Genomic DNA, 135,304 nt, shown 5'->3' with positions numbered 1-135,304 from the left:
ATCTTTCCATATAATAAGTGTAAATTCATAACAATAAGTGTATTTACCTAAATGTCAATTTATTGCTTTCAACAGGCAACAGTACATGACTCAAGTGTGGAAAGACATAATGGCCGTGTCTGCCAGACTGAACCACATAGAAGCAGATGCCCACATGGTGCTCCTCCTCACACAGCTGAGCCCTTGACATAAAACCCCAATTTCCATCCAGAGACAGGAGTTATGACACTGTCACAACAACTGTGGCTCATTGTTATAGTGTGTGTGTACAAGGTAATGTAGCGTATGTGTCAGTCTGCAGATAGCTCATCAGTAACCAGGCAACATAGCTTTGCAACGCCCTCTATCCTCCCTCTCGTTCCCGATGCTGATCCTCAACAGTGCCACGGTCTCTGCTGCAGGCACCTATCCATGCAGGGAGACAAACGTCTAGACTGTACAGGTCACTTGCTGCTGACCTGTTCATTACTTTACATCAAATATGTCACATGTCATTGTTGGCCTGTACAAATCTATTTTCTAAGTATGTACGGATTTTCAGAAACTGATCAACAATGAACAATTTACAGTAGAAGTCTGACTTATAGTTGTATGTTTTCTTCATTCAGATTCAAGTAAAACAAATTCATAAATTATATTAAAGAACAATACAAAATTTAAAATATACTGGTAAAATGTTGAACTGGCCCTATAAACTATTCAGAGGATGATGGCAGTGCTGCCACATCTATTACAGTTTTGCACTATAATCGTGCCTTGGAGCAACCTGCCATGGATGACAGGCTCAGTAAACCTTCAGCAGAGGTTTATCTGATTTACAGAGAAATGTGCATATTTGATAAATGTGTGTGTGTGTGTGTGTGTGTGTGCATGTAACTGCTTAAGAGAGAGAGGGAGACAGAGAAACAGTGGAAAAAGATAAGACACAATATTGTGTAGACAGACAGGCTGGCAGCTCAGTTTGTCCCAAAGATGATCAAACCACTATTTCCAGCTGCAGAAAATCAATGTGAAGATGAAACCTATCTGAGACTGCTGGTTCAGACTCTATTTCCCTGTGTCCTATTGCACAGAGGTAATGGATAAGCAGGTCAGGAGTCACTTCTGTATCCTGTGTGTGTGATAGTTCAGGAATGGCAAACATTCAGCCACTTCATCCATGTCGTTGGCAGCGAGTGTGACAGCAGGACATAGCAGAGAGATCCTGATAAGAGGCGATATCAGTGAAAGACTAAGCACCTTCATTAGGAAGGTCAGGGAGGATGGGTGGTTACATAAGAAAAAGCAAGAGACAAGGAAATAGCATAAGCTTAATATTTGAATATACTTGACTATTCTTGTTCAATCCCATATACTGATTAAAATCCTGTAAATACATTAAAAAGGGTTGCACCATCCAATTCTGAATGCTATGACTTCCTAAATATGACTATTACCAATTACTATTAGCTAAGATTTAGTATGTGTAAGATTTAGAAGGGTACTTACCAGTGTTACAGTGGAACACGGGTAAGACATATTTGTCTTATTTTATATTAGTTGGGACTGAACAAAAATAGTTTAGTTTGATGTTCATACATCCAAATGAATAGAAACTGAATCAAACTTAACTTGAACAATGAGTTACTGTAAAACAGTATAATTTACATTTACAGTATATTATCTAGGAGAGCCATACAGCCCTCAGGAATCAGGGTAAATGACTTGACCTCTCAGTCAGACTTGTGACGTTAACATTAACTGAGCTGCTGTTCCCTTGGCCTGGGAACAAGTGTGCATGATTCTTTCTTTAGACAAAATAGACAATTTGCTGCCAAGTTATCAGTCTTTCTTTTCAGGAGCCTTGGATGCGATTAAATTACCCAAATAACCGTTTGTTCTCATTTGATAAAGAACTCAGAACATCTCTGACAAGACCAGTCTCCTGTTATTTGGCAAGGCTGAAAGATTTGGAAAAATAGACTAAAGTGCATGAGACAAAGTTATCCTGTGCTGATGTACTGTACAGCATGTGCAGTACATTTATACATTTTGTCTTTAAAGAAGAATTCCTTTATGATTAAATAAATCCATATAAACATGTGTTCAACGCAGAAATAAACAGCAACTGAGTGAGTAAACGTCAGACGCATTTATTTAAATAAAGATTTAAAGATGAAAATAACATGTGACTGTAACAAATACAGAATTCAGTCAATAATTTAAACCATGACTCGACATGCAAACGTTTTGTTTTGCTTCAACAACATTCTTGTAAACCTTTTTAAGAGGAGGGATCTGCACACAGACAGACATGGCTGGCAAACAACTGTTTCTGCCAAAAACAAGCAAGAGAGAAACTGTGAAATGCATGGTATCAGCACGTTTGTTTTCTGCTGCTTATCAATGTCCAGATTGCATTCATTTCATTTGCAGTTATTTTTATATAATGCTGAGAAGGACTGAAACATGTGATATAATGATAGATAATTACTTTTTGTGGTTTTCCGTTAGACTTTGGGCATTTAGGGGGTAGCTGGAGCTAGAGGCTTGATTCCTCCTGGCTACTTTTTTGGTATCAAAAAGATCTTCGTGAACCCATTGTACAAAATGGAGCCTGCTCAGAGTAGCATGATGCTCCAGACAGGACAGAGAAGTGAACTAATGACTGCAGCAGAGCTACAGAGACACATTTGAGACGATGTGCTGTTTGTAACGACCTACTCATGGCTGCTACCGGTGTAGTGTCTTTAAAACCATGTAGAGAGTCCGCCGCTCCCTAAAACCCCCAGCCGTCACCTACGTTGTCGCTTCTGTGTACTGCTACAGATAAAAGGTGAGGCGTCCTCTCCGAGAGCCACCCCCCCCCACCCCACCCCACCCCCCAGACAGGAGCCCTGCTCGCGCTGTTGCTAGGCAACACATTAAATTCTAGTGTTCTGTACATCCAGAGACGTCCAGGCTTCTCAATGCAGACCTACAAATCATCAAGTCCTCCATTAGCCGAGCTGTCAACAGCCACTAATGCCAGAAGACTCAAGTGAATACAAGAAGAGTATGAACAGCTACAGAAACACCAAAGACAACCACAGGTAAATAGAAACGTCCACAAAAAACTATTTTATAAGTGGAAAATGTCAAGAGTTGTTTGTAGGGAAGTTAAAAAAAGTGGTATTTTTAAATTATAAAAAGAATAAAAGAGGAAGGAAAAAAATCTCTTTTCCTCAGACAGGACCAGCCTGTGATTCAAATCGACCACTCAGCACTTCATCACATCAGGGATATTTAGCAACTGGTTGTGGTTAAGTTTGAAATCAGGTTTAAATATCTTATAAGATAATAGGTTGGATTTAGCGTTAGAGTTTGGTTCAGATTTAGGTAAGAGAAACGGTTAAGACCTGATTCAAGAATTTAAAGAAACAACTCTATGAAGTTTCAATGACTCTTGTTGATAACAAATTTAATTTCCAAAAACCAAAGAACTCCAGTCTAATGCCTACCACACTGAAAATAGTATGATCATCTTTAAAAAAAATTGTTTAAAAAAAAATAAGTGAGCTCATTTCAGACCTCTTTAGCCCAATCAACTTTGCTTGAGACAAGTTGCTCAAAGCTACATTTGCTGCTACTAGCAAAATGCCCCTGAACCTCAGACCAAACTCTTTTGGTTGACTGTGTGCACTACAGGTGCCAGGTTTTGATTAGGAAGAAGAAGGATGGTATTTCTCTTTTTGCTGAGTCTGACAATTTTCCAGCAGTGCAGTGTCTTCTTATGTGTTATTAAAATAAATCAGGTACATCTAGATGTGTAAAAGGAAATCTATGTTTTAAAGAACAGCATATAATAGTCTGTTTTTTGCTGAAACATGTTAAAAACTGGTATCTATTATGCAGAATTATGCAGATTCTTGACATGATGCATCATTGATGGAACGCCGCTAAAATCAAGGCCCATGGTTAATGACACTAAACAAATAACAGAGTTGTGGTGAAGGGCAATGAAAAGGAAAAGTGACAAAAACATGCCGAGCCTTTACGTGGCCCCGGTCTGTGAGTTTGTTTTTGTCACAGCATGTCCACCCTAGCCTGTTCTGTGGTTCATGTGACTGCTGAGTCACATTGCGCTCTTTCAGATGTGCCCCCAACTCATCCTCCTACTTGCCTTTGCAAATGAACACCCTTCTTGGCAAAATCCTTCCCTTTCTCTCCCCTCCTCTTTTTCTCCACTGTCAGCTTTAATTTCCGAACGAAACGCTGTGAGGGGCCAGCAGTGGAAACATTTCCTCAAGGATCGTTGTTTTAAATTCCCCAAGCTGCATAACACTTTGTGTCAGTCAGATTTTGCAGCTCATCTTATCACTCAGCCTTAAAGTTGTGACCTTAAAGACACTTTCAGATCAAGAGATGGATGGGAAAGGCCAGCTGTATCAGAATTTAAATTGGGTCTAAATATACAGACGAATGTAGTGTTTACAGCCACAGCAATAGAATAGAGGAGGTACTGACCTTATATAAGCTGACTCTATCACAGCAATCTTTGTGTGAGGAGTCTAACAGGCCAGCACCTTAAAGTGCCTCTGCTCTCTTTCTACAGGATTAATTAATTGATCAGAAGTATTTCCAACATCAAAGCATCTTTCACTCTGTCTCTGCACTGTGTGCTGGGGACAGGTCTTGATCAAAAGTCTAGTATCAGAGTTAAAAAAGTGTGGCGATCTTTTTTGACTGGGTGTCTGGGGAAGGATGCTGCAAAGGAAAGAGAGGCTCTGTCCAAATCCACATCATTGCTCTCTTTCCCTTGCATACCCTGCACCCCTGCTGATCCAGATTCAGTACAGTTCACTTGTCCTTGTTTTCTGTTTTGCAGCATGATCCCTGCAGTATTCACATGATGGAGCAGCTCTTGGACTTGTCCTTGCTGAAGGTGGAGGAGAGGAGCTCTGTCTTGTTGGGCAGATGGAGGAGTCGCTTCGAGAGACGGCGGGCGGGACTGGGTTTATTGGCAGGCTGGAGTTTGTTCGTGCAGGCCAGAGCTGTGGTCCGAAAAACACTGTGTATGCTCTTCTCTGATGTGAACGCTGAGCACTCCAGGTAAGCCTCTGCTCCAAGCTGCTTGGCCAAGGACGAACCCTACAATGTCAGGAGAAAAGGTGTGGGTATGACTCTTCTATGATGTGCAACTAGTTATAAGATGAAGGCAGCCGGAGAACACAATCAGTTATTTGGTGACATAACCCAACCAGACAGGAGAAACACATAAAGGAGCAAAAGGTTAGTCATGGAACAAACCTGTTCTTGAGAGATGGGAGTCTGTTTCTGATTGGACAGCTCCATGCGCGTGCATACATCTGTGCGTAGGTCTGTCTTGCAGCCTATTAGGAGGATTCGTGTGCTGGGGCAGAAATCCTGGATCTCTGCTTTCCACTGCAAAGAAAACCAGACAGAGATGTCACTGAGACTGTCATGTGAAAGTGTAACATACAGTACACAGGGCAGTGCAAGTTTATTGATCAAGAAGAGCGTGTCCACGTTAAGCTGGTTAAAATGCTAAACACATCTTTTCCACTGGTATACAGAACAGAGATGTAGAGTAACAGGAAGTCTTTCAACGGTCACACTGGTTTTGTGGCAGCAGAGACAATGCAGCATTTTCAACCTTTTTGATTACACAGGACTAAAACGAAGCCACAACACCGCAGTGTGGTGAACCAGTCATGTTCACACCGCAGCTGTCCGTACTGTACCTTCTTCAGTGCACTGTCTACTGTGTCTGGTCGGCTGATGTCAAAGCATAAGAGCACTGCATCTGAGTCACTGTAGCAAAGGGGTCTGACGTTGTCATAGTATGGAGAACCTAGAGAGACAGAACAAAAATAATTTATATATTTTATGAACATATAGTTTAGGAATCTCTTTGAAAAGTTTTTACCATTCTTTGCAAGCAAAAATAGAAACAAAGCGTCTCTGTCCACAGTCTGAATCCAGCCAACACTGTTATAATGTTCTATCACAGTCATCGTCCTCACATTCACACAGTACTAACACAAACAGACGCATACACCCCCTGCCAAACTGATAAGAGAGCAAAGAACTTTGTTAGACTGGACACCTTCCCACTGACAGGTTTTTTCCCAAAAAAGTGAACTGAATCAAAGGCGGTGTAACTGTGCCAGTTAACATCTTTCCATTATTAGTCAGTAGCAAACTTGACCAAGCTTTGTCTGAGCAAAAACTTTCCACATTTCCAGTGAAGGCCCGGACACCGACACTGTGTCTGAGCAAAATGAGGCAATTTTATTCTATGATAGGTGTGTTAAGATCCTCAAAATGATAATACACACTATTTATCACCTCAATCAGGCAATCGGCCCTGATTGTTTGTTTTGAGAATGTGAATTATGGTGTGAAGGAAACATATTTCATTACTGTTCCATAAACAGCACAACTGGAACTTTCTTAACTTGCAGGAAAGCTCCTGAGCTAAAAACAACCTGACAGGATGTCCGCTCTCTTTGCCACCTAATCATTCCACACACACAACAACGCTAAGATTTAATTTCCTACTCCTGTCCTCAGGGGCACCAGAAGCTGTCTTAGCAAATGCAGGGGGATATAATTATCCCCGGAGTAGATGCTTCTAATAAGCTTCTGCCGGAACTAACCAACAGCCCTGTTGTCTCCATGATTTTAACAGTCTCTTGAGAAATAATTTTATAAAAGTCTGAATGTCTGACTGAACTCTGCAAAGTAGGACAACTTATACAACGCCCGTCTATCAATAACACTTCTTTTAGTGGGAATCAAAGCACTCGTCACATAACTATCTAGGGTGATGTAAGGCTTGAGAAAGAGGAGGCAGAGAGATCTAAAGAGGACACAACTTCAGCACCTACCACCTCCCACACATTAGCAGCCCCCTGCCTGGACACACAAACCAAACAAACACACACATACAGACAATCCTTTTAGTTCAGCGAGCATTAGTTGATCTATTAAAACTGTCTTGTGTACTGTCCAAGAAAGAGATCAAAATGAAAGATTTAATCTCATCTTCATGCAACATTAACCAGAATATTTCAGAACTGACGCCGAGGCTTCAATAATTGTATTATTATGATTTAATTTAGGTATTTTGTGTGTCAAAGATCATTTTAGTTGTTTAATCAATGTGTGAATTCTACAGCTGGACACAACAAACTTTAAATTACATTTCTCAAGCAAAAATGACAACAATTCTTTCCTCTGAGCTTCTAAATTGGGACAACTGAAGATGACAACTATGTACTTGGAAAGCTGTAGTGAGGAACAATGTGAATGAATGTATCCCCACTTCCTTACAATTAGTTAATTAACTGAGAAAATCAACCTTTGAATTGCAAATTAAACTGTCGCAGCCCAAACTCAAAGAAAACAAAGAAAATGGGTGTCAAGAACTGTCTTACAAATGTAAATAGGTCTTATGCAATGTTTCCTCTGGAAAGAGTGTCTGTCCAGAAAGTTTCTACTCTGTCGGAGATAAACAGACAAACCTACATTAGTCCAGTTACATAAGACCTTTTTCAGGCAGCATACACCATAAGGCAAGGGGGAGGTCATGCATATCTACTCTCCCAGCATCACTCACTTGTGCCTTCTGTTCATAGTGACTGTACAACTTGCACACAAACACAGTTGGACACACTGTAAGACAGGAGACACGCACAAACACAAAAGCTTGCCCAAACGCTAGCGCGACTTTCACCCCCTGCATGAACGAGGCCTTCCCCTCTCCCCTGTGAAACAACCCCTCTGCAGGCCAGCTGGCACGGCTCAGCTTCCTCTGAGGACAAAGCTTCAGCCAGCACTGTTATTATAGAAATCTATGCTGCAGCAGAAGGTTTTTCACATTCAGCCAGTTTACATGATATTTCTTTATGTGTTAGTAGGTCACTAGAATTAACCTGATCATACACAACAGTGTTTATGTATTACAGTTACAAACAGTTAGATCCAAAAACCAAGAGGAGGAGTGACACCAATGGCTCTCTGGAGTTAACCATCAAAGAGTCTGCAGAATATTGTCAATTAATCAATTCATCTTTTGTATGAAACATATTGTAAAAAATCTTAGTTTCTCAGAGGTCAAGATGTGTCCTGAAATGTCAAAAAAAGATCTTCAGTTTATGATGTAAAGTAGCAAACATTCCTATTTGAGAAGCTGGAAACAGCAAATTATTGGTATTTCTGCTTTGAACGTAAGTCAACACTGCTATTAGTTGGTAAAGCTCCAGGGTTGGTGGTTCAACTCCCATTTCCGGTTCACATGTCAAAGTGTCCCTGGACAACACACTGAACCCTGAACAATCGGCACCTAAAATGCAGCTGCCTGTCCTTTAATTAATTAATTAATAAGGTATCATTTATAATCAGCATTGATGTGATATTATACATATCTTGATTAAACAAAAAGATTAAATGATTAAGTATTGCTGTTGTAGTCTAATTTGGGGACTTTCAGCTTTAACCTTTAACAAGTTTGTCTTTACACTCACGTCTTCCACATAGAGGTCAGGTGAACATCCTTCCTATATCTAGTGAGTTAAATTCAGACAGACTCAAACTAGGTTTAAAAGCCCTTCAGTACATAAGCTACCTGATCGGTCTGTGCATAAGTCAAGGAAACTATCACATACTGTCTAAGTACAGTGGCAAGAAAAAGTAAGTGAACCTTTGTGGAATTTCATAGTTTTCTGAATTAATTTGTCATAAAATGTGATCTGATCTTCATCTAAGTCAACAAATATAATGTGCCTAAAATAATAACACAGGAGGAATTCTGATCTTTCAAATCTTTATTGAGAACAACTATTAACACCTCATAGAGATAGTGGAAAAAGTATGTGCTAATTGGAGTCAACTGTTACACCTGGAAGAATTAGTTTTGAATTTGTTTGGAGGTGTGAACTAGACCAACTTTGACTGACAAAAAAAAACACTCAAACCTTTGCCCTGGACAATAAGAATAAGAATGCCTCACCAAATAGAGCTTTCAGAGGATCTACGATCAAGAATTGTTCTGAGAAGAGGCTTCATCTGTTGTCAGGCTGACTGTGTCGTTTGGAGGGTAAACAAGTCCCATAACTCAACCCATTAATGAATAAGCTTAAATCGACGTACTTAACCCATTGTTCAAGCATGAAACACTGACCGTGACAGCTCAGGTCTCCTTTACATTGTGAATCAGAAAGATGAGGACACCACAGCTTTGTCCTTTTCAAACAGAGAGTTAAATTAAACTGCATAATAAAAACAACTAAAAAAGAAAACACCATCCTCACCTGACGTGTCCCAGAGGCTGAGCTCCACTCTCTGGTCTTCAAGCTCCAGACAGGCTGTGTAGTTCTCAAACACAGTAGGGACGTAAGTCTAGAAATGGACAATAAAGAACGATTATTACTGTATATGAAATGAAAGACAAGCAGAGGTTTACATCTAGCTTCACAAGTTGATTTAACTTCAACACAACAAATCAATTAATAGATTCAGCAGTAACATACAGTAGCTGTGTCACTTAATTTACACTGTAAATGTGGAATTTTGTGTTGCCTGTACTCAAATAATATTTACACAATGCAATCATTTAGAGGTTGCACACTAGTAAGAGTTATTATCACTGATTTATTATAACGTATGTTTAGTTGGAAACTTAAGCCCATTATTAATTAGTATTAAGGGAATACTTATTCCTCCTCATGGAGGTAACTGAATAATAAAAAATGATTTATCCAGAAAGAACCGCAGACATTGATCTCTGTGATACATCTCATACCTCTGGGTAACAATCCTTGGCCAAGACTTGTAGCATCGCTGTTTTACCGCATTGGACATCTCCAACCAGCACCAGTTTACACCTCGCTACAAAAGGCTGCGTTGCTCTTCTTTCCTTCATGGCGGAGATAAACAGCACAGTAGACTGTGGAGAAGAAAGGAGAGTCGGAATAACGACGATAAAGTTCAGTGAATCCACCTGATGAGCCGCGGCGCTGCCTCCTGCACAACAGTCGGCGAGGAGCTCACTGCGGAACTTTATATGGTGGCGCCGGCCAATGAGCGCAGGGCGGTGCGCAGGAGGAGGAGAGGAGGAGGAGAGAGGAGGAGGAGAGGAGGAGGAGGAGGAGAGAGGAGGAGGAGAGGAGGAGGAGGGGAGAGGAGGAGGAGGAGAGGAGGAGGAGAGGAGGAGGAGGAGGAGGAGAGGAGGAGGAGAGAGGAAGGAGAGGAGGAGGAGGAGAGGAGGAGGAGAGGAGGAGAGGAGGAGGAGGAGGAGAGGAGGAGAGGAGGAGGAGAGGAGAGGAGAGGGGGAGGAGGAGGAGGAGGAGAGGAGGAGAGGAGGAGAGGAGGAGGAGAGGAGGAGGAGAGGAGAGGAGGAGAGGAGGAGAGGAGGAGGAGGAGGAGAGGAGGAGAGGAGGAGGAGAGGAGGAGGCCACTGCACCCGATCACGGGATGCTCAGGGCCGTAACCAGGAGTAGAAGATGCCGACATCGTATCCCCTAACCTTCCATCACACTTCAATTCTCAGATGTTGAGCAGAAATAAAAGTAGGGACGTTTCATGTCTCATGTCCAATAGCTAGAGGAGAAACTTCAATAACTGCGCCGGGCAGTATTCATTATTTGGATTTTGTTTTAATGATCTATTTTACTATTCAGTTACACTTACTGTAAACATTTGTTCCAAAATATAAAGCTCTAGACTGTGTTTTAAATCTTTCTCTACATTAGCACGTACAGTAGGCCCTGATTCAGAGGGGATACATTTTTAGATTTGCGTTTTTATATCTATTACTGTAGTGTAATTCAATTACTTTGACTGTAACTCAGTAGAAACAGTAAATAAAATGTACAAAATGTCAAAACAAATCAAATGAAATAAGAACCTGACCTTATTTTTGTATCCAGTGTGTTAAAGCTCTCCTCTTGAAGATTAAAACTGCTCTTATTATTGTACAGTATTATGGGCCTATATACTGTATGAAGCTTGAGCCAGAAGACCGTAGCTTCTAAAGTCTAAAAATGGGGGAAAAAACTATTGTCCAAAGATATAAAAATCAGCTTACCACCACCATTAAAGTTCACTAAATAATACAGGTACGACAGTGGTATTGATATTCTTATCTAATACTGTGCAACAAAGCAAACAGCCTAAGTGGTTTACCAAAACGTCAAACTGCCCCCTTCAATAAATGGTAAGAACACAATGACAGTGTGAGTGCAGGGAAGTTTAGGGGGATTTTTGGTCTGCTGATGTCCTTTTCTCAGAAAACTTGATAGACTATATTTTAGGAATCTTACAGGGAAAACAGGAGTCATCGAAAAGTCCCTCATGTTATCTAATTTGTAGCATACAGTACTACTGCATTATAATAAATGAAATTAAATGAAATTAAACATATGTGTGTGCATATGTTGAAATAAAATGTAGCATAATGGGCTTAACTCTGCCCGCCAACAAAATACATGGCAGATGGCTTCATCAATCTGAAGTATGACCGAATGTTTCAAGAGGAAGTAGAGCGCAAATGGAAACAACTGCTCGACTGTCACAGGATGAATGTATAGCTTCAAAGTCTGATTGAGAACATCACCTGCTGCCTGGTCCAGAGGAAAAGCCAGGTAAGCAGCTGAACGCCTTCTTCCTTCTGTCTCTTAGTGCACACATCCTCTCATTTATTTCTTTAAAAAGCAATCATAGAGCACGTCTTTCCAAACTGACAAACTATTCCTATAGGATGCCTTTACACTGTATGGACTAATAAAGTTTAGAAAGGTTTCACTGTCTGGGACTTCCTGAATCTATTGACCTGTGTGTCACCAGTGTTTTCCTTATTAAAACCTTATAGCACTCTGACGTGGTGGCACACTTTGGTCATCTGAAGGCGCAGTGACTTTTATATAATCCAAAAACTATGACTTCTCATGTACACCTAACATGATGACCTATAGCAGTGTTCCAACATGACACCTGATGGCTATCTGACCTAGATTTTTCATACACAGGCCTGAATGTTACATTTTCACCCCATGCTCCATGTTACCTAACGTGTCCCACTGACCTTTAATGTTGTGAGCGTCTGTGTGCGTATTTGTGCGTGGATGTTTGTAAGACCAATGGGTATGTGGCATCATAGGAGAGCTTGAGTACGGTTCAGAAATGGACAGATCTGCTTTCACTCAATGGTCTACAGTGTGAATGTTGGTAGAGGATCAAAGGCAACAGGCATTCATCATGTTAAGTCCATTTCAGACAATTTCTAAGAACAGACTGCGAATTGAAAATCCAATCACATCCCCAACCTTCCCCCATCCTCCATGCCTTGAAGATAAATATTTTGCATAATTCAAGTATGACATGGTTGACAACTCTTGCATTATGTAAATCAGGGTATGATTAAAGAATATTACCATAAATACAAGTGCATGGTGATACTGGTAATGTGAGTCTGTTAATTGCTCATGAATGTGGCACAGTTTACTGATGCTGCAAAGGGGAAACTACTTCATTACTACTAGTGTAATTTGCAGGTATTTCACTTAATGTAGCATATTATGATAACAAGTTGGAGGGGGTAGTCCTTACTTTACTTGTCTTACAGTTTTGGAAAAAAAAATAATGGAGAGTGCTGACATGACTTTTTTTTTAGCTTAAAAGCTCCATGTCCATAGTTCACAAAGCTGCAAATTACACATACCCTAAATGAGGGAAGATGACTTATATGAAATAATACATCTGATAGCAGCTTTGTAGTTAAAAAGGTATGATAAATGTCCTGACATTTATAACAATGGGTGAGTCAAAAGATGATACAGGAGGAATAAAGCTAGTCACTTTTAATGCACAGTACGGCAGTGCAAAAGCTGAGTGTTATTTTATGTCAGTACAATAACAGACGAGAGCTCTTATAGCAGCACCGCTCTCAACCTTCAGTGTGAACAGCGACACTTCAGTCAGGTGGAGTTTCAGACTGGCTGTCTGAAAAATACAAAAGTAAAGCCACATTAAGCAATAGCAGTGGCACTAGACTGTGTGAACCATACAGACTAGAGGGAAAGACAAAAGAAAGAAAAAAGAAAATGGCACTCATCCTTTTTGTCCAGAAAGCATTTGTGCCCTTTTCAGATGTCAAAGAAAATGTGTTCTTGCACATTATAAGTACCTGCAACTGTATCAGACAAAATGAGGACTGGCATAAATGAGACCAGTTTGGCTAGAAAATAAATTAAATGTGTCTCCCTGTTTGGCCGCTTCCACTGAAAAACAACTAAACGCCTCATTTTTTTCATGTTTTTCACCTCATTTTGGAATGAATAATGTTTCCATGGCCTTAACAGTAGCCTCAAGAAAACTATATTCAGAGTGGTTCTTTGCTATGATTAAATGTCACATTTACTGAAATGAAGCAGATTGTGGCAAAACTCAAGTATTGTCATAAAACAGTACTGCCATCTAAAGGTGCAGTAGAGAAAATACAGTCCAAAAAGAGCCACAGAATCAGAAGCAGGTGGACACACAAGTATCCCTCTGTGTCAGACAACAGATTGGCTTGATTGTTATCCAAATCTTCTGAAGAAGACTTGGAGACTATTTGGCCACCAAAAATGTACAAGGAAGTGAAAATGTTAAAAGGCTGACTCTTACAGTGGGACAATGATCCAAGCAGACCTCAAGTCCACCATGAGCTTCTCCAGCAATCACAGACTGAAGCTTTTGGAACAGCTCTCTATCTGTAATTTGATATCAAAACATGCTGTGCAAGCAAGAAAGCTTAAAATATCCCAGAACAGAAGTCGTCTCCAAATACGAGAGAAGGTGAAAATCCCTCAGTCAGAAAGACTCTCTGGTTAGTGGTATTGATTTGGTGCCCACATCTTTGCACCAACAAAATATTGTTAATAGTAATTTAGTCTGAAGCAAACCTTTGCTTAAAATTGCAGACATTTTTGATTTAACTGCTCCAACATGTAGGCAACAATAAATCCCTGTCTCTCTATTAATAACTTGTCTCATTACTTCCATTTCTGTTTTGATATGTATTTATATTCATTTGTTGTTTCATTAACTGATTAAAAGCTTTACAGCTGAGTTAAATGACTACATATCCCATGAGCCTCTCCTTCTCTGGCGACATTTCCGCCGTTTCAATCGTTGTAGGACGAGTATTACAAGGTTGAGCAAAGACAGTCATCTTAATTTAATCCTGACATCTATTGCACACCAATCGTTCAACCGCGGCTCATGAATAAAACTTTTGCTTTTTGTTTTCTTTCTGTAAGAAACTGGGTTTTACTGAGGATGAAATTATCCGTTTCGGTGACGTCACCGTCTGAACCTTGACCCATTGGCTCTGTTCTTCCGTAGGAGTTTTCCCGCGCTGTACAACAACACACTGGACTGTCAGCCTGCAGTGGAAACGTTAGCGAGCTCGTCTCCGGGCCACATTGAACCGTATTTTCCATCGGTGGTGCAGCTTTTACTGTGCTCTCGGGTCATGCCGTCCGCAGATTACGACCCGTGTTGTTTGCCAGACTTATTACCGCTGTACTACCGGCGGCTCTTCCCCTTCTCTCAGTACTATCGCTGGCTAAACTACGGAGGACGTGAGTATCATTGATGACACAGGCCTGTAGAGACAGCAGATATTAATGTTGTCGAGCTAAATGATAATAATAATAATACTCTGTCAGCCAACATTGTGACTTACATACTTGGATTTAACTGTACGCTTCATTACAGCAGTGTCAGCTGTGGTTGTGATAATATTCTTTAGCAGAGTTGCCAGTTCACTACATCCTCCAAAGTGATTATTAAGTTGAGTTAACATCTAAAACAGTTGAACATCGTCATCTTCATGAAGGAAGTATTAACTGAAGAACGGCTTTATTAGGTTTTTGTTAACATGATGTTTAAACTAGGAACACTAGAGTAATTAGTAAGACATTGGACAGCACAGCAGACTAATGTGTTGTTTGCTTTACCACCTCAGTGCAGAAGAACTACTTTCAGAACCGAGAGTTCTCCTTCACACTCAAAGATGACATCTACGTCCGCTACCAGTCGTTCTGCACACAAAATGAGCTGGAGAAGGAAATGCAGAAGATGAACCCCTATAAGATTGATATTGGAGCCGTATACAGTCACAGGGTAAGACTTGCATGTTGCTGTCTTTTTGCACCTCACAGTACCCTGTATCATTGCGCCTAGCTTGCTGTTTAGGACAAAGACATGGAAAAAGTTTGGTTTGTTTGTCACCCACAGCCAAATCAACACAACACTGTGAAGTCAGGAACCTTTCAGGCCCTGGAGAAGGAACTGGTGTTCGATATTGATATGACAGATTATGATGATGTCAGAAGTTGCTGCAGGTAAATTGATTATTTGGTTCAGTTTGTTCACGGATTTGTACAGTAATATATTAAATGAATCTGAGCAACTGCTGGATTTTATCACAGGTCACTTTGACCTTGTAACTCAGTGTGTCCTGACATTCATTGAGATAATTTAAACTCTTGTTTTAGTGCTGCAGACATTTGCTCCAAGTGCTGGACCCTGATGACCATCGCTATTCGTATCCTGAATAGAGCTCTCAGAGGTTAGTTATTTGATTTGTTTGACTTTTTCTGCCAGACATCTGCTTATGTTGTCTTTTCTTTTGGGCAAAGTTAGTGTCAGACACTTATTTAATTTTATGTGGTGTTCCAGATGACTTTGGTTTCCAGCACCTGTTGTGGGTTTATTCTGGCAGAAGAGGAGTGCATTGCTGGGTGTGTGATGAAGCTGCCCGGAAGCTCTCTGTAGCTGCACGCTCAGCTGTGGCAGAATATCTGAGCCTGGTGAAGGTAACAGTTTAGGCTTTTAGTTTATGTCAAGATAGGCTAATTCGTTAATGACCGGATGGATAATGTGATACTATTTTCAGCCAAAATAAACTATTCAATGTAATTAAATGGCTAAAGTTCAATACAGCTGCATCATCCAGGGAATTTCTCACATTAACATCTATCCCATTCTATGTAAAAGTGACATTTAGTCATTTGCATTTGTTGTCGGAGATGATGACTTTATCTGTACTAGAAATTTAACAAGTACTGTTAGACATGAACCAAAGTACTCAGTTCACATTAGAACACAAACATATTCACAAAATCCTTACCAAATAGATGTTTTCAATAGGAATTAGCAAGCACTTGACAGGGCTCAACATGCACACTCTGACAGGTCTGCAACTACACACACAGCAAACTGTGACACACTGTGTTCTGACACTATTGATCATGGCGAGCACTAGAGTTTTTCAATGCTGAGCTCATTCAAGTTCATCTTTGTTGTTGTTTTTTTTTTTTTTCAATAGGGTGGTGATGAGACGGTAAAGAAAGTAGTGCTGACAGATCCAATTCATCCTTTTATCAGGTAAGAATCTCATTGTTTCTTGGAGTTTTTTCTACTTGCATACTTGTATGTAGTTTGACTTAATGTTTCTGAGATTGTTGCCTTAGATTGATGTTGTTGCTTCAGCAGTATCAACTTGTTGTTAAGAGTCTGCACCTGTAATCTCCACAGAGAGTCTTTGACAGTGGTGGAGCACTACTTTCCCCAGTACGCACTACAGGACCAGGACATATTGGGCCGCAAGGAATCTGTCGACAAAGTGCTGGCACTCATACCTGAAGATATCCTTCTCACGATATGATGTCTACTGTATGGATCTCATCAATGTACAGTAGAGCCACAACTGCATTGTCCTTTTCTCAGATGCAGTTCAAATATTGTTGTTACTGTTTTTGGATATAATGTGCTTACACTACGCGAAAATATTAGAACTGGACTTGGCCTTAACTCTGCTGTTACATGTGAGAAAAACCTTACAGCAGGACTTCCAAAATGAAAAGAAACCAGAGACTCGTTGGAAATTAATCAAGGACCAAGCCCTTAGGAAACAGGTTGGTTATTCTGTTCGCTCTACATGATGAGTATTTTACTCCTAAAGAAAAAGGATAAGAACAAATGTGTGCGTCAACCATCGATACAACTGTCTTCCTCCAGGGCACTGCCAAGAAGGGCCAATACTTTGAGAAAGAAATTATGCTCCAGTATTGTTACCCACGGCTTGATGTAAATGTCAGCAAAGGTGTGAACCATTTGCTGAAGAGCCCCTTTAGCGTACACCCAAAAACAGGTGAGCATAGATCTGCTGCACCTCTGCAAAGTTAATGTGTCATTAACTGACAGCCTCACTGTGATTCATGTGTTTTTAACTCCAGGACGTATCTCCGTTCCCATTAACCTTAAGGAATTGGATAAGTTTGATCCTTTTTCTGTGCCCACAATCAGGTAAACAACAATTTAATGTGACATGTTGTGTTGTGTGTTCTTGTCAGAGCTGATGTTGAAACTTTTAGTTTTGTTTGTATTTAGTCAAATCTGTGAGGAGTTGGATCGGCCCAGGACAGGAGAAGAGGAGGAAAAATCAGAGGACGTCAAAGAGAATGACACGGATGCGGCGGAGAAACGAAAGATAAGAGGTAAGATTTCATAAATCTAAATTTCAGGCCGTTTGCTTTACAGACAAGAGCTTTACCTTCATGGTTTTGCTCATGGTCTTCATCTAGACTTTACGTCAGATTGAAGAGCAATTAATATTTTTGAATAGTTAGCAGTTAAAAGTATTAATGAAATTGGAAACAAAAAGAAAATCCGACTAGTTAGGACGGGAAAATCTGCTGCTCATAAAGGAGTCCAAACAGTAGTAATGTAGACAAAAATCAAGCAATTAGGATGCATTGTAAGAGTTTTTCTTTCGATTAAGTCCAAATGTTAGATAAATATGATCCCAGCACAACTACATGGTTTTGACTTCTGTTTCCTTACAGATTACAAAAGAACCAGTCTGGCAAAGTATGTGAGATACTTTGATCAATTTCTGGATGAAATGGCTCGTTCGTGGAAAGGAGAACTTCTCAGAAAGAGTGGTACGGTGTAGTTTTGGTGGTATAAATGAAGACTGAGTGACTGTTGAGCTTGACATTGATGTTTTAATATTATTATTAATTATTATATCTTTGTCTTTTTTTCTTTTAGATCTTCAGAAAGAATTTTGAACTGGATCAATAAAGAGAAAATGATAGAAGCCCTGTAAATGGCGTGGCTGATGATGCTGAATGTCCTGTTTTGTGGGGGCTTCATGTTGTGGGGGAATAATTTCAGTAATGCCATTCAAATCTGGTTTAGTAAACTGTAATGAAACTCTGCATTGCATCTGCATCTTCAAATCCAACCTTTTCAATACACTGACAATTTTATATTGTTTGCTTATTTCCTTACTTTTTGCTACTGTACAGTCATTTATGAAAATAAATTTGGTATTTCTACTCTATCTAAATCCTGTTTTACAGTTACTTTTATTCAACAGATTTGTTTGATGTTTTTTTTTTTTTCCATTTAGGTGTTTTTTTTAAGAGCATGCAGTTTACTTTGGTTGCAGGAGTTAGGTATTCAGAGTTATAGACAAAATATGTATTTATATAGGATTACAGTTACTGGAAACACTTAGTTGAAGTTATTACTACAAAAGGCACAGATTCAAATACTTTTGCCATGCACAAACATTTAAGATTGATCAATTGTCCACGATAAATAAATTAATTAGTGTAATGTTGTTGTATTTAATTAGGTTTCCTTTAACACACTTTCAAGCATTTCAGGGGGAAGAATTGTAGCATTACACCACACTACTACATACAGTTGCACTATGTTTACCTGACAGCTTTAGTGACTAGTTACTTTGTAAAACAATATTTTAATACGCAAAATTAACATAGGATTATAAATTAAATAAGAAATAAAAGTAATAAGTATTAAAAAATAAGTCTGAAACATCCTAATAAAAAAGAAATTACAATACATTTCTTTGGCATTCTGTGTTAATTACTTGACAGACAAGTCAAATTTAGAAAAACTATATTCTGACATTGTATCTGACTTTTGGCTAAAACACCCTGCTCTGTGAAGATGGAACTTATTTTAAGTTTGCTATAACAATTCAGTTTTGACGAACTGTACCTTTAAATGACCCGGAAGAAGAAACCCCAGCTGTAAAGCGGATATTACCCAGAAACTGGGGTCAGAAGTTCTTTCTCACAGCCATCTTGGATATAGCGTCCCGAGTCGGTGAGTGTCTCCTCTTATAATCCAACATCATCCAGCTGTTTCTTTTATGTTGTGGATTCTATTTAAGGTTTCGTGTGTTTGATTAAAGTCATGTCAACATGCCGGTGTAATTATTACCCCTCTGGCGTTTGTCTGCCCAGTGTATCATGCGCCGTTGTAGCACCGATTACCGGCTCAAAATGGGGGAGTAGCATGACTGCTGCTCTATACTAGCAGCCTGTCAGGGCCGCAGTGATCGGTGTTAGTATATGTGTGAGCTTAAAATGTTTGACAACTAGCTGGCCACTTTAAAGAGGCCAGATTACAAAACAAAGTAATGGTAGACTTTACTATTCGCTGTTATTCCCCCGTAAAGTCTGTCAGCTCTCTAGCTTAGCCAGCTAGCTAACGTTAGCTAAAAGTAGCTTCACTGTGGAGTAACACAGGCTAAAGCATGGGATCTGTCACCTGTTAGTCCGGTTAGAACAACTGGGGCCCAGTGTATAAACTTATTTAAAAATCAGAGCTAAAATCAGAGCTAATCCCAGAGTAGTGCGGTGTCAAAGAGGTCATCCTAAATTACTAACAAAAATACAGCGATGCTAAAGTTAGCTTTCAATCAACAAATTGGAAAGTGTGTTATAAACTGTCCCTGTCTTCTCTTGGGTAATCTAGTCTAGATTTGACGAGTGTAAATATAGTATTTTTAATGTTTAATTTCTTAATGATGTGGTCTGGAGAGAAAGAGAAACTGAGAAATAAACCTAAACCTAAACTTTCAAAAGTAAAAGAAGTTGAACCATGTTAACCATGTGCCAGTGCGATGAATGGAAAGGTAATCTTTTCCATTTAGACCTGGTCTATAGTTGATTCAGCATGTTTTCTTCGTTATGTCTTCTTTGAGTACAATAAAAGTTTACAAATATGATAGTGGGTTAAACAGAATTATGGTTTAATCTAAGATCTCAAACACTGTTTCATACCAATAAAAGAATAACTGGTAACCCATCACTAAATGTTTCATTTAGATTTTCTTTGCATAACTGTGAATAGGTTTAATCGGCTGCTAACCTTATGAATTTACTTACTTGGGTTAAGCAGCACTAACAAAGCAAATGTCCAGGGGCCCCAAAATTTACTTAAAAAACAGATACCATTATTCTCTTCAGTAGGGATCCTACAACAAATGGCCATAACTGTTAGGCTAATAAACTCTCTTGTTGTTTTTCTCCTCAGCAACCATGCCTGGTGAAGCCACAGAAACGGTCCCAGTTACCGAACAGGAGATGCAGCAGCCTCAAGTGGAGACTGGTTCGTATATTTTATCTTCACGTAAATGTGCATGCAATACTGCATAAGGAGTAGCTTCAGCTGCCTGGACACTGAGTTGATTTAACAGGTGGTAGTTGCATTTTACTGCCACTGGCCATGTGTTGGGACATTTCTAACAGATGTTACTTCAATGGTTTTTGTAGTGATTATGGCTTGGCTTGCTAAGAGTAATCCAGGACCCATCTTTTTATTTACACAGCTCACAATGGCATGTGGTGGCTTGAATTGACAACTGGATTTAGCACACAATGCATGGTGTTCAGTGTGGTGTTCAGTGTGGTATTCAGTGTCACCAACTATTTGTAATGATAAGTAGCTAAAGCCTGATAGTCTATATCTGACATTGCACACAAATGTGTATTTCAGCAATTCAAAGCAACTTGCAAGTGAGTTGCAAAGTGAACAACAGATCTAAGTTAGGGAGAGGCAACATTTGATGCCAAGTGCCACAAGAAGAATTGCTTTAGTTTTGTGAGGCACATAAGTGCCAGATAGGTTTTTGTAATTTTACCTCAGATTTTAGAAGTTGTTTGTTTTATGTTGTGAATACAGTGGGTCCAAACACTGGATTAAACTTACTCTAGTAAACAAGGGCAAAAAAAAAAGAGCTAATCAAGTTTAACTTAAACGCAAGCAACATTGTACTGGTTTGCTCACTGAAAGGCCAGCAGTGACTAGTGATTTAGGCGATCTGAAGTACCACTCATTTGAGTGCCTTTCTGGCTTTTGTTGGACTGCTTGAACATGCAACTGTCTTCCCCCACATACAGAGGGATCCACAGTTACTCTACATGCGAGCACATTTGTGAATTCAAGAAAATTTAGCAACCCTCAAGGAAAATGATATATGAAGACTGGCCAAAAAGTCACAATTTCAGGATATTAGTTAAATTACCTGATAACCCACACTGGTTATATTAGAATTTCCCAAATTTGTGATGGTACAGATTCATCTCATGCAAATGTATTTTTTGCCTGATCTTAAACATGCTGTGACAAATGTCACAAGATGTTAATTTAGACATGAGGTCAACACTTGCAAGGTATCTTCTAAAGTCAAGGCAATATTGATAACATTTTGAAAGTTATCAGTTTGCATATTACCTCTGCACTTTTGGCCAGAAAATAAGATAACTGGTTAATAAAGTGCTTTGTGCTCATTGTAGTTTTGTTCTCAATAGTTATACATAAATGTATGAATTTTTTATTTTTTTGGAAATAAATTTGTGTATCACTTAGCACCAGTATGTAGCTCAGTGTTTTCCACTACCTTCCAAGAGGGTGGAGGTTTTTGCTCAGGGGTGGGGTGCGGACTAACCAACTGATTAGTTGCAGCTTGCGCCAAAGAAACTGGTAATGGGTCAGCCCAGCACTCTGCAGTAGATATAAAACCAATGAGTGTTAAGTGACTGTACTGTACATACATATTTCCTTCAAAGTATTGGAACAGTGAGGCCTGTTCCTTTACTTCTGCTGTAAACTGAAAATAATTTTCAGGTATTTATGTCTGGATCTGATACACAACTTAGAAGAGAGCACCTTTTGTTTAAACCTACCTACCGTATTTTCCGCAATATAGGGCACTCCGGAGTATACGGTGCACTGTCATTGAATGGTCTATTTTCAAACTTTTTTCACATAGAAAGCGCACCGGACTAAAAGGCGCATTAAGCAAAACAAAACGGTCAGATAAGTCAGTCAGTCAAACTTTGAATTATAAGGCAGCTGTCTGTAGTAATTTCCCCATGGGATCAATAAAGTATATAAAAAAATAGCAAAGGTGTGTGTGTGTGTGTGTATATGTGTGGCTTTGTCTACTGAATAAGCTCTAGACAATTTATTAGATTTATACTCAGTCTGATTAAAGTCTGTGTAGAATGAACAGAGGCCAATCTTTTTACTCATTTAAGCCACATTGCAAATATTTAACGAATGAATTGCACTAGCACTGGTAATTGTTGTACTTGTTTGTACAGATATAAACTCAAGGTAAGAAACAACTTGTAGAGCAGTTCCTTACAGTCACTACTGATCCCGATGTGTAGCTGTCAATGTTATACATAGTTTGCTAGTGATTTCAGGTGTTTAGCTCTTTGGGAGTGTCCTTCACTTGGACTTTTGTTTTAGCTCAGTTTTAGCTAGTGCAGTCCACTATTGATTTCATAAGGCAAGTGGAAATGGATTTGTAGGTTATTTTCAGGCATTGGCTGCTGTTACAGACTAAATAAGGTCTTGCAGCACTTCTCACCTTGACACTGCATGAAGTTTGGAACACAGGCACTTTTTAGTTTGAGTGCACGCAACACTCTTTTTTTGTTTTTCCATTGGCAATTCAGGAGCAAGTTTCACATTGCTGAATATGCACAGCGATCATTTTTCACAAGTGAAGCACAGTTTTTTTCCCTTCTAACAGTGTGTTTATAAAGCTGTTGAAATTTGCACTGAGCAAGTAAAACTGCTTCTAAGACAACTGTGAATCTCAATCCCCTTGTTACTCCTGTTGCTTTTCCTTCATCAGCTACAGGAGTATTGAATTCTTCTCCTTTTGAGATGGTTGTTCCTACAGTGAACAAGGAAATCCCACTGGAGAATCCTCCAGAAACCTCTGTTCCTGGTCAAGAGATAAGCTCCCCAGAAGAAGCTAGCATTCAGATTAGTGCTGATCAAGAAAATGGTGTAACTGCAAACCCGAGTGCACAAGAGGCTACTGATGAATCAGTAGAGATTCCAGCTGGTTCACCAGCTGCTGAAGAGTCTGTGCCTTCTGCTGAGGCTCTGACTAAACAAGTACAAAATCAGAAGTCAGTTGTTTCTGCTGAAGTGGCAAACCTAGAGTTTAAGCAGATTTCTGTTGAAGCCAATGTTTCTGAAGAAGAGCAGAGAGAAATGGCAGGAGAAAAGTCTGACAATCCAAAACCATTAGCTCCTGAAGATGTCAGTACAAATGATGATGGGATCACGGCAGTAGAAGGCAGGAAGAACCTTTGCCTGGACACAGCTGAAGAAGAGCATGTCCCTGGTGACATTAACATTGACGCATCTACTCAGAAGGAAAGTCTTGACAAGAAAGAACCTGTTATACTGCTTTCCAAGATTGTTCAGTCAAAAGGGACCACCAAATGTGAAGGCCCACCTATTTCTACCCACCATCCGTCAGGTTGGTTAAAGCAGGGTTTCCTTCTTCACTCCACTTTGTCCTGGTATTTTCCAACACACCATTTTGATTGGGTTGGACATATTTATTTATTTATTTATTTATTTATTTGTAGATGGTATTAAAATATGGTTATTCGGCATAAGGTGATTCTGCTACCTCTGTTAGAGTGGAGTGTGATGTTGCTGTTTTGTCTGTATATGTAGCACTGGAATCTCTAAAAGGATGGTTGTCTTTTAGTTGTCCTCCTGACATAAATTTTCATTTTATTTTCAAAATTTATTTTTTTGCATATTTGCAGAAGTAAAATTTTATTATTCCTAATTTACTGTCTAAATGACTTTATGAAATTATATTATACTTGCTTGACTTGGCGCATAATTACAGATTTTAAGTGAATTTATTTCACCCTTCTGTGTTGTGAATGGTGCTATGCCTATGTAGCATATGCCTCTGTGGTGCGATATTTCATTTGATGTGACCTGCATTATGAATTTAATTTTCCTCTAAGTGCATCGTGACTAAATGCAGAATGTGGTTTTCTGTGTGGGAGTAGGTGTTGTGTACTGTGCATTTTGAGTGTCATTTTGCATCAAACTCAGACGTTGGGCAGGTGTGTTCTTTTCCTAACCCTAAGAAAAACGTTTTAATTTTGGCCTGTGATCATTTAACCCGCACGAGTACTTTAAATTTAAATTAAAGAATCTCTTTCTATTCAGCTACACCTCCTGCCCCAGCTACCTCCCAGCAACCTCAGGCTAAGTCCAAAGGCAAAGATGCCAAGAATGCGCAGGCTTCATCTGCCCCAAAGGCTGTCCCTGGTAGAAGAAAACGCTCTTCCATGTCTGCCTCGTCATCCTCTCCTACCTCTCCAAAATCTACTCCCACTGCTACTCCCCTGGCACCTGTGCCATCCCCACTGGCTTCCTCTCCTGGCAGCTCATCTGCTAATCAGGCTAACCGCTCAGCCCCCAAAGTAGTCAAGGCGGGCAAACAGGGAAAGGCCAAGAAAGGAGAGGCATTTGTGCCTGCTCCTCAGGAGTGCAAGGTCACAGCAGATGAAAAACCAGTAGAGGCACCCCCCAAGAAAACTGTAGCTGAACCTAAACCTAAACCTAAACCAGTTGAGGCAAAAGCTTCCCAAGCAGCTCCAAACCCTGTTGCAGCACCAGCTGCCTTTAAAGTTAGCTCAAAGCCTGCTGTAGCAGCCCCAGTTTCATTTTCAGATACTCTTGATTCTAGCCCACCTAAACCAGTTGAAGTTAAGGCAGCTTTATCAAAGGCTGCTCCCATTACTGCAGCTGCTGACGATGATCTCCCTCCCCTTATCCCACCTGAGAAGCTAGTTAAGATACCGGTACCTGTACCCCCTGCTGAGAAGGAGGGTAAAAAATCTGCAGCTGTTGAGACTGCTAAGCCAGTTGCTGCTGAAGCTGCTAAAACAGTTTCCAAGGCCAAAGCTGCCCCTGTTGAAGCTGTTAAACCATCAGCCCCAGCCCCAGCCCCAGCCCCAGTTCAGGCTGGTAAAGCTGTACCTCCAAATAAAGCTGCTGCTGTTGAGGCAACCAAGCCACCTACCCAGGATAAACCTGCTAAGAAAGCAGCTGCAGCCACAGTTGAGGCTGTTAAAGTGGCACCAGCAAGCAGACCTGCTCCTGTTGAGAATGCCAAGCCACAGGCTAAGGGCAGACCTGCTCCCACTGAAGCTGCTAAGTCAGCTGCTGAGGCAAAGTCTGTCCCAGACAAGACTTCAGAACAAGCAGAAGAAGCTAAAGTTGCTCTTAAGATTGCAAAGCCAGATACAGAGGTCAAGCCTGCAGTGGAACCTAAGCCAGCTGCCGCTGATGTTACCAAGCCAGCCCCTCTTAAGGGTGCCAAGCAAGGTACGGAGGCCAAATTGGTTGAGGGTAAAGCAGAACCTCCTGTGGTTGCTAAACCTGCTGCTGAGCCTTCACCTGTTCCCAAAAAACCTGCTCCAGTTGAGCCTGTTGTTCCTGCTCCAGCTCCCCGTAAACTCACATTTGCTGAAGCAGTTGCAAAACCCCCCCCTGTCAAACCTGAGGTTGAGGTAATTGGTACAACTCCTTCTGAACCCATCTCATCACTTAAACCTGCCCCCATTCCCGCTAAAACCCCAGCCAGTGTGGAGCCCGAGATCAAGAACGACAAGGGTATTTTCTTCTTTCTCTCCTATCTTGTGCCATCTATTGTTTTGTTTTTGTTTTTTCATTCTTGGTTTTTATTTTGTGAGCTTCTTCGCCCCACGTCACTACACTCTAGGAACTGCTGCTTAGCTGTGTTGTTTTCTCAAAAGGCCAAGGTCATAAGTATAATGACCTTGGCCTTTACATGCTGTAAAATTCAAATTAGATGTTGACAGAGATATTGAGAACACTATTGTTGTATACTAAACCCAAGTTCTGTGCCGTTTCATTTTTGTTACCAGCAAATGTCTTTTCCTTTTTTTTTTTTTTTTTTTTTTTAAGTTGGGGTGGTATCAGATGGGAGAGCATCAGGTTTTTGTCGCATTTGCAGAGTACACAGTGGTTTGGATAAGAGGTTGAAAGGATTATATTTATTTTTTCAGCAACAGGTTGACACTCCAAACATACTAGGTTTCATGTATTTAATGATGCATCTTATTTCATTCCCCAGGGTGGACGCAGCTATTTTTTAATTATTATTGACTGAATTTTATTTCTGTTGGTGGTTTCCATAGGATCCGGCACAGAGTCAGACAGTGATGACTCCGTCCCAGAGCTGGAGGAACAGGACTCTGCACAGACACAGACACAGCAAGCTCAGGTAAGAGCCGAGCCTCATACAGTTTTATGATCCTTTTTAAAATAAATCTCCTAGCTTACCGCTAACATTTTGTGAAGAACATTTTGGTCTTTGACTCTTCGGTGATGATTTACACAGTGACTTTCGTTCTTCTGAGACTGCTGAAGCCAGCATTTCTGTCCTGAGAAGAGAAACTAAAACTAACTAGCATTACATTTTTAGCTCTACATTCAGGTTTTTACCTAACTAATTTTGATGGATATTCTATCTTATAGCTTGCAGCAGCAGCTGAGATAGACGAGGAACCTGTCAGCAAAGCCAAACAGAGTCGCAGTGAAAAAAAAGCACGAAAGGTAAAAAAAAAAAATTACATTTGTGGGAGTATTTTTTATAATTTTGTCTTTAATTGTACTTTTCTGATGTTTTGTGGTGCATAAAATAAAATAAAAAAACCTTTCTTCTAGGCAATGTCAAAGCTTGGTCTCAGGCAGGTCACAGGGGTCACCAGGGTCACTATTCGCAAGTCAAAGAACATCTTGTTTGTAATCACCAAACCAGACGTCTACAAGAGCCCTGCATCAGACACATACATCGTCTTTGGCGAAGCTAAGGTATTGCGTCAGCAACATCACTTCATTTGCTTGTTAAACAATAGGACCCGTGTATTGTAACAATGAACCTGTGGCTAACTCTCCACTCTGGTTGCGTTGAAGAAATATTCACACACCTTGGATGTCTACACTCACATTTGCTCAAATGTTTAATGTACACAATGTGACACACAGCCAAGGACAAAATGAGTGTTTCCTTGTTGCTAAAAACCTGAGTGGAGCCTATAGTTAGTGTTGCTGTGATATTCAAAATCTTACAAACTGTCCTCAATTAAAATGTTGCCTGACAATGTATCACACTCTTCTCACTACAGATCGAAGATCTTTCCCAGCAAGCCCAGCTGGCTGCCGCAGAAAAATTCAAGGTACAGGGAGAAGCTGTATCAAACATCCAGGAAAACACGCAGACGCCAACAGTACAGGAGGAGAGCGAAGAAGAAGAGGTCAGATATGGTTTAATTCAAGTGATGATCGACACAAAGTGTTGTTTTTTTCATGATAAAGTGTTAAAAAGCATCATTATTTTTATAGGTTGATGAGACTGGCGTTGAGGTCAAAGACATTGAACTCGTCATGTCACAAGCCAACGTGTCGCGGGCGAAGGCTGTACGCGCTCTGAAAAACAACAACAATGACATTGTCAATGCTATTATGGTAAGACTTTTGAAAACCTTTTCTGATGCTAGTAGATGGAGACTTGTTATTCAACAGGCCATTTGTTTAAAGGGTTTATTCAGATTTCTGGTCATCAAGGTATTCAGCTCTTCAGTGATGATTAATACAGTGACTTTCGTTCTTCTGAGCTTCCTGAAGCCAACATATCTGTCCTGAGAAGAGTGAATCTCTTTAAATTGTATGAAACACACAATGAAACATTTGCTAACACTCTCTTTGTTCCCTTTGCAGGAGTTGACAATGTAATAAAAACCTGGCAACGAAGGGTCGAAGAAAAGTTGCTGATTTGATCTAAGCTTGTTTGTACAATTTATACCCAGGATGGAAATAAAGTTGTGGCTTGATAAAATGAAGTTTTGATGTTTTGGATCTTCACTGGGGAAAATGGGGGTAGACAACTATAAGGTGGTTGGGAAGCAGTGTGGACTGGGTGCTATTAATAATTGTCGTCTAAAGTTTTTTTTTTTGTTTTCTTTTCACCATACAAGTGGCCAGAGTGGAATTACATTATGTCTTACAGTCTATTGCTTCATTTACTTATGCCAGTTGTACCACCATAGTAGGCAAGTGTGTAATGGCATATTTTACACCCAGCTTTTCTTATTTTGAGTTTACAGTGTTCCCACATTCACTGTGTTGAGTGAGAGGCATATCAGACTCCCAAGCTGAGAAACGGACCATGTATTTCCACATTTTAACTACAGAAATGCAGTTAAATTTTTACCACAGAAATTGAACACATTAAAATATTCGGGATCAGCACTAGAAAAAATAAAGTAGACGATACTTATTTGTACAGTTTGTCATAAGCTAGAAATGGTTGGGGAACTACTAGTTTATTCTCACTAAGTTGTATGTTTTATTACAATCACTACCTGTAAAGTAACTGTAGTTGTAGGTTAAATGTGGAGTAAAATGCAGATGATAAAATAAAGTTGCAGCTCTCCACTTAATATTTATATTTATAAGTTGGAAGCACGTTGGCTACAAAAAAAATAAATATGGAAGTTGATGACATGTTTTAATCAAATTGTCTCTTAAATACCTGATACCATTCTGTGGTAGTCCACGATGTAACTCAAAGCATTTCCCAATGTTGGGAGTCAGACACTGCAAGAAGTGGCAACATTTATAGAAATCATCCTTTAGCAGTTTAACAAGTAGGGCTACGTGGGACATTAATATAAAAAAAAAAAAAAGTTCTTAAAACAGTTTCAACAAAGTTTTTCCCTTTGTCTCAAAAGGAAAAATCTCAATTACATTATTAAGAGAAATACCAGGTGAACTTCACTTTAGAGCTGGACGAGAACCATCTTATGAATCCATAAAATTAGAAAAGCCATGTTAGAATCAACCGTAATTAAGTGTCAAGGTTATGGAATCTAATAAAGAATTTAGTTAAGGGATATTTTCAGTATTTATCATTCGTGTCCATCACAAAAGAAAACTTAGTTGTGTTTATGTAATTTTCAAATGTACGTTTCCTTGTTTTGTTTAGTTTTTTATAGGTTGATAGTGGAAATACACTGCCCATCCGAAAAAACTAAACCAAAACAAAAAAAAAAAAAACAAATAGGTAAGAGCCTCCAATTGGATAATTACTGCATGGATTAACATTTTTCAGCTGGCAACAAGTTATTTAAGCATGTCGGAAGACACATCCTGTGGTCATAGAAAAGATGTGTTTCAGTGAGACTAATCAGGGGAAAAAGGCTAGGGAACATAAATATTGAACTCTGGAGAAATCAAAGAAGGTCATGTGGTCTGATTAGTCCAGATTTACCCTGTTCCAGAGTGATGGGTGCATCAGAGTAAGAAGAGAGGAGGGTGACGTGATGCACCCATCATGCCTAGTGTCTACTGTACAAGTCTGTGGAGGCAGCGCTATGAACTGGGATTGCTGCAGTTGGTCAGGTCTAGGTTCAGCAACGTTATGTGTCCAAAGAATGAGGTCAGCTGTCTACCTGAATATACTGAATGATCAGGTTCTATCAATGGATTTTTTCTTCCCTGATGATACGGGCATATTCCAAGATGACAATGTCAGGATTCATCAGGCTCAAATTGTGAAAGAGTGGTTCAGGGAGCATGACACATAATTTTTACACATTGATTAGCCACCACAGAGTCCAGACCTTAACCCCAATCGAGAATCTTTGGGATGTGCTGGAGTCTCTCCTATCATCAGTACAAGATCTTGGTGAAAATTAATGCAACTCTGGACGGAAATAAATGTTGTGACATTGCAGAAGCTTATCGAAATGATGCCACGGTGAAAGTGTGCAATAATCAAAGCTAATTTAGTTGGTACCACTTACATTAGATACTATTTACTTTTAAGGGCTTCATAATCTGTACTTAATGGTTTTATTAATGGTTTACAGGCTAAATTGTTAAGTCAAACTTAACAGATGAGGACACATCAGAAGTTAAAAGCGTCAATGTTTATACTCCCATAGTTAGAAAAAAGCCACAAAATTAATCACAATAATTAATCCACTATAGATATCAGCACCAATGGAAAAACCTGATATTTGAGAACTGGAACCATGTTTTGAGCTGTCGGTGTTTATCAGGAGCAAACGCATAACACATTTCACTAGAGCAGCATCAAGAAGCACAACAAGAACAACAACACATGCCAGAGTAGCTGCCAGTCTGAAGAGTCCATGCTTTCTCCTCCATCCTCAGCGTGTCCAGCTGCATCGCCAGCTGCATCGCCTGCATATCAGAACCAGATGTCAGGTGGGTGATGACTCGCATCTCACATCAACAACCAGGAAGCAGCTTCAACTCTGATCCAGAGACAAACACACACAAACTCACCTGAGTCTTCGACCGTCAGGGTGATGTTGCTGATGAGTAATGGGCTGCTTTCTGTGATCCCAGCATAACACTCATATGTTCCAGTATCCCTGATGCTGACGTTTTTCAGAATGACAGAAAGGTTTCCGTTCTTCATCTTTGGATCTTTCAGCTCCACTCGATCATGAAATAATTCATGGTGGTAGTTTTCATATATACGACCCTCTCTGGAGAAAAAGACATAACCTTCTGACTTCAGGTCTGGTCTAATCCACTTAAACATTTTGAATGCAGCATCTCTGGGACCCTGGCATTGAAGGGTGACATCTTCTCCAGATTTTGCTTTAGTCTCTTTTATGCCTTATGGGAAAACAGCAAACATCAGTAAACATGTTCATGACATATCAATATTTTGATCAAACAGGTCCACATACTAATCACTGAGATTAAGGGAACACTTTAATCACACAGTTTGATGAACAAAAAGTTGAAAAAAACTGCTTAGCAGCATTAAATAGAAACCAAAATCTTCAATTTATCGATGTTGCATCCAAAATCAAATCTAAGTGAAAATATTGGAACCACAGGCTTATCCTAGTTGTGTGATTTAGAAGTGCGTAGGCACGGACAACAACTGGGCTCACTCCATTTGCATTTTAACTTCGACTATAACAACATAATGTAACATGTCTGACTTCCTTATAAGAGGAAGAACAGACGTTGGGTTATAGAAAAATTTTCCACTCTTCACAACCCAAAACCTAGAGTTTTTTATAACACGAATGAATCTGTAGCAATCTCTACCGAACATTTAGGTAGGGTTTACGTTTAAGTTCAGCTCAAGCAGCTTACCTTCAGAGGCAGTGCAGAACAAGAAAGATGACAGCGGACAAAAAAGTATAACCATTTTTAAAGCAATCATCTTCTTTTCTTCTGTTGGTCTTTAATAGCTTTTATAGCTGTTACAATCCTGAGTACAAATTCATTAAAGAAAGCTGTGAGGCCTAGTGGGGCTGTCCTAAGTCTTTAAGGCTGTTCTTTTCCTTCCGCCCCACTCTGTTGTGACTGGCCGGCTAGTGGAAGACTTCCTGTGGACTGCTATGCCCAGCTGGAACAGTGCTGCAACAACATAGCCCAACATACTGATGCACACTGGCACACACATACAACCCTTACCTTCAAATGCTAGAACATAGATCCATAAATGTAAAAAGGCAAAAATGACACAGATTTTAAAACAGCCAGCGAGAAGAGAGAATTCTGCTGCCCGTGCAGCAGACAACTGTTCTTACATATGGTTAACTCACTCTTCAAGTACAGATTGTCATGTGATTTACAGGAAACCTGAGCTACTAACTAAGAGATACTCCATAACACAATTACAGAACATGTCATTCTCATTCATAAATGAATATAAATGTCTTTACTTTGAACCTAATAGTTATTTTTATTTAAATGCAAAATGCTTTGGTGCTAGTAAAAGCCAAAACAGCCATGGACATATTTAGCAAAAACATTTAGTTATTTGTGTGCAATAACTAATAAAGAAGGTGGTTGAGTGAGAAAAACTGTTCATTATCCTGCTCTTTTGTGGGTTTTTACATAATATTCAAAGACAATGTAAACATCTTAGTTCACAATAATTTGGACCAGTGTAATTTTCTCCTCAAACACAGAGATAGTAACAGACATAAAAAAGCATCTGTAACAACAGCTCTTTTTCTTTTTCTTTTTCTTTCTTTTTTTTTTTTTTTTTTACCAAGAAGCATGTTAAGAAGAAAGCCCGTTGGTGTCTGGTGTCTAACTGACAAACAACTCCTGTGTCCTCATTGACACTGAAGTGTTGGAGGATGTATGCAGAGCTTCCAACCACAATACCTTACCCATGTACATCCTCTAAGTGTTTTTCTCTCAGGTTTTCTTGACAATATTTATTCTATCTGTTGCTCAAAAATGAAAACCCGACTCAAATGAAGTATGTGTGTACTCTCATATTGGAAATGAGGAGACTTGACTCAAGATATTCCATGTCTCAGATATCAATTTCCACAGATAATCCTTGTGCCAGGTCAGAAGCATTTACATCTGGTGTCTAATGTGAGGGTTTATCAATAGTAATAGTAAACTCAGCTTTTTAGAGGAAGATCACTGCTCCTTCTGTTACTGGTAATGTGGCTTTTTTTGTTCCTCTGAACCAGGTATGAAGTTTTGTTTCATCTCATGTACAGTAACTAGTATTATTGTCAGGTCTCACAATGTGGCTTACACTTAGACACTCACTACTAGTCAAATGTCTGGACACACCTTCTACTTCAGTGTTTTTTCTTTATTTTTATAACTAAACATTGGACATCCAAACTACAAAAGAACACATATGGAATTGGTGTTAAAGAAAAAAGAGTTCAACAGCACAGAATATGTTTTTATATGTCTAAATTCTCAAAAGAGCCACCTTTTGCAATCTTGAAAAAGTTCCAAGAGGTGTTCAGTACATGTTGGCTGCTTTTTCTTCACACGTCTTCCTAAAAACATCTCAGCTGGATTCAGATCAGGTGATTGTGGAGGCAAGATCATCTGATGCAGCGCTCCATCACTGTCCTTCTTGGATAAAGAGCTATCCCAGAACCTAGAGGTGTTTTTGTGAGGGTCATTGTGCTGTTAAAAAACAAATGATGGTCCCAGTAAGGGCAAGCCAGATGGGATGGCATGTCATTGCAAAAGGCTGTGGTAGCCATGCTGGTTACATGTACCCTCAATTTGGATCAGGCCAGCAACAGTATCACCAGCAGGATTGGAAGGTTGGTGTACCTGAGCAGTTTCTTTCTGAACAGAGCCATAACTTTGATATGAAGTTATTGTTAAGCTCTGTAAACTGTTTGTGCCAGCACAGAGCACACTGGGACAGAAACAGAAATAGACCAGCATATTTATCTGTGACATAGGCCTATCGGTTGTAACAAACATACACGTGGTGCAACTGTGTACCAGCAGGCTGTGGACATATTACAAACTATTTACACAGTCTGTAGAGAGAAGACAAGTAAAGAGGGTTGATATCAGCCCTTGTGTTAACCCACCCATCCTAGCTCGCAGAACTGTGACAGAATGTGAACCAGATATGAGCAGAGAACCAGAGACTGAGTGGGAGTTCGCCTGTCAGGAACTGTGACTATGAGCCAGTAGATCCCGAACCTGAACTGAGAAAAGTTATAAGTGAGATGAAGATAAGATAGGAAATCCTGATAGTCCACTTTAGTTTTATGAAGCATTTCAGTCTAATGCAATTCCTAATGCAATAAAACAACAGAATTAGGTTTTTGAATGCAACGTTACACTTATTAAGTAATTGCAAGTTTCTAGTTGGCGTGGATTTGATTGAAAAGCAAAAATTGCACATTTTTCTATTGAAAATGATTTTTTTTTTTTACAACACAGTAAAGTGTACAAAAAAAGCAAACTGTCCCTGCCTGAATTTGCCCTTAATTGATTTCTACTTAAAAATTGCAATAAACATGTTTATAAAACATGTCAAATCATTAAAAATTCAGCGTGAGATGATGAATATGAGTGCATGTCCATAACTGGAGACCTCTGGGCACATTTGTGGATTTAAGCTATAGACTGTATGGTTAAAGCTACAATAAGCAGCTTAACTGAGCGTCCATGCAGCCCTCCCTCTCCCTGCTCTGATACACCTATGCCTCACACTTTACACTGTGTCACATTCTGCACAGTCCTGCAGCAACATTTACATTTAGTCATTTGGCTGATGATTTTATCCAAAGCGAAAAGTGAGGTACTAGAAAAGCAAAAGATCCAAGTCAAGGACAAAACATTAAAATTACAACTCTATTGAGCATAGAAAGTAAGCTGTTATTGCTGCTTGCACCCTCAGCTGCTTCAACAGTTTGAAGCTGTATTACTTTACAAAACAAAAATAATTAATTATTTCAGCAATCACGCCAATATTAATATTAATATTAATATTAATATTAACAACAATAATAATAATAAAAGTGACTGTAGTGTGAATGCTGAAAGCAAAGTCATGGTAGATTAAAGGTTTTCCAAGAGAAGCTGTCTGCAGAAACAAAGATGGCAGAACACTGATAAGATGATAAAACAGATACATTGACAGGAAGTTGCCAGATTTTTTATCCCCTTTTCTACAAAACTTTATTTAATAAGCTACTAGTGGTGAAGAAACAGGATCTGTATGAATAACAGAATTAATATAAAGCAGTTCTGTTGCAGTTCTAAAACACTGTCATCTGCTGGCCAATCATTATTATTGTTTTTAAATGGGTAAAAACTAAATCTGAGACCAAGACGACAGATTTAGTCTGCATAAAACAATCTTCATGCTGCCATTACTGTTATTTTGTTAAAGAATGGTAAAGTTATGAAATTACATTTTAATGCAGCCATTCTGTTCATTTCCTGAATTAGTGAAGTTAAGCTCAAAGTGGACCAGAGCCCTAGAGATAGAGTCTATGGAGTCATCATCTCTCTCCTTCTAAATAAGTGATCTGTAGTCTTAATTGCAGCATAACAAAAGCTGCAATTATTGTGATCAATGTTAAATCTCTGTCTTAGCGATTAATTGTAGGGATAATTATTAAGTATTGTGAAGTAGATTTATTTTGCCTTAAAGCTTATAGAAGAACTTCTCGTTATATTTTGAGCAAACATATAACAGCTTGTGTAGAGGATCGGCATAACAACACTTGTTTGTGAAATCAGGACAAAATTTTCAACAAAAGTTATGACGAGGTTGAGAATTTGTGAAAAACGTCGACGACTTCCGGCCGTGGCTGCCAGTCACCATCTCGTCGGAGGTTCTCCATCTTTGGCAGATGGCTGAAAGCTCTAGAAACGTCTAGTACGCTGGTTTATCCGCAACTACGTCACGACGCCCATGCTCGTCTCAGGATACGCAAGAAGATCCGGAGTATTGTAGTCCATAGACCAGAGGCGTCTACATTGGTTGTGTGTGGGCTGCATTCCTTTATTTTGCAGGCACTACCAGTATTTTTCTAGGACAGTTTGTCTCGAAAACACCGGCTCACTTCACGCCTAGACATGTAAGTTGTGGAAAGTTAACATGAGTGAAAGTGTGGTAGCTAGCTATGTGACGCTAGCTAACGTTAGCCGTGTGACAACATGCTTCTGCAAAGGCGGGAGGTTGGCCTTGCTTCATTGAACTGTAGGATAACCATATCTCTCTACTTAGCTGGGAGCATTATAGACTTTGTATATCAGCGCGATGTACTGTCACAGCTATTATACACCCGGATCCCTAGCATTAGCTACTTTTGGTATGTGTGGTATGGATCAGGTGCACCGCATGGCTAACTAACTAGGCTAGCTAACCTAACGTCAGCGGTGTTAGCTAGGCCGACAAAGTGTTCATTCTGTGTCTATAATATCAGATGCATTAGGTTTTTTTCGGGAGTGGTTATAATCAGTATTATTAATGGAAGTGTTAGCACAAAGCCAGATATTTCAGTTTTTAGCGCCTTGATTGCAAAGTTGTGATTAAGCATCGTTTAGTCAGCGATAGTATTTCACACTGTCCTCCTCAGTGCTTTGGATAGACCACAGCAATGTGTAAGAGGATTTAGTCAGGTTAATAGGGCCATCAGTTCAATGCTCAATAAACATGTAGGTGAGGAAATTGTTCGTCGTCATTCCTGCAGCTTACATACAGGTTATGAGTAGTTATTAAATAGTTGTTAACTTCAGATATGAAACTGCACTGGAGCTCTGTTCAGTTAAAGGTAAGTTTGTAATAGTGAGGGAACAACCACACTTATTCAAATACAAATTTATGTTTCAAGTAGGTACAAAAAATAAGATCTTTTCATTCTTCATTTCTTCTAACTGTACCTGTAAAGATGGACTGGATCTTTGGCCTTATCATACTAATAAATAAAAAATGTCATACTTTGGTAGAACTGCAGCAGTAGTTGAGCGGTTTAATAGATTAGTTGGTCAATAGAAAATTCAACACCTAGCTAAACCCACCCAAAACATCTTGTTAAACTCACTTTTAGTCTGAAGAGATGTTACATTTTTGAGGCTTCTTGGTGTAGGAGCACACTGTGGAACTCGATGCTGTGTGGTAACCTGATACACAGGCTTTTCAAAGACATGTTGTACCTGAAGACCGGCCAACCTGTAATCAGCAGTTGTATGTATGTTTTATTCATGTTATTGTTCTGTTTTAACCAGTTTATGTACTGATGTTTAGATGTGTTCTGTTTTCTGTTTTTATCATAGGCATCCTGCAACTGCCAAGTGGTACGACAGGAGGGACTCTGTTTTTATAGAGTTCTGTGTAGCCGACAGCAAAGATGTTAAGGTTAATTTTGACAAAACAAAGTGTGGTTTCAGGTACGTTTGCCTCACATTAGCCCGTAGACCATCAAGATTTATTTAATTGCAAAATTATTGTTAAATGTGTTATTGTAGTAAGTGAAGTTTGCTATAGCATAATAATGATTTAGTCATTCTGAGATTAGATCAAAACACTCAAGTTGGCCCACAATCTGCAGTTGTGTGTCACAACAGGTGATGTATCTCAGGTGGTTCAGATCATTGTGAACTGTTCCTGATGGTACAGTGGTGGACACGCACCATTTGGCAAATTAAAATGACGCAGGTCATAGCCATTAATCATTTTCAATACTAAAACTATGGTATCTTTACTGTATTGTAGTCTGCACTTGGCTTGTTTGTTTTTATCCTCACAGAAATTAGTTCACCGTCTTTTTCATCCAACAGTTGTCTTGGAGGAACCGACAATGTCAAACATGAGAATGAAATCGACCTTTTTGACGCTATTGATGAAAATGTAAGTTATACTGTTAAAATCATTGTTGTGATAATATCACTTTTTAAAACTTCAGGTTGTGTTGTTGTTCAACATATTGTTATGTTTATTTTTCATCATGCCACAGGAATCCAAACATAAACGCACAGATCGCTCAGTGTTGTGCTATTTACGAAAAGCGCAGCCAGGGAAGGCATGGCCGAGGTTAACAAAAGAAAAGGCTAAGGTTGGTAATACAAGCAGTTATTAAATGTAAAACGCTTTGTGTAAAAAATTGAAAATACTACAATCTGATTGCTTGTGTCAGGTGTCTTTGATAAGTAACCGTGCTTTTGTTTTCGCAGCTGAGTTGGCTCAGTGTCGACTTCAACAACTGGAAAGACTGGGAAGATGACTCAGATGAGGAAATGGGCAACTTCGATCAGTTCTCGGATGTAAGCAGTATGATTAGTGTAGATTAAATAATGTTGAATTATTTGACAAGGTCAGCTTAAGAGCGATTAATTAGTTATACAGTTGGTGAAAATCACAATGGGCCCACCAAGAAATCCCACAGCTGGCATTTCACCAAGACTGAAAAGACCTCAGAAGCTTAACATAGGAATTAAAGACAATATTATGGAGTAAAAAAAATGTAGTCTCAATATAACTGCATCATTTCTATAGTGAAATACAGACTTCCAGTAATTAAAAAAGAAGGGAGGGAAGCACTTGGTGGTTTAGGAGTTGAGATGATCATGAATGGAAGCTTCCCTGGTTCATGTCCAAATGGCAGCCTTTTTAGCACTTCATTTTTTAGAGTAGCACTTGATGTTGGGCAATACTCTGAGTGCAGAGATCATAATTAAAACTTAGACACGGACATTCTAGGTTTGGTCAGTTGTTTTGCTTAAGTGGTGTAGAAAACACTCCTCAGATAAGACTGTCCACATCACCTCTGAAGCAAACTTTCCTTTCAACTTTCCCTTGATGCCTTTGACACTATTGGTTGAATATTACAGATGATGAACAACATGGGAGGTGAAGATGATCTACCTGATCTAGACGGTGCAGATGATGTAAGAATGCTTTTTAACTCCCTTTGATTTAATTTCTAAGCTTTGCACCTACATTCACAAATGACATTTATTTCTGCTAATGATCATTCAGCAATAACTCTGCAATCAAACTGTGTTGAAGCATTAGATCACATGATGCCATGTACTGATTTTAACCTTGTGCCCTGTTCCCTTTTTAGGATGAGTCTGCAGATAGCGATGATGAGAGTAAGTGTTAATCAACCTTGGTAACAACACAAATTACAGCTGTGTATGAGGATCACAGTGTTTGATAATAAGTGCTTGTTTTGATGGATTAATATCTAACAATTGCTTTCTTTTCAGAAATGCCAGATTTGGAATAGAAGACTGTACACGTCTGGAAAGAAAATGGAAGAACAGAGGGCAAAAAGAAGAAAATTAACAAATGTATATCTCGAAACTGAACGCAGCGACAAACAACTGTACATATGAGTCAGTAGCCATATTTAAATACATAGCCTCAGCTCCAAACTCGTGACAGATCAGTCCACTGAAGGTTGCCATGCATGGTATTGTACAGAGCAGCTATCTCCACTTCCATTTGCTGTACTGCACCCTTGGGGTATCTTGTTTTACTGTTAAATATTACAACTAAGCACATTTCTTTTTTTTCTCTCTCTTTTTTATTTGGAAAAGCTGTATAGTTGTCCTCAACTGAGCAATATGTGTTAAGATATTTACAATTTGTTTGCAAATGAATTGTGGTTTAAAATGATTAGGCCCACCCATTCCCAATGTTGTGGTTTTAAGTTAGCCAACCAGTGTAGTTTGATAATGATTTAAGAAAACACTAGATATGTATATTGGAAGAATTAGATGCATTTACTGATTGGGTTCCTCCAAAACCTTCCATGTGGTGTGAATTAGATATCCAGGAACCAGTGTTTGTTTCTGTAGCTTAACCTTCCAGCTTACATGTTTCCCTTTACTTCTTGTTTAATGTCTGTACAACTGGAATATTCATTACAGGAGTATTTACACCTTCCTTGGATGATTTCCACATAATTAATATCTTTAAGAACAGTTTCTCTCTCCATACCCACCTAACATGCACTCTCATGTTACACTGCAGAAGCAAGGTGAAATGTTGTGCAGCTGATAAAGAGCTTGAAGCTTGTTTGGGCCTCAGCATCACGTGGTTTGTTGCTATCCTCCAGGTTCTTTCTGTGTGTTCATCTAAAATAAATCTGAGTGTCCGAATGATAAGGCGACATGTAATGACCAAATTCTATTTGCACTGTCAATAAAATCTACGGGGAGACAAGTAATGTTAAATTACAGTGGAAATTCTTTTTTTATTGTCTACATCTTTCTAATAAACTGTTTAAGAATAATTTTTATGTCCTTTTTTTTTTTTTTTTTTAAATGCATGTAGCTATTGTGATGGAGGTCACAGTTGGTGGTGGGTGCGCTGGACTGCAGTGCATTACAATCCAGTTTATACCTGTCTTTACATGCATGGAGCACATTTTCACATAAACTAACACAATACGCTCCTATCGTGCGCAGATTAAGATTTATTATTAAATCGTCGCCCTATGATGCGTTTAATAAAACCAATTTTAGGGGCCCTACGATTGAGCAGTGCTGTCACAATCGAGGCTGAATCCGTCGGCGCTAGGACCCAGCTCCGTCCAGGCTCCAGGGCCCTGAATATTAGCATAGTTCCCTGATTTCCTCATTGTCATTTCAGAGAAGATGACTAGAATATACAACATTAGTTTCCTGTTTTCACTCGAAGCCACATTAAAATAAAAGCGTTTCAGTAAAAGATTAGACAGCTTTTACAGGATGAGACTGACTTGGATTACAGCCTGTCTGTGAGTGAAACCAGCTTCATTATACCAGCAATCATGGTCAGACGAACTCACCTTACCCTCTGCTTCTACATGCAGCTTAATCAACAGTGGAAAAGTGTTCTTCTCATATCTCTATATTAGATTGTTATTATCCATTATATTATTATTATTATTATTTATAAACCTCACTTGTGGAAATACCTCAAAATTGTAGTACTGAAGTTCAGTACTTAATAGTAAATGCACTTATATAATCAGTGCTGGGGAGTAGTGAACTAGGTAACTAAGTAACTATGTAATTAGGTAACTAGTAGCTGAAACTTCAACCACATAGTTATTTGCCTTTGAGTCATATAGTTCATTTGATTTATTTTTTGCTCTCTATATTTAAATAATCATTAAACTATAAACACCAGTGGGATTATTTTCTTTGGAACACGTTGAGGCCTCACGGGGTAGTAAACCTATAACCAAAAAATATTTGGTTATAGGTTTTAATATTTTAAATTAGTAAAACTAAAGAAAGTGTCATGTACAAAAAATGTATTTCTGCATGAAGAAAAGATGCAAAGCAATTGCATTATTCCTGACACTAATAATATATATCTGACAGAGAATGGCCTATATCAGATGTATATACAATATAATATTTTGTACTACTAGTACTACTTTAACAGCAAAAATTCCAAAAATATTATTATTACTTTATTAACTGCTAAATACTGCAATCTGCTGTCATAGTATTCTCAGTAAAATGTTCTTAAAGTAGGTATAAAAAGTAAAATTACTCTTGCACGAAAGATATCCTCTGTGAGATGTAAATTATTTTCCAGTATATTATTGAATTATTATCATTGTTGCATTAATATGCCAGCGGCGCATGTTTTATATACTCTTGATTTAATTTAGTTTTAGTAGTAGTATTTACACTTGGTATTTTCTTGTGAAGTTTAATGACGAAATGAAACCGGATGTGTGTAGAGTTATTGTTGGGATGTTGACACTGCTCTCTCTGTTCTGTGATCATGGCTGCACTGGACCACACCAGCCATGTTTGCTAATTTAAAACCCAAAGGTTAGGGAATAGTTGTTTATTATTTATCGCTGTGCCATCCTCACCCGCATGTCCGCTAAGACGAAGGTTTAGAAGCATCTGCGCCTTTGAAACCCAAGGACTGAAAGGTTGGGGAGCTTTAAGTGAAATATCAGCGAAACTTTTGATGGTGGCAGTGTGGGAGGATGATGCTCTGCAAAAATTGTCTGTGTGCGTGCAGCGTAAACAATGTAACTTCATCTGCCTGCTAGCTAACGTTAGCCCATGAACAAAAGGCAGCACGCCTCCATCTGTTAACAAGTGAGTTATCCTCAGTCCGTATCCTCACACCAGTGGATGTTTATTTTCACCGGCGACGCTCTCGATTGCTGATGGTCATCATGGATCCAAACCAGCGTGGTTGCGGTACCTGCTACCTGGCTATTAAGTTAGCTAACAGCCGCTTAAGTGCCGCACTTAAACGTTAAGGATGCTATCAGTTAGCTATCTTGCTAGCGTGTGATAGCGAGGTTGTATTGTGATGCTTTAGCTAAATAACCTTGGAACTGAAGCGAGGAATACTTTCTATCTGGTGTTTCGGGCTAAAGTAATGTCCCCAATTATTATTTTTTGATTATGTGAACTTGTATCTCTCGTCGGAGGTGGCACTTATTGCTACTACTAGCGTGGCTTTTAGGTGAATTGTTCGTTTGATAGTGGAGCTAGCGCGACTTAGCCAACGCGGTGCCTGCTTTTGCAACGGCCTTGTTGAATTAGGAAATCAAGAATCCGTAGAGGGCTACTTAGTGTGACGAGGGTACGAAGTGTTAAACAGCGAGTGGTGTCGTAACAGCTCTTCGGGCCTCGGGAGTGACTGTGAAATATACTCGCTAATCCGTCCATTGTTAGGCCGCCGGGTCTTGATGACTGTTTGCCTGTCTGGGCCGTAGCTCCATTTATCACGCTAGACTGAGGAAGCTGCTCTCATGTTAGCAGCGTCTCATCAGCGGCAGTGATGAGCTCCCATCGTAATATTCCGCTTGTCCATTACGGCTCGCCGGGGCCTGGCATCTGCTGCCGCCGCTGCTGCTGCTGCTGCTGCTGCTGGCTGCGACATTTTGACGGTTGTTGTTGGAGCGAAATGGTGCTGTCACGAGTTGCAGCTGCCAAAATCTTTTAGGACAGACATTTTTTTTTTTTTTTTTACTACGGAGGAAATCGACTGTGTTGCAAACTGCGCGACAACAATTAAAAAATGAATTCATTCATATGATGGTGCATATCGTCCATTTTAGCCCTGTTTATATGCATTTTACTGGCGACACATTTAATATGCGGCTGTACGTCCGTATTTATTTTCTCTGGTAATTTTGTTTTTCAGATGGAGTCTAATAATCATTTCAACTATGGCACCCACTCCTCAGCAAACTCAGGATTGAAACTCTCCTCAGGGGATTCTCTTTATACTAACGGGTCCTCCATGAGTTTTCCTCAGCAGGGGAAGAGTAAGTTCTTCTGTTTTTCTTCAGGATAGAAGCCTTATTTTGAAAATGGAGTTTTATACCATACCAGATCAAGCTGTGTCCATGCTCTAATACTTAAATACTCTATCTTGGTGTCAGTCAATATATTGAAAACTAACTTTTTAACTTGAGTAATGTTCTTGTGCCCAACAGATATAAATGGTGAACTTAATGTGAATGGTGTCACTACTGTACTCGGGTCTGGTGTTCCTGGTTCCCAGCCGCCAACGGCTCCTTACCCACACATGAGCAACCACCACCAGGGCAGCATGGGCTATGACTACTTATGGGGAGGACACCCTCAGTATGGTCCAGCCATGGGCACTTCTCCCGGGCATGGGATGCACCAGAAGCAGCCTGCACCTGGGATGGTGCAGCCTCAGTCACAACACCACTTCCAGGGTCATGGACAGTACCAACTCAATGGGGGTATTGAAAGTCCCCACCAGCCACCTGTGGCAGGCCCTCCAAACATGCCCCTTCCTGGGGGTCAGTACTGGAACAGGAGTAACCCTGGTCCACAGCAGATAGGATATAATTCCCACAGCATGTATGGGACATACCAGAGTCAGGCACATCCTGGGATTACGCCGTCCCAGCATCACCAGCAGCAGTCCTTACAACCACCACCATCGTCACAGCAGCACCTCCACTCCCATCGTCATCCACCCCACCACCAGCAGCACCAGCAACAGCAGCATTATGGCATGATGCCTAATGGGATGCCCTACTACCAGCATCAGCCCCAGCACCCATCCCTGCCATCTCCAGAGCAGCAGCCACCACAGCCGTCTCAGCCCCAAGGCCAGGCTCAGTTGATGCCCCCAGCAGGCCAGAATTTTAGTCCTCCACGTGGCAGCCCGCAGCACCACAGTGTAGGCAAAGGAAGCACTGGCAGCCCTCACTCTGTGGGGATGTCCTCAGCACCCGTGATGTCACCTTCAGCAGTGCAGGAGAGTGGATCACCTAAGGGCCACAACAGGGAACAGAGCCCCCATGCTAGTAATGTGGGAATGTCTTCTGTCATGCAAGGTGATCACTTTATTCTTACCACAAACCATAAAAAAATTATGGTTTATTTAATCCTGTCATTTGTTTTGTTTTTTTCTTGGTTTCCTTAGAAAGTAACTGCTTTTACAGCTGTGCCTGAAGTTGATTAGTTGTACCTTTTTACAATAGCTACCTATTATTATCTATGTTTTATTTCCTGAAAATAGAACAAGCTGTTCTACTTGACATTTCCTCCTTTAACGCCACCAACCGAGTGATATTCGTATAGTCAAATGGGTTTCTTCCTCTTTGGCCATACTTGGCAAAGTGTTTCCAGCTGCTGATCATATTAAAACACAGCCCTCTGTGGCAGCAGTTTACAGCTTTCCACGTTATCTGGAAATATAATAATGCTGCAATACAGTTATTGCTTACAATAACTTAAATCAGCTAACTACTTACAATACAACTGGACATTAACTTATGCTAAATGAACTCATTACATTTATATGATATGATATATAATCAATTATTTAACTGTTTTTAAAAGGGTTGAGCTCTCCTTTTCTTTTTTTATCTTGAATAATGGTGAACTGAAAGTCTCTGTTGCACTTTTGGACACATAAAACAAAAAAAATGAGCTATCACTTTTAACCATGGTTAAGTGATGACCAGTTTTTGCACTGTTATAGACAAAAATTATTATTTGAGAAAATAATTTCAGGAAATGTTTGGCAGATTATTCTGTAACAAAAATAATTACTGTTTGCCAGTAATCAGTCTAACTGCCAATATGATGGACCAAGATTTAACCAGTAGGTGCCACTGTTGAACTTTGTGTTTCACTGGGCAATATATGGAACCACAGTGGCTCTTGTTAGTGACATATTAAGTCTACTGTACGTATTTTTTCCAGATCAAATCTTCCCAGTGATGATCATGTGCTGTAAAGTACTCCCAGTCTAGTAATGACCTTTTTGTTGATTCTCTTCTTTCTCAGGGAATACAAGTGAAACTGTTAAAGAAGTGGACACAAGTTTCAATGGCAGTGAAAGGTCACCTGTTTCCCAGAGGCTATCTAAAACTGACAGTTACCATCCTAAACCTTCTGCACCTCAACTGGTACCAACAAATGACTATCGACAGCATTCTGAAAAGCCAGCAGCTCAGCATCCAGAAACGGGCTCTCCTGTCAGAGATACAACCAGTAATACACCTCCCCAATTGGCGTCTATATCACCTGCAGCAATGTCACCCTCTCTAACTAAGGCCTCTGGATCTCCTGCCGTCTCTACATCTCCCTCCTCTGCTTCCGGGCCCTCAATTGTGTCACCCCCTAATGTAGAATCTACTCCACCTCCCAGTGTGTCCTCTGCTCCATCTTCAGCTGCCCCTCTCAGAGTTTCCTCACCTCCCCAACTGGTGCAGGGCCTCAAGCCTCCCACTTCTGCTGGGACCGAGGTATCCCCTGCTGGGTCCAGGCATATGTCTGTGGGGTCCTCTTATTCCCCCCTACCTGCAACTGATAATGTGTCTAAACCTGCCATGATTTCCTCTGCGTCTCCAGTCTCATCTCGTGTTGTTCCGTCTCCTATGTCAATATCTGGATTTTTGACCTCAACACCATCTAGTTCTTGTTTATCTACATCCGCCTCTACCACACCTGTGTCAGTAACTCCTTCAGCAGACAGTGAACCTTGTGAACCAGCTTCTACACCCCAGCGCCAAACTTACACTCCTTCAGCTGTTGACTCTGGTCTTTCCACTGCTGCTGCAGCACTATCACCACCAGGAGCGGTGAATGTACCCTCCCTAGCAGTGCATGAAAGTCCCACTGTTCGACCTCAGTCCACCCTACCTCTTCTAACCACTGAAGCCTCCAAGACTGCACCCATGTCTGCCTCTGCTGCGTTGGTGTCTGTGTCTCCTGAAATGGGTACTTCTTGCAGAGGGACCCAGAGTTCTGACTCTGATCAGCATCCTCAGAAGGCGCTAAAGCAGTTGTCTCCCAAGTCAGAGCACCACGGTCAGAGCAAGGATAGGACAGCATTGGGTAAAAACACAATTGGAATACCAGAGGAACACCTCCGTCAGCTTGATTCAGACATGACTCATAAACTGGCTGCTTCTGATCAAAAGCCTAAGAATAAAGATTTTGAAAAGCATCACATGCAAAGTAGTTCCATCTATGAGGCAGAGGACTCCCAGGTGGAGCAAACTCAGACGAGGAAGTCCCCAACAGCTTCACAGCAGAGGAGTCATCAGCCTGATGAAAGTTTTGATAACTCTTTACTTAGTGCTTCTCAATTTGATAGCATTTTAACATGTGACACCCCATCTAGAATGGAAGTCCGTTCTGTCCTGGAAAAGGCCTCTGATTTGGATGGTGACAGCGTAGATGACTCCTCTCATTTTGACAACAGTATAGGTAGCGTCTCTTATGCAGAAGAGGAACTGTCTACTGCGTTTGTCTCCACTATCAATAGCAGCTCCAGAGACGACACTTTGGACTCCACTAGGGAAGGGAATAGTTCTGAGACTGAAGAAACCAAGAGCAGTGGTCAAATCACCAGCGAATCCATGCTGGAGTCTTCTCTGAACAACACTTCTCAGATGGAAGAGCCCTCTGTCGACTCAAGTGACGTTTCCAACTTGGGCTCGTTAATGCAACATCATCAAGGTACGTTAAAGTTTACACAAACTATTATCCCATTGGTTGACAAGCAGTAATGACTTGTTAGGATGTAGAATGACTCATCTTAACGTGATTCTATTTTTAAGTCTTTATTTGGTGATAAGTAATGTTAGAAAAGCAGAGATTTACTGCTTTTTCAATTTTTCTGTGTTATTCTTGGTGTATTTTAATTTCTGCTGACACATCCACTGTTTTATTATTAAGTAGGAGCTGAAGCTGAGTGTTGGCCCAGAGGACATGACACACCAGACTCAGCTGGACGGATTAGCATTAAGACTACTGTTAATGAGACATTGACTCCCCTGAGTTTCAAGATGAGAAATGAAAACTTCATCGCCTTCAGTACCCCAGCAGAGAGCCCTGCTGTACACCCACTCCAACCAGTAAGCGATCAGATTTTGTCAGCTGTTGAAGGAAATCTGAAGACCCCAGGGAAACAACGCAAACCTCGAGCTCCAAAGGCAACATGGATTAAAACCCCAGGTATTAAACATTCAGATTTGAACAAAACAGTATTTAAAAATGTTGCTTTATATTTAAAAAAAAGTTCTCCTTTCCACTTTTATTTTAAGCTCCTGAGGAGGTCCAGCGGAAGCCTCGAGTCCGGACCCCTAAAGTGGAGAAGATCAAGACTAACACAGAAGGTGGCAAACAAGAGGAGGGAGCCACAGGCAGAAAGAGGAAGAAGTCCCTAAAGGTGGATGTGAAAGAAACATCAGATGTATGTGACGAGGCTGGACCTGCCGCAGAAGAGGTTGATTCAATCACAGCCACAATTGAAGCTGTTCTGGCCAACACTTCAACGATTAACACAGCTTTTGACAAACCCAAGAAAGCAAAAAGGGTCAAGAATCAAGACCAAGAAGGAGATGTGGTTAAAACATCGAAACAAGATGTAGAAACAACTGCGGTTGATGGTGATGAGAATGATGACGACAGCTCTACTGCAGGTAATTAAGAAAGTTCATTGAGTTTTGTGGAGGAATTCTGGATCACTTGATGAGTTTATAAAGTGGAGGCATGAGTATAAAAGTGTGATGCCTAATTTGCCTTTTCTAAACAGGTGAATCTAACAGACGGAGAGTTGCAACAGAGGAGCAGGTCCAGTTACCACTGATGCATGGGTAATTATTCCTTTAAATGCTCATTGAGGTTACCTGAAGTATCCACAATCATTATTGGTTAAAGAGCTCAAAAATATTTTAAAGCAAATTCTTACAAGATAGAAAAAGGTTTCTAATATGGAAGCCTACCAAACATGCCCCAACAAGTATGGATAGCTGTCCTGAGTAAATCCATAAATTGGTTTGAATTTGAATGGTTTTATATGTTGCTGTGTTGTCCATGTTCATCTTTCAGTGAATGCTAATGTACTGAATGTAATGATTTGCAAAAAACATGAAATATTATCAATACTACATTTATTAATTGGTAGAGTATCAAAAGCCTGGTTTCCCCCCCTAGTCTCACACGTTGGTCACTTTAAACATCAGTTTAATCTCTGACTTAACTCCAGCAGTGCTTTCTAAAAAGGCTTTAATGAATTCTCTTATCTGTAGTTGGAAGAGGGAGATTCGTGTGAAGAAAGCAGAGAACCGCATGAAAGGTGAAACCTGGTATTACACACCTTGTGGAAGAAGGATGAAGCAGTTCCCTGAAATAATTAAGGTAAAATTTCCAGTGGACCAAAAATGCTCTTTAACCCTGTGGTCTTGTAAGTTACTGAAATCATTTGCATGACATAGCAAATCCAACAGACACTTATTTTCTTTTTCTGTTTTTTCATACCTGTCCTGCCATTTCTTACTTCCCTTGCTCAGTACTTGAAGAGACACACGGACAGTGTGGTCACCAGAGAACATTTCAGCTTCAGTCCACGGATGCCTGTTGGAGACTTCTATGAAGAGAGAGAAACTCCTGAGGTCTGTTTTTTTGCTGCAGACTGCTCCTTTTTGTTTAATACCAATATTATCTATACCTTGTCCTTCATTTCAATAAAATCGTCGTCAAATCAGTGGTTTTTCTCTACAATATATTGCAGGGCATGAAATGGGTGCTCTTAGCTAATGAGGAGGTTCCCTCTATGATCATGGCCATCACAGGCCGACGAGGTCGACCTCCAAACCCTGATAAAGAGAAACCCAGAAGAGTTCGTGGCCTGAAGGGAGGACAGGCCCGTCGGCCTGGTAGACCACCCAAACCTAAGATGATTGACCTTCTTAGCAAAGTTGATGCTAAGCTCTTGAAACGACTTGAAGCCAAGGGTGAGTGGATGTTGAGTTGTGGCTGTATTGTGATGCATTTCATATGGTTTCTGGCTCAACAGTGGTGTTCCAAAATGGCTAGATGTGGCTAATGCTTGTATTTCCTTTTAATAGAAGCTCTAACGGAGGAGGAAAAGGAGAAACTTGCAAAGATCAAAAAGAAAATGAAGAGAAAGGTATATATATATATATATATAAGTCCAGGCTGTTCATAATGTTGTCAGCTATGTAGTTCTTACTTTGTCTTGACTGTTGTTGGTGCTGTTTATTTTAGGCAAGAATGAAGAGACGGGAAGATGCTAAGATTAAGAAGATGAAAGAGGAAAAAAAGAGGGCCAAGGTACAGTTAAACTCAACACTCTCAACACAGGAAATGATCTCACAGTAATATTCTCAGTATAACCTGTTCTTTTTTTCTGTGGTTCACGGTCAGCTTGAGCAAGAGGCGAAGGCCCTTGAGGTGAGCACAGAACCAACTGACCCGTCGGCCCCACAAGTCACTCAGTCGGTATCGGAGTCTACCTCAGAGCCCAAGAAACCTGGCCGCAAAAGGTCAGTCAAGGTTGAGGCTCCTCCACCAATCCAGCAGACAGACGAGGAGAGGATAGCCCAGGGTAAGAGAGTGCTAGGTGCTCGGAGTAAAGCCAAGGCACTGGCTAAAGCCCAGGCAGAAGCAGAGGCGGCAGCTCAGGCTGCTCTGGCGGCTAAGAGAGCGGCAGAGAGAAGAGCGCAGGCCCAGAGGCGTCTGGAGGAACGGAAAAGGCAACAGCTGATCACAGAAGAGCTGAAGAAGCCCACAGAGGACATGTGTCTTACTGACCACAAAGTAAGTTTTAATTTAAAAACAGGTCTGAGATGTTAAAACTATGGTTGCACTTGTTTGGTTAATGTGATTGTGAACTTTGTCGTTCAGCCCCTTCCAGAGCTGTCCCGCATCCCTGGTGTGGTCCTCTCCGGCACAGCCTTTGCACACTGCATCGCTGTGGTTGAGTTCCTACATGGTTACGGAAAGGTGATCGGTCTTGATGTACCCAAGGACATCCCCAGCCTTGCTACCCTACAAGAAGGCCTCCTGGGCCTGGGTGATAGCCAAGGAGAAGTCCAAGACCTTCTGATAAAGCTGATGGAGGCTGCACTTCATGATCCAGGGCTCCCGTCATATTATCAGGTGTGTGATTGGATTTGAAACCATTCATTAATTCATCGACTAAGTCTTTTATCTTTTCAAGTAAAAGTAGAACCATTCATTTCGCTGTCTCCAATAGAGAGACTGATCTTGTTTTGACATTTTATAGACCAAATAATTTAACAGATTATTTGACAAACAACTTGAAAAACAATCAAGCGATAAAACCATAATGAACGCAACTGTTACTTTCAGCACTATGTTTATTAAACATTGAGCATTTTCGCCCTCAATGCAGTTCATGTTAAGTAATGATGAACATTCTCCACTCTTCTGTCCAAACTGTCAGTCCGTGAAAATCCTTGGGGAAAAGCTTGTTGAGTTGGAGCTGACTCGCAGCACCGTTTCAGAAGTGGTTCGCATCTTTTTGGAATCTCATGGTTATGAGACGGAGGTGTGCAACACACTGAGGACCAAAACATTTCATGCCCTGCCTCCTGACACCAAGGCAGCCATCCTGGGTTTTCTGGTGGAAGAGCTTAACAGCAGTAACATTGTGACTAGGTGAGACATAAAAATACGATTTATTCAAATGCTGCTCTTGAATCTAATTAAATCTCTTCAGTCATTACTTCATTGATGCATACATTTTATATTTCAGTGACATTGACAACACTTTGGAAAACATGGCAACCTACAGGAAAAACAAGTGGATCATTGAGGGTAAATTGCGCAAGTAAGATCGTCTTTTTCCCTCTTCAGATTCACAATGGTTAAATAAATAGAAATTACTCAGATCTTTTCTCAGTCATAGAGCAGAGCAACAAAACATGCTGATCTTGATTGTTTTCATCCTGACAGACTGAAGACAGCACTAGCGCGTCGTACAGGTCGCTCTGAGGAAGAACTGTGTTTTGAGGAGAGGCGGCGCAGTGCCAGAGTGGCCGAGGAGGAGAACCTCAGTTTGGAGGAGAGCGGTCTATTGCTGGAGAGAGGCAACCGCCGTGCACGCAAAGAAGAGCCCAAACTGAGTGACGTATGTATCTGCTCGAGTGTTTTTCAGAGTGACAATCTGATCATTCCTAGCCTTAACTAAACTTTTTTTATTTAATACAGAGTGAGAGTCCGACCACTGCTAGCATTGCAGAGCTTGAAAGACAGATCGATAAGCTAACCAAGGTAATACTGATGATATGCAGGCATCGTGTTTCATTTATACTTGTGCTGTATTTATAGAATGTTCTTGTGTTTTTGAAACTCCACAGCGCCAAGCATTTTTCCGAAAAAAGCTGCTACAATCGTCTCATTCCATGCGGGCCATATTGCTGGGCCAGGACCGTTACCGGCGCAGATACTTGGCCTTACCTCACCTCAGAGCAGTTCTGGTTGAAGGCCCAGAGGAGCTCTTGAGTGAGTCTATGAATACATTTGAATTTTAAGATCGTGCAGTCCCTCAGCTGTCCATCTTTATCTAATTTCTCTTTACATCTTGCAGCTTCAGGAGATGTTCTTATAGCTGAGGTGCCAGTCACTTTCCTTAAAAAGGAGCCCAAAGTTGAGGAGACCTCCGTGCCTATCACTCCCCCTCCTACTCTACTTTCCTCGCCTTCCTCTGTTACACCGGCCCAGGCCCAGACCTTGTCACCAGATGAGGACCCCCTCCCTGGCACTGCGTCCCTCATGAGCAGGCCGAGAGGACGTGGTCGCCCCCGAAAAATCAAACCAGAAGTGGAGCTTCATCTACGCACAGCAAAGATCCGCCGCCGCCGCAGAAGTAGCTACAGATCTCTGGTTGAGGAAGGACCAGGATCGCCAAACAGTGGCACACAAGACCTCACACAGGCTGCTTTCCAGAGCTGGCTCAGCCAGTCTCAGGAAGGACTGACCAACGGCACAGGCTCAGCATCAGGGGAAGCTCCAGAGGGTCATCGGCCAGAGGAGAGTGTAAAGGAGATGGCAGAGAAACAGGGACAGTGGTTTAACCTGCTCCCAAAACAACCGTGTGATGATAATTCTCTAACTGAGCCCCAGGTACCCACCTCCCCCAACTCACCCCCTAAACTCCACCCTCAAATCCCAAGTGCTCTGCCTGCACTTGCTACGCCACTCGTTCAGGTTTGTTCACAGCAATCAATAGAGATACATTTAATTATACTATAACAAAGCACTTTTTTTGTGTTCTGAATGATGCATTAATAATTAATGTCTTTTTAGCCGGACCCACTCTTGCCTGCCTTGGCTCCTGCTGACTCTGGGACCCCAGCAATGCCACAGGACACTTCCCCGGCACCCTCAGCATCTGCTCTTCCTGCTGTTTCTGTTGGTACACCACCAGCACCACCTCAGCTTCTTCCAGCTCCCATTCCTCCTGTTTCAACGGCTCCGACCACCCCTGCAAGGCCCGGTCGTAGGCGGAGAAGAAGCAGCAGAGGCAGTAGTCCTGCACGCAGAGGTCCGCGAGGAGCTGCAGCTAAACGCCGTGGCCGCCCTACCAACTCTGTGTTCCAGGAGCTTGAGCAACAGTACTTCACACAACTTGTAGTCAAGCCCATTCCAGCATGTAAGTATTGACTAGAGCAGGGGTGTCCAATCCCGGTCCTCAGGGGCCACTATCCTGCTAGTTTTTTTTTTTTTTACCATCTCTGTCCTACACACTGCTGATTACCTGGATCAGGTGTGTTTAGCCAATCAGAACCTAGAGGTCCCTTGAGGACCAGGATTGGGCACCCCTGGACTAGAGTGTCATGATTTTGAGTGGTCTACAACATGCATTTGTTTTCCTATAAATGCTCTTGATTGCTACCGCATTAAAATATTCCTAAACTAATTAAGTACCTAACTAAGTCAGAGCTGATCTGGGATTTGTGACCGCTGACATGAAACATAATTGTGGTCAGTTATTGTGCTCTCTGTCAAAATATGAGGCATGTCTGTGTCTTCTTATTTTGAACGTTCTGTGTTATTCATATCTGTCTTTTCCAGCAATGGTTCGTGGCTGGTGGTGGATCAAGGACCCAGAGGAACTGTATTACACCTTACAGGCCCTCCACCCAAGAGGCGTCAGGGAGAAGGCACTGCATAAGCATTTGGCTAAACACATGGAGAGCTTAGCTGAGATGTGCACCAAACCTATTGATGGTTAGTGTTGTTTAGCAAATGGACTGTTGTGTGGTGGACTTTGTCACCTATTTGCATCTGCATGTTTCTTGTTTGTTGTTCTTACAACTGTTCTCTTGTGTCCTTTCTGGCTAGACCCAATGTTTTCTCTGAAAGTAGAGGAGAAAGATGTGCTAATGGAGGCTCTGCAGCAGCCGTGGCAAGTGCAGGAGAAGGCCATGGAAACTGATGTCAGTGCCCTGCAGTGGGTTGAGGACCTGGAGCAGCGTGTCGTTTCTGCTGACCTCCACCTGAAGGTAAGAAATAACCCTACTTTTTGTCACATTGATCACTCCAACGACAAAACAGCGGCTGCCACTCAACTGAGTTGACAAATTGAAAGTGTGGCTACTGAAAATGACATGCACAGCTATAAGATAAAGTTGCAATGACAAATGGCTTCTTTAATTTGAATCCAAGAGATGAGATGTATTATTCAGACCACATGAGTAGCTGGTATCGAATAGTACTGTGGACAAATGCTAAAATGTGAAAAGTATTAACCACAATTATGCACATGCAGCTTGGGATTATTAATGTCTTTTATGTTTCTCCAAGGCGCCGCCTCAAAATGCAGTGAGTGATGCTGAATCTAACACAGAAACAACAATGGCAGAATTTCAGGTGAACTTTAAAACCATCAAGAAATTCAAACACCATATAATGTATTAGTTTCTGAATAATTAATCTGTGTAGAACTAACTTGTAATGGAATCTCTCCCTGTCCCCACCCTGCCCACTTTATAGCCCTATACAATCCCAGATCCTGATTCCACAAGGGATGACCTCCAATATTACGAACATGACGCTGACCCACGTGATGATTGGATTGTACGAACTAAGAAGGAGTGGTCCGGCCTGCCTCGCATCGCCACGCACCCCTTGGACCTGGCCGTGCTGCGGCTATCCAACCTCGAGCGAAACATTGAGAGGCGCTACCTGAAGGAGCCACTGTGGAACCCAGCTGAAGTGATGCGCCTTGCCCCCCTCACGCCTACACCAGGAGAAGAGCATCCCATGGATGTCATTAGGTGAGATGAGTAGTCTACTGAGGGAGAGCAGGGGAGGTGCTTTATTTTTGTTTAAATTCTTTCTAATAATTTCCTCTTTCCCAGTCTGGAAAGTGAAATCACCTCCCGACTACGAACATGGAGACAGGCCCTAGATCGCTGCCGCAGCGCTCCGCAGGTCTGTCTGTGTCTTCTTCAGCTGGAGAAGGCCATTGCTTGGGAGAAATCTGTGACTAAAGTGGTTAGTAATTATCTCACTCTGCACAAAGTAACAAAACATCCTCGCTAAATTCGAATTTGTCAGGAAGGACTTCTTCTTGTTGATCTCTCTGTTCAGACGTGCCAGGTTTGCAGGAAGGGAGACAATGATGAGTGCCTCTTGCTGTGTGACGGCTGTGATCGTGGTTGCCATATGTACTGCCTGAGGCCCAAAATCACTCAGGTGCCCGACGGAGATTGGTTTTGTCCTACCTGTGTTGCCAAGGTCAGAACTGTAATTGTGTCATGACCAATAATCAGCTTCAACGATAGCATTTTCCCATCGTGTTCATAGGTCATTGGTTCTCTCTCACAGGAGGAATGTGAAATGGTGCGCCTGACCAAAACGAGGACCCGGGTGAAAAAGAGAAGATATGAAGACGACAGCTCTGAAGATGAAACAACAACACGGCGTAGCGGCGGCATGACAACGCGGCACAAGGACTCCGTGGCATCCTGCTCGTCTTCTCGTTACTCTGGAGAAGGAGGCAGCGCAAAACGTCGCCGCATGACAACCCGCAACCAGCCTGACCTCACCTTCTGCGAGTCAGTCCTGCCTTTGTGCCTTTTAAGCCATTGATGTGTTAATTGTACATGAAAGGATTTCAAAGTCATTTTCAAGTTTACACAAAAAAACATGTTGTGATGTATTCATCCTAATTATTTGATTTTCTTGCCAGGATCATTCTAATGGAGATGGAGGCTCATGCAGATGCCTGGCCGTTCCTCGAACCCGTCAATCCCCGACTGGTGCCAGGCTACCGCCGCATCATCAAGAACCCCATGGACTTCCTGACTATGAGAGAGAGGCTGCTACAGGGAGGGTAAGAGCAGATCGTGTTACATGTTTTATTGTTACTTGAGTTATTAACTGTCACATACAGTCGCACAGTATTCACTCTGTTAAAGCTGGTTTATAAGCTGCATGTATTTACCAGAAAGAATATAGAAATATAGACTTGACAAACCACAAGATATGTTACAGAAGATCTTTTTTTGTTATATTTATATAACTAATGTCCACCAATAGTTAATAATAAGTTAATAGTTAATAGTCCAAACAGGACTTCGTCTGAGTTCATTGTTTTCACCCCTGGCTCTCTCCCTCTCCTGTGTCGTCGTCTCAGGTACTCCAGCTGTGAGGAGTTTGCAGCAGATGCTCAGTTGGTCTTCAACAACTGTGAGCTGTTCAACGAGGACACGTCAGAGGTGGGGATGGCCGGACACTCCATGAGGCGATTCTTTGAGAGCCGCTGGGCAGAGTTCTACTCAAATAAGGACAAATAGGAGCCTAGGATGTTCCCCCTGATGGTGGGGCTGTAGACTGTTGGTGCTTTCACCGTCCTAGTCACACTCTCTCTCCATTAATGCTAAGACTGTCTGGAGGATCTTCCAGCCTTGTGTATTCTCTCATGTATAGGTATATATGTATAGATTTTGGCTATTTGTCTGTTATTATTTCCTCTACTGGCCTGAATCTTCTCGAGGCCCTCAGCTGAACTGGTGCAAACTTGTCCCCCATACCCCTATCACAGAGAGCGAGAACACATTTCTCTTCACTTCTCCTTCCTCCTTTCGTGTCTTCTCCTGTCACATACTTTCACAAGCCCCACGTAATAGCAGGGTCTTTGATCATGCCCTGCTGTGGAGCAATGACACAGTCTCAGGCCCCCAGTGTTTCACTGTCAGACTCATACTGAAGGCCTATCACATTATTGCAGCCGAACAGCTGCGTACTGGACCTGCTTAGCACCACTTGGCGTCAAAATGGATCAAAACTCTACACAGAGCTTGGGCCATTTCTTACCTGTTCAATGGAAATGTAATGTAATGTGGTCTTATGCCTAGAAGTAATTTTTTGCTCAATATATTTTTATTATATATTCTATATATAAATATATATACAGATTACAATAGCTGGGATTATTTAATAGCAATAGCTTGTAGTGAATGTGTACAGATTACCTTATAGAGATGTCTAGATGATTTATGAAAAGGCCAGTTAAACTTAAAGGAATCTGTTCTTGGACTGTCACAAGTAGACGTTGTGTAACCTCCACTAGTCTCGCACGCACACATACACATTTTTCACAGACACACACGCACAACATGCACATGGTTTCACACACACACATACCCATACCTTCTGCTGCTGTGTGAAAGACACTGGTTTCTAAAACTGGAGGGTTTTTACTGTTGGTCAGTCAGTCTGGGCTTCTTCCATTTTCACATCCCACTTGTTAAGAGTAAATAATCAGCCGGTTACACCTGATCTGTGTGTGTGTGTGTGTGTGTGTGTGTGTGTGTGTGTGTGTGTGAGAGAGAAGACACCACTGCAATATTAAAATAGTCTTGTTTAACACTCTTACTAGACAACACACAACTCACACTTCAGTGTTGCTCTTGCATATAGATTTACAATTGGCTGATCGACTGATCCATGTTGAAAATGACACTCATACGTCTGTTTTTGTCTGTAGCTTGTCTGACCAGGAGAAAACATGTAACGGTGGTTGTGTGTGAGGCTGAAATCCACTCATTTAAAAGACTACAATTGCAAAGGAGCTCTGATAATGAAGTACTTGGCACATTCCTGCCTGGTTTTCTGTCTTACATTCCTTTTTATTGATTTTATTTTTTGTGCTGTACAAGGGCCAATGTACATTGTTGGGCAGCATGGTTAGTGTGCCGCAAAGGCATCAGGATGACTCCACAGTCCGGGTTTTATTTAAACTTGTTTCTTACACTGAACTCAAATCCGTTGATAGGAAATTAACTTTAATGTTCCCTATTACATTTAAAGGGACGAGATGTTTTTTTTTTTTTTTTTTTTCCAAAAAAGAAAAAAAAAAAAGGACATGAAAACCAAATGTGGTGTTAAGTGAATTTTTAATAATGTACAGTTTTGGTGACTTTAAATTTGTTCCTTTATATTTTTAGGACCAATTCATCATTTTTAAGAGGAGGTATTACAAGACTCTGTTGTATTAAGGTGATGTAACACGTGTGCATCTGTAGAATGTACTGTCAGTTGAATAAAAACCACATCTAGTAGAGAGTATTTGTTTTTTTAACTGCATTATCTGTTTTGCCTGATGCCTCAGTCCCTGCTTACCTCTCATTGAATACAAGAAGTAGATACAGTTGTGGGAGAATCTCTACATGATGCATGTCTGGTGCCATTTAAAGGTACGGCTCATAAATAAGTTAAATACTGATGTGCAGAATAGAAAAAATAGAGAATGTAGAAAATTTTGCACTAGAGCTTTATAGAGTAATAGATTCAAACGTTCTTATAATACTTTCATACTAATTAAAAACAATTTGTCGTGTCTAACAATCCTCATCCTATTAGACACAGGTGACTGGATGCTATCACACAATCTAAATAAGACTTAGGCATACAGCCTGCTTCCCTCATGCCTCTGCTAAACCTCACTGTATATTACAAGAGCAAAGTGCTGCGATGTGTCGCGTTTAAGAGTGAAAAAGGGCAAAGAAAGATCTGGTGAAGTGTTTGGCCGTGTTGGGTTCTGCAGCTCCCTGGAGAGTCCTGTCTGAGGCACATGCTCCTGGAAACGTCCTGCTATCACTCACAGCTGCTCTACAGGACTCAACACACACTGTAATATTCTTCACTTAAATCTACAGTACACGCACAAATTACAAAACACACGGAAAGAGGTCACCGAATTTTAAGGAATAAAGCACGTCTCTTAGAGCATCTCTCACTTTCTCTTTGCCCTCTGTTGCTCTCTCAAATCCCTTAGCTGGCACTTTATGAGTGTGTGTGTGAGAGAAATTGTGTCACTGTCAGCACTCTGGGCAAAGGGGGTTGAAAAGTCCCCACGCCAGCGGGTTCCAGTGTGCCCCCTGCCCGTCCTGCTCCACACAGTTAGGCTTATCCCCACAAAAGAGGGGATAACAGTTTCACAGTTGCCTTGGAGAGAAGAGGGTAATCCACAGCATAATGGGACCACCATTAACCCCCCACACCCCTACCAACCAGTTCATTCTGGACTCGGAACGGGGGCCCACGATGCCTGGTGGGTCAGTCTGAACTCCAAACTCTCCATGTAACTTATACGACATCAGCTGCCTCTAGTTAGTGCTGCGTATGTGTAGGAAATGAATGCACTCCCACATTTAAATTCCCACTTTTGAGGTAAATGGAGGAATTCTATCAGTTCTGCAAAATGTCTTGTGCTTGTCTGATATCAAAGAGTGAAAATGAAAAGCGTGCACAGAACAGATGCAGCATCCAATCGGCTCTATGGCAACCACATCATCAAAGAGTTTGTCCCCATGGTGACCAGAGTGGTACCTCACTGAGTGGAGGGTAAAAAAAGAAGGGTGGCAGGACATCACAGATAAAATCTTTGGGCAGACTGCCAACATAAGGCCACAGAAAGTTCTGCATTTGGTCAAACCTTTATTTTTGCTATTTCCAGCGGAAAGCCTCTGTCGCCTCATTTCCCTCCTGGAGAAGAGGAGGAAGAGTCATGTTTATCTTTTGCTTATCTGTAGCTGAAATGCAATGAATGAGCCCCTGGTTATTTTTGTGCCGTAGACGTGGTCTCTTCTTCTTGCTGTGGTCGTCTCTGCTCACAAATGGTCTCTTTCTATTACTGATAAGGAAATCAGGCAGAGCTGCAGTAATCTGTGCCAGGTGCTCAGGTCATACTAACATAGTTCAGCCCAAAAGGGTGACATATGTCATGTTGTGAAAAGATGGAGGCTTGACTACTCTTCTTGTTTTTGACTCTTCACCTGTCAATTGTCACAGTGCTTATAACTGTGATTAAGTTATTTCCATCCTTTTCCAAAAGTAGCCGAATTATTTTGTGTCACTACATAGTTTGAATCATGCATCATGCAACCATTTGTGTTTGATTTATCCAGACTTCACGTAACCTTCTGAATTAACTGGATTCACAAAGATCCTCTTAGTTTTCTGACGGTGCGATACATTACTCAAGGACGGGATGTGGGGGGGGGGAATTGTGAGGATATGGCGCCATAAGCTTGAAGGATCATATTCCCAGAGCTTGTATTGACTAGCATTTATGTAAAGAAAGACTTGAGAGGGTCTGGGTTGAGGATGAGGAGAGAGAGACTGAGAGGGAGGAGGCTGCTCTCATCAAAGGACCTCTCAGACTCTACAAGTTAATGAGGGAGACCCTGAAGCCCTCAGACCCAAGCAGCTACACACAGGCGGACAGGCAGTCAGACGTACTGAGATACAGAGCAAAAAACAACAACAAAAACAAAGGACAACATTGTCATTGAGCTTGAGATGACGTGGCGTGAGGTAGGCATCTTATTTTACCGGACTACAGTTTAAAATCCCACATGTTATGAGGTGCTTTTATTTTAGGGTAAATTTAACATGAGAAATAACTATTAGAGAGATTAATGTTACTGACAAGAAGTCCACTTGTTAGACACAGTGATGCAATAACTATTGTCTATGTTTAATATTCTTAATTTAAAACCTGCACTATATCAGGTTTGCTGAGGATCCCAGTTTTCAGATTAGGCTTTTTGTTCTTTTTTTAATGCCTTTTTTCTGAGGAGCTACGTAGCCGGCAGTTCTGGCGTGCCATGCTGGCAGAGCTGCTCGGGACCCTGATATTGGTGAGCGCCGTGCTGGGTGCCTCTGTGCCGGGCCCTGGAGACGTCACTGGAGGACCCATGTACCCAGCGGTGGCTGTGGGTGTGGTGGTTGTTGCACTAGGACACTGTTTTGGAGAAATAAGCGGAGCACAGGTGAACGTCCCATAGTCACATATTGATTTTCAAAGTGGACTTTTCTTTGATTGATGGTAACTTTTTTTTTTAACAATACAATTGCCGTTAGTAGAAGAAGCTTTCAGAGTCTTTAAATAAGTAGAATTACCAATAATGCAAAGTAAAAATACACATTTTTTAGACATAGGCACGTGATTGCAAAGTAAAGTGCCAAAAGTGCAAGAGGAGCTAGTTTTAACTACTTTAGCTAGGTTTTTAGTTCAGTGGTTTTAAAGCTACAAGTTGGATCCCAGAAGGATCAGAAAGTACATTTATGTACATTTGAATGAATGAATGTGATTCTGTGCTCTCTAAACAGATGAACCCTGCAGTGACTCTGTCTCTGTTGGCCACACGGCGGCTGGACGTTCTCAGGGCGCTTGTTTATATGGCTGCACAGTGTGTGGGGGCCTCTTTAGGAGCCGGGGCCCTTTACCTGGCCCTACCGCTGAAAACCACTGCAGACCACTTTGTCAACAGGGTCAGTTGCTTACACATTATTGTGTTACCAATAATACTCTGAAAGATCGAAATACTAAATCCTCTCCCCACAAATCTTTAACATGAATCAGGTGCCTATAGAGTTGAACGCAGCCCAGGCTCTGGGCACAGAGGTTTTGTGCACCTTCCAGTTGGTCTTAACTGTGTTCTCAGTGGAGGACCAGCGTCGGAGGGAGAGCCCAGAACCAGGAAACCTCGCTATTGGATTAGCACACACTGCTGGAGTACTAATAGGGGTAATATGAACTTTGATATACAGTAGCCTCAGTCTCATTCTTCCATGAGTAACACTGTCCAACTGCACTATGGTACTTCAGTTACATACTGCAGCTTTACTGCCTGATGGCATGTTGCATTTATGATCATACATTATTTGCTATTATATAAGACAACAGAGGGCAGTTTTAGTTTTATTTCTAATTATGCAGATGTTGCTGAGAGTAAAATATATTTACACATATTGGAATAAGTGGGAAATGTGTTTAAATACATGTATAGCGCTGTGCAGTTGTTGCTGTGGGCAAGTTGATGGCATTAAAAGTGAGAAAGATTCCCCAATGACATGAATAATATTTATCAAATTACTTCATAAAAAAGTCCAGTAAACAGAAAAACCCAAATCAAATAATTACAAAATTAGTTGCCACTGTTCTTCTGTGCTTAATAAAATCCTAGACTGAGTGCATGTTGAGATCAGGACTCTGTCTGGACTACACCCATGATGGTACTGATGGTACTGTGTGATGGATGAGACTCTGAACTTTCCACTACCTACGACTTTGCACAATCCTGCATCTATATAGATGTGTGCGCTTGTTGTTTTCCTCTCAGGCAAGGTTCTCTGGTGCGAGTATGAACCCTGCACGCTCTCTGGGTCCAGCCATCATCACTGGCTTCTGGGAAAATCACTGGGTGAGAGAAAGTTATAAAAACACAAACCTGTCTCCAAGGTGACACTTGTCCAACTCTTTTGCCAAAACAATAATAACATAAAATGTATGTAAAAAGGCAAAATTAAATGTTTATTTTTAGCCACACTCTACAGACTGTAGTTTAATTTAAAATGTACAGGTAATGTTTTCAAACTGTATTGAGGGCCTAGGACTCTAATTCAGATTCTGAAAGAATGCATACATTTCTTTTTGGTTTCTGATCTAAATCTGTTGTGGGAAGTGGAGGCTGTGGTGGGATGACTCATAATATCTGCATTTACAAAATCCTAACAACAGCCTTTGGAGGAAACAGATTACCCACAGCAACCACACTGTTGCCCTGGGTTACAAGAAACACTATTTGTGTTTCAAATAGCTTAGGGAAACAATAAAGGTCAGCACAGTGGAATAAGGTATATTAGATACATGTATATTAGATGATATGCTTAAGATAAAAATAGTTAATGTTGTCATTTAAATTTTCAATTTTAATATCTTTCATATCTCATAATCAGGTAATAATAATTTGTGGAAGCATTTCTCTTTCCTATATTCTGATATGTCTTTTTTTAATTTTCCCACCTGCAGCTTTATTGGGTTGGACCTGTTCTTGGTGGGGTACTAGCCGGAGTGTCCCATGAGTTCTTCTTTGCACGCAGCGCCTCTCGCCAGAAGCTGGTGGCGTGTCTGACCTGTAAAGATATCGAGATCGTGGAGACAGCCAGTATGACGGGGTCGTCACTGTCCACGGTCACGCAGAACGCCATGAGAGCCAAGCAGGCCAACAAACAAGAGAACAACTGAGGACACATGCATAAATAAATAAAACGCATAGAAACACAGTCTGCACTACTACAATGATTTCTATGAATAGCACACAGTTCATGTCACAGTCATGTAGCTCAGGTTTGGTAGTAGTTGGGAACAAGTCAACTGTACTGAGGTATCAACAACAAACCAATAGTGAACACAGGTGTCCTGAGTATTGATTATTGACTCCAATCATCTAGTGATCTGTAACTTTACAGATGGGAAACGAGAACAGGTCTTGTTGCCGCCATTCAGTGTTATTAGTAATACTTGTGTTTCCTACTGAGACATATTAATATTGTGCAAAAGCCTCCTGGAAAATAATATGCTTCTCTTTCCATCCATCATTTGTCTGTATGTTTTCTACTCCTTGAGTGACTGGTAGAGTCTGGTCAAACCAGAACAAGTAAGACTATTGAAGTGAAACCCCTGAATGTTCTTTCGTTGAACGTGTTCTCTTGCTGAAAATTTTTGGTTGTAACAGGAAGAATGCGAATATTTCTTCTTGCAAAGAGTCATAGTCTTGAGGTAGAAATGTGAACAGTCACAGTGTGATTGAAATGTCTTCGTACCATACGTGACATGTTGCTTTTTTTTCTCTTTCTTTTCAACATAACGCACTAAATGTAAAACACATGATGTTGTCCTTACATTGAAACATTACCAGTACTTCCTGGAAGATCTAAAATTCCCGATCAATGTATGTATGTATGAATTTTATTTGGCAGCTGGATTTTAATGGGTCTGAATGTGACCTTCGAGGTCCTAGAGTTGCCTGTCATTAGTGTATGTAAAAGTGTAGCCAATATTGTGAGATTCAGTATTATTACTTTCACATTTGCACATCATTGGAGTATATAATAAGGCTCTTTGAAATCCTGCTGAAAAACAAGCCTATGTTCAGTTCCATCCAGTGTTTGTGAATGCTTTGAAATGCTAAAGAGATCCTTGCTCTGCAGTGCAGGTTCAATTATGCTCTCAATCAGCCCAACATCTCTCTCATGTCTGTGCCTGTTAGCGTCCGTCTCTTTTCAGAGGGCTTCTATTCAAAATCAAATGGACCTCCATACCTCTGTAATGGCTGAACAGAAAGAACACCTACAGTGGAAATGAGCTTTGTAATCTGAAATGGACCCATCGAGCGTTACCTGCATGTTTGGGGTGCATGACAAACAATAACTTTTGCTTTAATGAGACCTTTATTCATTTGTTTTGGTAAATGTTGCCATATTTGTTTGTTTCAAAATCTAATTTTGATTTAATTAAAGGCTCCGTTCATCCAATGACAAAAACCGACACACGTCTTCAAAACATTTGTGATATCTAGCCATTCAGATAGATTTGCTATGGGAGATACATCTCAGAGGTTTCTGCCTCTATACCAGTACACTCCATATGATTAGTGGTAAATGACAAATAATTAAAAATGCACTGATCCTTTTGAAATGAATTGAATAAACACTATATTAATCCTGTATTTCTATTTGAGAACCACTGGATAATGTGACAACACATTTCAAATAAAATCAAGCTAGCAATAAACATAGAGGTGTGAATATTGTTTTTAAAGCTTTTATTTACAACATTTCCCATTAGTTTACATAATTTGTATTTCTCACATCCACATAACAAAGACCCACATGCTCTCAGTGAAACCGCATCTTATGAATTCTGTTCATTCATTTAGATTAAACTCACGTTTTCAGTTACTCATATATGGATGCAGTGATCTACAATAAGCACACACACACACACACACACACACAACGTGCACAATAGCTAACTGTCACAGTGCTGCCAGCATTTTGCATTGTGTGTGTTCTTTCTAACATGTGTAAAAGGGAGTTAAAACGACTGGCTCAGCGTTCTGCATTCATCAACCCCCTCCCCCACCCCTTCTACCCATCCCCATCAACAGTGATGGCTCTCGACTGGTCAGCGCAATACCCCAGCGGTGCTCAGTAACCCCACTGTCCCCCCACATCCCTGCTGCACTACTCTCCTACCCAGCTCTGCACACACAGAGAACATTCAGGGCTTTCGTCGTGCATCCTCCCGCAACACACACACACACACACACACACACACACAAATTGCAAACCTATGCCATGCACCTCCTAGAAGCCCCCGTCACAACAGATATAACTTTTAGTTCTTACATTTCCCTGTGTTATGTGAATAATTGTTGGTTCATTGCATCGGGTTCTCTATTGCGCCGCATTTTAGTTTTCAGTGTTTCCCCTTTGCACTGTTGTTTTATTATACGTCAGATTCACCTCTTCTTCACCTTCTCATGTTTTCATCACATGACATTGACTGTGCAGCAGTGCACAGTGTCTGAGATATGAGGAAATGTCAAGTTCATGTTTAAGCGCTCATGACCCTGAGCTACATAAATGACCCCCTGCAAATAGAAAGACTCTTTAGTTTTCTACGTAGAGATTAATATTATCACTGGTGGAGGCTGGTGTTGTAATTGTCTTTGTAATAGTAAAGAGAAACAATAAAATGTGACAACTGTAACATTGAGGCATGGCATTTAGCTCTACACATTCTTTGCTAGCTGCTGCTTCTGTGCTTTAGTTTAATATGTATTTTTGTCTTGACACACAATAGTTTCACGGGGTCAGGCATTTTGGTGTATGGGTCAGTTCGCCACTGTTAGCTTTGGGCACTTCCGTCCGGGGCCCCAGCCGTATTATCTGCATGTGTGTCTGTGTGTGTGAGTTGTCTGCATGTCTTTGTACGTGCACGTGTGTTTTCTTGTCCATCAGCATTTGTGTCCACTGATTATGACAGTTATGATATGTCAACAGCTGACAAACGACCCCCCAAAACTTCCCCCTCTCCGCTCCAGCTGCTCTTCGCTGTGCCTGTTCCTCCTGGCTTCCTGCTTCCCCTGAGTCTGATCCAGTTAGTCATGTATTTTTCTTTACCTCCCACTACATGTTGATTTCTACTTGATCCGTTTCTCTTCTCACATAATTGGTCTTTCTTTTGGCCTTGATTTGTTACTGGGGGGCAACAGAGGGGTTAAGTTTGTTTGATTTAGGATGTCCAGCATTTCTGCCCCCCGCCCTTGGCTGTACATGGGGATTATGGCGTCACCTGGGGCCCCTCGGGGTGTATTATAAAGCCCCTGTCTGGCCCCCTACCCCCCGTCAGAGAGGCTAAAAGGTCCAGCGGACACTGTCTATCCCTTTCTCGACTTTAGAAACACCCCTTAGCATTGATGCCCACCTCCTCTTGACAACTCATCCCACCTGAGATCTTCACCCACACTCCCACACTATCTCACACCTATGTCTTTGCAACAAGGGGACAGAGGTGGCAAGCAAACGCAGCTGAGTTGACTTTGTCAACGCAGTTCACAAATGGTAAAAAGCCATTGAGTGGATTCATCTGACAACGTTCTTAAATCCTGTTTTGTCTTTGACCTGATTCTCTGGGTGTTTTTGGTCAGCCGAGTTAGCTGACTACAAAAAGGAGAGCGTTTTTTGGTTGTTTTTGGCATTGGAAGAGGACAAAAAGGTACACATCTACCTTTTCCAGACTCACCCTCATCTACTTTTAAATCTTCTTGTGGTGGAGAGCCTCAACTGAACAGTCACCATGTGGGAGTTCCGGTCCATGAATTTTTGGCGAGCAGTTTTCGCAGAGTTCTTTGGGACCATGTTCTTTGTATTCTTCGGCATGGGCGCTGCCCTGCGCTGGACCACTGGGCCTCATCATGTCCTTCATGTGGCCCTGTGCTTCGGGCTGGCAGCTGCCACCCTCATCCAGTCCATTGGTCATATCAGCGGCGGCCACATCAACCCTGCCGTCACCTTTGCCTACCTAGTTGGCTCACAGATGTCCCTTTTCCGCGCCATTTTCTACATGGTTGCCCAGTGCCTGGGTGCAGTAGCTGGGGCTGCCGTGCTGTACGGGGTCACACCCACCAACATGAGAGGCAACATGGCATTGAACACGGTAAGTGGTGTTCAACTAGTGGTTTCATTTTAGGTTCAGAGTTCAGTAAAATATGTTTCAGTCCAGCCAGGCCATCCTTTAAAACCACAGTTAAAATACCTGGGAGACACCAAAAACTGCACTTAGAATTATTTCAAGCAGCTTGTCTGAAATAAAACAGAAATTCAGTAGTGTATGTTCACAGATGGAGACCATGAGTTCTAGTTTTTGTCCATCTGTATCTCCAGCTGCAGCCTGGTATCAGCCTTGGAATGGCCACTACTGTGGAGGTTTTCCTCACCATGCAACTTGTGGTGTGCATTTTCGCCGTAACTGATGAGAGGAGAAACGGACGTCTGGGATCTGCAGCACTCTCCATTGGCTTCTCTGTCACCATTGGACATCTCATGGGGGTGAGACACACTGAAGACACAGTGGCAATACGATACAGGTACACATAGATGAGAATGCACGGTTTACAAGACAATACTGTAACGAGTGTTTTGCATTTCAGATGTACTACACTGGTGCTGGAATGAACCCTGCTCGGTCCTTTGCCCCTGCCGTACTCTTCAGGAACTTCATTAACCACTGGGTAAGACCAAAATGGAGGGATCAAGGAAGAGATCAGTCACTGTCTCTGCTTTCACTTCCCTGTCAGCAGTAATCAAAAATGGCTTAACACTCCGATAAATGTTACAGCTGATGTTTGTTCTTGGCAGGTGTACTGGGTCGGGCCAATGATAGGAGGTGCCATGGGCGCCCTTCTGTATGATTTCATGCTGTTCCCGCGCATGAGGGGTCTGTCTGAGCGCCTGGCCACACTGAAGGGTAGTCGGCCCCCCGAGAGCGAGACCCAACAGGAAACCCGCGGGGAGCCCATCGAGCTCAAGACACAAGCCCTATAAACCTGCCCCTGCCCCCTTTTTAGACTGGGGCTGAGGGATGAGGGACAAGGCCCTGAGCTATGCCAACTCCACCTCCACCGCCCCCTCCCTTTATGCCTTCACACACCATCGCACAAAACTGCCCCATGTACTCACATCTAGACTAACACGTGATAGGATTTTCCCAGTGCCACTGTAAAAACCAATTTGCATACAGGTTCACAACCTTCAACCTCAACACACAACAAGACTCCTCCACCCCCTCCCCCAAGTCCTCACTCTGTATCCGGAACCGGACACTTTTTTTTTGATAAATGGTGGCTAGAACTTGGACCAGAAGACATCTCGTTCCCCCTCACCCCCTTGCTTCCTCCTCCCCATCAATTATCTGCAGCACAAAGGAGCGGGGAAGCCCTAAAACCGAGCTAAGATATTTTGGGTAGGCAGTTGTTGGAAAGATGAGGAGGCCAAGGGCAGGATGAGGGCGACTTGGGGATGTGGGTATGATTTTAAGGGTAAGAGGGCCTGGGGCAGGTGAGGGTGGAAGGGAGGGGTGGGGTTTGGAATTTGGGTAGGGTAGAGGGGAAACACTCTGGGTTTGTGGTCATTTAAAGTTGGGTTAGACCAGTGAAGATGGGCATGCTTTTCATTATTCATCTGAATTTATCTCCATTTTAGTTTTTGTTTTTTTTAGGTTCATTTTGTTTTCTGCACTTCAGACACAAGACGTGGATGTATGATACCATTAGATTTTACCAGGGTTTCACTATTTTCAAACACTACATTTTATCTGTGGGTTTGTTTTTGTGCGTGTGTGGAAACCACTGCAAGTGTGTGTGTGTGTGTGTGTGTGTGTGTGTGTGTGTGAGAGTGAGTGCCTGCATGTGTGTGTGTGACTGCCCATATGTATGCGCAAGTTTGCAAGTGAGTGTGTATATGTGTGTAAGTGTGTGATCAAGATTGCAGACACAGTAGTTTTTATTTTGTTTTATTTTCATTGCCGCTCTCCTGTTTCGTACCATTAACTGTGTTTATTTTGTCATCAATTTTTAAGACATGATAATTTCTTCTCCCCTCATTGTGGTATTTGCTATCATATTCATTTTTACATAAATCATCTGCTTTTTTGTTCTGAACCAGCTCAATCCAAAGGAAGTGTTGTATTCGCAGACAATAACAGTAGGTCTGTTCACTGCAGATCAGCTGTGCAAGCTTCACAATGAGTCTCCTTTTATTATTTAATCCTTACTGGGAGCACAAGGCGTTTCAATAAATTTTCAATGATAATAAACAGAAAAAGCTGACACAATGTTTGGGTCACTTTGTTCCTTTAAATTTTGCACATTGTGGATTTTGTGGGGTGCAGTGACTTATTTTGGCCAGAAGATGGCAAAAATGGCACATGACACATGGTCTAAGATTAACTTTAGTTAAGGAAGCAAATGGACAAAGATAAATCATGACTAATAAAAGACAATAGTTAAATAAGTTCATAAAACTAATGTGGTAAAAGGTTAATTTAGTTTGACATATGTAGGAGAAGTAATTAATGGGGGAGTTGTTTGGGTAAGACAGTGTCCATCCCACCAGCAGACTATTACTTGTGTTAGATAAGAAATGTGGTTAAAACTGGCACATCCATTTATCTTCCACTCTCTTCTGTTCTAAAGCATCATGGCTGATAAACTACTATAAGGCTCCACCTCTAGGGCCCTGACAAAACAAAAACAGTGTAAGGACATGTTTGGAGATATAGAGCGGCAAAACAAAAAAAAAAAACAAAAAAAAAGGATGTGAATCTTTTGGAATTTAAAGGTCAAAAGTATTGTTAATACAGTTATTTATTCCAAGGGTTCACATACTTTTTCCGCTAGCACTATGAGGTTTTTATGGTTGTTCTCAATAAGACATGAAAGATTAGAATATTTTTTCTGTTATTACTTTAGGCACATTATATGTTAACACTCTTGACTGAAGATCAGACCACATTTTATGACAAATTAATTCAGAAAACCATGAAATTCACATACCTCTGTACCTACATATTTTACAGTCACTAAAACCTGATCAGATGTTTAAAACAATCTGTCAACTAGTCTCTATGTAGCCAAATCCACACATGCAGAGATGAATGCTCCCTGCCACAGACCATTGCATTGGGTGACATGACCCCTCACTATGATGAACTTGGGCAGAGCAGTTGTTTTATTGAGTAGATCCTAGATATATATACAGTATACTGTAAGAAGTATATACGTACCTGGAGCAGCTGCTAGGAGCTTCATATATGGTGATAAGCTCTTCTTATCTAACTCTTGGCAAGAAAGTGTGTAAAAACATTTAACGAATATGGTCTTCACCTCAACACATTTAGCAGTCCATTAGTGTAAAGTCTATTAGGTTACTCAAGTAAATGATGATTCACTAATGTCCTCCAGGCCCCTTATAGAGTAAGGCAGCAACTGTTTCTCAGAGGTATTAACCATAATTACTATAATTTGACCACACTCAGAAAACAATGGCATTCTTCTTTTAGAAATGTTCATTTTATTTTGCATATTTGTTTTAATATGTGATGTATGGCTTGGTTTATGATTACTAAGGTGGTGCCACAGCACCAAGAGACTCCAGCGTCATTGCTAAAGCCTCCGTCTGTATTTTGTATCAGGGGAATAAAACAAAGAAACATCTCTGACCAGCACAATGGGCTGGAAAGGGAGCTTGGTCCTGACACTGGCGTATACTGCTTTGCTCTGGTACGCTCACCATCACCAAGCATAGAAACAGACACCAAATATAATCACACACATTCAGCAACAACATGTATTTTTTGATACCTACATCCAAACACATTTACTTGATATGTATTGACAGATATGAAATCTCAGTATCATTAAACCAAAACCCAGACTCACTTGCTCCAAAAGTTACAGGTCAAAAATATCCCAGTGAGTGGCTGCAGGAATTCCACGTGATTGCTAATGTGCTTTAAGTGTGAGAGTGTTTTGTCCCAGTAATGGTCTAGCAGTAGAACTAGATACCAGTGTTGTCTACCTTATTTATGCCCATCCTTCATCATCATAGTTGCATATTTTGTTAACCTGTGATTATCACTGTATAATAACCTGCCAGTGGTCGATAAAAGGAACTAAACGGACTAACACAAGCACAAATGACAAAACACAAAGTGAATCAGGCATGAAGAAAAATATCTCTAAGGCCATAGACAGAAAGGTAACCTTGATGAAGAGGTAATCAAACCTGTGTTTCTGAAAGAGGAACTGGCTCCCAGCTTGGCTTATGTCCAGCATTCAGCTCAGTACCTTTGGAGAAACTGCAGCCACAGCACCAGGCCAAACAGACATATTTCTTATTGTCTATACTTATGCGCTCTGCAGCAGTCAGACTGCACCGTGGGTCCAGATGTCCAGAACATTACAAGTCATCTAATTTCAGTGCTAACTTCTGCCACTTATGAAAAACATTCAGATCGTATGCTGATGACAATAGCAACAAAACATTTATTACAACAATTATATATAAAAAACAGGAATGAGAGTGCTTCCCAAAAGCCCTTTTGATTACATCACACTCTGCTTCCTGGTTTTTGAGTTACGTCCTTATGATGCCACAGGCCAGCAGTCACTCTGTTTTGAATCACCAGTTCGGCAGGTCCAGCTCTGCTCAGCGCTGCTCACTGCATGCGGTCGGGCTGGTGCAGAGGGTAGTGGAGGAAACCCTGGGGGGCGGCGGATAGGGTAGTGAGTGCAGCCAGAGGAGGATGGATGACAGCCGGAGGTGTCGGGGATGCAGTGAGGGCGGGCACCGGTGTGCTGGGTGTGAAACTGTAGCTGAGGTATCCAGCAGAGGGTGACGGTGAGGGGGTGTAGGGATACTGCTCCAGTCCTGTGGGGACGTAGTGACTGTAGGCGGAATTGTAGTCCAGGTAAGGGGAGGCCAGTGCTGCTGCTGTTGGACTGAGCTGGGACTGCAGCACCAGGCTGGGCTGGATGAACGCCTGGGGGTAGACGTACTGCTGGGTGAGCCTAGACAGACAGAGGAACAAAGGTTAGCAGCAGAGTAAATACAGTGTTGTAAACAGTAAAAAGATGCCCATGATAGTTTAGTTCAGCTGCAGGAGTTGCTGTTTTTTATGTTTGTCCCACAGTCAGAAACTCAAAGAGATTCAGTAGATTCAGAGTTTAATACAATGCCTGACTACAGACCTATTTTTTAATGAGGTGAAACAAACAGAGAGAGACAGAAGCATGCGGGCCGAGTCAGAGCTGCATGTTAACATGTTTCCTTTCCTAATATCCCAGTATTAATCCTATAAAGGCATCCTCCTTCTTTAAGGACAAATAGCAGCAATGCTCCCTTAAAATAGACCATTCCCTTGTGTTTAAGTTTAATTAGCACACTACCTGAGAAATGTTCAAACTGCATGACTTCCACGTGATATTAATATTAAACCTTTAAAATGATACACGTAACAATGGTTTGTATTTTTGGAATTAAAAAAAAAAACTACAACAGTTTTATATTCCAATGGGCAAACGGTTGCCTACAGTAGGAGCTTCAATATACACAACAACAACAACAACCTCCCACAACAGACGCAGTGTATGAGATCGTTGGTACTCCGAGCCACGGCAATAATGAGAGGGAAAAGAGCGCTCTTCTGTCCTCCTGTATTCAGTCATGCCCTTGCCTGAGGCTGCCTACTTAACCAGAACTGCCTCAGTTACATCTGGCAACAGCAACAGCGATCATATCAGAGGAACTAGGTTACTCTGCTGCGCTTAAGTAAAAACAACAGGACATGACAGTATTTAACACTTGCACTCCCATGATCAGGGCCTACAGTCAAACCCATTAACCTGACAGTAACCTTGTCACTGAGCCTGAACAGGTGATGAGAGCAACAAGGGGGGGGCTGCTGCTGCTGCTGCTGCTTACCCCTAAACAGAGCAAAAGCAGGGATCAGATGTGCTTACACTACAAACACTAAATCTGGGCGAGTTCACACCCACTCTGCTGTATACACAACACAGACAGGCACACGCCAATAGGTACAGTATGCCTGCCAGAGCAATAAGTAGGGTGTTAACCCCTACTGTGTCACACAGAGGAGTCCTAATGTCCCAAATAGTCCTGTTTCTTTCCCAAATTTCTCCTTGATTGACTTGAAAGTTTGATTTCAGGTTTGATTCAAGATGTTTCCATTCTCTACTCGCTACAGTCTCTGTAATATAAATGTTACACATTACAAGTATGAAATGAGGAAATGGTTTGTGTGGCTTTGCTCAAAGGCAACTAAATTTAACAATAGCTAGTGATCACATAATGTTAGGGCTGGCTGTGTGTAACTTAAGAGGTGAAAGTAGACAAGAAGTAAAGAAGCACACGCTGCTGCTCATTAAGCTTTCTACTGTGAGCACATAATTATTGAAGGTGATTTAGCATTTTTGCTCCTCCAGGGGTGCAACTAATGACTGCTGATTTTTACTCTTGATCAGTTAATTGTTTTGTCTATAAAATGACTGCAAATAGTTCAAGATGTCTGTTTTCAACAGTCCCAAATCCAAAGATCTTCAAAGAACTATCATGTGAAACCTCACAATGGAGAAGTGAGGACAAGATGATATTTTGAATAAATGACTAAGAATATATAACACAATAGTTGATAGATGATTTTCTATCAACCTACAAATCACTAGTTATATTTCTCTGGACTTCTCTCCTCTTTCTCTAGGAACAAGTCACTATCACCTTTTTCCAGCCGAGACTTTTAACCAGTGTGAAAACCCATGACAAAAGCACAAGTGCCGAAATCTCTCATGTAATACGCAATAAGAAAGGGAGACCTGTCTGAGAACGCAGTGCCCTAGCAAATCCTCAGACAGATGACATAAAACAGCATATAAAGTCAAAACCAAAGCTAATGACGCCTCCTCCCCATCTCTCCTCGCTGCACTCCGTCAGTCTCTCCCAGAGCAGAAGTGCAGTGTCATTCCCACGGCTGTGTGTCGCCGCCTGCCTGCACCGGCCTGACTGATCCGATGTGACAGCGGCATCGTACGAGAGAGAGAGCTGCGCCTCGCCTCTCTCCTCCTCATGCCTGGCATCATTGCTGGCTGTCAAACGCATTTTTATACATATATAAATATATACACACACAAAGGGGACGTGGATGTGGACACGAACGTGCATTAGAGAGTACGCAGGCATAAAAAAAAGGGAACACGTGTGCCTGAAAGAAATATAACTATAATGCATGTACACACCTAAAGCGTTGTATAGTTAGATAAAGACTTCAGAAGACGATGCAGATAAGTGTGTCTGCATGTGTGTGTGAGTGTGTATGTGTGTGTGTGTGTGTGTGTGTGTGGGGGGGGGGGGGGGGGGGGGGTTCCGGCACAGTGGGGCTAATTGGCGCAGCTGCATGGGTGCATGCTTGCTCGCAAACAGAGCCATGAGAGCAGAATAACCTCCTCTAACTCCCTTCTCCTTCCTTTCTCTGGGTTTACCCCCAGCTTCCTCTGTCACATCCCCCTCACCATCCTTCCTCAAAATGAGGCAGTGGGATAAAAGAGATAGGATTTACTGAGCAGAAAAGAAATCTGCAGTTTTTTTTTCCAAGGGTCGAGGTCAGGACTTCTTGAGCAAAGAATGACGAGAAGGGAGAGGCGAAGAGAGAGATGCTGAGAGGTGAAGGATCAGCCATCATACCCCTCCATGCCTTAGGAGAGCCACGCTTTTAATAGTTCAGATGAGGGATGCGAGGAGGGTGAGTCAGGCCGAGAGACAAACACACACTCATGAAGACGAGCACGGATGACCCGCCGTCCTCTCTCGCTAAACACACACACAGCTTGAGGGAGGGTGAGAGACAGAAAGGCCAACATCAGCACTGGACACTCAGATCCCATGTCAGTGAGCAACAGATGAATTTAAATTTGATTCATTCAAACAGGGCTATCTGGCCTATATTCATAAACCCAAGGTGGTGTCTTCAAAAGTCTTCAGTTTACAGATGAGAAAAACAAAAAACAGAGATAAGCAGCAAATCCTCACAATTAAGAAGGACTAGCTTGAAAAATAACAAATGGTTACTCTATCATCTAAACAGTTAAACACAATTCTTTTCTGCCACTCGACTAATGATGCAGCGGCAGCTTTGTTCATTCAAGTGATTCGTGAGTTTCACACACAGGAAACAAAGATTTTTCTCAACTTTAATCCAGTTTTGAAAGCAGCCTCGCAGTTGACAGACGCTTTACAGTAAAAGTCTTCAACCTTCCTGCTTCATGTACTTTGATATAATACATGTGGACACGTGTCCACTTGGCTATGCTGATTTAAAGCTTGTTTCAGTATATAAGTCGATTTTATTTTACACTTTCTGTGTACACCTGTGGTTGGCTTTCAAATGAGGCTTTTCATACAACAGAAGTGCCTCTCCTAATTGCGTCCCTGGCTAACAGGAATATACACCTGAGGGTTTGCCGTCTACCCAAACCCCGACAGGCCGAGAGTAATAACTAAAGGGCGAAGAGAAAGATAATTTAGAGGGGGAGGAGGATAAAGAGGAAACAGCGTAAAAAGAGATTTAGGATGTATTACAGGAGTCAACATGGTGGCGCCCACAGAGGACGTTTAATGATTCACTGATGTTTCACAGAGGAGCGTTCTTCATTTCACGCGCATAAACAAGCACCAGTTCCACGTCTACCGTCGGCCCTAAAGCTCCACTGAACCCAGCCACAACTGCTCCCAGCCACAGGTGTGATGTTAAGTCTGTCACACACCTCCCGCCCCCCTCTTTCTGTTCCACTGCTTCAACAGGAAGTCCTCCCCCACTGCAGCCGACCCTCCACCTTAAACAGTCTCACCGCACATCCATCCCCTTCCTCTCGTCTCTCTCAAAAAATAAACACTAGTGTTATTGAAGAAAAAAAAAAAAAAAGAATCTCACTTCTGTCAAGCAGCCACGCCAACGCTGGGTGCTGCAGGCAGACAGCAGGCAGCCATGGGCGACAGATGCCTACCCTCCCTCAAATGTTAACATCTCTCTCCTCCTCCGCCCCAACTCATCTGTACCTCAAAGCCACATTTGGCATCCGCATGTCCTCTGTCCTCTTAAAACTTAAAGCAAATATGCCGAAGCAGCAGACCAAGCTCCGCTGTGTTTGAGTTTATCTTTGATATTTGCTGTTGACTGTGTGAGCGAGTCGAACAGAGAGAGAGAGACAACACCATGTGTGAGTGTTGGACCCTAAAGCCCCCTGGGAGCCCACAGCGGTGAAGACAGAAGGGAAACGGGAGCAGTAGAAATCCTGCAGACAGAGAGATGTCATGTTTAAAGGAACAGTCAGACATTTTGGTAAACATATTTCATAGTTGTTTTTCTTTTTGCTGAGAGTCGGAGAAGTATGTTGGATATAGAGCTGTAACATAAACCACACAGAAACAGAGGTGTTGACAAGGTGACTACTTAGCTTCAGAAGAAGTGCTAATGTGTTCCACAGACTGAAGGTGATGTTTCACTGACGATGTTTCTCAGCATGTGAAATAATAATTTCTTGTTAGCACTCGGGTAATATGATTTATCCATTTATCAGTGACAAAAGAGCTTCTATTCCAAGTAAATAAATAAACCACAATTCTGTAAAATTGGTGGTGATTTGTCAGAATGAAACTATTTCCAAGTCCAGCAGATTGATAGTGTGTCTGATTCTGTCCTTATTAAATGAGGGCGAGAGTGATTTTGTGGTGAAATATTGAAAAGGCTCCAATTTTTTCTCAACTGCACAAGCAGGCAGGTTTAAACCTTGAGCTATTTCTTTTAGATATTTCTAAAATGATATGATATGATATTTCACTTTGCCAGAAACGTTTGAAGCCGACTGCAGTCATGCTGATCATGTCAAAGACACATGTAGCCTCGGAGCAGAGAGATCAGAGCTGGACGGACGCGCCTTTTGCACGAACGACGAGTGAAAAACGTAGAGATATGCCAAGCTGTGTTGTGTCTATGTCTGTTTCTTCATCCTCGATTTGTCCAAGATGAGAAGTCTAACCCTTTAGAAGGAAACTGTTTGTAATGTAAACCCAGTTCGGCCTCGTCGTTTGATGGTGTGTTTGGGGAAAAATATGTTGTGTAAGAAGAAGTGATACCAGTGTCTGTAACAACTTTAACCTCGGGAGATCACAGCATAGCGCAGCTGCACAAGGTGCTGCACTCCCTGAAGTGAATGGAAGATTCACTTTCTCTAAAGGAAATTACAATCACTGCTACCACATGAATGTGAAACGAACAGACAGGCTGCAGAATTTGTCCAGGAAAGTATAAAGAGATTCCTATGAAACACAGATATAACTTGGGTTATGATGGGAAATGATTGTATTTACTTTGATTTATCCTCAGTATCCTCTTTCAAATGAGACTGATTATTTTCTTTATCCGTCAGTGTGCTGATTATTTTCTTTGTTATTAGTCAAATGACAGAAAATAGGAAAAAACTCCTTGAAAAAACGAAGAGTTCAAAACCCAATGTTGAATCTGGGATAATCAGCTTAAACACACACACTTGCAATTACCTTAATGCTTGAATGCAGGTTTTTCCACACTAATTAACATGGTGGCCCCCTCCGTCTTTGTGTTTACCTTTCAGGCGTGTTAGCTAGGGTTGGTGTGGCAGGTGATGTTATGTCTCTATTGTTTCAGTCATCAAGGTGTCAAAGCTGTGACTCTTCCTGTAAGCGGAGATTAAAAGGCCGTCCCTGTCTGCTTCAAACGTCCGCCCTCACTGCGGGAGACTTTCAATCAACTCCCCATCACTCATTCACAGACTCATCTGGGTCAGCCTCAATTCCCTCATCACTCATTCAGAAATTGAGGACTGCAATATTAATAGCACTCGGAACAGTTGAGGTTTTTAATGGACTTCTCTGTAGCCGCAGGATCAGAACTTGTCATCCTGGAGAAAGTCAATGGGAAGAGATGTTGGTTTTATTTTCTGCAAAACTACATCCTGTCTATTCTTTTAAACGCCCCTAAAATATAAACTTCGGATTTAGTTAACCATGGATCAAAATGTATTATCCACTCTTTCCCCAAAATAGCTGATATCTCATGTTGAATGACATTTTGCAAACCCACACACATACATAACAGACAGCTGTGATACTGGTTGACAATATCCTTGTTTAAGATCACCTAAGCAACTGTGATATGTGAATATCTGAGTCAAGCGTGACTCAATGTTGTCAGAAGAGTCAGCCATGCTCAACTTACACAACAAGAAATTGCTGGATTTTACCTGCAGTGTCTCTGTAATGTCTGCCAGTGAATCATCCTCCATGTCTAACTCAGGAACTGCGTCATGTAGGTTTCCTTTTGTGAAGCTCGGGGAGAGTGGAGCATTCAACTTGTCTGTTTGTTTGTTTGTATTCAGTTTACTCCCATACTGAAGCCTGTATACAACCAGAAGCTTCCAGTTATGGAGTCTTTGTCTTTGGAGATAGCGAGAATACAATCAGAACAATGATAAGAGTTTTTAAATGGCTTTTTTTCTGACATTATTTGCTGTAACAACACTATTGTGATGATCAGTGTAAATATTATACAACAAGGTTCGAAGACGTGAGCTGAACATATGTAGAACAAATCACTGAAAAACTAAATCTGGTGTCTTCTCTGTCAACCGTGTTTCAAGACTCCATAGTACGGATGCTGTCAGCCAGCAAGCAAACTTCAGCTTTAGGTTTGCACGCCCACAATGTACACAGTCGTGGGCACGGCTCCTCTATAAGCTGAGGACAGGAGCTAAATCCACCCAATTACAGCTCTCGTGGATGTGTAATAACCTTTTTATGGACGTGCGAGTCACCTACAGCCGCCTACGTCCATAACCCCTTAACAAATCCAGATTAGATTCATCTCATGTACCCTCATGTAACTACTGGCCTAATGCACCCAGACATATTAAACCGATTGCGATATATATTGTCAAATCACACGACCCTACAGCAGCTCATTAGGCTCAATGTTGACGCAACAGCCTCTGTTTGCACTAATGTGAGGAAAACAGACAAGAGATGATGGCAGCAGTGCGTTTGTGCACGTGTGTGTGTGGAGAGGCAAAAAAAAAAAAAAAAAAAAAAAGAAGGGAAGCAGGGAAGTTTGACTAAATGGTTTGTTGCCTCGATGAAGCACAAGCCATGCGTTAGTGAAATTCAGATTTGAGCTTCTCATGTGTTTAATGGACCAGAAAGACAGTGAGACAACAGCAGAGGAGTCAAAATGCAACGTACAGACATACATACAGAACGTGTGTTCGAAGCCCGGCAGAGTTTGAACGAGCACGATTTGTGAGTGAGAGTGACATGGGTTTTCTTTTCTTTTCTCTCACACTAACCATCACAACCTAAGTCACAAATTTCAAGGACATTTGGAGGAGTGAAATGTATTGTGGTAAGGGGGAGGAGGCAGGTGAGAGAGAGAGGTGGAAACAGCAGTATTGATTCTTCTCCATCTTACCCATATTGCCTCTGAGCCCACGTAGGATGGACTTGCTGAACTCCAACAGAGAGACCTGCAGTCAAAGACAAAGATAGAAAGAGAGACAGCTGTAAGGGAGGATATTTTAGCTGTCGGCAGCACAGACAATGAAGGCATCAGACAGACAAGGACAGAGCCAGTCTCTCTCCGATGCTAGCATGGATTTGGGTATTAGAGACAGGCTGTTATTCCCTAAGCGCACACACATGCATGACACGTTCACACAAATAATGATACACTCTCTTGCTCCCAAACATCTGTGACCTCGCTGCTTTCAGAGTTCACCAGGAATCAGCTGAGGCTGAGTAAGAAAGAAGAAACTTATCCTCCTCCACTCTGGCCCTCCTCTGACTTCATCCCTACATTCCCCCAGCTATTCATTCCCTGTGTTGTTCCTCATTTTACTGTCCTGCCATGACTTCATCAGCCCTCCTCTTTTGTGCACATGTATATCTAAATGCACAGTTTCATTCTTCACCAGGACAAAGAGGAGACAGACGCTGTTATTTCTTGCTCTTAACAGTCCCATCCCCTCTTGCTCTACTTATTCTCTCGCTCTTCTGTTCCCTCGCTACTCTCACACACAATAACAAAATACCAAGCGCTGCCATCTCCCATCAGCTGCATGCTTGGGGAGCTGCGTAGCAGCACTGGCCCAGGAATAAGGACACACAGTCAGTTGTTGTTGGAGCCACTGTTTGTCAATCACACCTACACTGGATGGTATTTTAGCCAGCGAGCTTGAAATGAGAGCTGCTGTCTAGGTTTGTTGTGGACTGAGTTGTTGGAGGGGGTTGCACGAAAGCCTGTGCCTGGTGGTTAACACTGATAAAGCTATGCAGAATAAAAGCTGTGCGCTAACCCAAGCACACTAAGTGTGAATGTACATGTTTAAATGTGAGAACAATGAGCAGATAGAACTGGTTGAGTGATGAGCGTACGAGTGGTTTTGAATGTTTTATCCCACCAACCTGAAATGTATCCTTACATTTTCTGGCTTTAGATTGAGTTCCTATCTTCCAGGCAGCTGTGGGTTTTTATTCATCTCAGTGGAGACTAGCCTGAGCAACCACAGCAACCATTAAGCCCCTTTTATTTTTTTCCATAAATGGTAGTTTATCTTCATTTGGTAATAAATATGCTGTCTTCATATGCACATTTGAGGTCTGGTTTGAATCTATTGATGAGACATTGTTGACCTGAGTTTGAAACCTGGTTATTCATATCCCTGTACACATTATTATCAAACAGTATTCAGATCATTATAGAAGTAGGGCCGGGTGATAAAATGATAGATAGAATGAAGATATCTATTGCAAAATAACTTCTCCTCGACCGAACTTGGTTAATACAACTTTGATAGAAATCATTCCTTCCATGTTTAGACAAACAACATGAAAAGCCAATGAGCATAGTACCACATCAAACTAGTCATATGGTTGGAGGAGCTGCCTGCACCAGTACAGCAGGAGTGACAAGAGTGAAAAAGACAACAAGGAATATTAACAAAAAGTCGAGGGACAATGTTGCCACTGTGAAGACATCTTAATGGACACAGCCAAAAGGAGATTATTGATATAAAGGGTCAGAGGAATTCCGTAGTATGGAGATATTTTAGCCAATTAAAGTCTGACCGAGAAGCAGGACCGGCGTCCACAGCAAAACGTGTCAAAAACATCTTTCTACAAAGACAGGTAATACTAGTAAACTTTATTTAACCATCTGAGACAGTGGCATCATTTAGAACACACACAGCCCCAGACCCAGGAAAGTGCTGGTGGTCCACCTAAAACAACTAGTTGTATTTATATGTTGATATATACCAATATAACTGATATATAATTAATAATATATAATAATTAATTGGCCAAAAAACAATTTCCAGAACGCCCCCTGCCCTTTATAGTCTTTATTTTAGTGTGTTAATCACCATGAACAAGACTAGACTAAAGAAACAGGAAGAATCACATTTGAAAAGTGGAAACCAGAGTATTTCTACATACCTTCCTTAAAAATAAGTTATAATACTGTTGAATTCATTTTTTTGCCAGGTGAATAAATGAATAAATCATCATGGTTTTTTGATGTAACGTAACAAGCATGACAATCGCCTGCAGACACGGGAGAGAGTGGCCTGGATAAGGCATTCACATGCTGACGTTTCCTGCTGGAGGTCCTCACCGACCAAATCCAGTTTCAGAAGTACACCGTCACCCAAAAAACTGATCTCAACCAGGATACTGGTCAGTGGTTGTGATATAAGTAATATTTTTCTAATCTCCTTTCAAATAAAGAAAAATTCAAATGATCCTTTCAAGAAGTTCCTGTTGTTTTCCTGTTTTAATCCCCTCTGAATATGACACATATGAATATTGCATATCACATTCCTTCCTCTCCATCGTTCCCGTGTGTAGCCATATCGTCCATTTTTAAATAAAGGCAAAAAAAAAAACAAAACTTGACAACAAACTATAATAAAAAAAAAAACTGCTCTCTGCTCTTCTATTAATTAGCATTTTACTGTAGACTATAGCAACGTTGAATAAAAACAACACAATACTGTTATAACATCAACATACTTCCTATAGTGGGTTAGAGTTTCTTTAGCTAGTTTCTATCAAGCATCAATCACATACATTACATTTTTTTTTTTTTTTTACTTTGTAAAGTTTGGAAACTGGTTGGTAATTTAAGGATAACTCAGACTGAAACCACTATTTAATCCAGCTTGAGTATGATTTGATTAAAATGCATGCACAGCTGTTTTAGGAACGATTTAAGAAAGTGACCTATTTTACATTTCCAGCAGGAAGTGATGGGCTCAGGACTGAACGCCACAGAGAAGGCAAGAATGTCAGAAAGAAAGTATGTAGGAAATGATGCTGGGGGTTTCTTAGTGATCTATCATACTCACTTGTCTGTGAGCTGCGAGGTTTTGCTCCCAGGTATGCCAGGTTCACATTGGCCTTCCTGCCGTCGATGATGGGGTTTGCATCTTTGCATGCCCGCTCTGCTGCCCCCCTTTCTACCATGGTCACCTGTTGATGAGGTGACAGCATTAATGACATTAGAATAAACTCTACATAAGTGCATCATCTGGAAGCCTCTGTAGTCAGTGTGGATGGAGCGAGTTCAACATGAGCGCTTAGTTGAAGCAGCCGCCCCAGAGCGCTGCCACCCTGAGGGAGCTGCTGTCCTTGTCTTTCCTCAGATGATTCAATCTTTTAGCCAAATGCATGAGGAGACACTGACTCCAGCGCATGAAATGAATCAGTGTGTTTTAATGCTCCCAGTTCCAGCTTCAGCTGTGTTTTAAGGTCTGGTGTGGGTTGATGTGTAGGAGGCTGATTTGTTTTTTTCAGACCGGGCTTCCAAGGATGAGATACAGGAAGCTACCTTGAGGGATTGAGTTCAGGAGTGGGCAGATAGTGGCAAGGGGTGGTGTGCAGCTACATGAAGGGCTAGAGACATCCTCCATACCCCAAAAAAATGGGACACTGAAAATGAAACTGCCACGCTTGCTTGCATTTCGCAGCATCAGACTCTGGACTCTTATGCAAACAAGAGGCAGCAGATGGTTCAAGATCGTTGGTGTTCGCGAAGCTGCTGCCGTGAATTAAGACCACCAAAGTCAGGGATGAAATGAGCGCGTCATCCCAAAGTGGATCTCACCGCACACACTGGTTGCCCCGGCTGATTGGCTCACTGGCCATACAGAGGCACAGATAATGTGAGCGGCTTCACGGCCGTCCAGTATGAATTAAACCTTCTCTCCTTATCTATCTGTCACTTTCTGTTTCACACACATACTGACAGACACTTGTACATACAACCAAAGCCGTCCTGATACAGAGGGGGAAGGGCTGTGAGGAAGTCAAAATGAAACTACTGCAGCCTTATCTTGCAGAGCCAACTGACATGTCACACCTCTGTGAGCAAGGGCTCTTCCCCTTCTGTCCTCCTTTCTCTCTCTCACTCTCTCTCTCTCTCTCTCACACACACACACACACATACAGACACACACACAGACAGCAGAAATAGAGACATCTGTCCACATCTGCAGCAGCTTATTACCAACTCATGTGTGTCTCTCTTTGTGCTGTGTGTGTGTGTGTGCTGCTGCACACACCACACAGCAGTGTATCCCTATACTGTGACTGTCCTCTTGCTCATTTGTACTTTGGGGCTCCACAGATAATTGATGACACACTTTCAGAGAATATAACCTGCTGCTCATGCACTGAGCATGTGACTGCCACCACCAGACACACTGCACATGGCTGCTACTGGAACAAAGTGGCAGTGTGTGCAGCTTCCAATGGCCACACAAGAAACCCCGTAAGAAACTGGGATGACAAGCAGGAGATTGAAATAAAACTAACAAACAAAAACAGTTAACCATGAGGATAAACCCAGACTGCAACAGACGTGATTTAGTGGGTTTCAACCCAACTGAAGTCAGGGCTGCTGGTAAAACCTCATTTAAAGCATTAATGTACATGATCGGATGTGTTCAACTATTCATTTGTTGCACCAGAAAGCAAAACTTACGAAGCCATATCCTCTGGATTTTCCCGTCTGCTTGTCTGTGATCACCACCGCCTCGTCGATGTCACCGAAAGTCTCGAAATATTTCCGAAGTGAAGCGTCGTTGGTGTGATAAGGCAGCCCGCCGACGAAGATCTTGGTGTAAGTTGTGTCTTTCTCCATGGTGGAGTGCATTATTTCTAACGGAGCCCCGAGCAGCTGACCTACAAACAGCGGCGAACTCATGCGTCTCGAACAAACGTGGAGATCAACACAAAGAAACAGAAGAAAAGCAGCGCAGGAACTTTGCGCTCCTGTGTCACGGAGAGGCTATAACATGACTAAACGCGCAGGCTCCAGACGCCTCACCATCAGCTTCTGGATGCACAGCCCTCCTGACAGGTGTCTCGGACCCTCTCGTCTCCTGTCCCGGAGAATTAAAAAAAAACAAAAAAACACAACAAAAAAAAAAGAAACAGGCAAAGTCTTTAAGCTTGGCTGGGCGCGTCTTGGTTGCTCTCTCTCCGCGTCTGGTCCAATAAACGAGCGGTGCGTCTTTTCCATTGGCGCATCCCGCCTCCCGCTCCACCCTGCAGACACACACACACACACACACACACACACACACACGCACAGGAAACCCCCCCCCCCCACATGGCAGCTGAAATGCTCAGCTGCCAATGAAATGGCGAAACGGATGAATTGTTTGAAATCAACAGCAGTGATTTCAAATCATTTGTCAGAGGTATTGTGTCAAGTTCACCCGATTCAATTTCCTGCTGAGACACATACATGATTAAATTTACACCTCAGAAACACCGTGTGTCTAATTTATCACTTTAGAAAACAATGGGTTCGTTTCTGCAGTAAAAATATGGATGACTTTGGCAACTACTGGATCTTTTCCTAGAAATCAACATGTACTGGAGGATTCCCCAAAAAGATCTGTTAACTCAAAAATACTTGAAGTACAAAAACATTTAACATCAATGCACATGATGTTATTGAATCATACAGATTTATACATTAATGTGCTCCTCATTTTAATGTTGCAGCTTATTTTAATGAGATTTTGTTTGGCAAAGTGTGAGAGGTGAAAATTATGACTAGAAAGTGTTGGTACCCACATACTGTGGAACAAAAACAGCAGTAGATAAAGGTGGGGCTGGTTTTAACCACCTCATATAGGACCTCCAAAGTGTACTTCAGTACAGTACTTAAGTAAATGTACTCAGTTACGTACCATCTCTTATTACATAAATGCACTTACTGTCCACCACTGATAGTAGCTAATCACGTACTCGTGTTTACCAGATCTCTGTCTTAGTTTAGCGTGTTGACAATTATCACGTTTGCTACTGTTATTAGTAGAGCTGGGCCGATAAGGATGCTGTTATCAGTGGTAATAAATCCAAATGCTGTCTGGAGATTGACAAAGTATTTTACAATTCAGTCTTTAGAAGACGACAACAGTTCAAAGTCACCCGGATCAATTCTGGGAACCATATATATAATATATAAATATATAATGTCAGTACACATTTTAATGGGAATTCATGTAATGCTGTGGTTGCACAGATATTTATACAAAGTATAAAGATTAAACAACTAGGTCCTATTACTTAGTAATAACTAAACGGTGCCACATAAACTGTGTGAGTAAAATAATCACTGCATGCCATTAAAACAAAAGTGAAACAAAGAATAGCTGCTTGTGTGTTTTGGATATTTGACAATGTGAAGGGATGAGTCAGTCTGACCTGAGGGGAAGCCTTATAACCTGAGAAACACACGGCAGCCTGCAAAGAAAAAGTTATTTCAAACTTTGGACGAGCTGTCGGGGTTGTGAAAGTTTGGGTACAGTAACGGCAGCTGCAGCAGTCGGGATGGTGTGGGGGTGGGAGATCTTGCAGGTGCGAGGGTGCAGACGGCAGTCTTATGACGTAAATGTCACTGGTAAGAGCCGGTCTGACAGGAAGCTCTCACTTTTTCAGCTCAATCGGATCAAATCCAACGTTGTACGTTAAAAAATGACAGCAGAGCCAGCATAATGTTTAAATATAAATTTGTATTTACATTGATATTAACATCAACAAACAAGGTAAGAAAAGAAATGTAATAGTATTTTACATCCTGTAATAATGACTGTATGATTCCCAGATGTGTTTTGTCTTTAGTTCAGAATTTCTTTCCTTTAAAGCGAAAAACAAAACAAAACTGTAGATCAATCTTTCATATTCTTCAATAAGTTTGGGATTAAAAAATTCAATGACCCCAATCACTAAACTTCCTTTCCAAAAATATCTAAAACATTCTCTGAATGAATTTTGCAGCACCACAACTCAACTGGTCATAAGTTCTACAGAAAAAAGAAACGATCACAAAAACCAAAACTCGAACCACCTCAGCAGAACCAGACTCTACTCTATGTCATATGGATGGGGATATAATATATGCAATTAAACATACTCAGTTCAATGTATATTATAGCTGTTATGTGCAACAGTAAAAGCACACGAGTACTTGCACGACCTACATCAGGAACTGTTTCTACACACTGCAGAATGACAAACTAAATCTTTGGATTGAGCATGTGTTCACAGGTAGATTTCTCAACAAAAAAAGCTTCACAGGAAACACAAAGGCAAACTGAAACGTCAAAATGAAAAGAAAAGTCACCTATCAGGAGCCAGACTGGTACAGTAATTGGGGGGGGATTTACACTCCTTCTCGTGTTGCTTTCATCAGCATCAAACATCTGTGAACAAACAGAAAAGACTAGTGGACAGTTTTACAGTGGAGCCGATTTCCAAAGTCCCCTATCGGAGGCTGAGGGATTAAATCAGCAAAGCCCGGGAATCTCAAAAGTCACACATGGAAGCATGAGGTTCGGTCCAGAAAATAGCAAACTCACATACGGGTGAGACATCTGGGCCCCTAAAAGCCGAACACAATCATGTGTCAAATCTTTTTTTTTTTTTTTTTTTTTTACGCAATTTTTTTTTTTGTTGTTTTGTTTTTTGTCAAAAGGAAAAATAATTTATTTCAACAAATTTACTCACTAGCACCTCTTTAGCTAAGACTATGTCCTCAGAAAATAAAGAGACGTTCATGGTTTGAAGATCACAAATTTAAAAAAAAAAAGTGCTTTCTGAAAGAGAGAGAGAGAGAAAGTGGCAGTATGAAAGAAATACGCGTACTGCTTACAAAAACAGAGGCCCTTCCTACCCATCGCTTAAAGTATTGAAAATAAAAGCTGACCTATGACGCAATAAGAAAATTACACTTTTAAATATCAAGCCTTACAATCTGTGCAAAAACAGTAAGTGACCTACAAAAGCATATATATATTTATATATAGTACATTTGAAGTGTATTTACAATTTATATTCACAGACAACAAAAGAAAAACAAACAAAAACAACAAACTTCAAATAAGACATTATGTCTAATACTGCAGTACCATCGCTTTGAGTAAATGATGCTTCAGCTTTGTCGTCAGAGGAAAACCAGGAGGAAGGATTATTGCTAAAAATCTGCACGCTTACACTGAAATCCCCCTTTCTCTTAGTGTGAGCTAATACAGACGTTGGCAATCGATTGAATGAAATCAATTTAATATTCTGCACTCGTAGTAACACTTTAAATCAGTGTAAGGTAATCAAAATATCTGCAACATTTGGATTGAAAAGTCACCCCTGGAATGATAAAATGACCAGCTCATGAATCTGTATAAATATAGGCGGAGTTCTGAATATTAATAGAAGTCTATTTGTGATTTTAAAGTTACTTAAAAGTTTCATTTTGCTGTAATAAATCCGTACACTGTAGACAAGAGAATAAAAACTGTGCTTACTGCCTTTCTACTGGTTCCCACTTTAGAACAAAGATCATCAAGGTTACCCATTTCCATTCAACAGCCCCCCATATCTTAAAGAGAAAAGCTTGGAGAACGAACGAGCGCACGCACACACACACACACCCACACAGACACACACACACACACACACACACAAAAAAAAAACAGTAAATGTCTGCTGCTATGCATTAATTCTTGGGTAAAGGCCTCTATATTGCCACAATCCTTTCTGATGTTGGCCTTTCCTTAAAGTGCAATCAGCCAACACGTAATTCATTCGTACTTAAGCCCAATAGCGTCCTGGAGGACAAAACAATGTGCTACTGCTTAATGACATTCATCTCGAGTGTCACAATCTCAAGGCTCATCACCTGGAGCCGCGTTTACTTTATGTCGTCGAGATCCTCCAGGAGCAGCAGAGAAGCGGCGGATCGCAATCCCACGAAATTCAGAGACAGGGGAGGAACTGCACATTTCAAATCCCAACGAAGCTTCATGGTACATTCAACAAAAGGGCAGGGTGTCTTCACGTGTATGTCCCAAGCCTGCGATCTGCTCGAGTGTCTGTCCACCTCCACCGTTTGGTCCAGCAAGCGGTGCGTGCGTTTACTGTGGCGTGCGCGCGCACACATACACGAACATACACACACACACACACACACACACACACACACACACACACACACACACACACACACACACTTTTCCTAAAGGGACGAAAATTAAAACTACAGTCTAGATGAAGGATCGCAGAGCTGCTGTGTGTGTAAATGAGTCACAGTGTTTCTGATTTTCATGAACGCTGTGTGTTGTCATGTATGTGTTCAACAGTCTGTCTGCTTTCTTCAGGTCGCCAGACAGCTGTTACTGGCCCGTGAGTCCAAAGGAAGTTCACTCCCTCGTCTGGCGAGGGTGCAGCACTGCACACAGACGCATAGCAGTGATGCAGCAATGTCCTATTTCTGAGCGGAGATCACAGTGAGACAAATGCTTCTGTCACGACTCTCAGCAGTATTTCTAGGAGGAGAGGGAGGAAAAGAGAAAATGAAAGCTTTGTCTGTCCTTAAACAAATCTAACCAGCATCACATACAGGCCCTGTTGTATGTGACATTAATAGTCACTGTAAAAGCAAATCTCCTCTTAAAGGTCAATTCAAGCTCATAAATCGCAGCAAATATTAGGATCTGATTCACCAAAAATAAACAGAACATGGCCATAATTCTCCAATCAGGTGGCATTAAACCCTAAGTGAAGTCCAGATAATTAAGAAAACCATGTTAAACGTCAAACATGCAGGTTTGTTTCAGGCAATCATTTGGCGAATACTAGTCTCCTCCTCAGTTCACACATTTTCTGTCGCTATTTTTCATCTCTTCTGTGGGGCAGAAGCTTCTGTACTTCATTATTTATTAACTAATCCAATTTTCACTGCTTCCATTGCTCTTAGCACAGCAGAATAGAAACATGCTTTGTGTTTCCTTTCTGAGCTGCAGCAGAGGTGTATTAATACACAGCAGAAATTTAGATCTGAAAGAAGCTACTGTATATGTCCGTACGGGCGATACCTGCTGGATTTGACAGTGTTAACATCAATTTAAAACTGAAAATGCTAAAAGAAGAAATTACAGACAGCACTAACCCTTTTATTGTGCATCTGGTTAAATCGGTATTGTTCTGAGATAGACTTGAAACAACGTGAGCCTGAATTCAGACTCCTCTGTCCTCTGCACATACCTGATCAGGCCCCATAGACATGCGTCCCATCATCATTGGGTTCATCCCCATCTGGCCCATGTGCCCCCCTCCTCCACTGGCTGGCATACCCCCATTCATCATCATGCCCCCATACTGCCCTGGATTCCCCTGCTGCCCAAATTGCTGCTGCCCTGGAGGTCCCTGCTGGCCAAACTGTTGCTGAGAGTACGAACTGGTGAAGAAGAGCAACAGGTGCGTTGAATTGTACCAATTCAAACAGAGAAAGCGAAAATCAAACTCTCTCCATTTGTCTCTTCCTGTGACAGCTAGCTAAAGTGCAGTCAATGTGTCTCATATTATACCTGTTGCGTCCCATTCCTCCCTGCGACCAGCCCTTCATGTCTACACCCTGGTACATGGGACCACCCTGTGGGTGCTGTTGCATCATGGGGTTTTGAGGCCCCAGGCGTCCTGGCATCATGGCATTAGGGGGACTGCCGCCTGATGGGCCAAACGAGGGGTCACCTTGCTGTCCCATCCCTGTGGAGTTAAATCATACAGATTAAGCTCACTCATCTCTCCATGAATACTACACAACAGATAACTGATGGGCGTGTGTTCTGATCCGTATTAACATTCAGTAGCAACATTTGCTCTAACTATAAAACAAAACACACACGGACTCCCTTCCCTTTTGTTTTTTGACACAAATCTTTACTTTAATTTTGACTCTGCAGTACATAGACTCACCACCAGGGAGCAGCAGTATTCTATTGGCTGCCTGGCTCATTAAACTCACCATAGTTCCCACCATAGCCAAACTGCTGGGGGCCCGGCTGGCCCATGTTTGGCCCTCCCATTGGGTTGTCCATGCCACCAGGAGCTGTGACGTTTGGAGGAGGACTGAAACCCGCAGCTGTCATCATCATGCGCTGCCTCCTCATCTGCATCTGCATGGTGACCATCTCCCTGCTGCGCTGAGCCATCATCTGAGCATTGAGGAAGGGCGTCTGCACGAGGCAAACATGTTGCACATTGAGTTTTAGGAGGGGAGAATGTTTTTGGTGTAACCGTATTTAAGTATGATATACAAAGCGTTCTAGTTATGTTTTTTATATATAATGATAAAATTATAATGTGGTCTTCAAGGCTATGACGCGTACCACATAACTGCTTAGTTACATATTAAACAAGGATGTCTGCTGCAGGTCATACACCTTGTTCTCTTGTACTACATGTATAAAATGCAAAAAATGTCTCATCACAAAAGTCTCAATAGGACTGTGCACGTCCCACAGTCGAGTATATACAAACTAACCGCCTTAGTAATGTTGTACATGCATACATTGTTTTTTACTTTACAAACAGAGATGATATTATTAAAGTCTGTAACATTTTGTTCCGTGTAACAGTGGAACTATCACAGTGATTAACTCTCACTTCACCAAAGAGTTTACTGGTGTACCTGTGCTCCCATGCCGGGCTGCATGCCAGGTCTCAAGCCAGGGTTGCCTCCCGGGTTCTCCATCTTCACGGCCATGCCCTGCCGCTGATTCATGAACTGAGAATAGAAAAAGAACATTAAACATAAAACAAAAAATTTAACTCTCACACTTAAAGTATATTTACAGATAAATGAGACCAATCTACTGAAAGGACTGAAACATTTTCATCATAACAAGCTGCAAATCCTCTTTCAGAATAAATGCCACACCTCTGTGATGTTTTATACTTTCTCCTAGAGCTGCTCTGATTTTAACCTGCACACTCGTACACCTAAATTTGTAATTCTTCCAAAATGAACACAGCATGCTTCAGGTAGACTTAGTGCCACATTAGGACAAGTGCGACACGTGTTTTCATATGAACTCACCAATCACTGAGCTACTTGGATTCATACCTGCTGTCCTTGCAGCCTTTGTTGCAGCTGGAGTCTCATGGGCTTGTTGGCATTTATCATCCTGGGTCTCATCATGTTGGCACGAGGGTGCCCCATGCCCCCCATTCCACCCATACCAGGGAAACTGCCACCTTGGCCCATCTGTGAGAGCATGGGTGCAAAGCCACCCTGCTGGCCCTGACCCTGCATGGGGTTTCCTCCGTAGCCAGACTGCATTGGCATAGCAGGGGGTCCTGGATAGCCCTGTCCATATAGAGGCTTCTGGTCAAGCACCATAGATGGGTCCTGTCCTGGAAAAGGCTCCAGCTGCTGCTCAGGCCCCTGGGTCTTAAACAGACAGGACGCAAGGACAAAAAGAAAAGTTTGTCAAACTTCTCCATCTAATTGATTAATTTCCAATTGGTTGGATCTGTAATTGTCTCTTTCTAAGCAGCACAGACAGCTCCCTCCGGGCTCATCTATCTCTCTTCAGCGAAGGAACAGTCTGAACATGGTGAGTCATGACCAAAATATCTAATACAAAGATGAGTGTAACGCTTATGAGTCATGACACGCAGCCTGATCTTTTCTCCTTTTTATCACTTCTAAAGGGATCTGGATGAGCACAGAGATGAGACTGTTTATTATCCAGGTTTTTTAATCCTTATTTTATATAGCCTTACCTGGCTGACAAGGTCTGGAATGCCCAGAGCTCGGTCTATCTCCTCCAGAGCTATACCATCTGTATTATTTAACAGAGAGTCCAGCTGGTCCAGCAGCGCCCGCTCGTCACTCTGACCCTCGCTGGTGGTAGGAGGCACCAGAAGATCGTCCAAGGTGTTGCCGAACTGTCGTCTAACAGACAAATACAGGTGTTGACCGTGAGGTTCACTATAAACAGCCTCTCTTTTCAGAGACTGATAAATAAAAACAGACAACAATGAATGGTGCACTCACCTGTTACCCTCCATGCCCATCACAGCGTCTGGCCATGACGGGGACTGGTTGGGCTGGCCCTGCTGGTTCTGCTGGCCGAAGGGGCTCATGCCCATGCCCATGTCAGCAGAGCCTCCTAAACCACAAAGACGTGGTAAATTGAATTTATACAAATAAAGACTGTCAGGTAGTCAGAGACTACAGGTTATACAAGCACTGTAGGATGTAAGTGTGTATTAACCAACATCTAACAGGACAAATGTTAGAATTTGTCATGAGTCTGGATTGACAGATAGAAATTAGGGACCTGTTTACACCACATCTGATTCTTTTTCAGCCACACTAGCAGTATTGCTCTATGAATGATAATGATAATGTTGGTAAACATTACTCGATGATAACAGCTCATAAAATACTGGATGGCTGGATGTTTGCAATCAGCACCAGACATCACTGTGCCTCACAGAGGCACTGCTAGCTTGGGTTTAGACTAGAATATAGGTTTTCCTATATTATCACACTTCTTCTTCTGCTTGCTACACTATTTAAAAACTAGCACGACAGACATACCCATATCCATGAGCTGCTGCTGCAGCATAGACCTGGTGCCTGGTACACTGTTGGACCGGGTGACCATGGGTCCTGAGATCATGGCTTTGCCAGTGTTATACTCCATGCCTGGACGCATCATTGACGGGTGTCCAGTCGAGCCCACAGGGCTGGCACTGGAGAGGGGCATGCTCCAGTCACCTGACCCTCCCATGGGAGATCTCTGTGGAACCATGCCCCTATTCATGGGCCCTGGTAATGAAACAGGCATGCATTTATTACTATCATGTGATCAGTGCAGTCTTGCTCCTCAGCATTTACCTTGTCTTGAATCTATGTCTTTAAAATGCATTGACAGTAGGTTCCAACAATAAGTGTAATACAGTCAAGGACTTTGAGTAATGCATAGCATAGTAACCATAAAGCAGACAACAGGGGGAAAGAAAATGTGCTGATTTAAATGTCTTGAACACACACCCATGTTTCCTGGGTAGCTGTCTGGGCTGCCCATCATGTCCTCCTGCTTGATAAGCATGGGGCGTCTACCTGCTCCTCCAGGCCCACCAGGAGGCTTCCCATCCATGGACATGGCTCTCTGAAAGGGCCCTCGAGGTCCCAGAGCCATTCCTGGACTTCCTGTAAAAAAAGTACCAATTCATTGGTCATGTGGTCTTGGCCTTTTTCCAGAGTAGGGAGGAAGATGTCTGTGTCATGTGAGATTTGGGATGAGTGATATCAAATAGTACTTCAAGTACTTTAAAAAATACTCATATAGGATAATTATTTTATTTTTTTTTTTTTAAAGAAAAGTGCCACAGCAACTAGCCAGAAATAATTAGTTTTACTTTTTAAATGTATTCTATAAATTGTTTTTGAAACACTGCTACTGAACTCATTCACCTCTTCAGCCTCAAAAGTGTGGTTCTATGAACAGTTATTTATTGACAGCGAGGATATATAGTAAATGGGCAGGATGGTGTGGAGTAGTTAGCGGTCCTCCCTCACATCTAGAGGGTTGAGGGTTTGAACCTGCAGACTGGCTCTGGAGTTTGCAGGTTCTCCCTTTGTTTGTGTGGGACTTCTCTAGGTGCTCCAGCCTCCTCCCACAGTCCACAGACATGCAGTTAGGTTAATTGGTGACTGGTCTGTCTCTACATGTCAGCACTATAACTACCCTGGACTGTTACAGCCCAGTTTCCCTGACCCATCTCTTGCCCCATGTCAGCTGGGATCAGCTGCACCGCTCTTTGTAGCTCGCTAGTTTAGATAATGAATGAATGGAAGTGATTTTATTATCAGATTGTTTTTTTTTAAATATAAAGTTGTGTTTTTCCCTCTGTTTTGTTTAAGAAGGAGAGCTAGAAAGTGATGATGTTGATATTTAAAACACATACACAAACATTAATAAATAAAAAAATAGATTGGTCTTTGGTCCTTGAGCGACTTACTCTGCAGGTTGTCGTCAAGGCAGCTCTGGGGCTTGTTTCCTGTGTCATGAGTCCCTCCACTTCCAGCCTGTTCTGTGAAAAGGTCAGGCCCCGAACCCCTCAGCTCTCCCAGGATAGACTCCAGGTTGTGCAACTGAACATTAAAATAACCCAAATTAGTCATTACTAATAAATCCTGATGAATATCCTACATAGGTAATATATAATATAAGTGAGTCTAAGTTAAGACCAAACAGCAAGTTCAGTGGCCTTATTTAAATGTATTATGTGTGGCTGTGTGTTAAAAGCAATAATATCATCAATCAAATATGAATTAACCAAGAAGAAATATTACATCATCAGGTGGTTCGGATTTGATCTTGCCCTCATGATGCTCAGGTGCAGGGCCGGGTCCAGATCCAGGGCCATTTCTTGGAGGGCCGCCAGCAGCCCCTGGAGGTCCCTTCCCCTCTATCTCTTCGAGTTTGGGTTTGACATCCACTGGCTCTTTGGAATCGTCCTTGTTGAGGAGGTAGTGGAGGAGAGCATGGGTTTTCTCCTTCTTGGGGCTATGCTGCTCCTGCTTGGGCTCTGAGATCAATCCAGACCCAGTCCCGACACCTGATGCTCCAGTCCCAACCTCACCACCCTCCTGGCTCCCAAGTGACACCTTTCCTGTGGCCTCAGCCGTGATTTTAGCTACTTCGTCTGGAGTATTGCCATTTTGAAGAAGCTTGTGAAGGATCTTGTGCTTCTCTTGCAGTGACCCTGTGTAGTGGGCTGATGATAGTGATGTTGACAACCCCCCTGGCCCAGTCGCTTGGCCTGGATTGGCACCGGCTGAAGAAGAGGAGGAGACCCCTGTAGATGAAGGGCTAGTCATGCCTCCAGTGGGGTCCTTACTGTCTGAGCCTGCGGGAGTGCTGCTTCTGGCCGGTGGTGGTGGCAGAGGGGGACCTGCTGGCCCACTGCCACCTATCCCCAGTTCTTCAGTTGGAGAGGTCAGCAACTGCAGCAGTTTCTTATGGCCCTTACTGTCTGGCACCTTCCGAGGGGGTTCAGAGCCCACCACCCCCGCCTCATTGCTTCCCTCTCCACACTCTTTACTTGCCGTAGTCGCTTGACTGTCTGGTCGGTCTCCAGAACTCTCAGCCTGAGGATGTTGATGATGGTGGTGATGGTGCATGGAGTGGTGAAGGTCTCCTGGCCCCGGCCCTAAGCCTCCTGCTGGGCTTTTGGAACCATCTTGCCCTGGTTTGGCCGACTGACTGGGCTGTGAGGAAGACGAGGAGGAGTGGATGCTGGGAGAGCTGTCTGGTTTGTGGCCAGGAGAGGGTGATGTTAGGGTGGAGGGAAGGGAGCTCCCTACTCCTTCACTGATGGCTTGTAGGGCATTCAGAGAGCTACTGGAGAATGTGGTTGTACTGCCACCACTTCCTCCGCCGCTGCCAATGCCACTCATAGGAGAGTGCAGGCCTAAAACAGAATCAACACTCATTAAATCTACTGTTCTACTCTTTCCGAGCAAACGAAGTAGTCAGCCAAATAATAATGATCCTAATTGTCTGGACACTGATCGACTTACCTCCAGGTGAGAACTGATTGGTGCCCATCTTTGGGCTCCCTCGGTTCCGAGGTGACATCAGGAGTCCCTGCTGGGGACCACCCATTCTGGGGCTTCCTGAAGGACTGTTCATGCCACTGAGGCCAAACCCGCCGCTGCTCTGAAACGGGGGCTGCTGCGGGTGTTGCTGCATGCCCTGGCCTGGGTGATTCATAGGGCCCATCTGATTCATATGCCCCACCTGATTCATCTGCCCCATCTGACTCATCTGCATCATGCGATTGCCCATTCCTCCACCTCCGCCTCCGCCTCCTCCACTATTCCCACCATACATAGAGCTGCCTCCCACTGGACCCATGTGACCCTGCTCGTTCATGCTGAAACCCCTGCTCATGCCGCCCATGCCGCCCATGCCCATCCCCCCTCCAGCGTTCATGTTCATTTGGGCATTTGGGTTTGGGCCTCCCATGCCCTGTTGTCTCATAGTGTTTGGCATCATACTCCCACCCTGAGCGGAGCGGTAACCATTCGGCTCCCTGAGAGGAAGAAGAGAGTAAACAAGCACAAAACTTGAAAAATGCAAAATCCTTGAAAGCATTGTATCCATCACATTAACCAATCTCAGACTATAGCGGTACAGTGAAAAGTTCTTGTGCGGATGTCTTCTCACAGGATGATCAGCACATTGTGTATAAAAGCTACTTCAGCTATTGATGTGGCAAGAATGCCTTAGGTGCCTTTCATAGGTATGCTGTAAGTGCTTTTTTTGTCAGTACAGTAAGTGACACATCCGTTGCTATATCTGAATGAAGTGTAGGTATTTTCAGTTTTTCTGACCTCTGTAGTAGGTGCGTGGAAATGAAGCCTTGTGGCTCGTGGCTCATCGGGTGACGGTACAGTTTACTCTTGGTTTGGGCCGTGACTGGAGTGCCGTCGGAGAGAGAGAAACGATACAGGGGTGTCTCAGCGTGGCCCTGCAGAAAGGCTGCGAAGGCAGACAAAAAGACAGATTAACATCACAGAGCACTTGATAACAAAGGTCATCAATCACTGCAAGTAACTCTGTGATTACAATGAGGATCAATGCAGTAGCGCTCAGACAACCTTATTCATGAGATCAATATTGATACAGTAATGAATAGGTTTATATATTTAACCAGCAGTTCTCAAAGAGATTCAGTTTCTGGCTTGGCTAAGATACATAGGTAGCAACAACAAATCAAAGACAAATTAATTCAGCTAACTATACCACTGGAAGACACACAACAGAGTGCACAGTTAATTAATAACAGTCACGTCTCAATGTTTTTGCCTATAGCTCTTTCAGTGATGATTTAACAATGCTTCATAAGGTTAATGCACTGCATGCGACTCTAGGTATGTGTGTGCGCTTGTGCGCGACCCACCCTCATGGTAGTGGCGTTTGTGTGACCATGGCTGCCCGTCACTGTGCTGCAGGAACATCTGAATGCAACGCCTTAGCAAATCCTCCCAGCCAGGACGCATCGACGATCGCAGAGAGTTCTGGTCAATCTGGATCAGTTTACCTGCCGGGGAGGACAAAAGGGGAACGAGCGGAGGGAAGAAAACAGGGACACGCAAGAGGGATGAGTCAAACTGCATGTATAACAAAAATATACGTCATGGCCTGTTTGCTGAGTTCATTTGAGGCCATGCTGCGGCTCACCTGAGAGCTCATGACGGGTGTTGAAACTCTCCGTTCTCTCCATAGCTGTCACCCGACGGGCCACACAGATCATGCATGACTGAAGGTCTGCAGGTGAGAGGAGAGGGGCGTCAGTAATGTTTCATGATCATTACATAGTCTTTGTTTTGGATTTGTACAGGTAGGTATTTGAACCTACAAGTACTGTGTGTATGTAAGATGAACATATAAATTATGCTTTTTAATTTACACTTTAATTATATTTATATTTACTTAAAATGTGTCCATTGTTAGTCTTTGTCCAGTGAAGCACAAATGTGATGTTAAGAATGATTTCACACTATTTTTGATGTCACAAAAATCACTAAAATCATGGTTCCCTAATTGTGAACTAAGTGTGCCCCTGTGCCACCGTACCTTCCCCCTCCTCGATCATGGCTTTGGGCTGAGTAAGAGCAAAACACTGCATGGTCTCGTAGCGTGGCCCTCCTGGCCCCTCCTCCATGGAGCCATGGGCGTAGCCAAACTTAACCAACATCCGGCAAGTGAAGGTGTGACTCTTCTGTCTGGTTGCCTCGCTTCCCCACGACACTCCATTTACTAAAGTTACAAACACAAATACATCATGACATGTGTTGACAGAAATTTTCACTTGTCACTAAAATGGAACGGGCATGAAACGCATGCAACTGAAAACCACATACAGCTATGAATGGACTGCCTGTAATCAAATATCAAAAACAGCTCACACCCTATACTGTTGCACACCCATACAGGACAACAAACAAAACCACACTGCAACATGTATTTTCCCTCCTAAATTGAGAAGCAGAAGCCTCTCCTGCTGTTCAGAGGCCAGGCTAAATGGACCATGGGATTAATGTAGCTAAGGTGTCGATTTCCAATATCTCTCCCTCTCCCTCTGCTCGGCAGCAGGCAGAGGCCACAGACACTAAGCCATCTATCCTCATTTAGACCCTGACTCTTCATCATGGTATACACACATACACATTTAGACGGGGTCACCTTCACAGTGTAGAAACAGAAAAAGAAAAAAGGGGAGGCAAACTTCAGAGAGACATCCAACTCTCCTCCAAGGCCTGCGTGAAGCCTTTTCAGGGCCTTGTATTGGTCGGAGATATCTCTCTAGTAGATGCACAAAGAATACAAGAGAGGACCCAGCAGAGTGAGGCACGTCGAGGGGGCATGGTAGTGATGGGGAGGAACCAACTGATAGTGAGAGGTGATTTAACGAGGCCTTGAGTTTCATTCCTCAATAGAGAAAATGCAGCCCCATACAACATTTCCCCTGAGATGCAATTAGTCAACAGCGAACCAGAAGACAGAGGGGTCAAAAAAAAACCCAAAAAAACACACACACATACACAGAGACAGGCCCACAACAAAAGCTCACTCGATGTTTTGTGCACGAGTGTGTGTCTGTTTTCATAACTGTGTGTGTGTGTGTGTTTAACTGTAGCTGGCGTGGTCAGCCGTCATCCCACAGGAATGTGCAGAGAGAGCGTATTTCATTCATGGGTCCGAAAGATAATGAAGGGGCAGAGCAGCAGAGCGAGACACAATGAAGGGTGGGAGAGCAGAAAGAAGCAGGTTGGGAAACAGACAACCACAATATTCATCTTAGCAGGCAGCCATATCAAGTATGAATGAGGCTGAGAAAGAGTGAGTTGAAAGAAGCACCGGGGATGCTCGGAGGAAAAGTAGCTAAAGAAGAGTCTTAAGAGATAAAGAGAGTGAATGAATGAGGGAATGTTCGGGGGGAAGAGGAGGAATAATAAAGGAGAATGTGTGAATGACACGTTGCAGCCACCACTGCTTAGGAACATTACTGCACAGTTAATCGAAAAGCAGGTTCAGCTGAGCACACATATCCATAATTAATCATCTTTATAAATAGTGCTCTGTGCACATGCTCATGGGCTTAAACGCGCACGGCACTGCCAAAACAAAAACCAAAAAAACACCCCCAAAAAAACCATGCAATCCCATTACTGACGCGGCATGTAAATATATACGATGAGACGTACACATGCAAACACCGAGTGAATCAAGTTGGGGAAAGTGTGGAGGTGCATTATTCAGCAGTAAGTAGTTTCCAGATGGCTGCCATGGGATGTGAATAGAGCACAGGCCTGTTTTACACTGTCTGGACCACTGAGTGTGACTGACAGCTGCGCTACGCCCTGCCTGCTTAGCACCAAGTGGGTGGGTACTTCTGTGCACATGTGTGTTTTGTCAGGTGTGTGTGTGTGTGTGTGTGTGTCCGTCTATCTGAAAAGCTCTCATGCACACGAACGGGCTTCCCAGGAGCTCCTCGTTATAATGAGAGAAGGCGTTAAGAACAGAGGAGCATGAATAAATAACTAAGCGAGTTTGCGTCGATGTGCGCACAGAGTTGTTGTGACCTCTCCAGGTTTGTTTTATGCCTCGGCGCTGTGGAAGATGTCAAGCAGGGTTTACTTCTGAGCAGATGTGCAGCTTCCCTATGAGTGCGTCTAGCGTATGTGTGGATGTGTGCGATCGTTTCTCACTGTTGGTCTTGGGCAGGTTCTTGTGGAACTCCTCCCTGTCGTCCTCGTGGAGAATGTTGTACACACTGGTGCTGATGAGCTCCTCCTGTTTGTACTGCAGATACTGTGTCACATTGTCTGAAACAAACACGATGCTGCCTTCCCGGTTCACCACAAAGAGGAAGCCATCAAGTGCCTGAGAGGGAGCACAAAGGAAGACACAAAGTCACCACCAGCCAGTTTTCAAATCAAACTCTAAATAAATATCATCCGACTAAATGGGAAAGCTAGACTCACCTGCAGCAGTAGTGGCCCCAGGTGGTCCTTGTCGATGACCCCCTGACCCGTCGAGGACACGTCTGACTTCTGAACGTCGTCATCATTGGATGTAGCTTTTCCTGTAGCAGAGAAAAGGGAGAGCAAAAAGAGGAAATTCATTTAAAAACAGCACAAGCAGCAACGTCAAGTGCAGGTGCCTTCAGAAAAAAAAAAAAGAGCAAAGGAGAAATGCAAGGTGAAAGCAACAATACCTGAAACTAGAGGAAACAGCCAGCCATTCACTACTCTAGCTGCACCAGCAGAGGGCAGCGTTTCTCAATCTTCACTTTTTTTAATTTTTTTTATTTTAAAAACTACAGGTGAGGAGGAGACAGAAGGAAGCAGGTCTCTCTGAGGAGCCCGTCAGGATGAGTAGAGGGCTGAGAGCATGTGGAGCAGGTAGCAGGCGTCCTCATGCTTTATATTCAGTGTCAGACTCTGAGGGACTGTCTGGTAGGCTGGGGCTGAGAGAGAGAGAGAGGGAGAGAGAGAAACAGAGGGAGAGGGAGAGCAGAGAAGAGAAGAGAGCTAGGGAGGCTCTGGAAGCTGTAGTGGTGCAGGGGCAATAGCTTAGGCACCTGAATTAATGGAGAGGCTGAGGCTGAGGGAGGAAAAGAAAGACAGACAGATAGACAGATAAAGACAGTGAGACAGGAAGGACCAAGACTGAGACAGAGTGATGTGGATAGAGATCATGCTGAGAAAATTCGGCTGGCGTTTGGGTTGTTGTATTAATGCAGGGATTGGTCTGAGAAAGAGGCGGGGGCTGCTCAGCTGCAGGAATCATTCCATCTGATTAGCTCCCAAGGGGCACGGATACCCACACAAAGAAAAAACAAGCCATTGCTGCCTAGCGCCAGGCACTGTAAAGTTAGGTAGAGAAGCACTGGGAGAAAGAGAAGAGAGGAGAATGAGACATAAACTGAATGTGAGAGAGGCTGCACTCCACCAGTTCACTCAATATCTTAAGATGCTGCGAGCAAACCTGGAGATGCTGCAACTCATTGTGCTGCAGGTGAGGCATGAGGGGGGGAAAAAAAGAGCAGGGAAGCAGAAGAGGAAGAAGACGCAACAGCAGGGTACATGAAACATAGCTGAGATGAAAACTAGGAATGATTTAGAGAGAAGGAGGCTGCCAGAAAGAGCCAGTCAAAGTGAGGAGAAGAGGAACAGGTAGAAAGCGAGAGACGAGTCTAAACGCCTGTGTCATTTCTGTCTTCACTTCCTGTAACTATGGCAACCTGTCAGCAGCCAGTCAGGGCCAGCTGTAGCCTCTTCCCCTTCCTGTCAAGGTGGCAGACACTGACTGAGCCGAGTAGAAACACAAGAACAAAAATTCAACAGTGGCGTGCCCCCCTGATCTCCAGAAATCCACAGTGAAACTGAAACAGATGCACGAGTTAAAAATGTCTATTCTGCACTGACGGTGCATCTGCAAAGTGTCTCCGTTTGCAGCTTTGTAAACTGCTCGCTGCAGGATTGACCATTGCATAATGGAGACAGAACTATGACAATAGCAGCTGTAACAGAACTAATAATTTGGCAGTTCAGCAGAATGGATGAGCACGTGATTACCTGCAAACATCCAATTAAAGAGCCCCACACAGCTGTGCATATCCATAAGACACACACACACACACACACACACACACACACACACACACACACACACACACACAGACAAATGACAGGTTCACAAAGCATTGCCAGTGTTTCCTCCCAAACATAAACAGTTGAGGCTGTGATATTTGTGGGGAGATGAATGACTGATTCGTCCTTGCACCTGGGCTCCGAGGAGCTGTGTGTGTGTGTGTGTGTGTGTGTATGTGCAGGTCTGCTAACCCTCAGCTGTCTCTTCCTTCTCTCTCCTCAACACCTTACTCAGTGTTTCCTACACACACTTCTCAACAGCCCAGTTGACTTGCAGTGCACCTGTCCATTCAGGATTTCAGACCACTGTGTCCGCTCACCCTGCTCTTTGATCTGGCGAATCTGGCGCACCGTCTCTTTGAGGATGGCGCATTTGTCTGGTTTGACGTTGAAGCTGTCGATGTCGCTGAGGTTGGCGGATATCAGCTCCGCAAGTTCCTCGATGTATTTGCTCTCCTGCTCCCGACGCTTCCTCTCACACCTGTGTGGAGCAACGTGCAGAGATTAGAGCAAAGCTAATCATATGCCATTTCTCACTTCTTCACTGTTATGGTAAACTAAGCCAACTGGCTGTTGGGACTAGCTTTATATTCATATTCATATTCTCATGTCTGCAGAGTTTTGTTGTTGTTGTTTTTACTGCTAATAAAAAGTAAAAAAAAAAAAAAATACATCTACATACTAAAAACATATATTTTGGATGTTTGCACACAATTTGGTTTTTACTCATCACAGCATAAATCAACAAAGAGCCACATGGCCTGAGCTACAGAAACCACTGACCCAGTAGCCCACATTCCTGCATTTGCCCTCTCTTGTGCTGATCAGACACACTCACCCCAGACCAGGCGTGTCGCAAGTGGAGAGCTTGCGTTTCCGAGTTTCCGAGCTCAGAGGCTCCATGGAGTTCTCCCCCAGTCCGCTCATCGTGTACACATATCAGCACCTAAGTAGAAGGAGCACGGACATAAACGGACATTAAAAAAAGACCTCAACACAAACAGAGAGGAGATGATATTGTCCCTATTAGCCTCTTATTTTATGGCTAACTGTGTAGAGAAGTAGACATGGGAATCCTCCTTTTGAACTCAGCCAAAAATAACCAATATAGAGGCAGGTTGTAAAGTGGCCACAGTGCACAACAGTACACAGCAGGGTAAAATATGCTTATATCATGCAAATTGTATTCTACTGGCTTAGACTGACAAACATAAACACGTCTCGTCGGCCTCCTCCTCCTCCTCTTTGGAGAAAATGAGTAAGCATGTGAGGTTGTGTTTGTTTGCGTGTGCGGGCCTGTGCATGTATGAGTTCACCAGCTCATATGGTACATCCACAAACACGCAGGATTAGCAGTGTCTCTCATGATAAGCCACGCTGCACAACTAACCCCGTTAGACAGCCGTCTGTCTCCCGTAATGCATCACATTTCGTCTCCAGGAAGTGAGACGTTAAAGATTGTGGGGAAGCAAGGCAGATGGGACGAAAGGAGGCGATGGAGAGGAGGAGGAGGAGGAGGAGGAGGAGGAGGAGAAGGGAATAGAGGGAAGGAACGGGAGAAATACGGGAGAGGGAGGGAGACGCCGGTACGGTGAAGTGTGCTCTGATTGGTCACTTTCTTTGCCACAGTGACAGCAGCTGACACTGGGGAAAGGTAGGAGCGAGGGAGGGAAAAGGGGATGGCGAGAGGAAAGGATGAGAGGAAAGTAAATGAAGGGGAGAGAGAGAGCACAAATATAGTGCGAGACCAAGCATATAAAGAGAAAATGCAGAGGAAGAGGAAAAAAAATAATACAGGGGGGGGGGGGAATCAGAGCGAAAAGAGGCGGAGGCAGTGGGAGGGAGGGAGCAGAGAGAAAGAGAGATAAAGGCATGTCAAAGAAAGACAAGAGGCAAGGAGAACAGGTGAGAGGAGGAGGAATCAGAGCAGGAGACGTAACATTCAGACTGTCTCGTGTGTGTTGCGAATGCATGTGTGGTGCACAGAGTGGGCTGAAAGCCTCCAGTACCCCTCTTAACCTTCACAGCCAGAACAGCTTTTTCATTCCATTGATTACATGGTTATCCTCTGACCAGAGCGCTGCCTTTCCTGCATAGCAAATCAGGCCAACGGCAGGGGAGAGATGCCGGCCTGTTATTTAATCATCATGCACCATCATCTCAGGATCCTTCTTGTGGGATCAGAGCGGTCAATGAAAAAAGTGCGACCGGCTTTGTGCACGCGCGTTTTCTTCAGCTGTGCACGCATTCGTTCGCAACAACATCATATCTTCCTGAAACAAGTGCTAAATACACCTTCTGATTGAGGCGGAATCAATATGAGGCCTGCTTTCATGCACGTCTTCAAGACCAGGTGAAACACAAGTGTATTCCTTTGCAAGACAACAACAGGGAATACTCATGACTCTTCTTCTAAAAAGCTAGAGATGCTCTGAAGACGTGCCGATTCTCTTGCTCAATCCCTCCTGCTTTCAGATTTCTCTTTTAATCCCTCCCTTGAGTCCCTCCCATCTGACTATCTGTCTCACCGACTGTCTCGTTGCCTTTGTCTGATTGCCTACCTGCGTCTCTTCTTGCCTCTCCTGTCTGCCTCCCCCTGTACCCGTCTACCTGACTCCCCGTCTGCTGCTCATCGTTAGACAAACCCCCACTTGCTGTTGTCTGATGAAACCTACCACAAGGGAAACGACGAGCAGAGGAGGCGAAAAGCGGAGAGGGGGAGGTACAAAGTCAGAGGTTTCAGATCTTGAAGCACCAAAGCAAAGTGTTTGAGTGAAACTCTGTGTTTGGTCCTCCGCTGATCGAGCCCGCCCGCCCGCCTGCCAGCCTATTGATGGAGTTCTCAAAGGGGGAGTTGCTCTAATTGTGGAGTGAATGAGGCAGCCCCAGAGAATGGTTGATTAGGAGGCTGCTGAATGCCCCAGGGAAATGGGTCACCTCCAGCCTGGCGCAGGCCGCCCGCTTTTCCAGTGGAGGGAGAAAGTCAATTACACGCCACAGGCAGTGGGGCCTGGTGGCAGAGAGGCAGCAGGGCTGTGGTGGGTACAATACAGCAGCAGGGGGCAGCGGGAATGAGACGTGTAAAGAGGAGAAAGGAAGAGGGTGATGGCACTAAGCAAGATGGGCGTAGATGGCAATTTAAAGGAGAGAGAATAGGATGCACTAGATGTGAGAGAACGAGTGTAGAGCCAAAAGGAGAGCAAGTGAGTTTTTCTAGGCCTGGGCTAATGCACAGCAGACTAAGGTAAAGATAAACATACAAAAAACAGCAGACATGAATAGAGGATTCATGAAACTAACAAACACATTTATTTCTTCATATTATACCTTTTATTTACACTTTAATAAATAAAAGACTCAGGTGTATAGGTGAGAGCATCCATGCAGGTACCTTAAGCAGCGCTGAACTTTCACACTAAGCAGGCTGAAGTTTGACCTGGTTCTAAACCCTGAGCTTGACCTGAGCGATTTCAAGGGGTCACCACCTTCACACTGACAGGTGACCCACATATTTTCCGGGTCATTACATGGATGTGAAAGGAGGATCACTCAGGTCAACGCTGCTGTGGCGTCACCTGAGGTCTTCTGCAGGGCCGCAGCCTGCCAGTGACCCCGGAGCCTGGGAGCCCAGTGGGAGCCCAGTGGGAGCGCAGCACACCAGGAACCACAGGCTTTACAGCTTTGGGACAAAACCAGAGGAAGCGGCACACCTCATACAGTAGAGAGCTTGCAATACATCTCTAGTTACGTTTACAAACTACAGGAGAGCGTGGTAGACATGACATGGTGAGCTGAATAATAGATTCAATACTGATGCACTGACTGAGAGACTGTCATAATGTTTAATGAAGTCTCTCAAAAGCTAAGGCACTGGTTTTGTATTACATTGACAGGAGATATTTGTGGTGCACTGAAGCTCAAATATATATACCAAATATTTCTTGCTGAACCTCTGAACTTCCTGTTTGGCCAATGCTTCCTTTTGCATAGTCATGATGATAATAGTGTAATTATTCTCAAAGAAAATCAAGTATTTTAACCTTTTATTCTGAGTTTTGCATTTGTACCTTTTCACTTAAATTGTGTTTTAGTGTAGACTATAGAAATGTCTGCGGTCAGAGCAGTGCTGCGATATCAGTGAAGAGCTAGGCTCACATGCTCCAGGAGGGCAGAAATAAAATGGCTGAACAGAAGCGAAGAACTGAAAGTAAAAAATTGGGAAGACAGAAAACAAAGTGGAGCGACGACAGACCTCCCACGACAGAGTGAGTCACCGCGCAGGGGGGAAAAAAACAATGCAACAAACAAGAATGTGTCAGAAAGAGTTACCGCGGGCAGATGACGAGTACATGGGAAAAATGAACAAGAACAAATACACTGTAGACCTGTCTTTAATCTGCACTCAGTCTCCACACAGACAGCTTTATTCCTGTCTAAATGTCATCAGAAACATCCTGGAGTTTCAGTCAAACTTCAAGCCTCAATCAGAGTTGAATCATTACTCACATACAGACATACAATCTGTATGTCTGTACAAATCAGTAGTTGGTCATCGGTAGTGGTATTCACCCTCTCTCAAATGCTGGGACGTCATAAACCTTCCTGTGTCTCTGTTTTCATTCTTTGTCTTTTGGGGAGGATGAGACCGTGAAGGCAGGGCAGTCTGGACAAGGTGCTGGTTGTTGACAACTGAAGGGAGGAGTGGATAGGAAGGGAGAATGGGAGGGAGGCGGGAAGGTGACGGAGTTAGCAAGGCGGGTGTGCTCAGGATGGGTGCTGCAAATAGCCTACTCCACCACTGAATGCCTGCCAGCCGCTCTTTCATAATCTCTGTTGACAAAACAGTGGCACACGCCCCTGGTCTGGCCATGTAAACTCACTCCAGTGACATGACAAGAGCTGCGTCTACTTAGCTTTGACTATCCACACAAGCAGGAAGACGGTCACTGGTTTAGAGTGGACAAAAAGAAAAAGTTCCCAGGTCAACGTCTGTTTGAATTTTTATCTTCTTCAAGTTATTTTATCCCAGGGAATAGATTTGGTCTGTATTCTCCCCTCAGACAACAACAACACTGCAGCTACATCTCCATCATTAACTCACTGAAAGACATACAAATTAAAATATAATGGTGCATATGGTGGATACTAGACCTGCAAGATAATAACTCTTTTTATCTTAATTATTTTCTTGATTATATCTGGTTGAAAAAAAAAAAAAAAAAAAAGTCACAACTCGTGTTTACAGAACTCGTTCTGAGGAAGTTCAGCTAAAGGTCTGCGTCGTTGCCATTCTCTACGGAGGTGAAGCTAGTCAAATGCATGAATTTTAGTTGAATCAAATTATACTTGCTTGCTGAATAATGTGTCATCAGAGTGTAGCCGCTGAGTTCAGTTCTTCAAAATGCTATGAACCCATTTGTGTCTTACTTTCTGTAGAAAGGCTTGAACCTTTGACATTTTATGAACCAACCAGATGTTTTCCAACACAGTTGCTCAACTTTTGCACTGATGAATCAGCCGGGAGAGTTATTATGCCCATATCTGTGGCTGCAGGAGTGCACAAGCATGTGGGAGAATGCGCGATCGAAACGAAACAGAGTGTGTGGTGTGGTTAAGTCTGGGCACATTTGTGTGCGAGCGTGTGCGCTGTTGTCACCTGCACACAAGGCTAAAAGATTAATGCTCTCTTGCAGCCTCTGTGGCAGGTAGAGCACAAAGAATAATTTGATTTCTCCTCCTGTCTTCCCGCTGTCTTCCCACTCTTCATTTTCTCATCTGCCTGAAAATCATCCGCTCAACCCTCTTGTCACCACCAACAACCTCCTCTCTCCAAAAAAACTCTTCCACTTCCAAAAATCCAAACCTCAAACACAAAACGCCTCCCTCCATAAAACATTTGCTTCAGAAAAAACACACACTATTTTTCTGCGTTCAGGTCAGGAGGATGTTGCAAGAATGTGGCAACAACAAGAAACTGTCTCTGGCAAACTGCTCAACCTAAACTCAACAGGCCGTTACCATGCCAACCATACGGGATGTTAGCCCACCTTGTGACGGTGCAGAGATGATGGACGATCAGATCGTTTTTTTCCCCCCTCACTGTTGGGGTGTGGTCCTATGTATGCTGGTCAGTGGAGCCTGAAAAAAAAAATACAATTAAAAAGTTTAACAATCATGCTCAGTGAACATACATGATGGTGATATTAATGAACAAGCAGCTTATAAATCAGTGGCCTGAAGACACATGCACAGGAAGCGGCATTAAACAGCCTAATGAGCAGAAGAAGTGTGAGGGATCTGCGCCTCACTACATGCTTTTGTCTTCATTAAGGCAACGTGTCGCGGCTCCTGTGCATTTGCATGAACACACCGACTGCTCTAACAGCCGGACCAACGAGACACACACACACACACACACACACACACACACAAAAAGGGATGTTGAGACACAAGTTTTACAGGAAGCCAAATGGTCGAAACCTGAAATTGACAGTAGCATGTGACCCACAATCCAGCCAGTTGCTCTCACTATGAAAAGGTAAAAGAAAGTGCCTCCATCTTTCAGCTAAATGTGACCTCCAGATCCATACAACTGGATTTAAACATCAAGCCTTTATTGGCAACTATCTCCCTAAGCTTTATGGACTCTTTAAGAGGGCAAGACTACGAAAACAGACTATTAGGCTGAATCACCGCTCTAATCCCAAAAGCACATAAGAGGCTAATTTGTGCCCATTTAGATCATGATAAGAAATAATGTGTGTGTGTGTGTGTGTCTGGCCATGCTAAGTTGTTGTAGTAGCTCAAGTGTTCTGTCTAAACAATCATAAGTGAGTATCCCATGGGGGTAAAGAGTGCGTAACCATGGAGAATGCTGGGCGTTTCCATGACACCCTGTCATCAGTGAAACGCGCCGCCAGGATGTCTCGTGTTCATCTGTGTCTGTTCCTCAGCGTGTGTGTGTGTGTGTGTGTGTGTGTGAGAGAGAGAGAGAGACAGAAAGTAGGTTTACTTTCGCTTTTGTAAAGAGGATGTGTGAGGGTGTCATATCGGAGCTCACATTTACAGCACAGTATCCGAGCTCAGGTTGAGTGTATGTTTGTATGGGCGACCTGATGCCCAGCGTGTATATCTTGTGTATGTTTACACGAGTGTTAGCTTGTGCTTTTGCACCATTCTCTGTCAGCGACCTGACCGCTGGCTGCACCCATGATTGGGAGCAGATGGGGGCTGTCGGTCTGTGTGTGTGTGTGTGTGTGTGTGTGTGTGTGTGTGTTGGGGAGGAGGGAAGAGGAGTAACTGGGGGTGGGGGCACGTGCTCTAGTTTAGGTGATGTATGGACTCTTACACACCAACAAAGACCCTCCTTCAACCGATGTGTTTCCTATTAATTGAAAGGGGAGAAAAACGGAGCAGGAGAACAGCTGCTTAAGCACGAAGAATTTATAGCTCAGCTGTGACAAAGAGTAACTGACTCAATTTTTTTTTTTTTGAGCAAAAGTTAGAGGAAAACAAAAAGTAGTGCTGTGCGGCGTGCGCAAACTGGAACAAGAGAGCCTTCAGTGCGATCATTACAGCTCTTTGTGTTCAGTTTAACACAGCCATGAAATCCAGAGTGAATGAAATGGTAGTTAACAGCAGGCACTGCTCATACCAGCATAAAGCCTTGAATATAAAAGCTCAGTGAATACGCTTTGGATGCAGAGTTTGTGTGAACGGTGAAATGCTAAACTCGCTGTTGCAGAGGCCTTTTTACAGTCTGCCCTCCCCGTCTCCTCGTGGTCCTCAATTACTGGTCACCAGAGAGATAAAGAACTTTTCACCATATGGTTGTTTTCGTGCTTGTGTTAATTCAATGCACTTGAGCAACAGGCCTGTTAACAGGCTACTTCTTTGTTCCTAAAAGTCATATATTACATTGAAAGACACTTAACATTTGTGATTGTCAAAGCCACAAACAATGCGATGCATCATGGCATCAGAAAAAATGACTCTCACTGAGCTCCTCATATATTCTGTGCAGAAATGGACACTTCCTCAGTTTGTGTATGTGATCACTGTGAGGTCACAAAACAGCCCTAATAAGATAAATATGAGGAAACCACTCATGTCTGTATCTGTCACCTTCAGTTGTACCAGGAAGAAACCTGACAATCACATGTGTTAATGTCACCGAGTATAAAAGAGAGACAATGTTTTCTTATGGTAACAAAGTCCACTTCAATCTTGACTTGACAAATCAGTCTGTGTGAGAGTCTGAGGCAGTAAACTCCAAAGAAAAATTATATTTGTTCCTGGTATTTTTGTCTTTCTCACAAAATAACAGTTAAGAAAACAAATTAATAAAATCCAATGACACATGAATATATCCAGATGGGATCAGTGATCAGCGCAGAGTGCAAGTCTGCTTAAATTCTGTGAGGTATCAGATGAACCTGGGCACACTTTGTGCATTTACATTAAAAACCTGAAAAGTGAAAAACCCCAGTAGAGATCTACATTCATGAGTTTGAAAGGACATGTGTAAACATGTGTTTATATGGCTACGCTGCTTTCTGAAAGGTTATCATGGGGTCATCGTTTTATCTTTTATTGCCGTGATCACAAGGCAAACACGTGAAATATGCTGGAACGCTCGATTGGCCGATGCCACACGTTACCAGGTGACATTGGTTTTGCAGCAAAGGTGAAATCAAGTTCAAGTTTCCTGCCAAACAGACCTGCGTTCGCTCCCTTTGTTGCCCCCACTGGACTATCTGCATTGTTATTGACCAGTTGTTGGCTAAACTTTATGTGAATGTGGTAAGAAAGGCTTTGTGAACATTTTATCCAGCTGTGGTGAAGCCAGCTCTAACCAAACCAAATGTGCCCTTTAATTTTGGTGGGAACCCCAACATTAGGCCCGAATGCCTCAGGCCTCAATATTTAACTGAATCTGAACCCAGATAAAATCATCTTATTAAAAAAATCGTTTCCAATCCTTTATCAAATCTTATTAGATGTAACTTTACTACTGAATTACTGGACACTGAACCTAACTTTAGATCTGACAAAGTCTACTTAAAGTCATAGAGTGGTTACAAAGTGATGTCTTTTTTATCTCTGCTGGGAGAAAGAACATTAACCGCCACTAAATAATTAGCAACCGCTGATATAACGTACAACTGGTGATCTTTAATTAGAGCCACTAACAGCATTTACAGGTCAGACTAAAGGCTGCAACCCGCCACACGCTGCAAGCCGCACACTGTCCACAGCAGTCAGTGACATACTCTCTCCCAACCATGCGGACACCGCTGGTCTTCGCCAGTATAGTGGAGGCTGAGGAGGAACAAGAACTTGCAGATATGCTAAGTTAGATATGTGTTTATTTAGAAACTCTACCTCTCTTATTTCATTTGTCCATGAGTGAGAACTGCGATCAGGTTTCCAACTGCAACACTCTGCTCTGTGGGTTTCTTTAACCAACATTGTTTTTATTGGATTTTTTTTTTTTATTTCTAAATAGTGATATGTGAATCTGCTGCACTGTATGTCTACTGGTCAGTCCATCCTGACAGGCCTGCTAATGCCAACTGTAATATGTCTTTAATATAATTAGTCTTTGCTAAAAAAAAAAAAAGAAAAGAGAGACGAGAGGTAAACTTTTTAATAAGGGAATTTCTTATATCCGTGCTGAGCTGAACGGGATCCTGATTCAAAAAGCAGCAGGCAGTGGAATAACAACACTGTGCACGCTAAATTGAGTTTGATTTAAATATATATCTAAAGCCTAAAACGCCACAGGTGAACATTAAACACGCCCTTTGAAAAAACATTCATGAACTGCCACAAGGATGTGTGCCTTTAGGAAACGTCGCCAGGTAAACTGATAGATGGGCAAATGAAATTTGGGCAGTTTTGTTTTTTCTCCGTTTTATTTTTCCTACAACAGGATTTTTCTTTGCATGTCTCCGTCTTCTGTAATGACAGCGAATCAGGGAAAATGTTTGCACAAGCCAGCGTACACAACGGCACAGTGGACTACACTTATAAGTACATTGTGTAAAAAGTGTGTGTGTGTGTGTGTGTGTGTGTGTGTGTGTGTGGACTTTGGGTGACTCTGCTTTAGTTTTGCTTTGCCCAGACCCCCTCCAACAAATCCAGCACTCATACTGGAGCAAAATGGGAGCCAAGCCACATCTTGGCACCTTGCCTCCCCTTAAACAAATCAGGCCACAGAGGCTAATAAAAAACTCAAGAGTCCAAAGCTCTGCGGACGAGGGGGTACCGAAGAGGGGAGCCATGCGCAGCTACCCCTCCTCTCCATCTGAAGTGAACTAAAAAGACAGAGCGCTGCTTTGCAGCTTGGACAATAAGTGCCGGTCTCTCCACTGTCTCCATCATTCACACCCACGTTTCTTTGCTGTGAAATAGTGTTTTGATGCTATATTGTTCCCACTAACCTCACTTAAATAAGAAATACACATTCAAAACTATTTGCCTCTTAGTTCAGTGACAAAGTGAGAGTGAACTTTCCGTCTTTAGTCCAATTACCGTTATCATAGCACACAGCCTGCTGCTTCACACTTCAGAGGGGGATAAGAGCGAGTGGAGGATGAAGTAAAGCAGAGGGAAAGCGTCTGGCTTGGGGCAGAAATAGGCCAGGCAGGTCTAAAACTAAAGCTCATCCAGCCGTCCAGGGTGTGTCTGCTGTAGGCTGCCATCAAACATGTATTTACATATTCAAAAAAGGAAACAGGCGTTTGCGTGACTCATCCTTTCCAAGAAGGTAGAGGAAACCAAACTCGCAGCACACAGCAACATGCTACAGTACACAGCGCAAAACTAAACTCACACAGAGGGCAAGCTGTTAAAAGCCGAGCGACCCCTAAAAAGAAATGAAAGAAAAATTATTGTATCAGGTTTTGGTAGTAGCTCGAGGCCACTTTAAAATGACTTTACAGTACAACATCTGTTTTGAGTAGCGGCTGACACTCAATGTAATAAAACAGGCAATTTTCTTCTCTTAGAATTCACTGAGTATAAATACTGTAAGACCACGTTTGAAGATCAAAAAAATGAGGGGATCACTGCACGCACGCACCGTTTTAGTCCTGCTTATGTTATTATTATTTCTCCAGATGAACCCAGTTGTCCAAAATTGAGAAGTGCCAGCCGAGCAACCTCACTGTGGATTTGTGAACCTTTAAAGCTCCTTTATACCTGTTACTTGATCAAATAATGTATGTGCTAAATATAAAAAATTAAATATAAAGACAATTTAGACATGAACAATAGATACATTTACTTTTATTTACTTGTATTAACTTTTTAAAGTTGTCATGAAATGCATGGCTCTCAGACAAACTCATGAAAACCTCGGCTGTACTTTGGGTTTGGAGCCAATGGGCCAATATGAGCATGCAAAGACGCTGAACTGAATAGCTACTTGTTCAAACCATTCGGTGACCCCTCATCCCTGTAAGAATACATCTGCATAATGTCACCAAGTTAGTTTTTTCCTTTAATTTGTCACTCGTCAGTGCAGGATTATTTTTTTTCTTTGCCAAAAATTCATGAACCTGGAGTAAAAGTGCAGCTCAACCCAGTCACTCCCGGTGTGTTAATGTTGACACTGTGTTTGTGTGTACAGTAAATGAGTCAGGTTTGGGTACAAACACACACACACACACACACACACACACACACACACACACACACACACACACACACACACACACACACACACACACACACCGAGTCTCCACTTCCTTCACGGACATTCTCCAAGAACACGAACTGCGCAGTTTTGCAGTAAATGATTGACGACGGAGACGACTGAAACGTTTTTGCGCAGCTGTAATCTCGCACTTCAGTCAAACCCTGACAAGCATAAAAGTGTATGTTGTCAACAATGGCTCCTGCTACTCCATTTGAACCCAGCCACATGCTGAACATATGTGACGGGAGAGAGAGACAGAGAGACACAGACTGTACAAAGAAACAGACGCATTCTTGTGAGTTAAGTGCTGACAGTAATGTTGCAGAGCCAATAAACAGCCCTGACGAGATAAGGACAGTAAACCACACGTGTCCTTATTTGTCACCTTCAGCTGAACCAGGAAGAAAACCAGAGGGCACATGTGGGCTAACTTAGTGAGTGCACGCGTAGGGAACACATCTCTGGGTCAGAACACGTGTCGATTGCTTAAGTGAAATACGCATCAGGCTAGCAGTCGAACATGTCTGCTTAGTCAGGCTGAGAACTAGTTTAAACACAACATCTCAATGGAAGCCATCCATTATGCAGGAGCTATGAATTATCATAACATAGAGGAGCATTTCTGTGAGCTAATTAACAACGAACCAAGATGCAAGGCTGCCATACCTCAGAGCGATGAATGACTGGGGCTTTAGTAAATACTTAAAACGCTCTCGTCACGTCAAAGAGTAAATTACCCAGTTCCAGGCCTCATGGGGTAAGAAAGAAATAGAGTGAGAGTGTAGGAAAAACATATGTCACCTGATTTCATTTATGAGATGAATTTAAAATAGGTGAGAAGAAAGAGAGAGAGCTCACATTTAAAAATTTTACATGCAGATTAAATATTTATCCTATAAATCTCCAACAAACTGGAAACAGCTCATCAACCTGTCCTGTTGTTTTAGTTGACCGTGTTTCGTACAGACAGCTATAAAGAATGAACAGTGTCAGCACACGGAGGGCGCACGGTGGTCTATGGTTGACATGATTAGTCCATTAATCCACTGGTTGAATGGTTGGTTGTCAGAAAAAAAAGAAGTATTAATTGCTATCTTGATAAGAAACTACAATAATTCTTCAAAGTGATTTTGAAGAATTAAATATGACAAATATTTTAATTGTGAGTCCAAATTGTGACTTTTCACTATTTTCTGACATTTTGCAAAACAACTAATCAGTTAATTGTGAGAATAATCAGCAGGTTAATCAATGATGAAGAATGATAAACAACTTGTATTGAAGTAAAGGATCCAAGTACTTCCTACAACAATTTACCAGGACTTTCTGTAAATGACCAGGAATTATCCCAGACCAAAAAATCAGGCGCGAGTGTGTTCGGGGTTGTATCGAGTGCAGTGCTTGTGTGTGAAAGTGGTATGGCGTGTAAATGAAACTCGGTGGAGTTGACAAAAATTTTTTAAAAAGGAGTGTGGCATCAGTTCCAGAGAACAGTGCGTCACTGTAAAGGTGTTTTTCTCATGAGATAATTGCATGCAGATAAAAAACCCAAGCTCTTCGCTGCTCGAGCTGCCAGGAGAAAGTGCGTTTCTTTTGCTGATGCACGTGTGTGATGATGAGTGTGTGTGTGTCTGTGTGTGTGAATAAGCTGAGACTTTCTTTAGCAGGAATGGGACATAATTGGCTCACAATAACCCATCTGTGTGGTCTTAGTGAGAGAACACCATCTTCTCCTCCACCTTTACTTTCCTCCTTTCTCAGGTTCTCTTTCTCTACGGTGACAGTGAGGGAGCAGATTTACCACATAAGCCCCCTCCTCCTCCTCCTCCTCCCCCTCCTCCCTCTATTTATTTATTCAGAGTCCAAAAACTGCACAGCACAGGGGAAAAAATGAAGGAGGGTGGGAAGGGTGGAGGAAGAAAAAAAAAAAAGAAGAAGAGGAGGAGGAGGGAGGGAGGCACACAAACATACACGGCAGGTTCAACTGCACACACGTGGAAGGGACACGCATGCAAACACTCCACACGCACACACTCTCCTGGTGGAGCATCTAAAATCACATTAGCTGCCTGCCTGCCATCCATCACTCCCACAGACAAAAGCACATGCCGGAGAGGCAGAGAAAGTGCATGGCAACATGCATAACCACCCACAAACAAACACACACACACACACACGCGCGCGCGCGCGGTCACAGAACAGTCGACACACTCTGAAATCAGACGACAGCGTGCAGTAGAAAGCAGTCCCTCCTCACACACAATATTCCCCAATCAGAAATCAACTTGCATTTACTTGCACGCACATCACTGTCAGTGCATATCAACCGTACGCTCGAGGATCCGCTCATTTGGTTCAGTGTTAGCACTGCTGCTGTTGCTGTGTGCTTGGCAAAGTTGAATGTGCATCAGACAAAATCAACAATTTCATGATAATGCAATGGGAAGAGAAAAAAACAAACCCAAAACAAAACACGGTTGCTTTAAATATTTAAAGCGGAAGCAGGGGCAGAGCGACATCTTGAGAAATCTTTCTTTTTTTTTCTGTCTGTATCAATCTCCTTTCCCATTAGAGGGGGATGGGGCCTTATCTAACTGTGTGTGTGTGTGTGTTGTTGTGTGTGTGGGCCCAAATGTTTGTTGAGGGGTGGCTCTTATCTCGAAGACGTTGCGGGTGCATGTCAGTGGGGTGCTCCTTACCTAATGGGAAGCATGGTGTGTGTATGTATGTGTGTGTGTGTGCTTTATCTAATGGGCTGTCTCTTGGGTAAAGTAATTGGCAGAGGAGAAGGAGGAGAGAAGTGGGAAGTGAAGTTTTAGGGAGGCAGGACAAACTTGACGTGTGCTCCATACATTATGAGACCATATGGTGCCCACTGTGCAGCAGAGGCAGGCAGAGCACCACAGTGCAGTCCTCATCCACTCGTCTATCGAGCCAGTCTCTCGGCTCCCACTGTTCTCCCTCCCTCCCCTTCCTCTCCCGCTCTCTCTGTCTGGTTAACTCAATAACATCCACAGCCTTCTCCTGCAACTCACTGTTTTTACTGGCAGAAAAGCCAAAAAAAAAAAAAAAAAAAAAAAAGATTTCCCAGCTTTCTTCCTGCTCCTGCTTCCTCTCATCCAACCAGCTCTGGTTCTCGTCTCCTCCACATCTTTCACAGCTAGATGCTGCAGCGACCCCTCGACTCATCCTGGAGCTTAATCTCAACCAAAAAAAAAAAAGATTACTTCAATTGCGATATGACAATGGACAGCGAGCGCTCTGCTCCTTTCCACCTTGATGATGACAGCCATTGAGAGTATGTTCACATGTATGCAGCACAAAGTGTTGGGGGGCGGTGGTGGTAAAATAACTTTTACATCCTTACTCGATTGCCTACTTGTGAACAGCAACAATTACAGCAGACAGTTCTCTACCACGCTGTGTGGGTACCAAATTGCTAATAACCAAATGCAGCTGCCAGCCCAGCGTCTACGTGTGTGCACATGGCATCAAAGCGGCGAGTGAAAGGGCTGCTCTTTTAGTTGGCTCATGAAATCATTCAAAATCGGCCCCGCTCCACACACACACTCCCTCTCCCTCTCCCACCCCCCCCACAAGCAAGCCGTTTGATGTGTAATGAGAGAAACCATTAGCAGTAAAAATGGGCTCTCCCCGCCCTGCTGCTCAGCAGATCTTAGTCAGAGCCACAGTTACATGTCTATTTATACATTCACTCCTCTTTAGATTTTCTTCTTCTCTAACAGGGAGCAGTCTGTGCAGCGCTCAGTCAAGGAGGCTGCATTCCTCCTGCCCTTCTCTCCCTGTGTCTTCTGCTACTGCTTCTCTCCCTCTGTCTCTATTCCCATCCCCCCCCCTCTCTGGCTGTCTCCTCCCGCTCTATACCCTTCCCCTAGCTCGTCCCCGCTCCTATGCCTTCCTCCCTCCCTCTCATCAGGCTATATGCAGCAAAGCACAAAGTCATCTGGGGGGAAAGAGGCAGCAGAGGAGAGCCGCAGACGGAGGGGGTTTGAAACACAGAGATGCTTTGGACTGAAAGAGAGCAAAGCGAGAGCGAATAATAGACTAATGGTGACTGAAAGGAGGAGGAAGGGACAAGCCAGATAGAAAGAGAGTGAGAGAAAGGGAAAAGAGGAGGGGTGGGCTGGTGAGAGAGCGGCAGCGGGGAGGCGGAGGGAGAAGCATGCTCTCACTACAGCAATGGGCGTTCCTCTCCCTGTTCCTGTGAGGTCAAAAGTTTACAGTGGTTTTAATTTCACCTTTCCACAGCCAATCAGAGCACGTCTCCGGCTGCTCGGGGAACTTTGACCCACTCGGAGAATCTGACTGTAAATATCCGACGCTCACCTCTGCTTCCCCACAAACTAAGTTTTCCCACTTGTATTTATGTATTTACTTATTTATTACACCCACATTTTCCAAGCACAGCTCCTCACCTAGTTCCTTGAAAGTCGTCGACCACACAGGATAAAAAAAAAAATGTTTATTTTGCATTCCAGTACTTTTCCAGTACTTTTCCAATGCTTTATGAACCCCCCCCCCATATGAACTCCCCCCGTCATTGTTAGTGTGCCGAACGCGCTCGTGTGTATTGACATACATGCAAACGTGCAGAGAGTGATGCTGCAGTCAGACCTAAACTTCCCACTCATGATTATGTGAAACACACACACACACACACACACACACACACACACACACACGAATGCATGCACGGACCTGCCTCCTAAACAGCGCTCCAAAGTTCAGTCTGACTGAATGTCAGATCACGGGGCTTGAGATACGGAGTGGGACTGACCTCTAATTCAGAATATAATGATGGTTTACATCAGAGGGGACTGGAGGCTGCTTGGCTGCAGTCAGTGTGAGGACTGTGACAGAGGTTAATGACACAGTTAAAGAAATCCGTCCTAAAACGATGTTTAATATACAACTTTGTGCTCTGCTGTTAGCTCGCTAACCCTGCTAGCTCCTGTGGGTTATGTTTACAATCCTAAGCGTGCCATTTCCTGCCCCCACCCCCCCCTCTTGCTTGTGACCACAGCACACGAGTAAATTTCACCAGGCAGATTTTGGTCTGATTGTACCTTGAGTGTGCGTCTATGACGGAGGAGGGGGGGGGAGGAGGCTGCAGTTAGATCATAGCATCAGAGAGGGGAGGGGCCGGTCTGCAAATAGAGCGAGCAGAGAGTCAGCAGCATGGCTGGCGACAGTAAGCAGAATGGCTTCAAGCCTCTTGTTAGGGAGACTAAGCTGTGTGTGTGTGTGTGTGCGTCTTTCTTTAGCCTCTTCATCACCGTCTGCGTGCGTACGCGGGTGTTTGATTAATTAACAGCCACGGTCACTGAAGAAGCTCCCTGTTGTTCCATTCTCCCCACATCAACCGCACAATTGCCCCCACCCTCCTCCTACACCCACCTGACTGCGATAATAAGGCACACGCAGGCAGGCGCGCGCGTCGTGCACACACACACGCACGCACACACAACAGCGCACATCGTCACGAGAGCAGCGAGCTGTGAATCGAGTGTGTGTGTGTGTGGATGAAGTGCAGACGGAGCAGACATGACGAGATATATGGCCACGTTCCACCTGTGGCTGACGTTCTCTTCTCAGGGGTTGTGTTTCCATCCAGCTCTACATACAAACAATAACACATGTCTGTTATAAAGAGCTGATGGTAGAGATTATTTTTCTTACTGTAAAAAAAAAAAAAAAAAAAAAAAGACCTAAAACCAACAACAAATGCACCTATTTCCATATTTCAATGCATTCAAAACACACTATTAAAAACACAAATCAGTGAGCAGCAGTGTCGCACAGGATGAGGGACTTCCTTTATTCCCCACTAGTTTATTTTTCGTAAGTCACACATACAAACAGCAAATGCACCATTTACTGCTGTTTGAGTAATGCTTGTGGAAAAACTGTAAGACATAACACACTAAAAAAATACATATACTTATCTTGCAGGATCTACATGTTCAATAGAAACTTCACAGCAGCCTAAGAAAGTCACAAGCTACTGTCAGACTAACATATTATTATTTCTTGGACAGGCAAACTTTCTTAAACTATCTAATGATGCAAACTCCAAGTAGTGCATGGATAAAAACCCTGCTATTGACAGCTAAGCAACAAGCAGAGGAGCATCTCTTTGCAGATCTTTTCACAAGCACCGGCCAATAAAACAAGTGTCTCAAGTAGGCAGATCACCTTACGTCTCCCTCTTTCTCTCTAAGTGGACTTTCATCCATCTCTACCTTTCTTTCTCAATACTTCATTATCTCTTTCCTCCTCCCTCAGTGAGCTTATTTGTTACATTCAGTACAGCTGAGAGCGAGCTTCAGTCAAACTTTGTCTTACAGCTGAAAGATAAAATACTAATGTGCAGCTGTTACTGCTTTTTAAATACTATAAGGAAACAATAAAAATGTTTCAGACTCACAAAGATATTCCCACACAAGCACTCTCACCATGACTAAGCTGCTATAATAAAATGGTTTGTAACACCTTGTCTCAGTACTAACCTCAGGTTTACAGTTACACAGTAAACACGCTGTTTAAAAATGCAAGGTTTAACAATGTCAAGTGTAACGCCCATTCTTCAACTCCTCCAACTGCTCTCTCTGTGGTAGTAGTAGTAGTAATAGTAGTAGTAGTAATAGTATGCTTCTTTTTCCTAACTTACAGTAAACTGTGAAGCAGCTGAAAGCTTGTGAACAAAAACTGCATCACTGTGACCCCTATTTAGGACCCTGGTTGTTCTGCCGGTAAATAAAATACAAACTCTAAAATTCCTAGAAACACACACACACCGAGTGTTTGTCATCGCACAGGAACCAAAGAGCAACACGTTGCCCAGCCCCCTTCCCTGAACTCCTCTGGCAATATTTCTGTTCTTTTGTGCAGCTGAAGTGTGTCAGGACAAAGGTTAAATGCAGAGCAGTCACAAATTAGTCCTGACTACACGGAGTTGAATATATGTATGTGTTTCAGTAATGTGGTGTCAAAAGGACACTTAAAGCTTCCAAAGAAAGAAAACAGTCAGAAACGCAAATAATAAAATCAGAGAAGACAAACGACCGCTTGTTAAAGTTTTCTCATGTGCACAGTCGGCCAACTATTGCGTGTTTGGGAAAGTTATAATGGATGTAGCCCTAAGCGATTCCAACATTGGAAGTGTGTGTGTGTATGTATATAACAAGCACTTTGTTTGAAGCATACTGAATCCCTAAGGCTGCGTTCACACTGTTTCACTCTGCGTAAATAAAAGCGGGGACTGGCACCATGAGGGGTCTAAGTCTCCGACGCATCCTAGTTTCGGGATAACTTAAATAAATTTGATAAATTTGGTTCAACATCAAATTTCTTCAATGCAGTGCAGCATCATCCAGCGAGGCTTTGAGCCACCCAATCACGTACATGCACGTATGCCTTCCTTGTAGTTTTAAAGTTTGCGTTGTATTTCTGCCATTTACGTCACAATGTCTACACTGTAGCTGACAAGTTGTTACAAATTGTGTATTGAGTTCATGAAACAGCTGGTTATATCAATTAAAAGATGTTTAAATACAATTTTAACTGACTTCTACTATGGTGCACACAAATGTTTGCACCATAGACACATTAGTTTCAATATTTCTTAAATGACAGTAATTGTAAAATCATTGAAAGCACCTTTTTTTCTGTAGAGGTCTCACATATAGCCACCTTGGAAAAGCATGAATATAACGTCTATAATGTTATATCCTACATTATATTATATTATTATCCTATATTTTATTAGGTTAAGGAGGCTTAAGAAATTTATTTTATTTTAGCCTATGCTCCCTATTGCTGTCAGTAGAGTTGATCAAATTTAAGCAAACAAGTAGATAATGAAATATATATGTTATTATTTTTTTATATGCATCTTATTATTGGTACAGTACACAGAAGTAAATGGTTGAGTTGGTGTTTCCTCACACCAATGAATCAATCCTCAACAATAACTATGTTTACATGCACTTAAGAAACCTGGTTACTGGAAACAACAGCAGAAGACACTGCTTCATGACTATATTTTTTGATATGTGTCTGGGGAGCTGACTACGTTGTGAGAGAGACACAGCCAGTCACAGCACTCCTTTACTGTCTGAATTCAAGAAATACACCGTAAAAACGGACTTATTTAGATGTCGATTTGGGAAACCAACCAGCTGAAACCTGTTTGCGGGTATACATAGCAGAGTCCAAGAGTCCTCTTAGAGACATTTACCTGGTAGAATAAAATTAAAACAATTTCCCACTGGGATTAATAAAGTTTTTGGAATCTTGAATCTTGAAAACCTGGTTTCCACATTTATCATCCAACTGTAACCAGATTACTTTGCAGAGTTTTGCAGGCACACTGGGGTTTACACAGCCGTGGCCCTTAAGCTTCATACATACAGAGACATGTATGGGCTTTTATGTCTTTACAGAGATAAAAGCACAGTACATAAAAAATGCAGGCGGCTAGCAGTATACATCAGAAGACATCTGTCCTATCCCTAACCACAGAATGTAAATGACATGTTCAATACAACACACAACCAGAACTACGGTGATGTCAGTGCTCAGCTAGATGTGGCCAAATCAGAGTGCTATAAAACTAGCTGTAACATGCACCACAAACAAAAACGGGCAAAACCGTTTTTGAAAACTTTATTTAGAAAAAGTGTAATGTACTATAATCTAGATCTATACCTGTTAGCCCATAGACCAGAATGGAACAAAAATGTAAATAGCAAACCTGACTGAACCATGCTTAACTATACAGACAGACACACAGACAGATCTGGAAATGATTGATTGAAAATACATTGTTTTGTAAAATGATCAGGTTTACCAACCTGAGGTAATTAACAAGAGGATTAAATTTTTTATTTTTGATTTTAATGGTACATTTTTACAGTTTTACAGTAGCATTCCACTGCACAGCTTCAGACTCATTAATCTTTCACTTAAATTGTCCTTCCTAGCTTATATTTCATCTTCTCAATGGTACCAATTTGTTTTTATTGCAGTGCTATTTTGGGTCTCAATGTCAGCTGTGGACACACACTTTCAGAGTGTACATACCAGTCAGTTCACGTGAAAGCGTCTCCCTACACTATACATTCCACATAACACTTTGTTCTCTGCTGAGCACAACTGACCAGAACTAAAGGTCGAACTAGAAGTATCCTCCAGGTAAATTATTAATGACATGTTTTCTTTTCCTCCCACCACCTCTGCTCTCCCTCCGTGTGTCCGTCTCTTCTCCCCTTTCTCTTGCTTTGATTGTTGTTTTCTCACTCTGCCTCCCTCTCATCCCATCGTCCCCACCTTCTTCTTCCCTCCACCCGCTCGGTGTTCTCCCTCCCTCCTTTCCTCTGTCTAAGTCTAGTGTGGAGATGGTGCTATTTTTAGTCCTGCTAAGATAGGGAGAGAGATCGTGCTAACACATACTCTCCACAAGGCCTTTACTGGAGACCTGTCACCAGTGTGTTACAGAAAATGGTTTTCACAACACATACAGTGGGCATGTGCATTTATTATAGTATCACATTAAGATGACTAAGCTGCTTTCCTTGTAGTAGACAGGGGAGTTCTCGTGATAACAGGAATTCACCATACTTGAAAAGGTGCAATCTGCCTACCACTCCCAAACTAAATGACATTAAACAGTAACTGAAGTTATTTGCAGATAGATTTTTGTTTACATAGGTAATACTTGAAAAAATAGAACTGCAACAAGCCAGTGTTTTAAATTAAATTATCTGGGCTATCTGGAAATAGATCATCTGTCGAGGTTGAGCCAGTGCAACCTTGACAGTTCTACTGCTGCAACAAGCCCTTTAAAGTTCTCCATACCCCGGACCTAGACCGTACCATCTTCCATTCTATGTTTTAATTTTCAAGACCATGTCTTATTCTGTAATTTGGTTTGCCATATTAAAATTATTTTAAAGTTGTGATAGACCTTCTGAAGTCTTGTTTAGTGCCAACAAGATTCTTGAGTCCATCAAATAATGACGATCAAGTCCTTTGCAGTCTCACACCAATGCAAAGGGGTACCTCTTGTGTTGGTATGAGATGGCAAACAACATGGCATGAGGATGTAAACTATCAATAACTAATAATACTACAACAACTACAATAATAACCCAGGCTTGTCAATATTTTATGACTATAGCTATGATGTCAAAATCGAATGGGTCACTCAGCACTTTCCTACAGGAGAGAGAGGTTTGAGCTCAGTATGTGCTGTAACGAAGGCTGTTCTAGTAAGAACTTAATTAATTTTTTCACTTAATTTATGTTATGTTTTCACGTCATCTTACCCTAAATTGTTTGTACATAACTCAAACCATTTGTCTCTGTATCTAACCTAAATCATACTGTGATGTTTTCACAACTTTAACCAGGAATTTAAGATTGATGTTCAGACAACATGTCCAACACACAGCCTCTATCAAATAATACCTTCAAATAAATGCCGAAGGAGGTACGAAGCACTAGTATTTGACCAAAATCACAGATATGAAGAAACACAAAATTTCTAAGCTGACAAAGCACAGTCATCAGTTCTCATGTGGAAAAAGTAAGTGGATGTCACTAAATGTCAACTGGAGTCAGGTGTTCTCAGGCCTGGAGTCCAATCAATGACATGAGAACAGAGGTGTGGTGGAGAACTACCTAAACCCATAAACACACCCAAACAGTGTCAGTGTGCCTATTTGCAAGCAGCATCAGTTAATGTGAGCAAGATTGATGATTTGCATGTAGTTGGCATGAGTTAGACAGTGACTCAGTCAGTTTCATCAGTCCACAGTCAGACAAAGTGTCTATAAATGGAGACGGTATGGTATTGTGGCTACTTTACATAGAAGGGTACACAACAGAGAAATCAGGTTATGTAGATTTTAGCTCTAAAGGTTTGAGGATGCTATTTAGTTAGTCTGGTTTAGCAGGGTTTTAAAGGAACAATATGTAGATAGTTTGCTATGCTCTGCTGTGCTTCAGGTAATCATTGTTATGAAATTACAAAACTTAAGTTACCAACATTGTAAACTCTAATTTCTCCTTGACCAACTATCGCTTTAATTACAGCACAACATTCGTCGTGATATAGTTTTGATAATTTCTTGCCATGTTACCGGTCCACAGATGCATTACTTTATCCCCACCGCTGCGTAAACAGCACAAAGATTCTCAATGGGGTTGAGGTCTGGACTCTGTGGTGACCAATCCATGTGTGAAAATGACGCCTTGTGCTCCCTGAATCACTTTATCACAATTTGAACCTGAAGAATCCTGACACTGTCATCTTGGAATATGTCCGTACCATCAGGGTAGAAAAAAATCCATTGATGGAATAACCTGGTCATTCAGGACATTCAGGTAGTCAGCTGACCTCATTGTGTTGACAGCTGAAAACATACTAATCACTACAGTAATTATCCAGGTAGTGATTTTTTTTTTTGGTCAGGCAGTGTTAGGTGATGTTTAGGAAAATATTTTTAGTAAAACATTTTTTTTCAAAGTTACATACTATGTTTTGTTTTGTTTTTTTGATGAACTGAAGTAAGAAAATAATGCGCCCAAGGATATATCTACAAATAGCTTTTAGTATTCAAGTCCATAGTTAGATGAAACAGATGAAAACCCTGATACAAACACAGGGGATAGTGAAGAAGCTGCCTTGCTCAGTGACACTTAGTGATATGCTGTGCACGGCACTGTCATTCATGTAAAAGAGAATCAGCATTATGTGAGTCTTTCTATTTCTGCTTCCTGTCAAGAAAACGCTGTGGCATGAAACAAAGAGGGATCAGTGAAACCAATCTGATTGGTATCTAGCAGGATCTGTTAGGGAGGCCCTTTTATTTGATGGAAACATCAAAGTAAGTTCAACCAACACAGCAAACTGCTCTTTATGAAGTACACCTAAATGAGTATTAGTTTCGCTAACTAAATGAATGTTGTGGAGGTGAACAGGCTTAAAACATTTGACATTTTAACAATGCTAGTTGTATGGCTCTTGAAATGGTCAGTTGGTTAATCCAGACTAATATATCTGAACAACTACTGGATGAAATGAAAACTGGAGCAGAGGCTGCTCACCTGATGGTTACCTGAGTGGGTGGCTGAGTTCAACAGGAGATGATATTTCATCCTGGGCATCACGGCTAACTGATGCTAAATTGAAACAGGTACATGCAGAGAACATGCATACACAGCAAGCGTTAATGCAAGTGAAGCCTTGCTTTCCGGGTAAGGTCTGATTTGCTGTTGAGAACACTTACAAAAAAAAAAGCTCCCAAAAGATGAACACGAGAACCCAGAGTCTTTGTCTCACATTGCATCAATTTAATATTTAAATTCTGGCCCCAATTCCTCTAAAGAGAGCACGCGGATGTCACTGCCTGTTTACTACGACTCAGAGCTCACAGGGCCAACACCTTCATTGTAAGAGTGGGAGACAGTAAAATAAACGAGAGGGGTGGAGGGTTACAGAGGAAAAGCTGATTCAACCAAAGATGCTCCATCTGCCTAAGCTGAAGTCGATGCATCGAGGGCTTCTTTTCACATCCCAGCTTGGCAGAAACAGATGGGTAAAGGTAGCAGCTCTGCTTAGTCCCCGTCCACAGCAGAATGCAAAATTCAGCAGTTTGACTAAAGCCTGAGTCGAAGACTTCTCTGCATGTCATACACACACTTTCAAAAACTCCTTAGTCATATGTTTCACCAACACCTCTTACACAACAGTTGTATGGGTTAAAGGTAGTGATATAACCAACCGAGCTTGTAGACACACAACCCATGGTTACGTGGGATTGATGAATTAAGCACTGGGGGGGTTATATGTCACCCTGCAGTAACTGAAGCAAAAACAAATGCAAAAAAAAGAAAAAAACATATATAACAATGGCAAGAAACCAGAGCACATCAGAAGCTGCATCAGTTTAGCAGGTCACTAAGCACAAATTACTGGGTGTTGAATTACATCATTTACTGGTTTGATCACACCGTTTCCATGAAGCCAAATGGCAAAGCGGGTTCGAGGAAATGTTCGGCATATGTTCCGTCTTCTGCTCCGTCTCCCCTGGAGTACTGCCCAGTCATTTGGTCAAGCCATGTTGACAAACATCTAAAGAGAACAGCCAGAGTAGTTTGTTGTTCTTTCCATGCCAAAGTGCGTTTGCATAAATGATTGTCATGGTTACCCGAGGAGGCTAAATAAAAATTTAGTCCCCTATTATTCATGCAGTCATTTGGAATAATGTATCACACTTCTTTGGGAAAAAACTATGATAAACATTGTTTATGCCATGTCTACAACACATAGATCTGTCACGTGAGCACTGTTCATTTGCTTGTGCCATGAACATAAACAATCTACAGTGTATTGTACAGTGTGAAGAACGGATACGGTACCGTTAAAGGAAAAGGAGAGATTTTCAGCCTGACAGACATCAGCTACTGTTTAGAATAATGCTCAGTGTTTGTCAAGGGTGCTGTTGCATACTATACGCTGCAACTGAGCTTGACAGGAGGTACAGATAAATAAGTCTCTGTGACATCACATCACCAGCAGTGTGACCTCGAGGGGGCAGCCAATCAGGCAAAGCCCGCTGTGCCAGCTCTCAGCTTTACACCAAGGTGACGAGGTGGGGGTAGCGGACCTTGCAGTGCTCTCCCGCTATACTGAGATGAGTGATGGCGCTGGTACACTGGGGAGGAGAACTGGTGGGTAGAGATGGCTGTGTGCGGGTGCGTATGTGTGGCGGGGAGGTAGTGTGATATAGGAGGTGTGGCGACTGAGGGGAAGGCAGGACAGGAGTGAATTAAGTTGAGGAGGCGGTCACGTAACAGCTGGGTTCAGGCAGAGTTGAAGCCACTTGCTCGCTGTGCTGCAGCTGGTAACATTTACCTCAACTCCCATCCCATAAATGTTTGCCCGTGTGTGTGTGTGTGTGTGTGCACGTGCACAAATGGGCACGTAAAAGAGCTCTAAAACATATAAACGAGGCCTGGATTTTTACAATGGAAAATAAGTAAAAAAACAGAACTACCTTTTTTAGACACACACACCCGAGGACCCCTTTAACAAGCATCTATTACCTTACAGCAAGAAGAAATGTGAAACTACCCTCTCCTCCCAACTAAAATCTAGCTCCCCTCTGCTCCGGACTCACAAAAAGGTGACAGATTTTGTTTTTGCTAATTCTGGTTCAAACAACGGTAAACACACACGTCTGCCCTACACCGTCACATCACTGACCATCAAAAGCTACGCAATTCTTCACCGCGCTCCCAGAACATGGTGACTGGTGTTGGTTTGTTAAAATCCTGCTGAACTCTGTGTGCACCTTAAAAAAAAAAAAAACAACATATACAGAACAAGAATAAACACCCCCATGTTAGGCACCAGCACATGGTTTTACATTTATGATTTTGTGGCAGATTCAAGAAGAAGAAGTGCTTATCTGCCCTCCTGCTGATAGTGGTTTTCTGCTATCTGACTCACGTGTGTTTGACTTTTAGAGCTTTGGAGACCAAAGAAACCTTCGATCACAAATCCAGGGCAAAATTCTCGCGTGACTGCTGCTATGTCATATAGTGGTTGACCGACTGATTTATGATTGAAATTACACACGATAAACTGGCTGAGACATTGTAACCACCAATTTATGATAAACCAAAATAAAAAAATAAAAACAAAGTTTCAGATCTAAAAAAAAAATATATATAATAGAAAAATATCTCTTTAGTTGCATTGAAGTGAAATAATGTCTGATACATGCAATGATTTTTGCAGTACATATATTTATGGTGGGATTAGTTTGCTAGATGCAGCTGATCAATAAAAACTAAAACTGCAGTATTTCCTGTGTCCAGACTTTCAGTCTGTTTCACCTCATATATCCTCACTTTAAAGTTTTGGCTCTGCACTTCTAAACTTGAAGCAAACGCTATATGATGAACTGTCACTGTGAATCTGTGAACCTTTGACTTTGTTGATCTTTTTTTCCCCCCCATCACTACTCTGGTTTATGATTAATGGCTAATGATGTGTACTTCTTAATAGCAAATGTTAGCATGCTACGACGTCATGACACGTGGTTATGAGAATGTTGCTAAGCTAACATTAGCATTTAGCTCCAAACAACAATGTGTTTAAGTAGAATCTCACAGAACCATGACTGTTGCCTTACAGTCTTGTTTAGCGTTTTTACGTCATAGCTCTATGCAAATATTTTAATCTGACTTAATTTTGCAGTATAACCTTCAATGTAGTTGTCATTATTGGGTCTTTTAGCGTACAGCATGTGCTTTGGTGCCAACAAACATGCAGCAGAGCCCCTGAGGGATGCTGCAGCCCTCTGAGAGGAGAGGAGAGGAGAGGAGAGGAGAGGAGAGGAGAGGAGAGGAGAGGAGAGGAGAGGAGAGGAGAGGAGAGGAGAGGAGAGCCCCAGGTAGCCTCACAGCAATGCACCATTAGAGAAAGGAAAACACAAAGCCAAGCTCTGCTGCTCACTTCTTCTCCAGCCACTGTATCCCTCTCTCTCCCACTGACCAGCTAAATATTTTATCACCTGGCAAAAGAACCTGCAAGCCCTCAAGGCCAGGGGTTCTTTTTTTGTTTGTTTCTTTCTTTATTAAAGTAAGTAAGAGTGTAAGAGTGTGTGTGTGTGTGTGTGTGTGTGTGTGTGTGTGTGTGTGTGTCGGGGGCGTTGGAGGCAGGCAGGGCTGGGTTTGTTCACCGACCACAACGTCACTGAAGTGCTCCTGATTGGTCACTTTGAAGTAGTTTCTTCTGATTGTCTCTTCCTCTCGTTCTCTCTCCGTGTACATCCTATGTGCCGCACGCTGCTCGGTTCAGAACTGGATGAACGACCTTGAGCAGGCGCGCAGGGCTGTGTTGCCATGGCAACCAAGCCTCGCGCAACCAGTAACAGCTGGATGCAACAGCACCCCCTGAATTTTAGCGGGAGTCGCCGCGTTAATAAAACGACTCTCCACGTCTCCTCCCCCCTCCTCCCTCTCTCTCTCTCTGACACACACACACGGACCTGTTCCAACACAAAAGAAAAGCCACGACTGCACAAATACAGCGTGTCTGATATTAACACATAAACTTCGTTAACTGTAATAGGCGCTGTGATTAAGAGACACAGAGTCCTGGTCTAACCAGCTAAACACACAAGAGGAGACAAAGACTTGACGTGAAAAAGACAGAAATCAAGAGTGAAGCGCAAGTTTCAGAACAAAACATATAAAAGGGAGACATCCACCAAAAACGGGCACTTGACATTCCTCTCACAGAAGAAATAGCTCTCAGAAAAAAAAAATAAAGCAGCAGAGGACACTGAGGCATTCGGGGGGGAAAGAAAAGAAACAGAAACCGAGGATTCACAGTCGACAGTTGCTCTGAGAGTGCAGCAGCTCATCCCTCTCTCTCCTCCTCCTCCTCCTCCTCCTCCATCAGTTCATCCTTAAAGCTCTGCTTGATATTCAGTTGCTGCATTAACACAAACAGCCCCTTAACTTCACCTCAAACATCTTTAGAAATCTAAAATCACCTCGCTGACTGAAACGACAAAACAAAGATCGACTGGATTTCCTGACATGTTAAATAGCAGGAGAGACACAGACAGAACTCTGCAGCTTGAAGGACATGACCTGCGTTTGCTTCGATGTGGTGGTGTTAGCGGTGTGTTAAGTGACATGGTTTCATGACTTGCTCCAGATCAGCGATGAACACGGGCCTGACTAGAAGACGACAAAATAAACTCACATGACTGAACTAACTGCGTTAATAATAAAATACGGCAATTTGTTGCATTGTTTCAGTCTTTGTGTCTGAAAATGAGGAATTCTGCATCATTAGCCTGAGACAATATCTTCTTCTTCAATATCTTTTGTCTAAAGTCCATTTATTGAAAATTGCAACATCAATTAGTTTAGTGCTATCAGAGTAACTTCTCACGCACACCGTCTTCTATTTAGACTGTGTAATGTGAACAGGGAACCACTTTCAGGGAACTGAAATTCAAGATTTCTAAAAGCTCTGGTTTGAATCTACAGGAAAGCAGTGATGTTTGTCTTATAGGCTCGCCACATCATGTGTATGAATGGTAACAAGCGTGACCAACAGTCTGGTATAAGCAGTCAAAGGTTGGTTTAATGTGTTTGTTCTCTTGCGTCAATGCAGGTTTTGTGCCACAAATCTCACTTTCACATGTGGCCTTTGTTTGGAGAACTACCGTGTCACACAGTGCTCAAGACAACTCAAACTGCAGCTCCCATTTAACAGGACCCTACCTTTAGGACAGATTTTTTTAGTGGCTTTGTTTTTTTCTCGTGACATGTTTCACTTCATATTTCTCCCAGTTTCCTCAAAGTGCATAAACCAATAAATATGCAAATCCATGCAGAAACTGCTTATTTACGCTTTTAGTCAATGTCCTCCATTCTTAATAACAGTGTGGCCACTTAGGTGCCATCGCTCTGCCACTGCATCGAAAGAGAGAAAAACTTCAATACAAAATATAATGTTATTCATTGAGGTACATACAAGTTTTAATAATGTTCTGAATCCTACTAGACTCTTCTGACTGTCCAAATACAAAAACACCCCCGGTCTGGTCAATGAAAAAATAAGTATATATCTTTTATATTTTATTTCTCTGCAATGTGACATCATTGTCACCACATAAACAAAGATAGGCACAGGAAATGAAGTCGTCATTCAAAAGGAGGAACAAAGTTTTTATCATATTTGTTTGTCTTCATAATATATTATCTATGATTATACACAGACAATAACGCTTTAATTTTTTTTTTCCTTAGGAAAGACATTAAAAATCGTACTGGGTTATTTCTAGTTAGAAGAGTCTCTAAGGAATATATGTAAATTAATTTAAAATTTTGCCCAAACTCAGAAACTGTACTGATCTTTGGGTCTATCAGGAGAATTCAAAGCTGCAGCTTTTTATTGTTTCCAAGCGGCAGACGAGCAGCTCAACACCTCAGTTAAAGCTCATTAATATATCATAAAATAAACCAGCACAGATCAAATCCAAACTTTTTTTGGTTCAACAGTTTTTATTTTATGTACACTGAATTATCTCCTCTAATCCTCAATGACAAAGTTAATGATGCTTTCATTACCTTTACCTTATAACAAAATTTGTAAGAACTAGCTCATGTATTTTTACCCATTCATTTGCATTGTTTCACTGCAGCGTGAAACGTCTCGTGGAAATAATCTCCAATATTGCAGGTGGTGAGAAATTATACCAACATTTCTTCCTGTATCGTCTTGACTCATGAAAGCGCATCAACTTCCTGCACAATCTCTAGAGCACCGACTTCTACACACAGCGCAATAATATGCCTTACAAACAACTGTACTGACAATATGATCAGCAGTACATAAGGAAGTAAGAAGGGATATTGCAGTGGTATTATTAGAAGCATAAATCATTTTTTATTTTGTTTAATACTCATGAGTGTACTTATGCACTCATGAGTGTGCATAGCTAAAGAATCAGGGAGTAATGAATATGATTTAACACTTACAGATAAATTTACATCTCTAATGTTGAATAAATAAAACTCAAAGCTTTCACTGGTTCACAATGAAGGACTTCTATTGATAGTTAAGTGGAGAGTGGCCTCATGATTCTTTATAGCATCCAAAGATGTTTTTTAACAGGATGTGGGTAGTGTTTCTGGTTTCTAACTGTTAACTGTACGATAAAAGCAGAAGCCAGCACATACTGTAAATCCACCTCTTTCTCCAAGTCCTGATCAGAAGAGCAACAAAACATGACTTCTGCTAACTTTGCAGGTGGGAATACTGGCTGAAGGCTGGTTCCTGGCTCTGGTGCAGAGCCATAAATGTTGGAAGACATGTACGTTTGTAGAGGTCCGATAGCCTCATCTAAACACTGTTAATAAGGGGCTTTACAATCAATAGTTAACAACAAATTTACTTTTGTACTTTTTCATCTGGACTCATGATCAAAGCCGGAGCTGTGTTTCAAATGTGAGTTATTAAATACTGTACATGGAAAAACTGAATGTGACTTTTACTTTCTGAACAAAGGACTTACTGTTTCAACAGACACATCCTGATATCAAATAATTGTTAATAATTTTGCCAATTGTATACTGTATTTGTATTAAATACATTTTATATTAAATAATTTTTTTTCCAGAAAGGAAAGAAAAAGTTCCTCAATGAAAGGAATTTAGGAATAGTGTATTTGTGTGGATGTCAAATAACATATTGCCTAGGACTAGACATAACTATGATTACTGACTAATCTGTTAAATATTTTCTGATTAATTTTGAAAAATCAACTCATCAGCAAATCAGTTAACTCTAAATCTGTCAGTTGTATCACAATATACGAGCTCTTGTCATTTGGGACAAACTTAGTAACACTGCATAAAGCAGGAATACAGGTCTGGAAAAGACAGGACAAAAAAGATTTCTTTTTTATTTAAAAAGTAACTTTCACAAAAGTGAAATTAATGTGAGCTGTGAAGATTCAGTCTTGTTTAACGCCTCCTGTCACAAGGGAGATCAGCCCAACAACAACAACAACAACAACAACAGGACAACAGTTCAGCTCAGTACACTGCAGCTGGGGGAGGCAGGAGACAGCCAGAGATACCACAGAGACAGAGAGTACGGCAAAGAATGTGGACGATTTGAGTGAGGAAAAACTTTCTGACTCTGCAGAAGAGATGAAAAAGAAGACAGAGCCAGGAATAAGATTGACAAAAGACCAGGAAGGAAACAAAAGACAAAAATGCCAGGTAGGATTCCAGCAAGAGGCTCCACCTGAGCCCCTCCCCTTACTATACACACACCCCTCCCTCATTCCTCCACACACACACACACACAGACAGACAGACAGAGGTTCCCATGCTCCCTGGCTGGTGCGTTAGGTCCTGATCGCTGGCTGCTCAGCCTCATGAGCCCTGCCCCCAGCGCCTGACCTAGTCCCCAGCATCCCCTGCTAACCTCTGTCCCTTTTTGCCTCATTCAGCAAACATCATGCATCACTGTCACCCTCCTCGTCATTCAAAGTATTCACCCCACCATCCGCTGTAGCAAAGATAACCTCCTGGGTGCCTATGGGTCTGAGCAGCCTGCCCACACCCCTCCCTGCCCATGTTCTCTTCGATTCCTCATGCGAAGATTGTAGACTTGTGTGTGTGTGTGTGTGTGTGTGTGTGTGTGTGTGTGTGTGTGTGTGTGTGTGTGTGTGTGTATCTGCACATGTGCACAGAGTCGACTGTAAATCTGTCAGGAGAGGGGTACAGTGGAACTAGATGAGGGCTCCCTGCCGCCACACCCCTCCACTTGGGCAACAGGCAAGACAGCTCATCCACAGAACTGAGACAGATAGTCTCTTAAACAAGTAACTGAGGGAGAAACAGTTTTAACAACTGGTTTATGGTCGTCAGACGTTTCTAAAAAAACTTGAACCATTCTCTGAGTGTCGGCTCCTCAAATAAGACAATGTGCTGCTTTGCTAACTGAATATCTATCAAAATCTAATATCAATAATAAAACTAATCATTAGGACACAAAGCTGCAAACTGTGCAAAATGTAAATACCAAACCTCACATCCCTCACCTGTCCGCACTTAAAATGATACCATCTGCATCACTTCCATTCAACTCGTGTTTACACACACTGAAGAGGAAGAGTGGACTGCCATTACTCAGCAGGGGCTGGAGCAGGGCTCTGGTGTCACGCTCAAGGACAAAGTGCTTTTTAACGTGTGTACACACACACACACACACACACACACACACACACACACACAGGCTGACGTTCAGGGTTACAGGACAGTGTATACACAGGGCCACGTTGCTGCCCCCTGCAGATATACAGTGAGACACATTATTGGAGGATGAAGCTGATGACAGAAGGGGTTATGACGGAGAATTAACAGCAAAATAAAACACCCAAGCTGCAATCATTCAGCCTTTCGATTAACATGTTTACAGGCTATGCATGCCCCGTTCATTGCACCGCCGTGCACACTGGACTCAGTAGTCGGTGCACTTTTTAATATCGCTCAGCACTCGGGAAGCGGACTGACAGACAGACAGACAGACAGACAGACAGCATCATCGAAAGCAACAACACACAGCAGCAACCTCTTTGAAACAGGATGCACATCATACACAGCTGAATGTGTGTGTGCATGTTTGTCATCCACAAACACACCAGTCCAAATCCCCTCGTGTGGCGACTGCGTCTGGTTCAGGTGTTGTACAGTTTTCTACCAACCAGCAGCGACCAAGAGACATGAGTTTACTATCATCTTGTTATGAGTGTGTGTGTGTGTGTGAATATGCATGTGCACGAGTGTAAAGTGTGTGTGCGTTTCCCCCCAAAACTTCCCGGTGGACTGTTTCTTGTTGGAAAACACTTCTGTGATCCACCAGCTTGTGCGTAAACTGGTCAGCTTGCGGGGTCGCCAAGTTATTCAGCCTGACGGACTATTGTTGATTTGGCAGCACAGGCGGACAAACAGGTAGCAGGTCTAACATGCGCTCGGTCGCCGACATGAACAGGTTAGTAAATCTTTGCTGTCATCTCCTAAATGACCATGCACTGTGCCCTCCGCACCGCGCCGATGCCAATATTGTGTGTGCACTGTCGCTGGGAACCCAAGTCAGTACATTTCCGTCTCTCTATCGAAATGTTTCCCAAATGCAAAGTGTGCTTAAAAATTGTGTGAATGTTAACCAACACGCAGCTGGAGCTTACCTTGCGGAGGTGTCTCTCTACTCGATCGATAATTTCTTCTTTACACCATTAACTCTCCGCCATCTTCGGCACTGTTTGTTTAAATGGGAAACACTCCCGAAGCCCAAGAAGCCAGTTCTGTAAGTTGAAGCGCCGCGGTGGCTTCTGGGTAATGAGTTTGTTCCACTGCAGCGCCGCGCTTCCTGCCACCTTGTCCGACCCGGATGCGGACTACAGGCAGACTCCACCGCGGCGCGGGGAGGCAGAGGTGAGGTGGTGGGGGTGGAGCAGGCAGTGTCTGTCTCGCAGCCTACAGACGGATGTCAGCGACGGTAGCGGAGCGCAGAGAGATGCCACTCTGTGTGTTTTCAGTTTACCTCAGCACGATGCGAAGAGCAAACGCTGACTTGTCTGTTTTAAAAAAAAAGGGCCCGGAGGCGAATAAAAACCCCGTATCCAGAGTTTCCATCAAAACAAGGC

At 42.3% G+C, this 135,304-nt stretch overlaps 9 protein-coding genes and 2 non-coding genes across 14 annotated transcripts; 8 read left to right on the top strand and 3 right to left on the bottom strand.

The window, feature by feature from the left end:
* Positions 1 to 3,848: 3,848 nt before the first annotated feature.
* LOC113166809 (rho-related GTP-binding protein Rho6-like) lies at positions 3,849 to 10,000 on the bottom strand. Its single transcript, XM_026366975.1, has 5 exons — positions 9,788 to 10,000; positions 9,297 to 9,384; positions 5,724 to 5,833; positions 5,269 to 5,403; positions 3,849 to 5,109 (listed from the first exon to the last, which is right to left on the bottom strand). The coding sequence occupies exons 1-5, from the start codon at positions 9,905 to 9,907 to the stop codon at positions 4,864 to 4,866; spliced, it is 699 nt and encodes a 232-aa protein (XP_026222760.1). The 5' UTR covers positions 9,908 to 10,000; the 3' UTR covers positions 3,849 to 4,863.
* Positions 10,001 to 14,291: 4,291 nt separating this feature from the next.
* prim1 (DNA primase subunit 1) lies at positions 14,292 to 18,388 on the top strand. The gene is made up of 13 exons (XM_026366968.2): positions 14,292 to 14,609; positions 14,996 to 15,153; positions 15,268 to 15,374; positions 15,528 to 15,601; positions 15,712 to 15,848; positions 16,361 to 16,419; positions 16,570 to 16,679; positions 16,858 to 16,949; positions 17,053 to 17,185; positions 17,271 to 17,340; positions 17,425 to 17,531; positions 17,880 to 17,978; positions 18,088 to 18,388. The coding sequence occupies exons 1-13, from the start codon at positions 14,501 to 14,503 to the stop codon at positions 18,105 to 18,107; spliced, it is 1,275 nt and encodes a 424-aa protein (XP_026222753.1). The 5' UTR covers positions 14,292 to 14,500; the 3' UTR covers positions 18,108 to 18,388.
* A 713-nt stretch (positions 18,389 to 19,101) lies between these two features.
* On the top strand, positions 19,102 to 28,064 carry naca (nascent polypeptide associated complex subunit alpha). The gene is made up of 8 exons (XM_026367895.1): positions 19,102 to 19,176; positions 20,392 to 20,466; positions 26,361 to 26,446; positions 26,701 to 26,778; positions 26,890 to 27,036; positions 27,351 to 27,479; positions 27,568 to 27,690; positions 27,943 to 28,064. The coding sequence occupies exons 2-8, from the start codon at positions 20,397 to 20,399 to the stop codon at positions 27,955 to 27,957; spliced, it is 648 nt and encodes a 215-aa protein (XP_026223680.1). The 5' UTR covers positions 19,102 to 19,176; positions 20,392 to 20,396; the 3' UTR covers positions 27,958 to 28,064.
* LOC113168045 lies at positions 26,542 to 26,615 on the top strand. Its single transcript, XR_003299326.1, has one exon. It is a non-coding gene; the product is annotated as a small nucleolar RNA SNORD59 (small nucleolar RNA).
* Positions 27,799 to 27,872, top strand: LOC113168046. The gene has a single exon (XR_003299327.1). It is a non-coding gene; the product is annotated as a small nucleolar RNA SNORD59 (small nucleolar RNA).
* Positions 28,065 to 35,428: 7,364 nt separating the features above from the next.
* On the top strand, positions 35,429 to 39,754 carry ptges3b (prostaglandin E synthase 3b (cytosolic)). The gene is made up of 8 exons (XM_026368978.1): positions 35,429 to 35,600; positions 36,799 to 36,912; positions 37,303 to 37,372; positions 37,479 to 37,577; positions 37,696 to 37,785; positions 38,353 to 38,409; positions 38,589 to 38,616; positions 38,734 to 39,754. Coding segments are annotated over exons 1-8 (480 nt in total). The 5' UTR covers positions 35,429 to 35,598; the 3' UTR covers positions 38,754 to 39,754.
* A 1,482-nt stretch (positions 39,755 to 41,236) lies between these two features.
* Positions 41,237 to 57,340, top strand: baz2a (bromodomain adjacent to zinc finger domain, 2A). Of its 3 annotated transcripts, none has more exons than XM_026367096.1 (30): positions 41,237 to 41,411; positions 42,644 to 42,767; positions 42,939 to 43,817; positions 44,776 to 46,455; positions 46,678 to 46,953; positions 47,043 to 47,420; positions 47,534 to 47,594; positions 48,030 to 48,138; positions 48,291 to 48,392; positions 48,512 to 48,734; positions 48,849 to 48,910; positions 49,009 to 49,074; positions 49,168 to 49,560; positions 49,648 to 49,902; positions 50,210 to 50,424; positions 50,522 to 50,596; positions 50,722 to 50,896; positions 50,977 to 51,039; positions 51,126 to 51,270; positions 51,356 to 51,975; positions 52,075 to 52,420; positions 52,843 to 52,998; positions 53,113 to 53,273; positions 53,575 to 53,640; positions 53,764 to 54,047; positions 54,132 to 54,267; positions 54,364 to 54,510; positions 54,601 to 54,830; positions 54,965 to 55,108; positions 55,412 to 55,571. In XM_026367096.1, exons 2-30 carry the CDS (start codon positions 42,644 to 42,646, stop codon positions 55,569 to 55,571), a joined length of 7,731 nt encoding a protein of 2,576 aa, XP_026222881.1. In that variant the 5' UTR covers positions 41,237 to 41,411. The 3 variants fall into 3 exon arrangements, with proteins under 3 accessions (XP_026222881.1, XP_026222882.1, XP_026222880.1); XM_026367097.1 differs by lacking the exon at positions 41,237 to 41,411 and adding an exon at positions 41,443 to 41,583; XM_026367095.1 differs by lacking the exon at positions 41,237 to 41,411 and adding an exon at positions 42,516 to 42,537 and having other exon boundaries at positions 55,412 to 57,340.
* Positions 57,341 to 59,580: 2,240 nt separating this feature from the next.
* On the top strand, positions 59,581 to 62,311 carry LOC113167838 (aquaporin AQPAe.a). Its single transcript, XM_026368725.1, has 6 exons — positions 59,581 to 59,595; positions 59,859 to 60,053; positions 60,394 to 60,555; positions 60,647 to 60,811; positions 61,407 to 61,487; positions 62,096 to 62,311. The coding sequence occupies exons 1-6, from the start codon at positions 59,581 to 59,583 to the stop codon at positions 62,309 to 62,311; spliced, it is 834 nt and encodes a 277-aa protein (XP_026224510.1).
* Positions 62,312 to 65,929: 3,618 nt separating this feature from the next.
* Positions 65,930 to 67,176, top strand: LOC113167614 (lens fiber major intrinsic protein-like). The gene is made up of 4 exons (XM_026368387.1): positions 65,930 to 66,289; positions 66,517 to 66,681; positions 66,783 to 66,863; positions 66,991 to 67,176. Exons 1-4 carry the CDS (start codon positions 65,930 to 65,932, stop codon positions 67,174 to 67,176), a joined length of 792 nt encoding a protein of 263 aa, XP_026224172.1.
* A 2,503-nt stretch (positions 67,177 to 69,679) lies between these two features.
* Positions 69,680 to 83,788, bottom strand: rbm38 (RNA binding motif protein 38). Its single transcript, XM_026368742.1, has 4 exons — positions 83,273 to 83,788; positions 81,636 to 81,759; positions 78,701 to 78,755; positions 69,680 to 71,201 (listed from the first exon to the last, which is right to left on the bottom strand). Exons 1-4 carry the CDS (start codon positions 83,492 to 83,494, stop codon positions 70,850 to 70,852), a joined length of 753 nt encoding a protein of 250 aa, XP_026224527.1. The 5' UTR covers positions 83,495 to 83,788; the 3' UTR covers positions 69,680 to 70,849.
* A 1,508-nt stretch (positions 83,789 to 85,296) lies between these two features.
* On the bottom strand, positions 85,297 to 134,997 carry LOC113166759 (nuclear receptor coactivator 3-like). 2 transcript variants are annotated; one of them, XM_026366904.2, is made up of 24 exons: positions 134,846 to 134,997; positions 126,043 to 126,186; positions 107,371 to 107,461; positions 102,162 to 102,269; positions 101,644 to 101,804; positions 99,653 to 99,753; positions 99,377 to 99,551; positions 97,242 to 97,424; positions 96,846 to 96,932; positions 96,565 to 96,705; positions 95,996 to 96,143; positions 95,180 to 95,694; positions 93,950 to 95,070; positions 93,616 to 93,748; positions 92,645 to 92,803; positions 92,189 to 92,419; positions 91,640 to 91,754; positions 91,366 to 91,537; positions 90,704 to 91,030; positions 90,269 to 90,364; positions 89,603 to 89,813; positions 89,166 to 89,343; positions 88,843 to 89,035; positions 85,297 to 88,124 (listed from the first exon to the last, which is right to left on the bottom strand). In XM_026366904.2, the coding sequence occupies exons 4-24, from the start codon at positions 102,248 to 102,250 to the stop codon at positions 88,113 to 88,115; spliced, it is 4,548 nt and encodes a 1,515-aa protein (XP_026222689.1). In that variant the 5' UTR covers positions 102,251 to 102,269; positions 107,371 to 107,461; positions 126,043 to 126,186; positions 134,846 to 134,997; the 3' UTR covers positions 85,297 to 88,112. The 2 variants fall into 2 exon arrangements, with proteins under 2 accessions (XP_026222689.1, XP_026222688.1); XM_026366903.2 differs by lacking the exon at positions 126,043 to 126,186.
* Between the last annotated feature and the right edge of the window lie 307 nt (positions 134,998 to 135,304).

This window comes from Anabas testudineus, chromosome 7, assembly GCF_900324465.2.
Source record: "Anabas testudineus chromosome 7, fAnaTes1.2, whole genome shotgun sequence".
NCBI lineage: Eukaryota > Metazoa > Chordata > Actinopteri > Anabantiformes > Anabantidae > Anabas > Anabas testudineus.
Note: the sequence above shows the minus strand (reverse complement) of the source record. Positions and strands in the feature narration are given on the sequence as shown.

What these genes read in the sequence shown, in the direction of transcription:
- LOC113167614 (XM_026368387.1), top strand. Translation starts at nt 65,930, where the DNA reads ATGTGGGAGTTCCGGTCCATGAATTTTTGGCGAGCAGTTTTCGCAGAG. An exon ending in CCATTGGACATCTCATGGGG is followed by an intron (nt 66,682 to 66,782) that starts GTGAGACACACT and finishes TTTGCATTTCAG; the next exon opens with ATGTACTACACTGGTGCTGG. An exon ending in GGAACTTCATTAACCACTGG is followed by an intron (nt 66,864 to 66,990) that starts GTAAGACCAAAA and finishes TGTTCTTGGCAG; the next exon opens with GTGTACTGGGTCGGGCCAAT.
- prim1 (XM_026366968.2), top strand. Translation starts at nt 14,501, where the DNA reads ATGCCGTCCGCAGATTACGACCCGTGTTGTTTGCCAGACTTATTACCG. An exon ending in GATGTCAGAAGTTGCTGCAG is followed by an intron (nt 15,375 to 15,527) that starts GTAAATTGATTA and finishes CTCTTGTTTTAG; the next exon opens with TGCTGCAGACATTTGCTCCA. An exon ending in ACCAAGCCCTTAGGAAACAG is followed by an intron (nt 16,950 to 17,052) that starts GTTGGTTATTCT and finishes GTCTTCCTCCAG; the next exon opens with GGCACTGCCAAGAAGGGCCA.
- baz2a (XM_026367095.1), top strand. An exon ending in GGCTCCCGTCATATTATCAG is followed by an intron (nt 49,903 to 50,209) that starts GTGTGTGATTGG and finishes CCAAACTGTCAG; the next exon opens with TCCGTGAAAATCCTTGGGGA. An exon ending in GAGAGGCTGCTACAGGGAGG is followed by an intron (nt 55,109 to 55,411) that starts GTAAGAGCAGAT and finishes TCGTCGTCTCAG; the next exon opens with GTACTCCAGCTGTGAGGAGT.
- ptges3b (XM_026368978.1), top strand. An exon ending in TTGACGCTATTGATGAAAAT is followed by an intron (nt 37,373 to 37,478) that starts GTAAGTTATACT and finishes ATCATGCCACAG; the next exon opens with GAATCCAAACATAAACGCAC. An exon ending in ATCTAGACGGTGCAGATGAT is followed by an intron (nt 38,410 to 38,588) that starts GTAAGAATGCTT and finishes TTCCCTTTTTAG; the next exon opens with GATGAGTCTGCAGATAGCGA.
- LOC113166809 (XM_026366975.1), bottom strand. Translation starts at nt 9,907, where the DNA reads ATGAAGGAAAGAAGAGCAACGCAGCCTTTTGTAGCGAGGTGTAAACTG. An exon ending in CCAAGGATTGTTACCCAGAG is followed by an intron (nt 9,385 to 9,787) that starts GTATGAGATGTA and finishes GTCCATTTCTAG; the next exon opens with ACTTACGTCCCTACTGTGTT. An exon ending in CAGCCTCTGGGACACGTCAG is followed by an intron (nt 5,834 to 9,296) that starts GTGAGGATGGTG and finishes CTGTCTCTCTAG; the next exon opens with GTTCTCCATACTATGACAAC.
- rbm38 (XM_026368742.1), bottom strand. Translation starts at nt 83,494, where the DNA reads ATGAGTTCGCCGCTGTTTGTAGGTCAGCTGCTCGGGGCTCCGTTAGAA. An exon ending in AATCCAGAGGATATGGCTTC is followed by an intron (nt 81,760 to 83,272) that starts GTAAGTTTTGCT and finishes CCTCATCAACAG; the next exon opens with GTGACCATGGTAGAAAGGGG. An exon ending in TGGGCTCAGAGGCAATATGG is followed by an intron (nt 71,202 to 78,700) that starts GTAAGATGGAGA and finishes CTGTCTGTCTAG; the next exon opens with GCTCACCCAGCAGTACGTCT.
- LOC113167838 (XM_026368725.1), top strand. An exon ending in CTGCTGGAGTACTAATAGGG is followed by an intron (nt 60,812 to 61,406) that starts GTAATATGAACT and finishes TTTTCCTCTCAG; the next exon opens with GCAAGGTTCTCTGGTGCGAG. An exon ending in GCTTCTGGGAAAATCACTGG is followed by an intron (nt 61,488 to 62,095) that starts GTGAGAGAAAGT and finishes TCCCACCTGCAG; the next exon opens with CTTTATTGGGTTGGACCTGT.
- naca (XM_026367895.1), top strand. Translation starts at nt 20,397, where the DNA reads ATGCCTGGTGAAGCCACAGAAACGGTCCCAGTTACCGAACAGGAGATG. An exon ending in GCAGCCTCAAGTGGAGACTG is followed by an intron (nt 20,467 to 26,360) that starts GTTCGTATATTT and finishes TGGTTTCCATAG; the next exon opens with GATCCGGCACAGAGTCAGAC. An exon ending in GTGAAAAAAAAGCACGAAAG is followed by an intron (nt 26,779 to 26,889) that starts GTAAAAAAAAAA and finishes CCTTTCTTCTAG; the next exon opens with GCAATGTCAAAGCTTGGTCT.
- LOC113166759 (XM_026366904.2), bottom strand. Translation starts at nt 102,250, where the DNA reads ATGAGCGGACTGGGGGAGAACTCCATGGAGCCTCTGAGCTCGGAAACT. An exon ending in TGGGGCCACTACTGCTGCAG is followed by an intron (nt 99,552 to 99,652) that starts GTGAGTCTAGCT and finishes GCTCCCTCTCAG; the next exon opens with GCACTTGATGGCTTCCTCTT. An exon ending in CCTTGACGACAACCTGCAGA is followed by an intron (nt 92,804 to 93,615) that starts GTAAGTCGCTCA and finishes CTTTTTTTACAG; the next exon opens with GAAGTCCAGGAATGGCTCTG.